The sequence below is a fragment of the Calliphora vicina genome, chromosome 3, assembly GCF_958450345.1.
Source record: "Calliphora vicina chromosome 3, idCalVici1.1, whole genome shotgun sequence".
Classification (NCBI taxonomy): domain Eukaryota; kingdom Metazoa; phylum Arthropoda; class Insecta; order Diptera; family Calliphoridae; genus Calliphora; species Calliphora vicina.
Window position 1 is genome coordinate 75,023,599 of NC_088782.1, and position 120,473 is coordinate 75,144,071.

Here is a 120,473-nt window from a genome sequence, read left to right on the forward strand (position 1 = left end):
ATTTCATCGTCTCTGAACGCCGAACTTACATCAACCAAAAGAAAGCAGACTGGCACGGCTTCAAAGAATTTACCGACCGCATCTTCAATGGTTTACCGATTCCCTCCAACGTTTCGCGAAAACGTCACCGCAGCAGCCGCTCGCTTCATTCCAGCTGGAAGAATATCCGTAGTGCGACCGCACTTCCCAGCAGAAGAAGCGGGACTCGCAGACGCGTAACTGACAATGGTTTTTAACCTGTCAGTGAGGAGCTTAACTATACCCGATGTCTGGAAAATGGGTCGATTGAACCCATTGCTAAAACCTGGGAAAATCGCGAGTGAGGGTTAATCGTAGAGGCCGATTTCCCTCCTGTCACCTGTAGCGAATACACTCGAAGCTCTTCTCCCAGCTGACCCGTCAACTACCAGCTGCTCGTCACCAGCATGGATTCCGTAAAATGCACAGTACCACCACAGCATTATCCGCCATAGTCACTCAGATCTCACAGGGCTTAAACCAGCAGAGACCTTGTGAACGGACTATCCTAGTGGCACTTGACCTGTCGAAAGCCTTCGACACTGTCAGTCACACCACACTCTTCCAGGACATCCTGCAGTCCACAATGCCCAACAACACGAAGAGATGGATAGTGAACTATCTGAGTGGCAGGCAGTCGTTCGTCGAGTTTAGAGATAAATGCTCAAAACCCCGAAGAGTTAAACAAGGAGACTCTCAGGGCGGGGTCCTGTCGCCACTCCTGTTGAGTGATACCCAGTGGAGAAATATTCAAAGCTGTCAAAACGCAGCCTTAAGGACCGTCACAGGCTGCCTTCAAATAACCTCCGAACACCACCTTCACGAGGAAACCAAGGTTCTACCAGTCAAGGAACACAACGTCATGTTGACGCAACAGTTCCTTCTGGGATGTCATCGGAGGAGTCATCCAAACTTCAACATCACACAGTTGGAGTCTCCCCGAGGCATGTCAGACAGGACCTTCGGAAATACGAGGAGAACATACAGAGGTATGTGCAGGATCCATTTGATCGCCGCTATGACAGCTTTGAACGATATTCCCAGAGACGTATGAATGTTGAACTTGGAGGTCGCCCACCACCGATAGCAGACGCCGAGAAAATTCTGCCGCGTGGAACAAGAGTCGTTCTGGCACAACTTAGATGAGGATGGAGCAACAGGCTTAATGCCTTTTGGTCCCGCATAGACCGTGCCGTCCTTAACTTATGCCCAGCATGTTCATGTTTAACTGTTCAGCCAACCCTACTTCACACAGTCCAATGGATTTATGGACTCATCCTGTTGAAGTAGCTCAATTTCTTGGACTTGAACAACATGCAGAACATCCAGATTGATTAATGTAAAATTGTTCATGCTGCTACAACAACAACAATTATCTCGTCCCTATAAAAAGTTACACGCATCCAAAATTGAAGCATCTTTTTATATATTTCAACTGGGTGTTTTTAAAGTTTTTTCCCAAAAAAGTCCCCATATTTTTTCTTTTATAGAAAACAAATATAAGTGTATTTTGTTGTTGTTAACTGTTGCTAAAACAACAGTTATATCTTAAATTATGTTTCAATTGGTATGCAATTTTTTGCGATTTCTGAAATATTCTAATTTTGAGTTGTGTCACTTTTGAACTGGGTGTGCGATATGTATTAAACAAAACGAAAATTGTGTGACCTTATCATTATGACACGCACCTTACTAACAATCTTATAGTCTGCGAAAAAAGGCAATATTCCCACGTTCGAAATAAAGATAGGGAAGCATTGACTAAGAGTAAGGATAATCTTGTAAAAGATTGGAGAGTGTTCCTTTTCCGGACAGTTCCTTTTCACCTTCAGTTTGAATTTTGAGGGAGCTAGGCAGAATCCTTTTAGAAACAAAAAGAGGTACGAAATGGGTTATTTTCAAGAGAGATTTTGAGTCTAGAATGGTACATACCTCAAATTTGTTCAATGTGGAGGAGATAGTAAACAACTTCACCCAGGTTTTAAGAGGCTTTATTTTATCATGTCCGGAAACGATTGCGGGGAAAAGTAAACAGCCAAATTGGTTGACTAGGGAACTTAAATGGGAGTGGTATCTAGTTAGCTACAACAAGTATAAAAGTTAACAAGTTATCAAGATTCCGTCGACTATTATCTAAGGACCCTAGTGTTCTTGGTTATATTCAAAAGGAAAATGTCTCATGTACAGAATCGAGCTTAGTGTATTAGCAAGATTGATACGCACCTCATTAGTAACACTCAACATGCCTACCTCAAGGGTAAATCTGTTAATAGTGCAATATTTGAAGTTGTTGTTGTTTTGTAAAAGTTCGACTGTAACCGATTGGTCTTTCTTGAAATTATAAGAATATACATATATACATTTTTTTTAATTATTTGTGTTGATGTCAGTGGGTGGTAGTGGGAGCTACCACCTACTGACATCAACATTTGAAGTTGTTGGTTACTATGGTCTACGACATATGCAATTTACGTTGTCCGCGTTCTTGGACATTGAGGGATCCTTTCATAATATTAAAATTGAGGCTATTAGGGAATCGTTAGAGGTACTTTCTGGTAAATTGGATAATTCGGATGCTTGATAGTAGGATTATCAATTCGAACCCAGGGCAGCAGAGTATAAGCAGGAAGGTGACCAGGAGAACACCACAGGAGGGGTTCTATCTCATCTACTCTAACTATTAGCTGTCAACGGAAGATTGTGGCATATGCTGATAACGTAGTATTTCTGGTTAAGGTGAAATTTCTTCCTACCATCAGTGAAATTAAGCAGACAGTGCTAGGAGAACTGTCTTCATGGACTGGCAGTAAGGGCATGGGTGTGAACCCTGCGAAAACAGAGCTAGTTCACATCACCCAAAGGTACTGGATTTAAGTATGCCTATGTTAGAGGGTGTTGAACTAAAATTTGCGAATTCTTGCAGGAATGAACTCTGGATTGCGACCGGATATGGTAAACTGGATTTATACATCAGTCGTTAGACGCATAATAGTTGTACTGTCAGTGGACAGTTATAGGAAGATACGTATATAGTGATTTGTTTCTAATTTTGAACTACATAGTACACCAAATAGTTTGAATCAATATCTCCAAAGACAAATTGGTGTTTCATCAAAAATGAAACTAGTTCAGGTTGTGTTTCAGCATAGATTTTACCAAAGATTGGTGTGTTATTTTTTTCTTGGTATAATTTATGTAAACTTTTAAATTTGCTTTTTATTTTAGTTTTATGAGCTTTTGGCCCCTCAGAGGAATATTAAAGAAAAACAAATATGATTTCAATTTAGTAAGTAGTCAATTTATTTTAGGAATGCAATATTAAAAATGCTTCATTTTTATATTGTTTTCAATTTGTAATCGATACAATTTTACAAAGCAGTAATAAGTAAAATAGTCTGTATTATTCTTAGGTTTGTGTATACTATAGATATTTATTGTCATTTATGAAAAATGGATGATCATGAAAAATAAATAAATAATAAAAAAACACATACTACACGAATTTTATTGTTATTTGTTAAGCTGCACAATTTTAATTATCTAATACGTAGTGGCATGTGGTATTTGTATATATGTTTATAGGAATTATTTATTTCATGTTGTGATTATTGTTATTGCAGAAGAAGACGACAATTTTTGTGCGAAATTCTATTTTTGTTTAAATTTTATTAAACATATTGAAATTGTACGTGGTTGTATGTATAAGTTGTAGGCGTTTTAAATAAATTATTTTTAGTTTATAAATCTAAAACAAATTTAATTCTTAATAATTATAATGTACAAATAAAATATTATTGATTTGATTTAAATCGAGAAGTACTTCGTTGCTAATGAACAATTGTTACTGTAAACAAAATAAGTAGATAAAGAAAAATGCTATTAAATAATTAAGTTATTTTATAATAAATACATAAATGGACAGTATAGTTTACTGATTTAATTTAATTAAATGCACATGGCAATGATGCGACGCATGTTAAATGATTTTTACAATAATAAAAATATATAAATATATGTATGTATGCATGTATGTATATTTTGATTTTAATTATTACAATATGTAATCATACGTTTGTTTATGGAAAACTTGTTTGCTTTCTTTTGATTTAAGAAATACTTAAGGCTTCAACATTTTTTTATTACGAGTATATGATTCGAGGTAAATGAACGAGAGGAAGCATTTTAGAATACACAACCGATTTGTGATATTTCTATTGAAATTTTAATGTAAACATGAAGTGTAAATATAAGTTCTGGCTATCAGTCAATAGATATTACGAGTCTCATTTGATTTGTGTAGACAGTAAATTCGTATTAAATACTATTTTAAGGCATATTTTGTAAATAAAAAAAATAAAATAAAGAGATTTTCATGATTGTGTATCTTTCATGGAGAAAAGAAGAAATCAAACGCAACCATACTCATACCAAATACTATTATTTTTGTCTTCTGGCCGTTTATTACGCATTAGTTTATTTTCGTCTTGATGGACTTCCGTATCACGATTACTGCTACCACTTCCAGCAGCAGGGGTGGGTGAAGAAGTTTCACTACCACTTACATTTGCAGAATTTCCACCAATTATATTATTAATTCGATTATACATAAGAAAAGTTGCAGGATTGTCAGATTTTTGTGTTGAAGTCGGGGTTTGCGGTTCAGCTGTGTTATTTTTACCGCTCAAGGTTGCTGTTGAACTGCTATTACTGCCGCTACCACCTCCTCCGCTCCCATCAGCTGTTTCTGGAATTTTTTGATTTTCGTCTATCAGATAAACGGTGCGTCTTGATCCAGCCGCGCCCAATGTTAAACTGCTTCCTGTTACATCAGGCGCTTCCAAACTATATTTTTGTATTTTATGAAGAATAAAAAAAACAAATTAAAAACATATTAATTATTTCATTTTTAATTACAGCCAGACTATAGCAAATAGTTTTAATTATTAAATATAATAAATTTTAAAGCATCTCAAGCATTTTAGTACATTTGCCCCTATTAATTAGTTTTTAAAATTCTTGGCAACAAAATTATTTATATTTTTAAAAATGACGTTACAACAGGCCAAAAACATTTACAAACAACAATCTGAGATATTGATAATGAAAAATATTTATGAAATTTGTAAGAAATATATCGCCACCTAAAATGCACAAGTTTTTAAAGTGATGCGCAAAAAAAACGTTGGAAAATGAAAAGTATCTCTGATATAAACTTAATTTTTCCAAACTAAGATTTAGTTTTTTTTTATTATTTTTTAAGTTATTTATCAGTATCTATAAAACATTAGATTTTGGTATTTTTGTTGTTACTTTGTTTTACATTTTAGGTAACGATATGTACTAAGTATATATCGAGGGCTAATATTCAATAAAAGCTTTCTGCACAACACACACATTTTTAAAAATTTAACCCATTCCAACTTCTACAATCTAATACACAGAAAAAAGTTTCAACATAAATATTATGATTCGAATTCATTGATTTCAATTCATAACATTTATAAATAATTTCTTAAATAGTATGATTTTTTTAATATTTTATGTTTTGAAATAAAATCTAGAAGGCTTGAAAAATATAATTTCAAATTCATTTTTATTTTTATGTTGTTCAAAAATGTTTGAAATTTTTCATGGAAAATTTCTAGTTTTTTTATGATTTTCAGCTACAAAATTATATAAAAAGCGCGAAAATTATTAAATTGATTTAAGAGGATGAAATGCTTTTATATTTATGAATGTTTAATGATAATTTTTAAGTTTCAGATATTCTCCTTTTTATCTTAAAATATTGGATAATATATGGCTATTATGCAAATATTCTTGCACTAATTCATTATATAATACAATTATAGTGCAATTTATTAAAAAAATTAAGTAAAAAAGCCAAAATTTCCGTCATGTAACATTTTATAATATTTATGAACATGTTCTTATTTTGAATGAAATAAGTTTGGAAAAAAAAGTCAAGTTCGATTAATAATATTTATTACAAAATTCATTCGAATTATGAATTTCTTTTTTCTGTGTATATAAATATCTCGTGTCACAATGTTAGTGTTTGAACTCCTCCGAAACGGCTCAACCGATTTTTATGAAATTTTGTATGTATGTTTGGTAGATATGAGAATAGGTCGTAAAGTGTATTTCATACTTCTAGGTCATTAGGGGGTCCTATCCAGAAAAATTGTTTCCATTTTTTTTGCCAAAAACTTTTTTTCGCATTTGTTTTATTTGGTATCAAAAAATACATATAACCCCAAATTTACACATTTTTTAATCGCGATTTAAGTATTTTTATATTAGCAAAATATCAAAATAATTCAAACAGAACGAAACGGCTCTACCGATTATTATGAAATTTTGTATGTATGTTTGGTAGATATGAGAATAGGTCGTAAAGTGTATTTCATACTTCTAGGTCATTAGGGGGTCCCTATCCAGAAAAATTGTTTCCATTTTTTTTGCCAAAAACTTTTTTTCGCATTTGTTTTATTTGGTATCAAAAAATACATATAACCCCAAATTTACACATTTTTTAATCGCGATTTAAGTATTTTTATATTAGCAAAATATCAAAATAATTCAAACAGAACGAAACGGCTCTACCGATTTTTATGAAATTATGTAAGTATAATTGGTAAGTATGAGAATAGGTCTTGGAGTATATTTCATACCGCTGGAAGCAAAATATTCACTAGAAATAATTTGTATGGCAGAACAACGTTTGCCGAGACAGCTAGTTTATTTAGATTATTTTTACAAAATCTCAAGAACAAAAATTAGGTGACATGTCTTCTGAAAATTATTTGTTTTCAATGGCAGCTATGATTAATTATAAAATTTGGTGGCATGATTTTCGTATATATGAAACTTATTTATATTGAATTTTATTACTTAAATTTTCGAGAGTGGTACTTATATGGGAGCTATGAAAAATTATGGACCGATCGGTATTAAATTTGGTAGTGCGAGATATAAAACATATTTGTGCTGAATTTTGTTTTGATATCTATATAATTAAAATATTTAACTATTTTCAGATAGGACAGTTGTATGGGAGCTAGGAGAAATAATGCATACTAATCAAATTCAATAGGATTCGTCCTTGAGAAAATCTTTCAATATTTTTGCATGTTACAAACATCAGCGCTATACCCTCTCCTCTATGTTAAATGTGTGGAAAATATACACCGAGGTGTGAAGTTTCAAGAAATAAACAATAAATAAAATCAATTTAAGAGTTTTCGAATTCTGCGAATTCCTTAAAATATAATCAAAAATCGCTTGAGAGATAACTTAAAAATGGAATATCTCCTGATTTTGACTTAATCGTTTAAAACGGAGTATACCATTGGAATTTACGACCCGAAATTATGTTTGAGTGTCATTTTAAAAGTTTTTACTTACAGTGTATTCAGACAGCTCTGTTTGGTAAAAATGATAGGTTGTATTAGATAAAATAATTTGACATACGATTTGAAGTCTGCGGACTTTGAAACATTTGTAACCGGAAAGACAACTTACGATATGTACAGATTATTAACATTGCATTATATTAAAATTCAAATAAAAATTGTAGATAGCCCTTATTGAATATAAAACATCGAATACAATTTTATTCATAATGTGAACGTTTATGCTAACTATTGATACATACAAAAGAGAAGCAGCATGTTAGTGAGCGCCGCAGATTTTTACATTACCCGTAAAATTTTCCAACAAATTTCTGGTAATTTTCTTCACACTCAATGATTCTGACGCGTAATAAAAATAGAATACTGGATACATAAACTCCCAGATTCATTTTATAAAGTTAGTTTGAATTTCATTTGTATGATGTATATTTTAAGCTTTTGCTATTTTATCATTATAAGAGAAAATTTAAGAGCATAATTCACTAACAAATAGAAAAGACTTCCAATTTTTCTTTATAGAAAATATGAATTAAAGAATGAGAAAAAACATAAAAATAATCAAGCGAAATGTTTAATTAAAAATGTTATTTTAAGCTTTAACAACGTAGTAGCAGTTTTAGTAATTATTTCAATTAAAATTGAGTCAAATTTAAAATTTGCAATTCAAATATTTTGTTTGATTGTGTACACGTTAATATTTACCCAATTACACAGAACATTCCCAGAATTTTATAATAATTTTTCTATATATTTAAATAAAAGAATAATAAAAAATAATAATAAATATTTTTCAAATGTATAATAGACTGGTGCAAACACTTTTAAGATATGTATGTATACCATGATGAACATATACTGAACAATACTGTATTAACTCAAAAACTTTTAAGTGTTCTGGAGTGACAAAAACTGTCTGTGGTTACATTTTAAGAGAATTTGAAAATTCGAATACATCATACATAGTAAGCAAATTCCATTTGAAAATATATTTACATTGTTTTTACATTCTTTAAAATGTCTGCAATTATTGCAAAATAAATCTATTTCTTGAGTTAATACCATTTTTCAAAAACTTCTCTATATTTTTTTTTATTATTTTATCAACAAAACAGTAACAACTGAAAATACAACTAAATTTAAATAAAACAATTTGATTATTTTTAACTTGAATAAAGTATCAAATCAAAATAATACCTTTTTTATGAAAATATACGATGCATTTCTATTTTCAACTTCAAAATAATACATTTTTGTTGATATAAAGGTAGTCTCACTACACTATCACGATTTTCGAGATGAAAGAGTAATCGGAATACGTTGAAATTTTTACAGCAGATAGAAGAAAATTTATAAATTTTGAGTTAATACAATATTGTTGAGCGAGTGCGAAATATATTCTTTAAGCTTTATTGTTTGTTTTTTAATTTGTACCAGTCTAATATACAATCAGATAAAAAAAGTATCTACCAACACCGGAAGATGAAAAGATAAATTATATAATTAAGAAAAAATAATTTGTATGAATATTAATAATAAAACATCAAGAAAACAACATTACCCGTGCACGCTATTTCTACGTGAATTATTTAAATCCGTACGTTTTTGAGTTTGCAAACTACTCCTCATAGTACCACCACGTGAAATTGAATGGTCCAAAACGTCACTAAAGGTATATGAATTAAAATATATGTATATTTGTACATGTAAATGTGAAGTAAAGAAAATGTAGTTATATAAAAATATATTAAAATTAGGTTCGACTATGTATTTACATATGTTAAGTTAACAATTTCTAAATTTATGATGAAATAAAGAGCATCGCTCTAGTGGCGAATGTATGTAAACTCCACTAACTTACAAAAATTTCAACTCCATATAGGAAGCATACAATATTAAACCGTTAAAATTTATGACCGATTATGGCCAACAGGCTTGGTTATTGAAAAAATAAATAAAATAAATTGTATTTTGAAATAGTTTCAGTGAAAAAAAATAACATTATATTCTTCTGTGTCGAATCTTATATAACCTTCACCATACTATATTTAAAAGATAAAAACACGAGTTTTTGGAGATAAATCCAAGGTAAATTTTTGGTAGATATTAAGAATAAAATTTAATTTTTTATTTTCTAAGCACTTCTATGTATGTTTTCTTCTTTTTAGAGCAAATTCTAATGAAGCCAGAATTTTAATTTCAGGCTTTTCTGGCATACACTAATGTATCTATAAAAATAACGTCAAATGTACATTAAAGTATGTCGATACACAAACACTTTTTTATTTAAAATATTTGATTTTTTGCAACAACTATTAGTGAGCTACACCAATTTGAAAAAAAGGTATATATTTAAGGTTTTTCATGAATCTTGACTTCTATTTGAATAAACTATATACAAATGTCATATAAAAAATAAAATATAAATCATGAACACACATATCACAGTTTCCGCGAAATTCAATATTATAAAAAATCGGTTTTTTCAATATTCACGAAGGTTTATTAGTTTCATAGATAAATTTTTAAACAATATCAGATTTAACAAAATTTGGTTTCTATTTTTACATAGAATAAGTGGATAACAAATTGGAAATGTTAATTGGAAATGTAACGATCGCTCAAAATTAATTATAGATTGTAATTTGACTTTTTGATTTAAACAAATCTATACACCTTTCTTGGAACGAAAAAAATATCTTAAAAAAAATAAAAAATTGACCTTTTGGTCCAGCTTACTAACGGTTATCCAATACAAAAGTTTATTTTCAGGAGGTCACTATTATTTTTTCTGAAACAACCCACCTTAATATACATATATATTCAAGTCACCTAATTATCTTTTAAATATTGCATGCATGTATGTAATTGTAATATAAAGAACATACCGTTGAAGACTTTGACGTATTGGTATATTACGCTGTAATAAATGGATATCCGAGTTAATTGAAAGTGGTTCTTCGGTACTATTGTCAGAATCATTGCCACCGGATTCGGAACCAATCATGAACTGTGATTGTGTTAAGCGAGAGTCATCAATCCAAGAACGACGATTCTAATAATATACAACAACAAAAGTCTTTAGAAATCTAAATACAATATTATTGAAAACAAATGTTAGAACATACACGACTGGGAACTTTATTCATCAAGTCTGAACTGGCTTTTTTTACACGTCTAACCAAATTACTAGCAAATGGTTTTCTAAAAAAATAATATAAATCAAATAAAAATTAATTTAAAAACAATTTTGAGCATCATTGTAATTGATATTTTTTTTACATAGGTAATGATGACAAACAAGATATATATATATACATATACGTTAAATTAGAGTTGGGCATAATTGTTCTTTTTACTGATTTGTAATTTTTGTTCAGAACAAATAAATGAATATGTTTGTTCTTCTTGTTCAGTTGTTAATTTTTATTCTGTGGTGTTTGACAGAACTAAGTGTATGAACAATTGCTCTGTAAATGTTTTTGCAGTGAACCAAACCAACAATTAATTGACTTCTGCTTTTGGAAAAAATTTTACCTATTATTAACATGATTTTAATAATGAAGAAAAGAAAAAGGTAATTAAATAAAATTCAAACAACTTAAATGCGTTTTCAAAATATAAGTTTCAAACATCTACAGTAATGTCAAACGAACAAAAGGAATAAAGTAAATAAAAAGAACAAGAAGACTGAACAACTTCACACTGTTCATTTGACTTATATGTTCAATTGAACTTGTTCGTTCATGAACATCCCAACTCTATGTTAAATATAAAAATCATTTGTCACGAACTATCTCATGTTGAAAAAATTCATTACGTGGTGTCAACATTTGTACAATGAGGTATTGATAATAATAAAATACTTTTTTGGTACAACAGCTTCTGATTTTTTAAAGAGTTCCATAATCTTTTCTTCCAACTTTTCTTTTTGACGATTTAAGTTGTGTACACATTCCGTGTAACTCTTCTCCTCTTCGTGGAAGTGTTTTTTATCCTCCAGCGATAGTGTTAATAATTCATGGTATTGTTTAAGTAAATGCGAAACATTCTCCATTAACGTTTTACGTTCCGTATCTAAATCTCCATTTTGTTGCATTAACATCTAAAAATATACAATTGAAATTTCAGAATATATAATGGGTAATTAATAAGTAATACCTCACAACGCTGTGACGCTTTTGCATATTGTATTTCCATAATTTTCAATTGATCATTTCGACTGCCCAGTTCTCCCGTAAGTTCGTTGTTTTGTAGTTTCAATTTACCATTTTCCATACGGATCATTTTGTATTGTTCTTGAATGTTTTTGTATTCGTTCTTAAAGCGTTCGCTAGTTGCGAACAAGTTACGAAAATCATCGGTGAGCTTTGAATGTTCAGTACGAAGAATAGCCAGATCTTCGGAACATGATTTCATCGAAGTATTTTGTCGCTTCAAATCGTCAATTTGTGTTTCTAAGACAACAATGTGTTCCCGAAGTTCTCGTGATTCATTGCGCAAGTCCCGTACCACTACCTTAAGTTGCTCTTTGCCCTTGTTGAGAGATTCGTATTCCGATGACAGCTGCTCGTGCAAACATTGCAAAGTGAGTTGATCCTGTAGAAGGTTTTTATGTTCATGTTTGAGTTGTTCATTTTCCTTCAACAGAACATCTTTATCGGCCGCCAATTGAGAATTGGCCAATTGTAAGGCAACATGTTGAGTATTTAATGAGGTAATCTGAGAACCCAGTGTTGCAACATCTACTTTAAAGCGAGCATTCTCGGATTGTAATTGATCGTACGTAGATTGCAAGGCCACATTGAGTGCACTTAGTTGGGTGTTGGCTTCAGACAGTTTTGTTAACTCTGCTATTTCAAATACTTCAGAAGCCGAAGAGAGCTCTATGTTCTTTTCAACGGTAAACACTTCCTTCCGATGACACAGAACGCATATATCTGACTTTGAATTACCATTCTCTGATTGTTCCTTGGAAACATTGAGCATAATTTCACGCACAGTTTTGAACGTTTCCGGATTACGTACCAATTTCTCAACTACGGTTTCTACATTTAATTCGGATTTATCATCTGTGGGATCTACATTTAAGCCAAGTTTTTCCAAATTATACCTTACTTTATTGGTGGCCAGAGTACCGCTGACCAAATCATTGCGTAAAGTAGTAATTGTTTGCAAATCAATATCTCGTTGGGATACCAGTTCCTGGTTTTGGACTTCCAAATCATTAAGGCGAACCTGTGTATACTCAGCTTCTTCTAGCGATTTCGTTAAGCGTAATATTTCTTTACACTGATTATCGACTACAGCGCACTGGCCATCCAATAACACTGATTTCTCTTCAAGATTCTCTTTTAGTTTACCCACTTCTTTGGCAAGACTGGCATTTTCCCGTTCGAATGTATTGAGTTTAGCTTGCAGCTCATACACTGTTTCTTTAGTATTTTCAAATGTTTTCACTTTCTCCATGTACTGTTCAATTTCTTTTGAACGCGAATCAGCCATACGTTCTAAGTCATCGGCACGGCGTTGCACACTTTCGTTAAGTGTTTGAATACGTTGTTTTTCCTTATTCAGTGTTTCTACATGTTTTTCCAAATCTGCCAATTTTGTTCGTTCTACCTCACGTTCTTGACTTTGTTTTTCGTATGCCTTCTGACGTTGATCTAATGTAATTTGCATTTTCTTATTTTCCTCTAACGCATCTTTGAACACATTTTCTAGTTCAACGTTTTGTTGAGATAGACGCTGTATATTGTCTTGCATTTGTTCAATCTTTAAACTCAATTTTTTTTTATCTTTTTCTAGTTCTAACATTTTATTGGTGGATTCGTGGAAAGAAGACTCTTTGAGTTGGTCTAGTGCAGCAGTTAGTCGACGATTTTCGAGTTCAAGTTTTAATGCACGTGTCTGTAATGGAAAAAAGAGCTATAGTGCTATATTCGGCTATGCCGAATTGCATGTACCCTTCACCAAAGTATAGAGGGTTTCTTTGATATATATGCTTTGATTGGCATTAAATAATTAATAAAAAATATTTACTTGTTTTTAGGTTTTTGTAAAAAAAACATTTGGTAAAAATGGGGTTTTTGGACAACCCGAATTTGTTGATTTATCAATAGGAACAATCAAGAAAGCATTTCTAACAGATTTCAGAAACTTCATATATTTTTTGGTTACTTCGGAAAGTTGTTTTCAAGCAGTAGAGGAACGGAAATTGAAGCGATTCCTATATACATATATACGTGTCTCATTGGAATATAGTTACAAAGGGATTCATAAACTTTAGTTTATAAACTCTTCATCACTCATGTTGAAGGGTATTAAAGAAGAAATTGTTAATAACGACCATTCTCACCTGAGCGTTATTTGTCAATTGTTCAGATAAACTATTATCACCCGAATTGCATTCGTCGTCATTATCAGAAAAAGATTTGTCCATGTCTAAAGTGCTATTAAGATTCTTGGCCACCAATTGAAGTTGAGTGTTCTCTTCAATTAATTCCTCTAATCTAGAACGATCGGAGTCTCTTTCCAGCGCCATATCATTTAGTTTTTGCTTATATTTAATAATTTCCGACTCCAACGTCATAACATGTTCCGATCTTTTACGCCATCGTTGCAATTGTTCTTCCAACATTTCCCTATAAAAGAATACAACTTTAAAAATAGTCGCGAAATGAAAATTAATCTTACTTTGTTTCCAAAAGCATACGATTATCTTCGCGTAGTTCTTCAACACGTGTCTTATAGAACTCTGAATCCGTTAGTTTCTCTTTGAATTTTTGTAATTCTATTTCGAGACGATCCGCTCTTTCCGCACGCTCCCTTAAAACATCCACCTCATCGCGATAAGCTGATGCACGTTTAGCTTCTGAATACCACTCTTGGCTCTATATTAGTACAGATTAGTAAAATGCAAAGGAATTATGTAAGAAAAAGTTATAATTTTTTTAAAACTTACTTCTAAACGAAGTTTCTCATACTGAGAATTTTTGTGTTCTAGTTCTTCGCGCAGTTCTAATTGACCTTCCGACTTCTCTTCACTACAAAGTAATTAATATAGTACTCAATGTTACACGCAGTTACTTATTATAACTTACAGCTCTTGACGCAATTTTCTCAATTTCGATTTTAAATCCGCCAACTCTACTGCCATGTGATTATTTTCTGTATTTGATGAAGACGAAATAGGCGTTGCCGTCAATCCACTTGAAGCCGATAATGACAAGTTTGAAGAATTATCACCACAACCAGATGTATTCAAAATGTCACGCTCCGTACATACTGATGAAATCCACTTTAAGTACATGTTATCACGTTCTTTGGTCAATCTTAAAATGTGATTATACATGGCCTGCGGTGTTAGCAAATCCAAAGATTCTTCCGTCAGTACTAAGCTGTGATTATCTGTCACCTGTGGTGTCATAAAATATATTGGTAATATTAGTTCCATACCCTGTTCTGTAACTTGTGAGAAGTTTTCAAAACGAAAATGTTAAAAATTCTGTTCGTCATTCAGTTTATAATAGGATTAATAAAATAATAATAATTCAACACATTTAAACAAAAGTAAGTAGTAGATGATTATTATTCACTTTATGTTAAATAAGACGACCATAATTTGCATTAAATGTTACCTGTTTTATTAACTCAACAATGGCATGCTGTGTTTCCACGTCCAATTCTTTTATTCTAGCAATAAATAGCTCCTTATTTGGGCACTGCACTGCAGCACCTAAGAGGAGTGTTAGTAATATTTTCATCTGTTCCAAACCCTGTTTAGTTTCAGGATGATAGCCGAGGATATAACAATCTGGTAGCACCAAGATGGTTTGTCCAAATTCATCTTCAAATAACGATTTTAAATTTCGCACTATACATTCGAAATTTTTGGCCCTAGCAATGCACAAGGCCACGTCACCATTATCATTTATTTCGCTGGGATTATTTTGGGGCTCCGGATCGATCTGAAGCCAGACACTGTGAATGATGTGACCGTCAAGAAGAGAAGAATACCCTGTAAGAATTTCAGGACGAGAAAGGCAGGATTCCAGCTAAATCAAAATAAATAAAAATAACATATAATTAATTTGAATATACTCATGATATAATACAAGTATCGTTCTTTCGATTATTCGTTAAATTAATTTTCCTCTATACATATATTCGTTGTGTTCGCGTACTTGATAATTTGTACAAATTATCACTGGATGTTACGGGATTCCGTTCGTTTACTTTTAAAAACTTGTAACGAGAGAGCAAGAGAGTGTTAAAAGTGACAGTTCGTAGATAGAGAACATGATATTTTTTACTGGACATTTTTTGTCCAGTAAAAAATATCAACATAAAAAACGTTTAAAACATATGGTTGCAAATGCAAACAAAACTAAAAAGTTGAAAATTAATACAATTTACAAGTTTTGCAAAGAAAAGAAGTAAAATAGCCCAAAACAAACGTTTTAAATTAATTTATAATAAAATACAACTTATTTTTACAAATTGTTGTTCGTGTACTTTTTTTGATACTTTTCAGATTGAGAGTAATTTATTTTTACTCTCTAAAATAAAGTTACTGGATATTTTTTACTGGAAAGTACGCGAATTTTTTTTAAGTAGTAGTGGGTTGAATTTCACTAAATACTTTTAAAACATTTAGCAGGTTATGGATGCTATGGTTAATTGTCGTAAAATTGGGTGCCATGATTTCTGTCTATAGGAAACGTATTTTTGTTCTGTATCTGGATTCTAAAAGATATTTTCGGAGAAGGCCATATGAGAGAGCTATGAGCAATTATGGATCGATAGTCAAGAAACTAATCCAGATTGATTTTTGCAATGAATTAATAAATATAAATAATTTATGGGCGGGACAGATTCTCGACAGTACAGTTTATATGGGAGATATTGACCGATTCGTACAAAATTTGCCAGAAAAAGTGGATTGGTTGATCCATAACTGTCCCAAACTTATAGAAACACCTGCACAGAGCCCAGACTTGAATGTAATGGAGCATCTTTGGTAGGAATTAGCTAGGAGAGTGAATGAAATTATATTTAACACGTTAGTTCATCTAAAAGAGTCCTTACAAGAAGCATGGAGCTCAACAGAGCCGGAAGTATGCCAAAACTTGATAAAATCGATTACAGGCCATTCTATACAACAAAGGATATGCAACTGATCGTACACTTTTAATACCTATTTTACTTTGTCCGATTATGTGTTGAGAACAAGAAATTGCATTTTTTTTGTTTTTCTGATTATGAAATTTTTTATTTTTGTTATTTTTTATGCCTATAGTACACGGAATTAGAGTTGTGTAGCTCAAGAATGACCTAGTTCAATTGAACTATTCACTCAACTGAGCGAAGTGAATCATTCATCATACTGAGCGTTTTCAGCTCAGCACTGAGCGTATTCAACTGAGCGGTTTTGTTTTATGCTCATGTTTCTTTCAGTACTCATGAAAGAGCTGCACAAGCACATTCATTTGTCATCTTCAATGTTTCACTTTACTCGTCAATTCTGTAACATTCTTTCGCTCACTGACATTGAAAAGTGAGTGAGTATTGTGCCCTACAAAAATAAAACGATCATTCGAATGTAGGTTTGTTATGTATGTATATGATCGTATGCTGCCTCGAATATATTTTTGCTTTGATATGATACGTTTGTATGAACTGTTTCAAGAATAATTAGAGTTATTCAAATTGTTTTTGTTTTCATGAAGGAATTTTTATATGTGTGCTATTGAATGAGTGTGAATTTATTTATGGTATGGTGATGTAGAATGAAATAAAGAAAGAGTATTTCTACAGTTTGTAAGTATATTTCATAAAATAATAATGAAAAAGGGAAATACATAATTGTTATTGTTAAAATAATAATTGTAATTGAAAGTAAGTAATTAGTAAAAAAAATACTATTTCAAAAATACATTAGTGGGATTATATCTACCAAAAAACATAATTAAAAAAATACAAAGTACTGATATTCTTAATTAAATTAGAAATATTATTTCAATCACTTTTTTAGAAAACATATATCTTATGTACTTTTTTACTATACTGCTACATCAACAGATGTCAGCTGCCATGAGCGACATATCGTGGGTTTTCGCTGTTTTTTGGAATGACAGTTTTACGTTATTTTTTATTTCGTAAATATTAATTTTGGTTTAGTTATTGTCACATTTTTATTTTGGATCACAATTATCAGATCATCAAAATATTTTTCCTTTTTCAAATTCCAGTTAATATCTTGAGTTTTTTGTTAATAGTTAGTGAATGTTCTGCTTAACAAATATTGTCTTAACATTTGGTTAGCATCGGAAATTAGAAATAATAAAATTTTTTTTTTTCTTTTTTCCGAAAAAATATTAGTTTAAATAAAATACAATTTGATTTTTTAAAATTTGAATCAATTATTTCACGCATAAATCTCTAATTGTCAAAAGACTGCGTGTTTTTACAACTAACAACAGAAATAATTTATTTAATTCACTACAAGCAATTCTCAAATTGAAATGGTCATTATACAACATACTGAGCTAATGAGCTAAAAGAGCGACCTAGTTCATTTCAGTGAGCTAAACTGAAAAGAGCGGTCACTTCACTGAGCTAATAAACCCAACTCTACACGGAATGTAAAAAAACCACATGCGCATGCGGCTCTGGCGTAATTTTTTGACGTCATCATGAAGCCACATTAGCTACATGCCGTGTACCTTCACTTTTTGGGACACTCACATGCAGTATATATTTGCATGTGTACCACATGTAGCTTACAATTTCCATGCACATATGTACCTTTTTCACATGTTGTGTACTACCCAGTTACATGTGAATTTTCACATTTTAAATATTTTTACATGCGCATGTAATGTAGGTGTCACAAAATATGTAAAGGGAGAATTTTTGATACAACATTTGCGGACCGCATGAAGCTATCGACATTAGATTTTTTTGTTTGTTTTGGTTTGTATTGAATAAATTTGTTTGGCATTCTGTTCAGGAATAGTATGAATGTAAATGTGGCAAAAGTGAAATGATCATCGCTTCGCACAACTTACATGGTCAATTTAGCAAAATTAAGGAAAAAATAGAGACAAGGAGCAAATGTATTGCGTTTTTTTCAACCAATTTTTCGTCCAAACACCACGCATCAGCTTCGTGTTTTCGTATTTGCGATGTTCGCCATCGACTTCTTCATCTAAAGTATGCGTGATGCAATAGCAGCCCACTTTCTTTTCGACATTTTAATCAGTAATTAATAATTATTTTTTAAAATCAAATGTCACAGACAAAAATTTGAGTTGATTGGTAGTGTAAATGTGCCACATGCCGTGTGATAGTAACATACATGTAGCCAATCACATGTTTACTCATGTGCTACAGTGACTCTCATTAATATTCGGTTTTTATATATCAGTTTCTGAAATCCGAAAATTCGCAATGAATATAATGACATCTTGTTAATTTTTTTTTTGTTTTACTTAAAGGTATATATTTAGAACTCACTTTTCACTAATTGGTTTTAATTAATATTGAGTGCATCTATTTTAAAATAATAAGAAACTAAAATACTACAGAAATGCATGCATAAAATTCACCGCTGTAAAACAGCATATTTACATAAATTATTTGTAAAATTGGGATACACTCATTAATTAACATCAAACAAATAATGTTAGCTGAATAAACATATTCATTCTCAAGTTTTTTTTATAAAAGCCGCGATGGGTCGTAAAGGAAAAAATACGTCGTTAGAGCAAAGAAAATTAGTGATTTACATTACGAAAAAGGAAAAAAATATAAAAATATTGCTGAAATATTGAATATGAAACCAAATACTGTCGGTAACATTATCCGAAGATATAAAAACAAGGATCGAATTGATTTTAAAAAACTGGGTAGCCAAAAAAAACTTACGGAGATGGAAGAGCTTCGTTTTGTTAGAAATATCAAGGCTAACCCTCGCTTATGTGACCCCAAAATTGTTACTGAAGTTAAGGCGGAATTTGGAAAGACTGTTTCAGAAGTAACAATAAGTCACGCCAATAAAAAATAAGGGTTCAACGGCCGTATTACCCGAAGGAAACCCATTCGTGAATTTAATGTTTTTTTCGGGCAATACGGCCGTTGAATAATCGGTTAAAATTTACCAAGGAGCATATAAAAAAAGATATAAATTGGTGGGAAGACGTAATTTTCTCGATGAAAGCTTATTTGGAAGTGATAGAAAAACTATGGTGTCGCGGAAACCTAATTAGGAGTTAAAAGGTAAAAAATATTACTCCAATAGTTAAGCATGGAGGAAAAAGTGTAATGGTTTGGGGCTGCATTTCAGCGAAAGAGGTAGGGAAACTGGTATTAATCGAAGGCATTATGATCAAAGATGTTTATTTGAACCTTTTGAGAGATAATTTGAAACAATCGGCAGAAAAAATGGGAATTGCAAGAACTTTTGAATTGTATCAGGAAAACGACCCTAAGCTTAAAACCCACGTTTTGCGTGAGGTGGTTGCTTTATAATTGCCCAAAAGTGATTAATACACCTGCTCAGTCCCCAGACATGAATCCCATAGAAAATTTATGGGATTATTTAGATCGCCGAGTCCGCGGAAATCCCGTTTCATCGAAAAACGAACTCAAAAAAAGGCAGCAAGAAGAATGGGATAAAATCAGTGTTGATTAATTGCAATTTTTTTTTTTAAATATGCCAAATTGTCCTCAGGTTATAAAAAATAAGGGCTATACAACCAGATATTAAATTATTTTTTTAAATTTGTATTTAAACAATAATGTTATATATGCTAAAAAAAAACTAATATTAATGAAGTGTGAATTATTTAAGTTTTTTGTTTTTGTTGTTATTTATGTAGTTTGTTCAATATTCAGAATTCTGAAATAATTTTTTTTGATCTCTTAATATATCTTATGAATAAAAAAAATAATATCACCGGTTTTTTATTATTTTATATTAATTTTGTTGACTTTTAATAACTCACATAGCATATTTTACTGTTTAATAGCATATTTTGACTTTATCAACAACAAATTTTGTCCTACTTATTTTTCGCTGTTGTATTACAGGTTTTTACTTCCTTTGTTTAAATTTCAAAATTGAAAAATTGATTGCTTTTTATACCCTACACCACCATAGTGGGGAGGGTTTGTGCAGATGTTTGCAACGCCCAAAAATATTGGTCTAACAACCACCTTAAAGTAGAATCACTTTCTGAGTCGATTAAACGATGTCCGTCCGTCTGGATGGCTGGTTGGCTGGCTGTCCATGTAAACCTTGTGCGAAGAGTACATGTCGCAATTTTGAAGATATTTCGATCAAATTTGGTACATATTATTTTTGGACCAAAGGACCATGCCTATTGAAACTGGCTGAAATCGGTCCATTATTTCACCTAGCCCCCATACAAATGTCCTCTCGAAATTGGACTTTGTCGGTCATAAATGTTTAATATATATATGTATCTACACAAATTTCACTCCAAATAAGTTTTATATATACAAAATTCATGTCACCAAATTTTGTTACGATCGGTCCATAATTAGTCATAGCTCCCATATAGACCCGCTTCGGAAAATCACTTTAACGTGCATAAATCTCTTAAAAATGTGGTATATACACCAAATTCAACATAAATAACTTTCATACAGACATAAATCACACGACCTAACTTCATGGTGGATGGTCCATAATTGGTCATAGCTCCCATATAAGGCCCATTTCGAAATTCACTCACGAATATAAATTATTGATATTTTAAAAGAAAAATCTTCTTGCTCATTTACTTGGTATAGGGTATTATATGGTCGGGCTTGACCGACCATACTTTCTTACTTGTTTTTAATATAAAATAAGCACTATTTTAATAATAGCGCCATCTAAATATCAAATTTTAGTTCTAATTCAAACTTAACCGTTCTAAGTGTTAGTTAACCCATTTCGCTCCGCTGTTCGATTTTTGGAAATAAAATTTTTCAGAAAAATGTTTATATGTGAAAAAGGTGGAATTTCTGACAAATTTTGGTATGAATGTTAAGTCAAAATAGTAAAAAAAACTTAAATTAAAATAATAAACATGAGAAATTATTGCCAACATATGTAACTGTTTCATAAAACATAAAAACCATGATTTACATGCAAATGCGGGACAACACATATCGCACACCCAGTTCAAAAGTGACGTAACTCAAAAGTTAAATTTTTCAGAAATCGAAAATAAATATATACCAATTGAAACATAATGAAAGACATTAGTGTTTTTTTTTAGCCACAGTTAAAAACAACAGCATACATTGTGCATAGTTTAAGCGTAAAATTAATTTTTCGAGTTTATATAATTTTGAGTTGTGTCACTTTTGAACTGGGTGTGCGATATGTGCAAACTTAACTGTTCGAAATTTTGAACTGGCTTTTCTGGGAAAACAAAAAATCGCTAAATTGTTTTGACCATATATTTGCAATCAGGGGTCATAATTAGCCTTAAATTTTTTTTTTGTTTAAAAAATAAATACAAATTTTATGTCGGAGCGAAATGGGTTAAAGAAATAAAGTTTATGTCGAAAGAACATTTTCTATGTATAAAAATGTTTTCAGATCCAATAGACAACGATTTTTATTTGAAAACTTAAATCAATATTTTGTAATTTATTGCAATAATAACCTTAATTGAAGAAGTGACTTTATATTTATATAAAATATCATCAAAAAATACCTCTCGAGGCCTTTTCATAGCTTATTGTTTTTATGTTGTATTTATTTTTTGTTATACATGTTTTAGTTCATGTTATTTTTGTTTATTTTATGTTACTTTACCTATTTTGTTTTTTTAAGAGCATATTTTTTAAATTTTAAGAGCATATTTTAAAGTTTTTTCTGCAAATTTAAAGCGTTTAAAACGCTATTTTTAGAGCATATTTCCGGTTTCCCTGGTCATAACTATGGATAAATGAAATTTTATTCACCTCATATCTATCAAAAATTAACTTTTGCATAATTGATGACAACTAGATACGTAACTGAGAGCGAACAACCTAAGTCTGTTGTCGAAAACCATTTTTTGATTTTTTTAATTGACATTTTTCTCTCCTTCCGTTCCATGTATTTATTCTATGTTTTCTACATATTTTGCTACCGTTTGACACACTCTCTAACTAGTTGTTTTTAATACCAAAGTTGTCATATTTTCAGTTTTGTTATTGTATAATTTTGTCAACGATATAAAGTTCAGAATATGGGGATAAATATTAATATACTAAGGAGTGAGATCGAAAAATTCTTAACACACGTTTTTCATTACATTTTTTAACCCAAGTATTATTTGAATTTTTTTTTGATCAAGTTACCTTTGAAAAACATGTCAGTTATTATGTGTAATGTCAATTATATTAATTTTTTTGTTAATCTGATTAAAATGAGTGACCAGAAAAAAGTGCGTACTGAAATTATTAAATATTTTCAACAAAACCCAACTTGGTCTTACAAAAAGTTGGCCAAGCATACAAAGGTCTGCCGTCAAACTGTTTCCAATGTTATTAAACAGTACCGGGAGAACTTGTCAGTTGATAGAAAACCTGGTTCAGGTAGAAGGAATGGTCCACATGATGTTTCTAAAGCCAAAAAAATAGAACGCATTTTCAAAAGAGCTCCCAACACATCCGGTAGGAAAGCAGCCCGGTTAGCTCAGTGCTCGGACTATTTGGTACGAAAAGTTAAAGCTAATGCAGGTTTAAAAACATACAAGGCTCAAAAAGTTCCTGACAGGAACGCTACTAAAAATTTAGAGGCCAAAAACAGAGCACGGAAATTGAAGTCAAGTTTTATAAAAAAATATTCTTGCTGCATAATGGATGACGAAACGTATGTTCTGGCAGATTTTTCGCAACTTCCAGGTCAAAAATTTTATGTTGCTGATGCTCGAGGGAATGTTGAAGAAAAGTTTAGGACCCAAAAGCAGACAAAATTTCCCAGAAAGTTCTTGGTATGGCAAGCAATATGCAGTTGCGGCAAAAGAAGCCACTCATTTGTTACAACGGGCTCTATAAATACCGAAATTTACATCAAGGAATGTTTACAAAAAAGGCTGCTTCCATTCATAAGACTTCATAATGTGTCCACTTATTTTTGGCCTGACTTGGCATCCTGTCACTATGGCAAACAAGCCCTTGAGTGGTACAAGAACAATAATGTGGTATTTGTACCAAGAGAGGCAAATCCTCCAAACTGCCCGGAGCTAAGGCCAGTGGAGAGATATTGGGCTCTTGTTAAAAGAGAATTGAAGAGTACAAAAAAGGTGTCCAAAAGTGTGGTAGATTTTAAACGGAGATGGACTACATGTTCGAGCAAAGTGACAGAAAGCACTATAAAAACGTTAATGGAAGGGTTTCCGAAAAAGGTTCAAAATTTCATCACTAGTGATTAAAACTATAAAAATAATTTTTTTTGTAAATTGTAATAATAATTTCAATCAAATAAAAAAAAAATTAAAGCTGTAAGTTTAGTGGTTTCTTTTTTATAAACATATATGTATGTTAAGAATTTTTCGATCTCACTCCTTATATCGATCCGATAAAAAAAGTTAATTCTTTGTACAACATATAATATTTAATCTGTTTATATTTGTCCATATTTATTTGTTCATACTCTTTTACACAAACAGTTAAGATTTCAAAGAAGTTAGACAAAAAATTAAAATAGGGAATTAAAAGTATAATATAAAAATACGAAACAAACAAGTAAGTGGAGAAGTGGTTATCCAACCAGACTTTGTATACTAGCCCAATGTAGGTACTACGTACTCATTTATACCATAAACAAGTACAATTAAAACACTAAAATCAACAGTTAGCTGATTTTCTAGGCATGTAAAATTGAGTATATGTAATTCGAATGTATACAGTTGTTTTAATTATTTTTTTTGTAATACAACGAAGTATGTAAACAAAAACAAAATTAAACTTGAATTGTTCAAAACATTCTGCTTAAATGGATCAAAATTTATACATTTAAACGTTCATATACATAAATTTATGTACATGTAGAATGTTGTGGCTATATGTATATATCATTGACCTTGTAAATTTATACAATTTGTGCAATTATTGCTAGTGTTGGTAAGAGGAGCTAAAATGAAAAAAGTAATAACAATTGTTAACATACAAACATACATACATACATACGTATTAACACTGATATTTTCATTTATATTCTCATATACATATTATTCAATTTTATTTTGTTCGAATAATTCGATTAATAGATTCTAACATGTTCGAATTAAAAATTATTCGAATAAATGAAATTTTTCAAATAAAGCAAAATATTACGATTATCTCTTCCTCAAGACGAACGTAAGATCGTATCGTCGACAACCACCTTTAATAATATCGCTTATATACATATGTATATGTACATATTTTACGATCCTATACGTCATATACTTCAATGTAATCATCATCAATGTAATGCTATATCACATTCATCATAAAAAGCGTGGTTAATACAAAATTGAGATTCTGCCAATATCTCTCCACCATATTTTTGCACTACGACTGCCTGGAGAATGTGGACTCTACAATTTCTGTTTCGGAATCCATTATAAAATCGTTAAGTCCTTTTTTTTCCAAAATAACAAAGATTTGTTTAGCATTATAAATTCTTGCAGTATCATTTCTATATTTGCAGAAGGACTTGTCGGGCCACACGTCTATTGTGATTGAAAAATACTCTTTTACTTTAATTACACTATGATACACCTAAAATAAGCCCAGGTTGGCAATTCTGTTGTATTGGAGTCCATAGAGTTCAGATATACTTATAGTTTTTCTCGATTATTTAGTTTAGTACTTTTTTTTATTAGCAAGTGTAGTGAATAACGATATTCTCAAAGTTACCATAAGTATGTTGTTTTGTAAATGATATTAAAATTGTTTTTATATTTAAAAAATAAAGGCATTATTCATAATCAATTTTTAAATAAAACAGATTTTGTATGGAAATTTTGTTTCAATAAACCTTTTATAAATTTAAAAATTGATTATGAATGTTATGGGTAAATTTTTTACCCATAGGGTAACTTAGAGACGAGACGTAATTGTCAAAAACCTAAATTTTTCTACAAAAAATACATCTTAGTCAATGTATTTTGTTGTTGTATCAGGCATATGATTTGTTGTATTTTTGTTTGATCTTTCGATAGAAGATACCTTTTCTTTTAAGTTTAAAAAGCGCACATTTTTCAAAAACTTTTTATTTTCTCACGCTCTTAATCGAGCATGAGTCAGTAAAATATTGTTCACCTATTTTAGTGAAAAAGCCTTCTAAAGAATGAGTTATTTTTTAATACAAATATTTGTGTGTTCTTGTTATACCCTTCAGCTTCGTGAGAAGGGTATATATAAGTTTGTCATTCCGTTTGTAATTTCTACATTTTTCATTTCCGACCCTATAAAGTATATATATTCTGGATCCTTATAGATAGCGGAGTCGATTAAGCCATGTCCGTCTGTCTGTCTGTTGAAATCAATTTTCTGAAGGCCCCAGATATCTCCGGGATCCAAATCTTCAACAATTCTGTCAGACATACTTTCGAGAATTTTGCTATTTAAAATCAGCAAAATCCGTCCATAAATAACGGAGATATGAGCAAAAATCCGAGACAACATCTGAAAATTTCATCAAAAACACAATGTATTGCATGCTTTGACAAAAAAGCAACAAAACGTATGTTTGGATGTGCAAGCTTTGCATATTTTGTTTTTTTTTTGTGTTTTGTTTCTTTTGGCGTTGTTGTTGTTTTTTATACAACTAAACTTTTGTTTGGTTGTGTGTTGGTTTTTTTGACAAAAAAGCAACAAATCGTATGTTTGGATGTGCATGCTTTTCGTATTTTGTTTTTCTTTTGGGTTTTGTTTCTTTTGGCGTTGTTGTTGTTTTTTATACAATTAAACGTATGTTTGGATGTGTGTTGGTTTCATTGCCTTGCGTATTTTGTTTTTTCTTTTGGTGTTTTGTTTCGTTTGGCGTTGTTGTTGTTTTTTGTGTTCTTGATAAATTTAGGATGCTGTACGCTGAAAGTGGGCAATGTACATACATATATAGGTACTAATTATAAAAAATAATAATGCATCCACAACAAAGGTGAAGGGTATATAAGATTCGGCATAGCCGAATATAGCACTCTTACTTGTTTTTTTTTTTGACAATATTTTGTTTTATTTCCAGAGCATCCTGAATTTAAACTATCGTAACTCAGTCATTTTATAACCAACTTTGACAAACATTTCTCTGTTTAAAACACAAAGGTATCTTTCAAACAAGAGAATATATTTTAAAATTGGTTTCAAAATAAAATATCGCACTGGTTCCTCTAAAGACAGTCAACATTATTCGAATGGATACCCTAATATTTACAGATAAATATACGGATAAGAATATTTATGTGTACATACATACGTATTTACTATATAGGTACTTACACTTGCATGTTCTTTGTGTGTAAGGTAGCATAGTGGGAAAGTAATGTTAGTTATAAAAGTAAATTTACATATGTACCTATACATTTATGTAAATAAGTCTGATATTTATAGAGATGATACATGCAATCATTATTCATTCTATATTGTACATATCGCACCTAGGCAGTCATAAATCAAAATTTGTTGTTTTTAATCTGAATACTTCAAAGATTTTTTCAGATAATTCAATCTAATTACTTATCTAGAATAATCTTTAATATTTTTTAAAGATTTGATATATTTTAATAGCTGAACCATGTCTGCATTACTGGTCTTAATTAATTATTTTTTTTTTTTTTTGTAAAATCTAGTTTTATTCGAATTTACTCTATATATCGAAACACGAATTGTAAATGTACTTTTATTTAGTAACATATCCCCTTATTCAAATAAACCTAACCATTTCAAAATAATAAATTTATAATAATTGCATTGAGCAGTTTTGGAAGATTCTCAAAAGGGAATTCGAAAAAACAGACGTCTGAAAAGTCTAAATGTAAATTGCGCCTTACACTACATCAATTTTTCAATAATCATATCTTTGTCTATTGTTCTTTTTAATGCTCTTTAAAAATGGGTTTTTCCCTCTTGGTGCAAATGAGCGAAATGATTAATAATACATATAAATAAAAATACAAAAATGAGTATCCTTTCATAAAATAAAGAGTCTTGGATGACCACAAGTATGAAAGATACTATAAGATCAGAAATTAGTACTAAAATAATAATAATAGGGTTATTAAAATCGTATCTCATTTTTTTAATTAAACATATACATATGTATGTATTTCGTCAGGATGTTCTCATAGATAATAAGAATACTTGTAATATAATTTGTTATTGGCCAAATAAATGTCTACAATTTATGTATATAGCCCTACATATGTATGTATATTACAATTGAATGAATAAAATAATTCAACATGAAAATATTTTTAATCTTAATATTGATGAATTAGTATGCAACCTATGTAGGTAATCTAAAAGTAAGTAATAATATTTAGAGCTTTAAACTGGTTTTCAAAAGTATGTACACTGTACATATATTCATTTTTACACGTGTAATAATTTCAAACACCTGTTAAAATATTTCGGCTAAAAATTGTTGACATTTTTTTTCATAAAAAACTACCCTTAAAAGTATTTGTTTTTAGTTTTCTTAAGAGGTCATGACTAACATAATACTTAGATACATATATATGTATGTGTATATAATGGAGTTCTCTAACTTACCCACGAAACAAGTGCACCATTGATGAATTCATCAATTTCATTTGCTGAAACAGCAGCACCCGCTACAGCAGCAGCTGCCATTATTTAGGTTTATTTTGTTGTTATTGTCGTTTAATCAACTAGATACACTTTGAAAATATGTATTGCGTATAAATTAATAGAAAATATTCATTTACTTTTATAAGTTTAAAAACATATTGAAATTAACTTAATTTCTTCTTTATCATCATTTTTAAGATGCCTTAATGCTTTTTCTTATAGTTTTATTCATGTCATACTTTTCGTTTTTATGACAACAACCAACAAAGCGGTTTCATTATACTTGGCCAATATTTTATTAGTTCAAGATGGTTATTGTTTTCTCGGTGGAGTCTCAAATGAATTTGGAGCAATCTTAATGTTACAAATAATTTCACAATCGAATTATTCCGCGTCCATTCGTTGACTTATAAATACACTTTTTTAACACAATTAATAAATATTATTTCATTAATCTAGAAAAATAATAGCACTTTTTTAAAACAATCTTAGAGGAAAATAACAAATTTTCCGACTTCAATTTTTTGCAGTAGAGTAAAAAAAATAGATGTACTAACATGGTTGTAACATAAGGTAGGAAATAAGTAGTAGTAAAAAATTAGTACACTACTTAATTTTAGTACAAACAAGGTTGCTGTTTATTACTATTGTGAGTTATTATTTTCCGTTATTATTTATAATATACAGAGAAAAAAATAGTTATTTTCGAATATCTGGAGAACTACAGTATTGGGCATAACTCATAGATTTTTTCAAAACATATTTTTTTTGATAAAAAATGCTTTTTTGAATTCTGATTTGTATATATTTTATTAACTTATATTGTTAAAGTTCATATAACATTCATTTAGTAAAAGATAATTTTATGAACAATTAATTTAAAATGATAAATCATATAAAAACGCAACGGACAAAACAAAAGCACCCTTTAATAAGATGTTTAAAAATTTGACTACGCTACTGTATATTTGCATTGTGAGTTGACGGGACTGACAACGAATGGATTTAAAAATTCCAGAAGATAAAAATAAAGGAAGGTGTAGTGTGTATAATTAAAATTTTATACAGTTTATTGTAATAAAAACAATGGCATGGAAAAAGTACTCCACTGAATTTAAAATTAAAGTTATTGAAGACTGGAAGACGGGTTTATCAAGACATGAATTGAGTAAATAATATTCAATTAACCGATCAGTTTTTTTCAGGCTAATTTCAAAGTTTTGCCGACTGGTCGCATATCAACGGTGCATTCTGGACCACGTCCGCGAAAAAAACACGATTCCTTGATCAAAAGAGCAATTCAAAAATATCCTACAGCATAATCTAGTCAAGTATGAACAAGTGAAGAGCAGTAGAAGTCGGATTATTCATTTGACGACCAGCAAAAAAACCCAATATATCAGCTATGAACAAGAAAGCTAGACTGGAGTTTGCCAAAGCGCACATCGACTAGACATCGAAAACAGTACTGTTCACTGATTAATCCAAATACAACTTAAAAAGTTCCGATGGAATAAGGCGTGTACGCAGACCAAAAGGATAAATACTGAATCCTAAGTATTGCAAAGAAACAACTAAACATGGAGGAGGCAATATAATGGTCTGGGGTTGCTTGTCTGGTCAAGGAATTGGGCCAATTCATAAAATTAATGGGAATATGGATCATTTCATGTACCGTGAAAGATGAAAGATGTAATGTTGCCTTATACCAGTGAAGAGATGCCACTTAAAGTGTGACAAACCTATGACTGGGAGTGGAACTGGCACGCTGGTGGTTGCACGGCGTTAGCTCGTCGGATTGGGGTCGGTTCTTTTCCACTCAGTTTGTCGACATTTAAATTTTTCGTGCCATTTGTAATTTTCCATATTTCCTAACACTTAACAACAGACATATTAAACACAATGTTATGGTATACCTTTAAGCTTGACGGACGGACGTTTTGACAGTTGCGTGTGGGTTTGTTAGGTGGTCAATATATTCAGGAATCACTGAAGGTATTGTTTGAGTTACCTTCACGGGTTGCCCTCCCCTGATATGGCATTGTTTCAGCCATCCATGGCTCCTATGCACCCGTATTTAGAATCGTAGGAACCCCTAAGTAAAACTCACCATTTACCACGACTCACACCATTACCTTTCTCCTCTTAGCCTTGCATTCTCACGAATAATAATAACATGTAACAGATTTCAGATCTTAAACTTAATTATAAACATAATTTTATTGATTAAAATTATCTTTATATGGTAGTTTCATGTATAATTATCGTTACAAAATCAATAACAAATCTTAAATAATTAAATAATCACAAAAATTAACAATTAACATATAATATATAACATACAAATAATTACAAAAATAACAAAATAAAGATATAACAAAAATCTAACAATTTAACAATATTTGAATGTGTTTAAGTATAAGCAAAAGATATAGAAATATAGTTTTAAATAAGTTTGTTTTACAATTTATAAATTTGTATTTTTAATGTTTTTGTTCACTATGGCATTTTATAGTTCCTAACATATTTGATTGATTTCACTATTAATTTATTTGTTTATGTATCTATTTATTAATTTATGTATTTATTTATTGATTTATGTATTTATTTATTGTTTTAGTTATATTGATATTTAGTTATTGAGTTAGTTAGTTATTTAAATATTTTTTTATTTGGTTATTTACCTAATTATTTGGTTATTTTGTTATTTTGTCACTTAGACATTTAGTTATTTATTTAGACTAGTTTTTTTTTAATTATTTAACCAAGATTTTTATCTTAAATAAACGTTTATTTAAATATTATTTTGGTTGATATTTGTTATAATATGTATTATTGTTTATATATTATTATTTATTGGAGATCAAAAAAAAATAAGTTAATTATTATCACAAATAATTAATCTGATTTATTATTGTTGCTGTTTGTAGTATTAAATATGTTTTGTGAACAACTAATTAATTGAATTGTAGAGTATTTTTTTTTTGTATATTCGATTAATTGATTTTCTAGAATCGAACTGATTTAAAATTTTTATGTTTCAAAAAAAAATAAGTTAGTAATTTAATTAGGTGTATAATATATGTCTGTTCAATAACAAAATAAACTATGTTAAGTTGTATCAAAACAATACTAAATATATAGATTTTTGTTATTGAACAGATCTAATATTATAAAATTTAAATATTGTAATTATATAAAAATATATATGTTTCAATAAGTTATATAAACTATGTGTAAGAAAAATAATAATAATATAATTTAATAGTAATTAATTAAGATAATTAATAATCCTGTATAGCAGGAATTAGGATAAGTTTTTTTTTTTTGCTTATGAAAATTAACAATTCTGAATTTGATTATATAATTATTCTAGTTGGAGGTATTTCATTCGCGAAGAAAGACGTTACGAATTAGGAAATATATGATCTACAATGTTTTCTTCGGGATTATAGTTTATATAATATAATATGTATAATTAAATAATTTAAGTTTTAAATATGTACTACCACATATACACAAGTACACATAACATACACCATGATTAGATGATAGAATATTATTCGAATTAGTTTTTTTTTTTCTATTCCGAAGGTGACCTTTTGTGTGTATAATGACCTTCGAAGGTCAGATGGGTCATAAAATGTCACAATCTTGTTTGCCTATTTCTACAATTTCACGGCTTACCCTGGAAATTCCACTTTTTTCTACAGTTGTCCCACAATTTCCATGCCACAGTTTAAATTGGATTCTAGTGGTTTGGGACTACCCTGTTCCTATTTTGGTTTATGTCCGGACTTTTATGATAGTGGTTTTATTACTTTCACACTCCTTTGATGGTTTTTACGATACTCGGTGGCCCTCTATCGTGTATTTCAAAAGAAATTAGTTTTCGGGATTATGGCCTGACTAGATTATTAGAGCCTCACTTTTGCGGCAATAGATGGCGTGTATTTATGTTTCCTTTTATTTATTATTTATTTCCGTATACATATAATTTATTTAATCTCTCTTGATTTATTCTTACTATTTTCCCACTGAATTTCATTTAATATTTTATGTAAGTTAATATTGTCACGATCACGACTGTCACTACTTTATCTTACGGAGTTTTATTGATGTTTGATCGATTATGTACCCATACAACACCGTTCAAACAATCATTCGATCTTCGGCAACATAGCTACCAATATATGATCGTTAAAAATCAATATATTTGTTGTTATTGATTGGTATGTCAAGATCAAAGAAAGGTCATAGTTGTCTGTCGTCATTTGAATCCCTTCACTGTATGGTTATTGTGAATTTTACATTAAAACATCAGGACATAACTGCCCTCTATACGTCATGATCCTAACAACCTGTGAGGTTTACTTTCGTACTAAAATAGTGTCAAGTGTAAATAAACAAAAAAAAAGAAGAACAATAAAAAGGAACCAAAACAAAAACAATTAAATAAACTGCATTTCTTAATAAATAAACTGCGTTTCTTAACGTTTTGTATCAGAAATTGTGAGAAACGTAAAAATAAGTAAAGTAAAATAAATATAACTAATAAATTTGTGATGAAAGTGTCCAAGGCGGTGTACTCTCCATTAATGAATGGATGGAGTAAGGAGAAACCGTCCTTATTTTAGTTTCGTGACAATGAACAGCAAGCGAACTCGGTCGGTGCTGCCAAAAGGTACTGTTCCTACTGTTTCTGAAAACGAGGTGACCGTCACAAAGCCAGTATTTATTGCAGAACCTGTGTAGAAATAAAAACTGGGAACCGCGAAGCCGGGCACCTGGCTAATACCTCGGTAAGTTTGGCATTACTGAATACATTTGTTCCATTCAGGGTATGTTTGCATATATAAATTTTTGTTAATGCTTATATCCCGCTATTAATTGTATTCCATCTATTCATTCAGGTTCTGTTCGTTGATCTGGTCTTGGGAGTTGTCAAATCTACACGTTTCCCTATCAGTATTACGATTGTATCAAATATCTTTCTTCTATTCTTGTTTCGTTTTTCTTTTTTTTTTTTTTTAGTTTTATTACTAAAATAACAAAAATTCTTTTATTTTTCAGGTAAATCTTCAATTGTGGAAGTCTTGTAGACAATTAGAAAGGTTACGCGCTGTCACCTTGGTCTTTTAATGTGTTCCGGATTTATCCAAGGAAGCAGATACAAGATCTAGTGAGTAAAGTTTACCTTTTCCCTTTCCTTTCAGGCATCTACTATTATTCACTTATAGTTTTTTTTCTTTTTTCTTTTTTACTGACTTTGATTAGTTCTTAGAATAGTTCCATTTTAGGTTTATGAAAAAGTCAGGTGGTTTAGATTTTGATCAAATAGTTATTATATGAGTTAATTTAAAAGAGTAAAGACTTTGACTTTCAGAATTCGAGCCTGATTTGCATATTTTATCAAGTCTTATATTATCTCTAAGAATATGTTATCAACCAATTTATCTAAATTTAAAAAGAATAGTTTTATGGATTTTCATGTTACTTATTAGCCATATAAACTTGATATTAACCAATAATTCAGTTTTTTTTTTAGATATCTTAGTCTTATATCCAAACATTTTTTTTTTTATTATTTTTGTTTTCTATTGCTTAAGGTGTTGTGCATGCATTATACCGATTAACTGACCATTCAAATTTTCAACCTCGTATTGATTAGATCCTACTTTCCTTCTGATCCTGCACTTTAACCAGGGCTTACACAGTTTTGCATTTATACCTTTCGCAAAATTGCTTTGTATAAAGTTCTTTCTATAAACTTCTTGTCCCTCTCTATAAGTTATGATCTTGCTCCTCTTGTTGTAATATCTTGCGTTCCTCTCATACGCTTTATGAACATTGTCACTGATTTTGTTGTGTAGACTCTGCATCATGTCAGCTTTAGGAAGTATTGTTATTTCACCATCTTCTAACGCATTCAATTTTCTCAGGATTTCATAAGCATCCGCATGCGTAACCATGTTGTAGCCAGTGAGAGCAAAGTACGGAGTTACTCCAGTTGACGCGTGTATAGTAGATCGTAGTGATTGTTCTACTTTACTGATATTCTCATCCCATTTCGACTGATCATTTTGGAGGAAACTTCTTATACCGCTTATTATCATCTGGTTAACTCTCTCGCTCGCGTTTGCCTGTGGAGCATATATGGGAGTTCTTATATGTTTTATGCCGAAGGTATTTAGCAGGTCTTTGAAAGCTCCAGAAACAAATTGTTTTCCATTATCAGAATGGATTTGTTCAGGCACGCCAAACTTATGAAAAATTTCGTCCACTAAGAATTTGTTGACTGCTTTAGTGGTAGCCTTAGACATTGCCTTAAGAAGTACAAATTTGGTTTTATGATCCAACACTATAAATATAAATGTGTTTCCAGATCTACTTCTTGGGTATGGTCCAAGGAAATCGATATACAATTTCTGAAAAGGTCTGTGTGTTATTACTTCTTTCCCCATTGTAGGTCGCAAAATTTGCTTTGGGTGCTTAATTTCCTTACACAAATCGCAGGATCTTACAAAATTCCGTGTATCTTTAACCATTGTCGGCCAATAGAAAAGTTCGCGTAACTTATATAAAGTTTTAGCTACGCCACCATGTACCGTATTATCTTCATGACATTTAGCTAGGACCTTAGATATCGCAGGATTTGGTAACCATACTTTCCAAGATGTTTCACTTCCGCTTTCCCTATCAAACTTAATTTTCTTATATACCTTGTTTTCCTTAACTTGTATGTCTGGTAACTGTTCGCCATTGTCATTTACTGTCTGAATTAGCGTTAAATAAGTTGAGTCTTTGAAATCTTCTGAATCTAAATCAATCAATCTGTCTTCGTTGCATGTTATTTCTTCAATATCTAATCTAGATAACATATCAGGTACTATATTCTTGCTTCCTTTTCTGTGCTCAATATCAAATCTAAAGCCTTGTAGCTTCAAGCTCCATCGAGCTAATCTTCCATTCAGGTCCTTTTGCTTCATCAACCACTTGAGGCTTGAATGGTCCGTTATCACGGTGAAGTCCATTAGCTCTATATACTGCCTAAACTTTTCTATCGCCAACACAACAGCTAAGCACTCTTTTTCCGTTGTTGAGTAATTTTTCTGGGCAGTATTCAACTTTTTAGAAAAGTATTCGACAGGATGTTCACCTCCATCCTCGTCTTTTTGAAAAAGCACAGCACCTACTCCAACATTCGATGCATCGCATTGCACGTAGAAATGCTTATCAAAATCTGGGCTGGTGAGAATGGGGCTGGAAACTAAACGCTTTTTTAACTCTTCGAAAGATTTCAGGGCATCTGGCGTTAGTATGAATTTAGTCGTTTTCCTCAAAGTATCTGTTAGCGGAGCTGTTAATGTTGAAAACTCGCTTAAGAATCTTCGATACCACCCTACAGTCCCTAAGAATCGACGTACCTCCTTGGCGTTTTTAGGTGGGTTCATGTTAACTATTGCCTCTACTGTACTTTTGTCCGGTTTTAGCTTTCCTCCTCCGACAATGTATCCAAGATATTTAAGTTCTTTATAGCAGAACTTGGATTTTTCCATATTGATGGTTAGTCCTGCCGCCGTTAGTTTCTGGCCTACAATTTTTAACATCTCCACATGTTCTACGAAGTTAGATGAAACTATTAGGAGGTCGTCCAAGTACACGAATATCCTGTCCTTCAGCTCTGATGGGATGACCTTGTCCATCAAGCGACAGAGTCGTTGGGCCGCGTTACAGAGGCCGAAGGGCATTACTTTGAATTGGTAATGAGGCCTCCCCTGGACAGTAAATGCAGTCTTAGCTCGGCTAGATTCCTCTAGCGGGATCTGCCAAAAGGCATCCTTCAGATCGATGGCAGATATAAAGTACGTGTCTCCAAGTCTCGCGAGCAAACCATCGATATTTGGGAGAGGATAAGCGTCCTTCTTTGTGACTTTATTTAGCTCCCGTGCGTCTAGGCATAAGCGATTCTTGTTAGGCTTTATCACCAGCGTTGTCCTGCTATTCCATTCGGCTTCCTTGGCTATTTCGATTACATCCAGTTCCAGCATCCTGTCGAGCTCCGCATAAGTCAGTTTTTGTACCGCTGGACTCACTGGATAGTACCTCATCTTCTTGGGCTGAGCATCTCCGGTGTCTATAATATGTTTTTCCAGATTTGTCCTACCTAATCCATATTTCGTATAGCATCGGAAATACGTTTTTACGTTATCTAATATCCTTAGTTCTTGTTCGGATAATATGTGTATATTGTTATTGTTAGTTGTATCTGTCCCTATTTCTTCGACTACGAGACTTGCAGGGTTTATGTTGATTCCTATACTTTGCCAAAAATCATATCCGAGTATTAGCTCCTGTTTTAAGTTCGGAATCAAGTATAGTACAACATCCTTATTTTTAGATCCAAACTTCAAGTTAACCAGTATCTTGCCTATTATTTGATGACCTGAACCATCTGCTGTTTTTATGTTGGATTTGTAATCAATTATCTGACAATTCATTTTCCTAACATTTTGCATACAATTGTGTCCTAGGCAACTTATTGAAGCTCCACTATCCATCAGTCCTTTAAGGTGTAATCCATTAACCAGTACATCCATGTAAGGTCTGTTGTCGAAATCTGATTCTATCGAGGTTGTTGCTATTTCTTTTCTCTCGGCTTTTCTCTTCTTGTATCTCTCTCGTGTTTTTATGATTCTCTCGTTCGGCTTAAATTCAACGTCATTAAAGATCCTCTCACGTACTTTGTTATAATGTTCGAGTCGTTCTTCATATGTTCGAAAAGGTTTCGTTACGGTCTTCGGTTTTTGGTAGTCTTCGTTCATGTTTGTTGTTATCGTTACGACTGGTCTTGATTCGAACATGTCAACCCAGTCCTTGCCATGCTCGTCTATTTGTTTCCCGAACACTTCGGGCATTTAGGTGTAATCACATTTGCGAACCCACATTTGTAACAAAATAGGTTTCGCTGTTCGGAACTACACTCTACGAAAGTATGGCCTGGAGCTTTGCAGTTCCAACAAACGAGTTGTCTGGCAGGTGGTTTATCTAATTTAAACGCTTCTATATTAAAATCGACATCGCCTTGCGTTTCAGTACTATCGATTTCGTTTACTCTCCGAACGGCATATTGTCTGTGGCTATTTCTTTTTACCAAATTCCGTTCAGCACGTCGGCATTCATCTAAAAGTTGGTCGAAACTTCGGATGTATATTGGATATATTAATTGGTATATTCCATCCTTTAGGTTATCTTTTACGATCCTGACCAATTCTTCCTCTCTCACTTCACGGCTAAGTTGATTCTTTAGAGCTATTACTTCACCAATGAATGTTTCTGATGGCTCTGAGGGATGTTGTCTACGCTCCATTATGCATCGCTGGATCTCGGAATCACTGTCAAATCGACGAAACTTCCTTATCAAATTATATTTTAATTGTGGCCATTCGCAATAAGGGTTTTCGCGGCGAAATGTCCAAAACCACTCATAAGCATTCCCGGACAATAGGTGATGGAAACCTTTCATTAGCGTTGTCATCGGACAGTTGTAATCGACTTGTAGCGATTCAACCCTAAACACGAAATCTTCGACTGTAAATGATTTTCTGCTACCGTCAAATTTGATGCCCCATTTCTCCAGTTCTAACGGCGCGTGTACTCTAGAATTGGGGTTTGGGTTAGGAGTTGGTTGGTGTATTTGCTGTTGTTGTTGGTTTTCTGTTTCCATTGGTCTTTGTTGAGAGAAGTTTACGTAGTTGTGCTGAGGTGCCTGGGTATTATTAAAGATGTCAAATGAATTGTTTCTTTCGGCTCTCATCACTTCTTGGACAATTCTAGGTACTAATTGTTGCAGTGTTTCGGATACCTGTTTTAACACTTCAGCTTGAGATGCTCCTACTGATGCACTTACATAATCTCTAAGAGTTAAGCCATCGTTGTTTACAACAGTGTCGTTTTCCATGTGTTGGTTTAACCTTACATTCTGGTTTGAACGATTTTCAATGTACTCCTGTCGTATTCCCAGGGCTGCTGTACTACTATATTGGGGTGAAACTATGGTGTTGTCGGTTTCGGGAGACGAAGTTGTTTGTTGTGTTGTAACATGTTGTGGATATGGTTGCTGAGTATTAACCGGTAGTTGTGGGAATGTCAGAGATAATAATGATGGTATTACATTTGTTGTAGTTGCCGTAGCAGTAGTGGTTGTTGTTGTCGTTACTGTTCTGTTTGGTGTAGGGTCGCTTTGTTTAGATTTGCCCTTAGATCTTAGTGCTCTTTCCTGTTCCATGATTGTTTATATAAAAACTAGTATAACGAAAACAAGATTTCTATTTTCCTAATAAAACAAAACTATATTGTTGACTATAGTGGTGAGGATCGGTACAAAAAATACTAATTTAACTATCCTATAAGGGAATATAAACCTATTTATAGTTTTTGTTTAATTAATATATGTCAGTTTAACGAAAAAAAAATCTAATCTAAATCTTCTCCTGAGAGAAAACACTAATCAAAACAAAAGATTCAAGACACAAGCGTGAATCAAAAAAAATAAGTTTAAAAAAAATAATTATACAAAAGAAAATTGAAATGATCTAATAGTTAAAGAAGATAGATAATTAAGAAAAAAAAACGTAATTATATGAACAATATATAAAAAAAGGATTTTCTTATTAACCAATGTATGGTTTTGATATTAGTTCAGTCGAGTGTACTAGGATTAGTAGTTAACTTAATACAAAGAAACAATACTTTTACTTTACTCAATCTACAATTCTACAATATAATACATACAAAGTTTTATTTTGTTAATTATTATTTTAAGTTTTGGTTCTGTTATTTTAGTAATTTGATTTTTTTTTTTTTTTTAGTTTTAAGCAAAGTGAATTTGCTGTTAGTTAATTTATATATTAACTTTTTTTTTTTCTTTCAGATATTGGCTGGTGTGAATCATCGAGTTTGGCTGGTAGTTTACTATTGATTGGTGATCCTGATGATGTTTTTATTTCAAATTTTTAACATTTTACATTATTTTTCTACAAATTGTGAAATCAAGAAAATGTTTTGTATTTGTAAAAACATCTATAAATCTTGAAATAATTTTCATTACGAAAATTAAATAAAATTATTACCCACGTTATAGTGAAGAAAATTGTTGTTTTCCTTCGGAAATGGATTCTCTTTCTTATCTACTACTGTCAAAAATGCGGACGAAATGTATTCACTGGACAATACTATTATGGATTATAGAAATCTCATCGCAACGAGTCTGTTAAAGTCGCTAATAAGCTCGAGACTTTATAGTCGTTTGGCTTATGACTTACTTTATTTTCAGAACTGTTTTGATTCGAGTTCCTATAATCGAGTAAACAAAATTTGAACTAATCAGTTTTTTCTCGCCGTGTGTTCGTTAGAGTCGCGAATAAACTTAAGACGTTTTAGTCATAACGGTTTATGACATACTTTAACGACACTCTTTGATTCCAAAATGATTCGTTCTTCAATACTGTTATGATTACAAAACAAACGCCGCAACGCAGGCATGGTATGTTGTTTTTTTAAACTCCTTCCGGGACATGCGTTTGTTGTATAAACATTACCGTATTGAAATTTGTATGGCATTTTGAAAAATGCCCCACGTTGGGCGCCATAAATGTGACAAACCTATGACTGGGAGTGGAACTGGCACGCTGGTGGTTGCACGGCGTTAGCTCGTCGGATTGGGGTCGGTTCTTTTCCACTCAGTTTGTCGACATTTAAATTTTTCGTGCCATTTGTAATTTTCCATATTTCCTAACACTTAACAACAGACATATTAAACACAATGTTATGGTATACCTTTAAGCTTGACGGACGGACGTTTTGACAGTTGCGTGTGGGTTTGTTAGGTGGTCAATATATTCAGGAATCACTGAAGGTATTGTTTGAGTTACCTTCACGGGTTGCCCTCCCCTGATATGGCATTGTTTCAGCCATCCATGGCTCCTATGCACCCGTATTTAGAATCGTAGGAACCCCTAAGTAAAACTCACCATTTACCACGACTCACACCATTACCTTTCTCCTCTTAGCCTTGCATTCTCACGAATAATAATAACATGTAACAGATTTCAGATCTTAAACTTAATTATAAACATAATTTTATTGATTAAAATTATCTTTATATGGTAGTTTCATGTATAATTATCGTTACAAAATCAATAACAAATCTTAAATAATTAAATAATCACAAAAATTAACAATTAACATATAATATATAACATACAAATAATTACAAAAATAACAAAATAAAGATATAACAAAAATCTAACAATTTAACAATATTTGAATGTGTTTAAGTATAAGCAAAAGATATAGAAATATAAAACTATATAAAATAAGTTTGTTTTACAATTTATAAATTTGTATTTTTAATGTTTTTGTTCACTATGGCATTTTATAGTTCCTAACATATTTGATTGATTTCACTATTAATTTATTTGTTTATGTATCTATTTATTAATTTATGTATTTATTTATTGATTTATGTATTTATTTATTGTTTTAGTTATATTGATATTTAGTTATTGAGTTAGTTAGTTATTTAAATATTTTTTTATTTGGTTATTTACCTAATTATTTGGTTATTTTGTTATTTTGTCACTTAGACATTTAGTTATTTATTTAGACTAGTTTTTTTTTAATTATTTAACCAAGATTTTTATCTTAAATAAACGTTTATTTAAATATTATTTTGGTTGATATTTGTTATAATATGTATTATTGTTTATATATTATTATTTATTGGAGATCAAAAAAAAATAAGTTAATTATTATCACAAATAATTAATCTGATTTATTATTGTTGCTGTTTGTAGTATTAAATATGTTTTGTGAACAACTAATTAATTGAATTGTAGAGTATTTTTTTTTTGTATATTCGATTAATTGATTTTCTAGAATCGAACTGATTTAAAATTTTTATGTTTCAAAAAAAAATAAGTTAGTAATTTAATTAGGTGTATAATATATGTCTGTTCAATAACAAAATAAACTATGTTAAGTTGTATCAAAACAATACTAAATATATAGATTTTTGTTATTGAACAGATCTAATATTATAAAATTTAAATATTGTAATTATATAAAAATATATATGTTTCAATAAGTTATATAAACTATGTGTAAGAAAAATAATAATAATATAATTTAATAGTAATTAATTAAGATAATTAATAATCCTGTATAGCAGGAATTAGGATAAGTTTTTTTTTTTTGCTTATGAAAATTAACAATTCTGAATTTGATTATATAATTATTCTAGTTGGAGGTATTTCATTCGCGAAGAAAGACGTTACGAATTAGGAAATATATGATCTACAATGTTTTCTTCGGGATTATAGTTTATATAATATAATATGTATAATTAAATAATTTAAGTTTTAAATATGTACTACCACATATACACAAGTACACATAACATACACCATGATTAGATGATAGAATATTATTCGAATTAGTTTTTTTTTTTCTATTCCGAAGGTGACCTTTTGTGTGTATAATGACCTTCGAAGGTCAGATGGGTCATAAAATGTCACAATCTTGTTTGCCTATTTCTACAATTTCACGGCTTACCCTGGAAATTCCACTTTTTTCTACAGTTGTCCCACAATTTCCATGCCACAGTTTAAATTGGATTCTAGTGGTTTGGGACTACCCTGTTCCTATTTTGGTTTATGTCCGGACTTTTATGATAGTGGTTTTATTACTTTCACACTCCTTTGATGGTTTTTACGATACTCGGTGGCCCTCTATCGTGTATTTCAAAAGAAATTAGTTTTCGGGATTATGGCCTGACTAGATTATTAGAGCCTCACTTTTGCGGCAATAGATGGCGTGTATTTATGTTTCCTTTTATTTATTATTTATTTCCGTATACATATAATTTATTTAATCTCTCTTGATTTATTCTTACTATTTTCCCACTGAATTTCATTTAATATTTTATGTAAGTTAATATTGTCACGATCACGACTGTCACTACTTTATCTTACGGAGTTTTATTGATGTTTGATCGATTATGTACCCATACAACACCGTTCAAACAATCATTCGATCTTCGGCAACATAGCTACCAATATATGATCGTTAAAAATCAATATATTTGTTGTTATTGATTGGTATGTCAAGATCAAAGAAAGGTCATAGTTGTCTGTCGTCATTTGAATCCCTTCACTGTATGGTTATTGTGAATTTTACATTAAAACATCAGGACATAACTGCCCTCTCTACGTCATGATCCTAACAACCTGTGAGGTTTACTTTCGTACTAAAATAGTGTCAAGTGTAAATAAACAAAAAAAAGAAGAACAATAAAAAGGAACCAAAACAAAAACAATTAAATAAACTGCATTTCTTAATAAATAAACTGCGTTTCTTAACGTTTTGTATCAGAAATTGTGAGAAACGTAAAAATAAGTAAAGTAAAATAAATATAACTAATAAATTTGTGATGAAAGTGTCCAAGGCGGTGTACTCTCCATTAATGAATGGATGGAGTAAGGAGAAACCGTCCTTATTTTAGTTTCGTGACAATGAACAGCAAGCGAACTCGGTCGGTGCTGCCAAAAGGTACTGTTCCTACTGTTTCTGAAAACGAGGTGACCGTCACAAAAGGGAGCTTCCAACAGGATAAAGACTAAGCACACCTCCAAAATTTGTAAGACTTGGATACAGAGCAATAAAATTCAAGTTATTCATTGGACTCCTCAATCTCCCAATATCAATCCTATTGAGAACTTGATTGATATTGTTAATATGAAAATAAAACGTGAAAATTGCCGAAATAAGGATCGGAAATTTTCGCGATTTATTCCAAGCCGTTAAAATAGCCTGGGAAGGAATATTGCAAGACAAGATAAAAAACTTAATATCTTCTATGCCTAAGGGACGTGCTTGTGTCATCCAATGCAAAGGATTTGCAACAAAATAGTAATTAAAATTAGTGTTATATTATATCCATCATCCATTTTCAATATTTTAAATTTATAATGAAAATATAGCGAAATGTTATATATTTTTGGGCCGATTTTGATGAAACTTAAGAAAAATATAACACAAAGCCTAGTATTTACAAAAACAGTAGAAAAATAAAAATTAACCCTTAATAGCACTTGGGGTTAAAATGACACCAAACTTCTAAAACCATTAAAAAATAGTCAATTTCAATAGAGCTGAGGGCAAAATATTGTATTTATACCTGATTTTTGCTTTAATAACGTAATTAATATTTTATTGAGGATTTTTGAGTAATAAAATTGATTTAAACCTTAGTTAGCACCATTCATATTGAATGTGTTTTTCGTGATTTTAAAAGTTGTGTGTCTTTTTAACCCCAAGTGCTATTATGGGTTAATTTTAATTTTTCTGCTGTTTATGTAAATACTAGGCTTTGTGTTATATTTTCTTAAGTTTCATCAAAATCGGCCCAAAAATATATAACATTTCGCTATCTTTTCATGAGAAATTTAAAATATTGAAAAATTTGAACTTCACGATTTTAGTAAAACTTTCAAACTATATTTTAAATTACCTGGACTATATTATTCTGAATAGTTTTTACTTAAAAATCATAGCAGTAAGAAAATTCGGCTCATTCGCCAAAATATGGCCAAAATATGGCCAAAATATTAGTTTTTCTCGGAAATCTCAAAATATAAATCGCTGGTACGGAAAAACTATAGGAGGTATTGTCATATTTTTTTCATACTATTATGTTGTCAATAACTTCCCATGTGATGATCAAAAAATTCTGAAATTTGTTGAACAAAATTTGAAAAAATTTTAAAATGAAGTTTTGAAACTGCCATTAAAAAAATATTTTTTTGTTTGTTTATACCTGCGAATAGGTTAACGGTATCCTACGAAAAACTCATATAACACATATACAAGTAAATATGGATATATTCTAAGTAAAAATAAGCTTTTATTTTAATATTTCTCAAAATATGTAAATTTTGTTCCTACATTTCATGTTCTAGTGGCCTGATACACGTTAATGGCCTGGCGATTTTTTAATAACATTAAATTTTTTTAACCAATTTTTGTCTTTTTATCTTATTAGAACGACAATTACGTACACATTTCGATTCTTTTCAATTAAATTGCAAAAGTAATTATTTAATGGCAAAATTTTTACAAAAACTGAAAAAAAATTAATTTTTTCCCCTTGTAAATGCACCTCAAAACTAAATCGCCCTTCTAGGTTGCCCTTCTTAGAACAAGCTAAAAATTGTTTTGGTAGTATTTTATGTCATTATGAAAGTTTTCAGGGGGTATCATCTCAACATTTCAAAAAATTTAATTCTAAGGGACACTCTAATGTAGGTGTTATAATTTCTGGTGAGATAGGAGCAAACTGGGTAGCTTCTCCAATACAATGCTACTATTCTTTATTAGAAATTATGGTCAAAGTTTTTAAACTTCATTGAAATTATTTTGTTGCCAGTATCCCTAAAAATTAGGGCGATAGAAACGGTTGACTTGGCCCTTCGCATATAAAGTAAACAGTTATTATTGAATGTGAAGAGGATAGTTAGAGCCTCAAAATTTGGCATGAAATATTTTTAGAGATGGGAAATGGGTAAATACCCAATTGGTAAATACCCGGTAAAATGGGTAAATATCCGTATATTTACCCAAAAGCTGGGTATAAACTATGTTGTAGAAAATTGGTGAACAAACACGTTGTGCAGCAAAACTTCATGAATTTTATAATAAATAGGAATTTAAATGCTTACAGAGCACTTGAAAAATAACAATTTAAGAAAATAACTCTATTATGTATGTATATTTCTTTTATATTTATTTTTGCAACATTACATTATGCACTGGTAATCACTGAATGATCCGTGGTCAGTTAAACTCCGAAAATAATTCAAAGATGACGAGATTCCAATTATGAGCTATAAAACATTATTTTCCGCTATTATCTGCAGTTAATCTGTTTCGTTTTTTGAGTGCTGAATGAGCGTTCAGTGGCACCTGATGTGCATGGGGGAGTCATTATATGAACTGCGATTCCGCTTAATTCTGTGATATTTCTGAGATATTTCTTCTATGCGTCTCCAAACAAAATTTTTAGACCACAAATCCCCTCTAGCTTTACAGTTCGCTAAGTCCACCATTATATTTATGTATATTCAAATTGTTACACACGTGGGGTTGAAAACAATAAATTAAATAAGTAATTTAAAATAATGTTTTAGCTGATTGACAATCAGAAATTGCTAGATGCAGCATTTCAAATCCTTTTTATAAATACCCAAAAAAGGTATTTACTTGGTATTTACCCGGTATTTACCCAATGTGTGGGTAAATACCGGGTAGAATCCCATCTCTAAATATTTTGATACCACTATTCGTAGATGAAATAAAGATTGGTGGGATTAAGAGTGGTGCCACACCCATAACTTAATTATCAACGTATAGTAATAAGAAATGAAGAGTTTTAAAATTTTATAGGAATCATTTTGTTACTAGAGATAAAATAGGCGAGTTTAGAACAACATATCGTCATATAAAATCAAAAAAGCCGTAAGTTACATTTTAAAAATTTTACAGGAGAACCAAAAAAACTTCTTAAAATGAAAAATAAACAAAATTTTTTAAAAATTTGTTTCAGGTTAAGGTTCTTTTTTATTTATAAAACTGATATTTAAAGAAAAATTGCCAATTTTTCTATTATTTATAGAGATATGAAGATTAGTTTTTACTGAAACAGAAAAAGGCGCAAGTCGCATTAAAAATTGGTTATAGGTAATTTTATAATATGAGGCACTTGCGTTTGTTTGGGGAATCAATTTTGATGCTTGCATATCCAAGCACTATAATTACCACAACCCAAACTTGGCATTTTCGACATCGTTTTCCTTTTCTTCTTTCATGTGCCTAACAAATTTCTACTTATGACTGTAATATTGATCCTGGGTTGTTTTTTGTTTGCTTCGTATGACACACAAGTATCACACATATCATTATGTTTGAAAATAAAGTTTATTGGTGTATTGTCTTCGGTAATGGTATTCAAGTTTTTTCACTTCTCGTATTTTTTATAATTTATCGAAGTTTTTATTTTTGTCAGTATTATATCAGATTGTGTGTTATTCTAAGGCCCTAATTTTGTAAATCACGTCACCAAAGTGATGTTTATGTGCAAAGCAAAAACAACATTTCACACATTTTAAAAATTTGTTTTTGTTTTGTGTACACAATTTTCAAATTATGAAAGGCAAATCAACGCTTGAATTTTTGTGCGTTTGTTTGGTTCACAATTTGTACATAAAACAAAAACAAATTTTTGAAATGTGTGAATTTTTGTTTTTGCTTTGCACATAAATATCACTTGGTGACGTGATTTACAAAATTAGGGCCTAAATTTTTCTTCATCTACCCAATTTCTTACCATTTTTTCAATTATTCCAACAGTTGCCATGAACATTTTCTGGCAAACTTGGATACGTATTAGCTTTGAAATAATAACGTTTAGATATCAACCGCCGTGAAAATATTTTACGATTTCAATATGTTTTTTCAAATACTTCCACTTGACTTGAAAATTTCTTGGCGAATATTTTCAGCAAAGAGGGAGCAATGGCGCAATGATCACATTTCACAATATTTAGACTGACATCTTAACCCCATTTTTCGAGAATTTTTTCAGACACAATTCCTTTTTGGAATTGTGTCATTTAAATGTTTTTTATTATCTTTTTTTTTTATTCACTAACTTTTTTAAATTTGATTCATTTTATAAGATATTTTATTAGAAATACAACAAAAAAATAACTAACCGTTTTTAAAACATAAATAAAAAAAAACCTCATTAATTTTTTCTGGAAAGGCGTAAGTTACTTTTTTGGTTTACGATTTTTTTGTGTGGTCCATCCCCGCAAAACGATGACGCTGGCTGGTACCAAGGCCATGTGAAATTGCTAGCGTGTTCAAATACGGGAGAGGAAAAGCCGAATATACTACGGTTTCGATAGTATAAGGCTGCGCGTCTATCGTCAAGATCGACCCCGAAACTTCTGAGATTAAATCAGAAGCTCCGCAGGAGATGGACGCGAAAACCGAAGTTGATGACGAAATGGAGACACAATCAAACTCCGGTGTGGTTGGGGATCTATTCCGTGGTCTGGGTGAAGTGGAGGATGAGGATGCTCTACCGGACTCTGATCCAGAAGACGTAACCGTCATCTACGATCCCGATCATGGTGAAGGTGATCCAGGTGAACATTCATCACTCTAAAGCAGCATCTGCTGCATTACTCCTCCTCATTATTGATAATGGGTTAGTGCAAGCCATTCCTACATGATCAGTAACTGGAAGGTTTCAGATGATTGTTCCTTATCGGATCATCGTTATTTAGTTTTCTCGATCAAAAGGAAACCGAATAGGGATGTACCGTTTTTGAATAGAAGGAGGACAAGGTGGGATGAGCGTCGTCGTATTCTATCTGAACTCCTACCCCAACCACCCATGATAAATAATATTGAGGACATTGTGAGGGCCGTGGATATACTTACGAATTCCATGAATTAAGCTACTAAGCACACTTGTGCATCCTCTGTACAAAGAGGCAAGCGGCGACCACCATGGTGGTCACCGGAAATAGCGGACTCTAGAACGAGATGTCGCAGACTCTTCAATGATGCAAAAAGATCCGTATACTGGTCGACTTATAAGTTATCATTGAATAAATTAAAAAATCTATCAGAAACGCAAAACCAAGGCAAAAGACTTCAGGTCGATTAATCTATCATCCTTTTTGCTTAAACCCTGGAAAGCATTATTGACACTCATATTAGACAGTTGATCAGGGATTATTATCTACCTCTCAACATGCCTATACTGGCTAGTAGGGTATATCGAAAAATCTATCAAATTCCGCAATTACACACTCGTGGCCTTTCTGGATATAGAAGGAGCCTTCAACAATATGAAATCTGCAACCATAATATCAGCCCTATATTCACTAGGACTTGATCAATCCGTAGTTAGGTTCATTAGGTACCTTCTGAATTACAGAATCATTCGTTCTAATATTGGAACGACTACGATCTCTAGATCTGCCAAAAGAGGAACTCCCAGGGGGGTGTCCTATCTCCACTTCTGTGGAACTTGGCCTTAAATTGTCTGCTCATGAAATTAGATTCCCAAAACTACAAGACTGTTGCCTACACGGATGATGTAGCAGTGGCAGATTCAGGGATTCATCTGGGCACGATATCACAAAAACTGGAGACGGCACTCGAAATCGCATACTCTTCGAAAGGGTATTAAGAAGAATCGCAATCCTGATAATAAGGGCATTGCGAACAACCGCGACAAAGTCGCTTTTCACTTTACTTAACTGGATTCCAGTAGATCTAATGTCAAGGAAACTGGCATTGAACACGGCCTTTAGGCCGTGGAATTTTAGATCCTATGGACATGCTTGTATAATAGGAAGTATACAAAATATTCCTGATCATATTGATTACTGCACCCCCAAACCCTTCTTCCTGAGGAACTTCAGTTTCTCAATCCCATCCAGTATGGAGCCTGCTGATGGTCTCTCCGTTGATGAAATGAGGCTATCAATCTATACGGATGGGTCCAAAAAGGGGGATAGAGTGGGTGGCGGTATATACATTCCTGAATTCGGAATAAGAATATCATTTAGACTCTCAAATGGATGCAGCATCCTTCAGGCCGAGGTATCGGCCATTAGAAGAGCGGCAAACTGGTTCAGATATTACAGTGTATCTGATATCCGTATATATACTGACAGTAAATCCGCAATTAAATCCCTGGTAGGTGTTTATACAACATCGAATATGGTCCAGGAATGCCAGACATCCTTAAATGAGATGGCGAGACATTTGACACTTGTACTCACATGGGTACGTGGACACAGGGAAACTGAAGAGCCTTGATGTTGGACGACGAAATTGATTTCTTCTGTGGAATTACGTTGTCAACCTGCAAGGAAATGATACATGATGCATATTACGAACTTGCCCAAGCAAGGTGGGGTAATGAATCCACCTGTGACACCACGAGTATGATATGGCCTGTGTTGGACTGTAAACGCACGTCGTATCTACTTCGGTTACAAAGAATACGACTCAGCAACATTGTGGCGATGGTCACCGGGCATTGTACTTTCGGTTCTCATGCCGCAAGACTTGGGCTACCTTATAACGACTTCTGTAGAAGTTGTCGGAATGAGGACGAAACCATCCTACACTTCTTCTGTAACTGCCCGGCACTGGGTAATCTACGTGCCAGGCTTTTAGGTGAGCGATCCTTTAGTACCCTCTCCGGGTTATATGTAAAGGAACTAAGGTGCATAGACGCCTTTATCAGGGAAAGCAGATGGTTGATAAGACCGGACATGCATGGTCTGCGTTATTCGAATTCTTAACCTCTCTCCTCCTTCTCCTCTCATTTTATCTACACTCTACTCCTACAAATTTCACTGTAACTCAATCTATAGATTTCCCTTTTCTTTCTCTTTTTAGGTATCACAAAGGGAACGATTATTGGACCCAAGTGAGATGTACGAGACTATGGTTTTGGACGGCAGCCTGAATACCATACTATGAATTAAGCTGTATGAAATCTTTGAAAAATTCAAATATTTGCAACAAAATATGTACATGTGATCTGAATAAGATTAAAACTATGATTTGTGTATGCTGTTCTCATTTTTTCAGGATTTTGTTTTTAGCGAATTATGTAGTACGTTAACACAAAAAATATAATTGTTGGTATTAAATAGCTTAAGCTTTCAGAATAAGATCTGTAGCATGGCGATTTTACTATCGTTTTTATTAGAAATTATGATAGCGAAAACTGTATCATAATTTCCTGGAAAAAATATATTATAAGGAACGGTACAATTTAGTCCGCAAAAACTATCGTTTATAACACGCAAACGATATCATATATGATAGTTTATATCATCTAGATGATATCGTTTCGATATCGTTTGATTTATTGGGAATGTTAGTTTATAATTTGTAATTATAAGTTAATAGATCAATAAATAAATAGTTTCGATTACGATTCAAATGTTTGTGCCCGAAACAAATCACTTTGATATTTCTTGTGAACAAGAAATAGATTTTTCAATAAGATTTGCTGACATGCAGAATATTCAGTTTTCAGAAAAATCTCACTAATTGAAGTAAAACAATAGGCAAATATTTTGCTAAATTTTATTAATATATCTGAAATTTCAAATATTTTCTTCCTTGTTTTATTAAAATATAATTATGTATATGTATGTATTTTCTTAAATTATATGAAATAAACAATATAAATCATTTATAATAAACTATTTATGTAAAATAATAATAATAATAAAAATATTTTCCTATGTTGTACTATACATAATTTAAATACAAAATAAGTCATAGAGAAAAGGAAAAAATTACTAGTAAATAGATTGTGTTTTTAAAATGAACTAAAACTACATCCATTTAAATTATTTCAAAGTTGCACATTTAATATTGTTGATGATATTTTTAATGGAAATAAAAACAAACTGAATCAGAATCAGAAACATAATAAATTCTATTCTATTGAAGATTAAACAGAATGTGATATTTTATTGCATGATTTCTAAGTTATACTTAATGAGAGTCAAAATAAATTGATGTAATTGTTTAGATAAATTACATAGAAATGACACTTAAATTAATTTAAGATTATATTAAAAATAATTATTAGGTATTTTTTTTGTTTGCATTAAGAAGACATACATTTTGTTTAAGGATGGCAGAATAATTGTTTCATACAATGTACAAAAAGTAACTAACCATTTAAATACAAAAATGTAAATAGTATTATGATTATTAATTTTATACATACAACTCTTCTAACTTTCCCAGACTTCATCACGTTGCTTGGCAGCTAAAAGTTTACGTTCTAAAATAATAATGTACAAAATAATTAAGGTATGATCATAAATATTCGTATTCATATTCATATAAATATAATGACGGGTTTAAAGTAGTAATGTTTACCTTTGGCTTCGCGCAAAACACGCTTTTCATTTTCTCGCTCGGCAGCTGCAGTTTTCAGACGCACTCCTAGTGCTCCTGTTACTAAACGGCGCGCTAAGGCAGCACATGTTTCTGGGCGGGGACGATATGGTTGTAAAGAAGCTGCACATTTTTTGGCTTTTAAGCGAGATTCAACAGTTGCCTCGGCCAACGGTTTCAAAACAACAAATGGATGCCCCATAGTAAGTACTTCAGCAGCTGTAATAATTCATTAAAACATTAGTACATTTCAGAAAGATAACAATAAGCAAATATTTAATGTAAATAATATGTAGGCACCTATACGAGAACTGCTGAACACAGCCAGAGCATGAGTATCATCCACCCATTTAATATCGAAGCCAGATTCTTTGTACTGAGAAAAAACCATTAACAAGTCTTGATTTTTAAACTCTACTGGAAAATTCGAAACTTCCAAAACATGCGGGAATTCTTCTTCATTTAATATCGACTGTTTGGTCAAGTAGGCCTACAAATAAAATATCTTATTAAGAGTTGTTGATACAAATATTTGAAGTTGTATTGTATAGTATTTAGTCAATTAAAATGTAATTTACGGTGTAATCCATCTTGGGTAACTCTATTTTGCATTTTCCCACGGATGCTGTTAACTCCTGCATAATTTTCGGATCCAAACAATCTCCACTATCGTTGTACATATTCTCCCAGTCATCTTCCTCTTCATCTTCTTCGGTATTACTATCGAACGATTGTGTTGTTGTGCGAGATGTGTTGGACGCTAATTTGTTGTTGACTTTTGATACTTTTGATTTGTCTTCGTTTTCTTCTTCATTAATGTGATCAGGAATTTGTAAGACATCCGATATAAATGTCTGTTTTATGATGCGACGATTACTGCGATTAATTTCCTAAAACATAAAAATTATATGTATTATTACTGATATGTACTCAGATGTTCTAGCAGTTAAACCTGTAATTAAATTAGTACTGATAATTTCATATCAAAAATATGTTTTTTTTATAATTTAAACCTTGTTATTTTATGACTTATATCTCTTATTTTTAGACTTAATACTACAAATTACTATGTCTAAACACTATTATCGTTAGCTTAGTGGGCAAACGTGTTAAGTCCACTTTTTATGAGAAAATCTAGAGACGCTAGTTAATTGACCATTTTTTGTTTCCCACCTATACGTCAAAATTTTGAGATTTATGGGTTTCTATTTTTCACCTGCCCTGAGTACTACTAATGCATACTGTAGTGTACCGAATTGTAGTAATTAAGTATTTACATCGTTTTTGGGCACTCAACACTCTGGCGAAGCCACTAGATACTTTCAGAGTTGTATTCTTTTGACAAATTCCAAAAAAAATTAACTGGAAAAAATAAATACATTTTTATATGTTTCGTTTTTAATAAATATCTCAAAAGTTCAGGACGTCCAGGATTTTTTTTTAATATTTTTTCCGAAGTTAGAAGACCTAAATACACAAATCCCCATATGTTTCAATTCATGAGCAAAAACCTTGTAAACTAGTGTTATTGATAATAATTTTAGGCTAAATCTTACTAATGATTCATTCAAAACTTACCGATGATTTTACCAAACGTTAAATTTCCATAAATTTGACTTGATTAGTGTGTTTTGTTCTTTAAATTTTATTTCATTAATCCATATATGAAGCATTTCATGTCAAGTGAACCAACTTTTGCAAAATCAAAATAAATGTTTTCTAACTCAAGACATAAATTTTGAGTTAAAACATTTATTTTGATATACAGTTTGTCAAAAAATTCTTTACACATAGAGAAAAAATAACAAAATTTCAAAGAAAACATTGATTACTAATATAAATAATCAACTTCTTTATTATTTTCAACACATTTTTTATAAACATATGTTTATTAATATAATAGATAACAAAAAAAAATCAATTTCAATAAAACCATTCATATTATAATAAAAAAGGACAAAAAAATCAATTTTTATACTGTCAAATAAATGTTTGCACATTCGATAAAATATTAAGTTTGTGATACATTTCCAGGGTTTTAGCTGCTAATATATTGTGTGTCCAACTTGAGCATCAATTACGGGTGCCCATTGAGTTAATTAGCTTAGGGATATCATATTCCAAGGGTATTTTATCCCACTCTTCTTTAATTTATTCGTTTTGATTCTTTGGCGATATTTTTCCCACTTTTTTCTTTAAATGTACCCACAAATTTTCGATATGGTTAATATCAGGACTTCGGGCAGGGGTATCAATAACTTTTGTACAGTTATATAATAACCACGACCAAATAAATAAGAGTTATGTTTGGGATCATTGCCTAGTAATATTTGTATTAAAACTTGTTTGAATTTAACGGGTCAACAAAACCGAATTTCAGAATGATAGCGATTAAATCGGTTTTTAAAACATCAAGATAAACTTATTTCGTCAATATTTTATCCAAAATCCTGATTACCCCTACTCCCTTACTGGATATACAACCCCATACCATAACTGAAAGCTTTTCAAACTTTTGTTTTTAAATTTTTGTTTTCTAGAGCTGTCAGAGGTTTTCGACAAACTTTTTGGATTCCATCATGACTGTACAACATTATTTTTGTCTCATCAGAAAAAATTTAGTCGTCCCAGCACTCTGGAGGGAGTGAAATGTGCTCTATAAAAAAAACTTAATCGTTTCTCAATATTTTTGATTTAGAGCAGGGGTTTTTTCCTAGCCATTCCTGAAGAATATTTGTGTTTTAGTAGCACATTTCGGAGTGTTTCATGTGATACTCTTAGCCCATAATCATTTTCCACTTGCAGATTTTCCTTTATAATAATTAAAATACAAAAAGTATAATCTTTTTCGAAATGCGATTTCCTGCCATTATTTTTATTTAAATATGTATAAAGTCACTTGTAGAACTTAAAAAAAATATTTTTTAACTAAACGCTATGCAACCTCTTTCAAATGCGATAGCATTCATAAAAAGGCCTATTTGCACAAAATTCGAGTATATTTAACCAATTTTTTGTTTTCTTCACTCAGTATGCAAAGATTTTTTGACACCATTCATATTGAAAAAACATATATTTTTGTTGTTGGTGTTGTAACGCGTTTGTCAATTTTAAATATGTTGGTGGATTCAGATAGTCGTAAGAGGCCCAATAACGGAATGTGTGAAAAAAAACAAAAATGTAATGAGTTTATTCTTGGAATTCTTAAATGAAAATAAAATTTTAAAAATTTGTTTACTGTGCAAAGATATTTTTGACAAACTGTATATTCCACTCGAATCCCACTACGAGACCAAAAAGCTCATAAAGGAATAGAGCTAAGCTTTCTTTTGAGCAAAAAAAAAATAAAGAAAGGGCCCATTTAGGAAAAAAAAGTCAAAAAAGTTTTTGATTTTGGCAAAAAAAAATCAAAAATTGTATGTTTTGAGTTATAAAATATTTATTTTGACAGATATCCCACTCGTATCCCACTTCAAGGAAAAGACCTAAGCTTTCTTTTGAGCAAAAAATAAAAAAGGGCCCATTTTGAAAAAAAAAAAATTAAACACAGTAGGTAATAAGTAGGTAAAAAAAATTAAACACAATAGGTAATAAGTTACATGGATGAGAAAAAACATATGATTGGCCAAAATGTCAATTTTTTTTTGTATCTGAATTACTATCCCATATGTCACCTTGGTGCAAATTTCATCCCGATCGGAAGACATCGATTTTGAAAATTGGTTCACTTGACATGAAATCCCCCATATATATGTATATTTGAAATTAAAAAAAAAAAAATAAGTAAGAGTGCTATATTCGGCTGTGCCGAATCTTATATACCCTTCACCAAATTATACTTCAAAATTTTAAATATTATTAGGTAAACTAAATTTATTTTTTTTCCAGTTGTTTTTTTTTTCATTTTTTGTAAAAAAAAATTTTTCGATTGTTATTTTATTTTTTTTTTTGTTTTTTTGTGAAAAAAAATTGGGGTTAAAAAATATTTTTTTTCGAAAATCGAGGTTGTCCTGGTTTTTTCTTCATATCTCAGCCATGTCTGACAGAATTATTGAAGATTTGGATCCCGAAGATATCTGGGGTCTTCAGAAAATTGATTTCAACAGACAGACGAACATGGCTTAATCGACTCCGCTATCTATAAGGATCCAGAATATATATACTTTATAGGGTCGGAAATGAAAAATGTAGAAATTACAAACGGAATGACAAACTTATATATACCCTTCTCACGAAGGTGAAGGGTATACAAATTGTAAGCTAAACCATTTCCAATTGTATTTCATACAGAGGGCACAATCCAAAATTCTTAGTACTATGACGGGAGCTCCATGGTACATTAGAAATGAGAACATCCACAGAGACTTAGATGTACCTTTGTTCAAGGACGAATTTAGAAAAACTCGTGAAGCTTATTTCTCAAAATTACATCATCATCCGAACCCGCTCGCAAGGCTACTTACAGTAACGCAAGACAGATCAAGGCTGCGTAGAGCTGATTTAACACTCATCTAATATACCAAATATGATTATCCACTGCCACTGAAAGAACTGAAATTCAATTAGAAATTTTGTGTAGTAACACAAGTTTATTGTAGTTAGAAAAAAAATTAAAAGTTTTGTTTTGCAATCATATAATGACAACCTGTAAATATTTTGAAAAGTCAAATTTTCATCTTCAACTAAATTTCCTTAATTGTTATTGTCATCTCAACTTTTAATTAATTTGGCCATTCGACCATGGCAGACAGTCTCAGACAACTCACTTTTTTGTATACGTTGGAAACAGTAATATTATTAAAAAAAACTGCAAGTTTTTGAGAAAAAAATTCTAAAAAGTAAAAAGAAAATAATCTAAAAAAAATCTATTTTTGGAGCAAAATTAATTTTAAAGGTGCTAGATCATAAGAGTTCTAAATTGGCAACATTGGTTACAAATAATATTAAAATATAATAAAGGTTCAATTAGACGTACCATTCCCATAACCATAGAATAAACACATAGAACGGAAGGAGAGAGTAATATATATGGAAAAATTACTCTCTTTTCGCACATACGGGTGATACAATAACAAAATACATGCAATACATTCTCATGAATTAGGTTTTTGACAACAGACTTAGGTTTTTGGCTCTCAGTTACCTATCTAGTTGTTGTCTATGCCATAGAGAAAACACATAGAGCGGAAACTCTCCTGTCAAAGACCTAACTCAGTTGTCAAAAACCTAAGTGGTGAGAATGTATTAGTAGAAAAAACTATGTGAAAACAAAAACAACACTCGTATGTGTAACTTTTTTGAGTAATTTTTTTGTTTGAGTTTTTTCGAGTTTCCGCTCTATGTTCTCTATGGTCTATGCTCATAACCATGATAAAAATATAGAAGGTAGTGCCATTCAAAATTTTTTTTTTAAAAATAAGGTTTTTGAAGTTTCCTTTATTTGAGAGCATTATAAAAAGCGTTGCCACATTCCTAAAAATTATTTTTATTTTCGTAAAATTTTTTTTACAAATTTAGAATTTAAATAAAAATGTATTATGTAGTGTTGAAAGTTATTTATTCAATTCCTTACAAATATACAGCTACTTTTGTCGTTTGTTGGGTAATTTACTAACTTTAAACAAATTTATGTCTGAATTGTTGCAAAAATATTTTGTATTTTCGCAGTTGCTTGTTAATTCTTAAAATAATGTTCACAAATTAGCATTGTTTCTAGTTCAATTTGAAAGTAATTTTTTTTTCTATTTTTCAAAGAATATATGGCCTAATTTATAATTAATATGGTATTACTATTTTTATGAAAACTTCATAATCCTTAAGCATGTCAGACATAGAATTTGAAAAAATAAAGAGAGAATGAAACTACCTTCTATTTTCCTACTATGCCCATAACCATATAAAACAGCTGTTCGAACCAAGCTTATGGGCTACACTGTATCTGATTATTGGTGACATGCCATAACGCCATAGTCATAACCGTAACCGTAGATTTCAACTGAATTTCGGTTTTCTGCCATAACCAAAACTTTTATTTTTCATAGTTGCTGAATTGTTTGGTGAGTTTTAATTTATATTTTTCTTTTGTTTCTTTCCATAATTCAAAATAAACAAATGAAAACATCAAAAACGGCTGTTTATGGTTATGGCACCACAAATCGAGGATTGTAAAAAATGCTTAAGTTATGGCTATGTTTACGGATATGGCGATATGGTATGGTACGACTAATTGAACCTTAAATTATATACAGTGCCGAACTTAAGTATTGGCACAGGATGCTCATTGTACTTTAAGGTCTATTTATGTAAAGGCAGTATTGTAGAGATTTTTAATAAAAAAATATATTTACCAGATAGACTGATGAATTTCCTATAAAATATAACCAACTTCATTTCAACAATTTAATACCATTATTTATTAATAACAAAACAACATAAAAAATACTTCATTTCAATGAACAAAATTATTGGCACACTTCATTAAAAGCTAAAAAAACATTTGATTTAGGAAGCAATATTGTAAAATTTAGTATATAGTTGCAAGGGATTTTTGCTTTAGACATGAATCCACCAACTTGTTTGTGATATCTGACCCAATACTTTGCCATTCTTCAACTAATGCCTTTTTCACTCGCCTATCTGGCTCTTCCCACAGATGCTCTATTGGGTTGAGATCCGGAGATTGTGGAGGGTGTGGTAGGGCATGCGAAATATTGTATGAAAGCCACATATGTCCAGTATAAGCCGAATTTTTGGAGTCATTGTCATTTTGCAAAGTGAAAGAAAATGGCAAAATTAACTTTTCTGCACTTTGTCCATTATTTCGTCAATGAACACCAGCTCTCCAACCCCTGCAGCGGACATACAACCCCATACAATTACCTCTCCAGCATCATGTTTTACTGTTGAAGCAATATTTTGTTTTTCCAGCTCTTTATTGGGTTTTCTCCATACCGTTTGACGTCCATCAGAGCGAAAAATATTAATTTTGCTTTCATCAGAGAATAGCACTTGGTGTGGCTTACGTAAATTCCTAAACGGCATATTCTAAACGCTTCTTTTGGTTCACAGATGAAATAAGAAGCACTCTTCTGGCTATTGCTGCGTGAACTTCTTTCCCAAACTCTTCTTTAATCTCTGCAGCAACCTCTGTTGAAGATATTTTTGGACATAACTTGACCTTTTTGATTATATGGCTGCATTTACGCTCACTTAAGGATCTAGGACGACCTGTATGTTTAGCACTTTCAATTGTTGATGCTCCATTAAAACGTTGCACGATACTCCGAATTGTAAAACGGCTCCTTTCCATAATCTCTACTATCTCAGCATACGATTTTCCTTGATTGTGCAAGTGAAGGATGATTTTGCGCTCAGATTCTGTTGTTTCCTTTTTTTGTTAGCTATTTTCAGCAATATTGGTAATTATCGTGCAAATTTTTTACAAATTGACATTATCAGTTTTAGAAACGAAAACTGTTAAATAAAAGAAAATAAAATGGCAATTTCTATGAAAAAAAGTGGATAGATCGATAAAATTTGAAGAATCTGGTAAGTGTGCCAATAGTTTTGTTCGACGGAATTGGGGAATTTTTCGTCTTTTTATTATTAGTAAATAATATTGCAAAATTGTTGAAATGAAGTTGGTGGTATTTTGTAGGAAATTCATCAATCTATCTGATAAATATATTTTTTTGTTAAAAATGTCAACAATATGGCCTTTAAATCGACCTTAAAGTACAATGAGCATCCTGTGCCAATACTTAAGTTCGGCACAGTATATCTGTATGATACTAGACCAAAATATTGTAGTATATCTTTGGTATAAATGTATTAGAAAATATTGTTACGTAATTGTACTTCACTTTAAATATGACTATTTAAAGTTGTATAATGCCTCTCAAACAGCAGTGCCTCTCAAACTGTAAAATATCTGTGCGTATTATTAACATTGCTGTGCAGGGTTTTTATTTTCCCGACCTTTTTTGATTCCCGGGAATCGGGAAAATGTTTCTCTACATTCCCGGGTAACCGGCTATTCCCGAAATATTTAATAATACTGTGAATTATGAATATTATAGCAAAATTTCATATAAAAACTTAGTCATTATATATAAAGCTTGGTATTAATTAATTCAATTTGAACTTAACTCATTTCATAAATCCATTTAGTCAAACTTTGAATGATTACATTTTTGTTGATTCAAATCTACTACAAATTGAGTTAAAATGTTTTTTCTCATTCAGTTTTATTTAGCTTTTAATCATTTACAAAATGAATTGAAACTAATTTTATTTTAGTAAAAGGAATTAATTCAATAAATTTAACTGAATCGTTAAGAGATACAATTTATTTCGATCACGAAAATGGAATTAAGAATTAATTCCTTCGATCCTTTGTTATATGTTATATTTACATATACATAAAGTCTTCATTTGATGCCTTGTTATATACAAAATATAAAAGTTTATACAAATAATTTTCAAAAAATATAATGACGGAAAGCTTAAAGATGAAAATTTCCAAATTATTGGATTCAAAGGTGTTCATTTACAAAATGAAGAATTATGAATTTTTATAATACAGAATGAATTTTTTTTCCAGAAAACACACTCATTATAAAGCTGTCATTGTTACCAAGAACTATTGCTTGTTTCCTTTGAAAGCCAAAATCAATTCTATACTTGAAAATACCAAAGCGTGTGCCGCCATCAAAAGTGGGGGCCTTTATACTACTAGAGTTTTGTAAAATAATTAGCACCGGTCCATCTTGGCATTGAAGATTATTCACTTTTATTTCTAGATCGTGCAGTTTTAAATATATCTTTTTAAATGTCAATTCGTTAAACCCCAACTAAATAATAATATTAAGCGACTTATTATTTCCGAGATATAAACGAAAAACTGTAAAAAAAACTTTTCACTTTAAAAAAAATGGAGTTCTAACTTGTTTTCTTTGTTATTTCATCAGGTTTTATTTTCCGGGAATCCCGACTAAAAATCCCGGGAATCGGAAAGTGAAAAATTGGCAATATTCCCGGGAAATTTGTCCCGGGAATTCCCGGCATAAAAACCATATGTGCAACCCAATGTAAATATGGCAACACTAAATGATTAATGATTAACCCTTAATAGCCTGATTTACAAATTATAAAGGTGTATTTTCTATCAGAGAAATTTTTTTAACAAAAATAAACATATTTTATTCAGGTAATTCAAAAAAGTTTCAAAAAAAAATAAAAAATTAATAAGATATCAGCAATGGCATTTAGTTTTGGTGAAACTCATCAAAACGTCGAAAAACACAAATGTTTACCACATTTTTGGCATCGAACTTTTGTTCAGATTGTACATTTCGGATTTTTGCATCGCGGTTACCCTTCCTTGACATATTCTTGTAAATGGCCAACGTTATCAAGGCGAATGTCACGCGGCGGCATCGGAGCAGACATTGGGCGATGACGTGTCGCAAACAATTTCCACATCGAGACCTTTCGTCGTGACTTTATGCGGATATGACTACGGCCGAGTGACGAATCAAAAAGGTCAACACCTCCCATTTATTTGTTATATTCCTGAACTATGTTTGGACATGGAATGCATTCCATTACCTTTTTCTTTTTATTATATCGCTCAATGGTTGGTACATTCTCGGGCGTTCCCACGTATTCTTCGCAATCAGCTCTATTGGCGAATGGAAGTCGTGGGCGGCGAACTGTTTCAAGCGAATAGATGCCTAGTGTACGCAAATATACCATCAAGGGAATCGATGTGTAGTAATTATAAAAATATATGGAGTGATTTATGAATCGAGGAACACAGCGAGACAAGCGCTCCACAATATTAGCGGATGCGTCGTCGTCGTAGCCGGAGTAAATTTCAAACGAATAGCAATATACGGAATCATCGCACATAAGAAACAATTTGTCAACCCATGGGTTCAGTGTATTGTTTCATATAGTGTTTAATCTTTGTCTCACACACAATCTTGCTCGCTTTGCTACTTTTTGAAAGTAACGGTTCAATGCGGCAATTATCGGACTATTTTGTACAGACGATCGTAGCCTGGATCGTATAGCAGCATCGAAATCTGGGTCATAATCACTGCCGTCAGAAGAAAAATCACCATCATCTTCACGTTCCGACCACGCAACCGAATTAACAAACTCGCAAAGCTCTTCTTCTGTTCTAAAATCACGAATTCTAATCGACATTTCTAATCAACAAACTAAAAAAAACATTACAAAAACTTTGATATATAATTTTATATTTGGTAAATTTCGAACTCCCGGTGCCTGACGGTTCCGTAAGGGACAAACCAAAAATTTTAAAAAATCAACTAAAATAAAAATTATTCACCCCTATCGCGAATCAACATTTCACATGAAATATTTTCCCTTTTCCTTTTTTCGTTCATCAACTTTGTTCACGTGAAAAAAATTCCCCTTGTTGTGAAATTTTTAGATGGAATTTTGTAAACAATAAACAGATGTTACGAACAAAATCAACTATTGTGAATGTAAAGTTCATCATGATATTCCCGATAGCAATTTTCCCTTCGAGGGAAATGAATATTTCATGGGAACAAAATTTCACATGTTATTGCCGATAGGGGTGATTATTTTAAATACTCACAATAGCTTCTAGGCACTATAACGATCTCGGAAATATTTTTTTAAGCTTAAATTTTTACACCAAATTATTTTTCTGAAAGTACGCAATTTCGCAAAAGATGTTTTTTTCGAGGTTTCGACACCTTACTGAACATACGTGAGTCAAATAAAGTCGGTTTCAAGTGGCAATCGGCGCAAACTGTGGTGCTCGTATCAAGAAATATCCTTAGTCTCGGAGGGAAGTTTAAACAAAAATCGTTGAACAAAATTAAATTTTTTTTGGTTGGTTCCTGGCGGTACCAGTGGGATATTAAGGGTTAAGATCGAAAACTCTAGAGTTCGAATATTCTAGTTTGAAGATCATTGTAAAAATAGAGCTTTCTAGATGGCAATGCGAATACTGGCCGTGAGAATACCAAATGATTGAGTCTAATTTGAAACATCGTTACGTAAAGACATCAATTGCATTACCAGTGTATACTTGTGCATTATAAAGTGTGTGTATTTCTGCGAATTTATAAACGTGTATAAAAACACTAAGTGACAAATTCTATTGTTGTTGTACATTTGAAATAAATAAAGAGTTGTTACAATTTTAAACTTCTAAACTGCTTTTATTTGCAATCAAAAGTATACCGTTTATTTAAAGGAAATAAACCACCGCTTTTAACAATATACTATGTAGTTTGCACAAATAACCTTTATCTTATGACATCAATAGAATTCTATTTAAATTTGTTGACATTTTTCACAACAGTATAAACAAATTTTTATAAAATTCATATTTAAAGATTCAAAGGACCCTAATGATAATAAAGATCCTCTTACTGATAAAAACGCTTTAAGGCCTATTTTTGCTTTGTTTAAAATCTATTTAGCTTTTTTTTTAGCCTTTTCTGTATTTGCAAACGAATTTATTTAATATATCGTTGGCTTAATGTATAGTATCTCGGAAAAAATACACAAAAACACTAAACCTACAGTTTTGATTTTTTTATTTGATTGCAATTATTATTAATAATATTATTTTTATAGTTTCCGGAAAGCCTTCCATTAAGGTTTTCATATAACTTTCTGGTCCTTGTACCACTTAAGACCTTGCTTACCATAGTGACAGGATGCTAAATCAGGCCGAAAATAAGTAGACGCATTAAAAAGTCTTATGGAAGCATCCTCTTTTGTAAACATCCCTTGATGTGAATTTCGGTATTTATAGAGCCCTTTGTTTGGCTTCTTTTGCCGCAACTGCATATTGCTTGCCATACCAAGAACATTTTGGATAAATTTTCTTCTTTTGGGTCCTAAGCTTTTCTACAACATTCCCTCGAGCATCAGCAACATACAAATATAGACCCGGAAGCTGCGAAAAATTTTCCAGAACATACGTTTCGTCATCCATTATGCAGCAGGTATATTTTTTTTTATAAAATTTGACTTCAATTTCCGTTCTATGTCTTTGGTATCTAAATTTTTAGCAGAGTTCCTGTCAGGAACTTTTTAAACCTGCATTGGCTTTAACTTTTCGTACCAAATAGTCCGAGTACTGAGCTAACCGGACTGCTTTCATACCGGATGTTTTGGGAGCTCTTTTCAAAATGATTTCTATTTATTGGCTTTAGAAACATCATGTGGACCATTCCTTCTACTTGAACCAGGTTTTCTATCAACGGACAAGTTCTGCCTATACTGTTTAATAATATTGGAATCAGTTTGACGGCAGACTATTGATTGTTTTGCCAACTTTTTGTAGGACCAAGTTGGGTTTTGTTGAAAATATTTAATAATTTTAGTACGCACTTTTTTTCGTCACTCGTTTTAACCAGGTTAACAACAAATAAATATATATTCAAAGAAAGTATGGTCGGTCAAGCCCGACCATATAATACCCTACTCCAAGTAAATGAGTAAAAATATTTTTCTTTTAAAATTTCAATAATTTATATTCGTGAGTGATTTTCGGAAGTGGGCCTTATATGGGAGCTATGACCAATTATGGACCGATCACCATAAAATTAGGTCGTCTGATTTATGTCTATATGAAAGTTATTTATGTTGAATTTTGTGGATATACCAACATTTTAAAGTGATTTAAGCACGTTAAAGTGATTTTCGGAAGCAGGTCTATATGGGAGCTATGACTAATTATGGACCGATCGTAACAAAATTTGGTGACATGAATTTTGTATATATAAAACTTATTTGGAGCGAAATTTGTGTAGATACATATATAAATTAAACATTTATGACCGATAAAGTCCAATTTCGAGAGGACATTTGTATGGGGGCTAGGTGAAATAATGGACCGATTTCAGCCAGTTTCAATAGGCTTCGTCCTTGGGCAGAAAAAATTATATCCTTACACCTTCCATTAAAAATTTAGTGGGCTATGTAGTGTTTATAAAAATCCGACTTTTTAAAAAACCGGTTTGTCGGTTAACAGAAAATTGAAATTTTTTAAAAAACCGGTTCTTCGGTTAACCAATTTCGAAAAAACCGGTTAACCGACATTGAAAGGAATTATTTTGAATGTTTAAACAATACAGAATACATAGCTGAAAAATTTGTTTTTAGTAGTCAGGAATGCACAGTAGGGCAGAATCAAAATTTTTTGGAAATAAATCTGGCATAAGATTTGACATGTTCGTAGCCAAGGAGTATTCGAGTTTAAGTTATTAAAATGGGCCCTACAAATGATCCAGGGGCGGCGCTATGGGGGCTCAAATTAGGGTACCTTCGACATGTAAAATTTTTAAACACGTTACATTTTTTTGTTTTCCATCCGTTTTCAAAGTTTTTTATTAGAAATAAACTTTCTTTAAGAACATATAACAATTTTATATTTTTCTGTAAGGTATCTTTACGAAGAACAGTTTGGTATAAAAACATGTCCTATTGTCATTCTAAGAAAGTTTAGAATGACAATTTAAAAACGCTGAAAATTTCATTGAGTTTTGTTAATAAATAAAGATTTTATTACATATTACATATCGAGCCCTTTTCGCAAAACGGACGTAAGCGACATGATATTAGATTTTCTTTTTTTTATGGAAATCGATAATTTAGGTCTATTAGCATCATTCATTCCTAAAAATTTCGTAACCATAAATGCAATTGTTTAAAAAAGTCAATTTTTCAAACACTTAATTTCAAAAATCAAATGATGCAGTTTTGTAGAGAAATGTTTAAAGATGAAATGTACACTGATAGTTTTAAGAAAAATTTTATATCATAAACCGTTAAGAAGATATGGCCATATTTATAAGCCTCTAAAAATTATTTTATTTTTGATTTTCCATGGAGAAAAAAAATGTTGCCCCACTTTCCCCCAAGCTGTTTTTTTAATAAAATGAAAGTCGGGATTGTCTTGTTTCAATTAAAAGAAAAAATAGTTTTCTTTTAATTGAATGTATGTACCAAATTTCTGGACTTTTGCAATTTTACGACCACTGCTTATAATTTTTGCACAAAAATGTATTGCATTTAGATTGCATGGGCGGTATGCGGTGGGCATGGCCGATTTATATGTACCAAATTTCTAGACTTTTACTTGGATAGAAAAAATTTTATGCGAAAAAATCTATTTGGATTGTATGGGCAGTGTGCGTTGGGCGTCGTCGATTTTGATAAAATTTAATATTTTTCTTAGTTTGGTCCATATAATTATCGGTGCCAAATTTCAGCGCTCTACTACCACTCCTTATAATTTTTGCAAAAAATTGTATGTGTGTCGGTTACGTCTAAATTTTCTTTTAAAATATATGAAATTTAAAAGATAATTTTATTAATATTATAAAATGTGTAACGGGAAAAAAGACGTAAGCGACAAAAAAATCGGATATAGTGTATATATGAAATTGAAACAAACTGCATCCTATATCTGATATAATAATACTTATTAGCGGAGTTTTAAAGAAATAACATGGCATACTCCATAGATATTTAAAAAATGCTCTCCTGTAAAATTTAGTTTTTTTCGGTTACGTCTTTTGTACGAAAACGGCTCGATATTTATTGAGCTTCTAAAACTAAAATTTGTATCAAAATTTTAATAGGATTGCAAATATTTGGAACAATTTGATCCACATTTATTCCGAGTTATATTTTTTTGTTTAGATAGTTAATTTTTGGTTTGTTGAAGACCTAGCCGAGCGCTTTCCAAAAATATAAAACAACTTTGAAATCGAATGGGAAACAAAAAAATTTAAAAATTTTACATGGCGAAGTTACCCTAATTTGAGCCCCCATAGCGCCGCACCTTTATAATTTGTTGGGCCCGCGTTAAATTTTTCTGTGGATTGGTCAAAAGTAATACGTATTTTCATTAACAAATTATAGTCGAAGTGCGTAATATGCACATTTATGCAAGGATCAGTAAAAAATTCACATTTTAAGTTTATAAAAAATACGAAACCTTATTTTTCAATTGTACACAGAAAAAAGTTTCAACATAAATATTAGCATTTGATTTAATAGATTTCAATACATAACATTTATTAATACTTTCTTAAATAGTATGATCTTTTCACATTTTATGTTTTCAAACAAAATTTAGAAGGCTTGGAAAATATACATAATTTCAATTTCATTTACATACATATATTTTTATGTTGTTCAAAAATGTTTGAAAATTTCCTAGGAATTTTTATTATTTTTATTATTTTTTTATGTTTTTCAGCTTCAAAATGAGAAAATATGCGCGAAATTGACAAATTTTTTTTAACAGGATGCTATGCTTTAATGTTTATGAATGTTTTATCATGTTTAATGATATTTTTAAAATTTTAGATATTGTTGATTCATCTTGAAATATTGGTCAATATACATATGGCTATTATGCAAAAACTTTTGAACTAATTCATTACACAATACAATTATAATGCAATTTATTATTAAATTTACATATGTACATATGTAAAAAAGCAAAAATTTGCGTCATGTACAAATTAATAATATTTATGAACATGTTCTTAATCTGAATGAAAAAAGTTTGGGAAAAAAGTCATGTTCGATTAATAATATTTATTACAAAATTCATTCCAATTATGAATTTCTTTTTTCTGTGTATATGTGCATCGTTCTGAAAATTTATTTCGTTGTTTATTTTCTAGAGTGTGAAGAAATTAAAGATTTGTTTGAAAAAAAATTTAGTTTTTTAAACTTAAGCGACCTTAACACAGCCATAACTACAGGATTCAACGTTCTAAAAAAACTTCATCATCGTATGGAATATAGGACAAATTTCTATACTCTTATTTAGTAATTTAAGATTCTTTAAAAATATCCAATTGATTTTTATTTTACATTAATTTCAAGAATAGTTTTCTTAAGTATTATTTCGGTACATCTTTTTATGAGTTCTTTCAAGAAACGAAAGAAAATCGAAAAAGTATTTTCATTACTCCCTCAAAATACTGTCACGAAATTTTACTTTAATTCAAATATAACGGTTTTAACGGCAGGTTTAAAGTTGCATAATGCTTCTCAAACAGCAGTGCTTCTCAACCTTTAACATATCGGTGGGTATTATTAACATTGCTGTGGATTATACAACATTGAATAAAAGCTTTGAGTTGAACATTGTTTGTAAGTATAGCAACACTAAATGATTAATGATTAACGTCGAAAGCTCTAGAATTCGAATATTCTAGTTTTAAGATCATTGTAGAAATAGAGCTTTCTAGATGGTAATGCAGTGTATATAAATTGGCAGTGAGAACACAAAACAGTCAGTCTAATTTAAAGCATCGTTAAGTAGACACATCTGCATTACCAGTGTATACATTATAAAATGTTTAATTTATTCGTGGGTACTTAAACTTAAAAAGTGACTATTTAAACTGTTGTTGTATAAATATTAATAAACAAGGACTTGTTACAATTTACAATACAATAAAATTACCATTGAATAGTTTTAGAAATAGAAAATTTTTTCGAGAAAAAAAAACTGCGCTACGCTGTTAAATTTTTCTACGCGCATAGAGAACAAAGTTACAAACAAAACAAGCCCTAAATTATTAAAATCTGTCCACAACTTTTTATTCACAAAAGATAAAACAAATATCCCCTAATATTTTATCAAAATACATAACTCGCAGTAATTAGGTACATCTTGCAGTGTTCTCCGATGTTTAGTACTGGAATAGTCGGCAATGCAATGCACAAAAAATATATTACAAAACGGCAAGATTCTGTAAATTTTCAGTTTGTTGTTGATTTGAATCCATAAATATGACTAGTGGAAATAAAAGATCTATATATATTATATATCAACATACAGTATTGTTCGAAACCTAAACAACTTTTCCGTATAAAACAATCTAAGTCGTATTTATTATTTTTAAATTGAAAACAATTAAAAAATTCAAATTTATTTGTTGTTTCCAATATAAAATAATAAAGAAAATGTTCGTTAGCATTTAGTGAGCCAGGCCCTAATTTATATTTTTATTGATTTAAAAGATGTAAAGGGTTCCCCAAAAAAATACCAAAACATAGTTTTTACCCAATTTCTCCCATAAAGGGTTCGAATTTCAAAAGTAAACTGTCCGCTAATTTTTAAGTAGATGATGTATTTTAAATGTGTTTGGTATCTGTATTAGTTTAGACGAAGGTTCGAAGCTTTACTCCCTAAACCTACGAATTCAAATTTACTATTTTATATGTATATGCAGATTACTGTTTGAATTCAAAATCCAGCATTTTGAAAAAAAAAAAAATAATTCGAAAATTGCTTGACAATTCGATGGTCCTTTAAAAATATTGGACGTCTATTTTAACAATAACTTTGTTTAGAATAAATTATTGGTTGAACACTCGCTGTAAGTGTTATTATTAAAATAATTGTATTAATTTTTAAATAAAAAAATGGGCTTAAAAAATTATATAAATTTTGGTTTTTAGAGCCTATTTCCGTTTTCCCTGATTATGTGTATATACAGTAGAAGACAAAACTGTTCACGATTAGATGAAATTTTAGTTTACAGATTATTTCTTGTACATAACAACTGCTCCGATAACATTTTCATTTTGTAAAATATTCAGCACTCTATTTACTATTATCTAGTATCTCACTCTGAAACTAACGGAACTTTTATACGTTTTTTGAATCACAGCTGAATGAAGTTATATGTGAACAGTATTGTCCCACAATAGATTTTGTGAAAAATTATATTAAATTCTGATATTACAAGGAAGAAATTTAGTAACTATAATTTCTTTAATTTCTTTATTACAAAAAAAAAAAACAGAAAATAAAGCACTTCAATAACTTGTCAGTTACTTTATAATGTGTAAAGCTATAAATTATGTTTTGAAGAAAAACACCCTAGAAGATATACAAAATTGCGTTTCATCCGATTAATTGCGAAAAATACAAAGTTTCTATCGGACTTATCAATAAGATAACAAAAACAAAATAATTAATGAGTCCTACGAAGATGATAAATTCGGTGGACGACCACCAGTCCACCGAATTTATCATCTGCTGATGCTCGAATAGCAAGGGCCTTAATCGTTTCAGGAGCCACAAACTAATGGAAACGAATTAAGTGCTTAGAGAGGCCCATGGATTCAACTTCAGTGACAAAACAATTCGAAGATATCTTAAAAATAACCGACTTAAAGCAAGAACGATTATAAAAAAACATTTTTAAGTCAAAGTCAACGTAAGGCTCGATTTAAGTTCGCTAAATCGTTACTTGTTACTTGGTCTGATGAAACTAAAATTAATCGGGTGGTGTCAGATGGACACACATGGACATGGGTTGTTAAACGCGTTGAGGTACAAGATCGCAACATATGTGAAACTATGAAATTTGGGGGGTGGATCAATCATGGTTTGGGAATGTTTTCGTGGCAATGAGCTCGGTGTACTTTGGCGTATCAATGGTATTATGAGTGCCACAGACTATATTACCATATTGGAGCACTCTTATCTCCCGAGTCTGGATATATTCAGTGTTGAACGTAGTCAACAATAAATATTTATGCAGGACAATGATCCCAAGAATACCATCAAACTGTTCGAATGGACTTTCCAGTCCACAAATTTAAACCCTATCGATTTTTAGACAATGACAATATAAAATACATGGGAATTTTGTCTTATTTAAGACGTTTTCAACACATATTCTGGTACGAATATTTGTAAATAAATAATAAAATTCTTCTGTAATACAGAATTTTCTGGATTTTTAGACAATGACAATATAAAATACATGGGAATTTTGTCTTATTTAAGACGTTTTCAACACTTATTCTGGTACGAATATTTGTAAATCTCCAGAAAAAAATTTGCATACCAATCATTGCTGAAACATAACTCGAAGTAGTTTAATTTTGGGTGAAACAGCAAAAATTATTTTTTTTGGTACTTAAGTATTTTTGTCTAGGTATGTTAGGTGAAGGTTGGACAGTTACCCCTTGATGTCACGGATTATGTATGTATTATAAGTCATAACTGGTGCGATTGTTGTTAACATATCTAAATTTAATGGTATTGCTAATTCTATTGTGCGTTTTGTGTATGGAGTTGAAAGACGCGATTTCTGAATATGTTACTAGATTTTTGGGATGTACTTTCCTAATTTTATTAAGTTTCGTTGCATGATTTTCGGTATGCCTTGAGATGAGATTAGTTAAAGATGGGGTCACTTAAATCAGTACGCACTGTAATAGTCATAACAACGCCCCCTGTTATCAAAATGGAAAAGATTTACATACAGTCAGCATATTAAAAAACATTTTTTTTTCAAGTTCTAGTATATTTAACAAAATATTAAATTGTTCTCTTATCTATATATATAAAAATGAAATGGTCCATGTATATAATGGCATCACGTGAGAACGGCTGGAGCGATTTGGCTGATTTTTTTTATTCGATTCGAAATTTTCAGAAGATTGTTTGAGTCCAGTCAACTGTAATAAAAAACACCTCCCTAAAGTATGCAACAAATTTAGATACTTTATTCTCAAATAAATAAGAACAGGCAGGTGTATGTGGGTTGGAGAAACTTGAAGAACTAACATTAGTAAATGCTACCGGGCGAAGCCGGGGGCGGTCAACTAGTAATATATAAACAAAAACTTAAATTAGTTCAACAGCAACAAACACAAAAATACTTAATTTTTAACGAGTCAAAAGAAAGTGTACAGTTTAGGGAAATTAGAATAAAAAAACATGTTTAGTATTTTATTTGACATCCTTTGGCTTTTAAAACAGTTTCAAGCCTCCTTGGCATTATTTCTACCATACTTTACGGTGGATAGTACATTTTTGGTCGAGCTCCTTATTTTTGCTTTTCCAAATTTTACTTCTTTTTTTTACTTCCGATACTCTCAAACCTGCTTTCCTCCGTAAACAGATCATTATTCCAAAACGATTTTACTTGGTTTCTATACTAGTTTGTGAATTCTCGACATCACTCTTTATTTCGTTTGGAAATGTGGGGATTTTCTCTCGGAACTCCACCATTTAGACCATTTGCGTGTAGCGCTCGATGAAACAGCAAGAACCACAAGAAATGATATAATATAGGCAAAAATAAAGAATAACAATATATATTTTTTATGTAAGTAGAAAAATCCTATTGTAATTCTATGGGCCGTTTTCTCAATGTATCGACTAACTGCCTGTTACTAAATGTCACCATAAATTTATTAGGCCGATAAACTGTCCGTTAACAATTTTGGTTTTCTCAATATACCGACAAAAAACATAATTTTCAGTTGTCAATACCTCTCAAAATAGATGTGAAAGTTGGGAACCCTGCCTTCAAGTGACAACATGTTTACATAAATCCGCTGTTTAATGTGGCCATCGACAGCCGGAATCTTTTGAAAAATTCATTATCCTGCATGTCTGACAGGTAGTTAGGCCTGGCATAATAAACTCTTTCAGCATAAAAACTATGAACAGCAGTCAACTGATTGAATTTATCTGTACGATAAATAAATAATTGGCAGATGAGGTCGGGTTAGCTTTGCGACAGAATAGAAGCAAATGAGACATTGAGAAAACCAAATTTCTTTAATCTGCAGTTTTTCGTTGGGAAAAAAGATAATCACCTAATGAGAAAACGGCCCTAAATGTGTACACTTTTTTCTGACGCGTTAAAAATGGAGTATTTTTGTTTTTGTTGGTACTGTTTTTGTTGTTGTTGAACTAATTCAGTTTTTTGTTTATATATATGAAATATACTAGAACTGGAGAAAAAACTGTTTTTTAATATGTAAATAAAACAATTTGTACACTTTCTTTTGACGCTGAGTGTATGTTTTTGACAACAAATCTAACGTTATTCTACAATGAATTGCAAGTCACTAAGTTTAGTTTTAAAAACTGTAGACACAATGGAAAAAGAAGCTGGAGATAAAATTGTGCACAAATTTCTAGAAAATCCGACTTTTTCGGGTTCAAAGATAGCCAAAATGTTATTTTCGGCAGATACCAGGTCAAAAATTTTACGTCTGGGCAGCTCGTGGTTGTGTGGGCTTTAAATATAAATAAGTAAAATTGAACAAAAATATTAATTTGGCAGGCAATCCGCAGCTACGGTTTGAAGAGTCAAGCTTTTCAGACATGTATAGCAATTACATCAGAATTATATATAAAAACAGAGTTTGGAAAAGCGATTGCTGGCATTTATAAGACATCACACATCTGATACAAAGTTTTAACCAGATCTGACAAGTTGTCATTACTCAAATACCATTGATGTTATACCAAAACACAACAATCCAACAAATTGCCCAAATCTTCGTCCAATCGAGATATATTGGGCAATTGTTAAACGTAAATTGAAAAAGAGTGGAGGTACAGTAAATAACCAGATGTTGATGGGAACAAAGTGGAATAAATATGTTGGAATAACGGTAGAAGTTGAAAGAAAAGTTGTGCAGCTTTTAATGGGAGGCATAAAAAGAAAATCCAGAAAATTTATTCGAAATAGACACATACAGTATATATTTTTTTAAAGCATAAAAATTACCTTTAACTTCATTTATAAAATGTTAACATACGTTGTTTCATTTAAAAGTTATGCTCACTTTAATCCGTACCGATTTTAAGTGGTCACTTCTTTATGCCGTTGCAAATATATATATATGTCATTTGTTTTTCCTCAGTCATCTAGAAATCGTCAGATTCGAATCCCTATATTCAATATTTGAAAGACCGGTTTTGAATAATTTAGCTTTGTAACTACTTAAAAATTTAATTACGAATTTTCTCATATTTAGTGAATTTATTTAGTGGACTCAGGTAACTGAATGATTTGTACAGTCACAGACAACATTTAGTATACATCACGCATTTTCATCTATGAAGCTAAATATTTTAATTAGAGAAAGAAATATATAAGTTTGAATAAACTTAAAATTAAATTTAGAGTTTAATATTTTATTATTTTGAAGAACTTTGAAAATTAAAATTGATTTCATGGAAAATTTATAGGAAGAAGGACAGTCATAAATTAGTATACAGTTGATGGATAATGCTCTATTTTATATTACCAAAATCCGAAAATAATAAGTTAATATTTTGTTTGAAATTAAAGAACATCAGTTATATATTTAGTAATTCCCCTCCCCCTCTTACTAGTTCGTCCTTAGATGAAATGGATCGTTTACTAATATTCCGGTCTAAAATTTCCCACAGGTGCTCTATTGGGTTTAGGTCTGGAGACTGGTTAATCTATATGAAGAGAAGCCACACGAAATTGCATTAGGTGTTGCGGGTTCGATCCCCGCCAGACTCAGGGTGTATCTGCAGAAAAGCAAAAACGTTGTCGATATTCAGTAGTAGATATTCATTTCTATATATAGACTTAAGTATTCCAAGGTTCTGGAGTATCCAGAGTCTTAATCAGACCCTGTGAGTCTGACCGCAGAGTCAAGAGTGGAATGGACCTTACAACTTCTGTTATCATTATTTCATGAAATAAATTAGATTTCACTGCCGAATTGATGATACAATTTATTGCCATTATGAATGAATATAGATAGAGTCACTAGGGATGCCAATCTCGAAATCTCGATTCTGAAAATCCCGGGATTTTCGGGATTTCCCGAATCCCGGGATTTGTGAAAAAAATCCTGGGATTTTTCGCAACTCATTAGGAATTGGAAGGTTTCTGATGATTGCTCTCTCTCGGATCATTGGTATCTGACATTCTCAATAGAATTAGTAGTTGAAAAGGAAAAGCCTTTTCTAAACAGGAGGAAAACCAAATGGGATGATAATAGGCGGATCATTTATGGTTTACTTCCCTCACCCCCTCTGATAAGTAACACTAGGGATATTGAAAGCTCTGGGGGAAAGCTCACACTTTCTTACCGTGAGGCCACATTGATTCCAAATGACCTAAAAAATTATTTTCATTATTTATACAACATTGGCAATCACGTGGTGGTATGCCAAAAATTTCGCCAAAATTAGTTATATACTACTGTGACATTCATTCCGAAAGGAGGTAAAGCGTCACTCACCAAAGCAAAAGATTTCAGACCAATAAGTCTATCATCATTCTTGCTGAAACCCCTTGAAAGAATCATCCACATACGAGTGTCTTAGAAACAAGGATCATAAACTCCCTCTCAACACGCCTACATGAAGGGCAAATCTGTTGAGACAGCACTTCACTCCTTAGTGGAATATATTGAGAAATCCCTCGAATTCGGTAACTTCTCATTAGTGGCCCTTCTGGATATAGAAGGAGCCTTCAATAATGTAGAATCTGCAACTATAGTTTCAGCTCTACATGATCTTGTATGGACCAATCAACTGTAAGGTTCATCACGAACCTTCTACGATACAGGATCATTCGTTCCGAAAAGGGAACAGCAGTGATCACGAGAATGGCTACCAGGGGTACGCCTCAAGGAGTCGTCTTATCACCACTTCTGTGGAACCTGGCCATAAATTGTCTGCTCAGGAAATTGTATCTCATGGGTTATAAAACTGTCGCCTACGCGGATGACGTCGCAGTGGCAGTCTCTCAGATCTACTTGGGTACGATATCACAACGCCTGGAACATGCACTCAGTGTACTAATTCGGTGGAGTACAGACAGTGGATTGAGTGTTAACCCAAGCAAAATCGAACTTGTACTGTTCAAAATGAAGTACAAGATTCCTCATTTCTCGCTACCCCGATTAAATGGTGTTGAACTAACACTATCGGACAATGCGAAATACTTAGGAGTTATTCTGGATAGCAAACTATCCTGGAAACCATTACCCTTTCGAGGACGTCAATAGTCTTGACGGCTATGTACGTCTGTAAGAAGACAATAGGTACACAGTGGGTATTAGACACCAGTTCGTCAACTGGCTATGTAATACGGTCATTAAGCTGACAATATTCTATGGAGTTTCTGTCTGGTGGAAGGCACTAGACAAAGGCTCAATTCGCATGCTATTCGAGAAAATTTTAAGAAGAATGGCAATCCTGATAACAGGAGCTAAGGACGACCGCAACAAAGTCGCTCTGTCAACAAGATATCAGCCATGGATATTCGTATATATTCCGACAGTCAGGCCGCAAAACAGTCTCTAACAGGTGTATATACGACATCTAATTTGGTCCAGGAATGCCGGGCATCCTTAAAAAGGATGGGTACGGGAACACGGAGATACTACGGGCAACTGCGTTGCTGAAGATTTGGCGAAAAAAGGCGCCATGCTACCTAACGGAGACATAGATTTCCTATGTGGGATTCCGTTATCCAAATGTAAGCTACAAATTAGTAACTTCTACTATGAGCTCGCTCAGACATGATGGGGTTGTGAACCCACATGCACTATTGCCAGAATGGTATGGCCCCAACTGAATCGTGGACGAACAACATATCTTCTTGGCTTGACACGCACACAATTGAGTGGTGTAGTGGTGGTCATAACCGGACACTGCACTTTTGGCAACCATACGACGGGACTTGGCTTGCCCTACAACGATTTCTGCAGAAGTTGTCAAAACGAGGAGGAGGGGATGAGACCATATTTCATCTTCTTTGTCACTGTCCGGCATTAGGAGATCTACGCTTAAGGTTTCCGGGACATCGTTCCTTAAATAGTCTTTCAGAGCTATCGAATATGAGGCTAGATGACATTAATGCCTTTATAAGGAGCAGTAATTGGTTAAAACGACCAGACATGGGGATCTCTTTAGAGTTACCTAATAAACGCCAACTCATCGGTACGCAATTTTTAAAAAAATCTCCCTCTTTCTTCGGACATCTTCCTTTTAATCTTCCCCTTTTTTCTTTTTAATTTCTATCTGTCCCTCTTTTTCTGACTTTCTACTTTCAGATAACACAAAGAGACCTATAGCTTTGGACCCACGTGAGCTGCTCTTCTTTTCTTCACTTCGCGGTTGCCTGGAAACCTTACCTTATAAAAAATGCTTGAAAATATTACTTATTTGATTAATCTACATTTTCTTCTTCAAAAATGTTTAACTGAAGTGTTCCATTCTTTTTAAGCTCTGATATACTACATATTTATAAAAATGTGTAATGTTAATCCAACTGTTCTTACATATATCGTCCCCTCAATAAAACCATAGTTCCTCGCTAGTATTGTCCAGAATACGAAGATTTTCGTCAATTTACACGTACACAACCCGAATGTAAACAATAGAGAGTAAAAATACAAATATTTCAATCAGTTGCTTGATGTTGTTGCGGATATTTTATTGTTTACGCATACATGCACACAAATTTAATGCCTCTATTTGCAGGACTATGATAAAACAATAGTGTGTAAGCATATGGGGCATTTCATGTCAAGTGAACCAACTTTTGAAATCGATGTCTTCCGATCGGGATGAAATTTGCACCAAGGTTAGCTCTATTGGATAGTAACTCAGACACAATTTTTCAACAACATCGGTCGAGAACTCTCTGAGTTATAGGGGGTAAAATTTTGACAATTTGGTCAAACAGGGGTTTTTTCTTATCCATGTAACTTATTACCTATTGTTCTTAGCAAAATGTGTCCCAAATAGTATAGATAGCTATTTCTTCGATCTTTCGAAAAAAAATATTTAAAAAAAAAAATAAAAAATTTTTAATATTTTTTTTCCGAAATCAAAAACTTTTTTGACTTTTTTTTAAAATATGCCCTTTTTTTTTTTTCTTAAAATAAAGTTTAGATATTTTCCTTGAACACCTACTTGGTCGCTTAGTGGGATGCGAGTGGGATATCTATCAAAATAAATATTTTGTAACTCAAAACAAGCTATTTTTGACTTTTTTTGCAAAATCAAAAACTTTGTTGACTTTTTTTTTTCAAAATGGACCCTTTTTTAATCTTTTTTTTTAGGTCAAACAAAAGCTTAGATATTATCCTTGAAGACCCTTTTGGTCGCTTAGTGGGATGCGAGTGGGATATCTATCAAAATAAATATTTTTTAACTCAAGACTTACAATTTTTGACTTTTTTTTTGCAAATACGATTTTTTTTCCAAATGGGCCCTTTTTTTAAAATTTTTTTTGTAGTCAAAAGAAAGCTTAGGTCCATTAAGATATTTTTAGTCCCTTAGTGGGATGCGAGTGGGATATCTATCAAAATAAATATTTTGTAACGCAAGACATACAATTTTTTAATTATTTTTTGCAAAATCAAAATTTTTTTCCAATATGGGCCCTTTTTTAATTTTTTTTTTTTTGCTCAAAAGAAAGCCTAGGTCCATTCCTTTAAGATATTTTTAGTCCCTTAGTGGGATGCGAGTGGGATATCTATCAAAATAAATATTTTGTAACAATTTTTTAATTTTTTTTTGCAAAATCGAAATTTTTTTCCAATATGGGACTTTTTTTTAAAAATTTTTTTTTGCTCAAAAGAAAGCTTAGGTCTTTTCCTTTAAGACCTATTTTGTCACTTAGGAAGATGTGAGTAGGATATCTATTAAAATAAAAATGTTGTAACTCAAGACATTCAATTATTGACTTTTTTTTGCAAATTCGAATTTTTTTTCAAAATGGGCCCTTTTTTAAAAATTTTTTTTTAGTCAAAAGAAAGCTTAGGTCCATTCCTTTAAGATATTTTAGGTCCCTTAGTGGGATACGAGTGGGATATCTATCAAAATAAATATTTTGTAACTCAAGATATACAATTTTTGATTTTTTGGCAAAATCAAAAACTTTTTTGACTTTTTTTTAAAATGGGCCCTTTTTGTAATTTTTTTTTTTGCTATAAAGAAAGCTTAGGCCTATTCCTTTAAGATGGTTTTGATCGCTTAGTGGGATGCGAGTGGGATATATATCAAAATAAATGTTTTGTAACTCAAGACATACAATTTTTGTGTTAAAACATTTATTTTGATAGATATCCCACTCGCATCCCACTAAGGGACTAAAAATATCTTAAAGGAATGGACCTAGGCTTTCTTTTGAGCAAAAAAAAAATTTAAAAAAGGGCCCATATTGGAAAAAAAATTTGATTTTGCAAAAAAAAATTAAAAAATTGTATGTCTTGCGTTACAAAATATTTATTTTGATAGATATCCCACTCGCATCCCACTAAGGGACTAAAAATATCTTAAAGGAATGGACCTAAGCTTTCTTTTGACTACAAAAAATCGTATTTGCAAAAAAAAAGTCAAAAATTGTAAGTCTTGAGTTAAAAAATATTTATTTTGATAGATATCCCACTCGCATCCCACTAAGCGACCAAAAGGGTCTTCAAGGATAATATCTAAGCTTTTGTTTGACCTAAAAAAAAAGATTAAAAAAGGGTCCATTTTGAAAAAAAAAAAGTCAACAAAGTTTTTGATTTTGCAAAAAAAGTCAAAAATAGCTTGTTTTGAGTTACAAAATATTTATTTTGATAGATATCCCACTCGCATCCCACTAAGCGACCAAGTAGGTGTTCAAGGAAAATATCTAAACTTTATTTTAAGAAAAAAAAAAAAAAAAAAAAAAAGGCATATTTTAAAAAAAAGTCAAAAAAGTTTTTGATTTCGGAAAAAAAATATTTAAAATTTTTTATTTTTTTTTTTAAATATTTTTTTTCGAAAGATCGAAGAAATAGCTATCTATACTATTTGGGACACATTTTGCTAAGAACAATAGGTAATAAGTTACATGGATAAGAAAAAACCCCTGTTTGACCAAATTGTCAAAATTTTACCCCCTATAACTCAGAGAGTTCTCGACCGATGTTGTTGAAAAATTGTGTCTGAGTTACTATCCAATAGAGCTAACCTTGGTGCAAATTTCATCCCGATCGGAAGACATCGATTTCAAAAGTTGGTTCACTTGACATGAAATGCCCCATATACATAACTGATTCTATATGTGGTCACAATTTTGTGAAATTCTACTTCCACAAAGTGGGTCAAAAAATCAATTGAAATATTACTTTTGTTCCAGATATCTACTAACACAAAAATTGTATACTCATAAACTGTACGAATCGACTCCCAAACTTCTTTATTCAGGTTATGCAATTATTTCCAGAACTGTTCATGGTATTGTTTTTAGAGTTTTTAATTATAATTTTAATTACTTTATAAAAAATTTCACTGCGACAGCAAAAGGTAGTGGTTTATACAGGTCTAAAGTAAATTAGTAATTTTTTCCATTGACATTTCTCTCTCCTTTCGTTCAATGTGTTTATTCTATGTTTGCGATGTTTTGAGAACAATATTTTATATTAAATTGAGACAATAACAATTTTCAAAATTTGATACAATTTGTTTCGTGTCATTTTGAAATAAAAACCTCACCCACAAAAACGATTTTTTAAAGTAAAAATTTTCTGAAATTTGTATAACTTTTTTATGTTTTTATAGTAAAATCGCAAATTTTAAATATATGTAGATTCGAGCCAGGTTGATGTATTGATAAAAAAAAACTATTTGCGTTTTTTGAATAAAAAAATGTTCTCCAAATTTTACCGCGTTTTGTGGGTGAACTTATTTGACAACCGCGATAAAGTAATACAGTTTTTTTTAAATAACTTTAAATGGCCTATTCAACTATGCTAGGGCCACTTTGATATTTGCAAAAAATGTAAAAAAGTTATTGCCCTAATGTACATATTTTTTTCAGAATGATCTCAAAATATACAATTAATTTTTTATTTCAGATGAACATAAAATGTGAAACTGAAACCTTTGTTTATGTTTGAGAATTTCGCCTGAAATTAAATGTAATTTTTCAAAACATTTGGTTTGCTGGAAACATTTCAGATTTGATTTTCAAATTGTAAGTAAGTAAAAAAAAATTACAGTGTTTTCGCTGGTATCTGCTTTTATATTCAAGTCTAGCTCACAACTGATTTATGGTTTAGTTTTTTTTTTTTGAAACATATGCAAAAATATTCTACGTATATAAATAACTTTCATTAAAATTGAGCAGTTTGTTTTTCTCATTTCATACAAAATGTTACGACATTTTAATAACCATTCGTATGGAACGAGTTTACTAACTATTGAGGAAATATGCAACTTACCTTAGAGGCTCGCTGCAATTCCTGTTCTTCTATATCACATTTTGTTGGTGACTGTTGTGATGCAATGTCTTCAATACGTAAATTAGGCAAGTTGGTATTATTAAACACTTCACTGTTTAGTTTGTTAGATTTAGTTTTGCTTGATGGTCTGGGCATTGTGTTGTTATTGTTATTACTATTTTGTATAATAATATTTGTAGTAGTAATGTTGTTTCCTGTAGAATTGCTATTTGTTGTAGTTTCGCAGTTTATATCAACACTTTGGTTTAGAACAGGTTTATACAGAAACTGACTTTCAGACTCGTTTAATATAGAATTATCAACAATTGCAAAATTGTTAATTTGATGATCTTTAAAAGATTCTAATTCACTGTAAGTTACAGATTTCACAGACGATTGTTGTTGTTGTTGTACAAGTGAATTGTTTAAATCTCGATTTAATTTGAATTCTTCACCACTATCACAGCTGAAGCTTTTGGATAAATTAATAATAATATTATTATCATTAAATTCACTTAAATTGTTTACATCATTTATTTCCGACGATGAGTGTATTTGCTGAGCATTGACAATAACTGCTTGATTTGTTGATTCGTCACCGTCGTTGTTTGAGATTGTTGTTGTATTTATAGAATTTTCGTTTAAATTTTCATTATTTTTAGAAATATGACTTTGAGAGCGTTGTTGTGTCGTCGACGTTGATAATAATTTTCTTAATAAACGCTGTTCTCGTCGTTGTTCTCGCGACTCTTTGTTTTCTTTGCTTAATTTTTCTTTTTTCTTTGTTATTGTTGTTGAAATATTACTACAAGTACTAACGACGCCACCACTAATATCAATTTTGCCAACTTCGTCTGCTTTAGACGATGGTTTTTGGTTAACTGAAGCAGTTGTTGTGTCGTCCAAAGTAATTGCCAATTGTTGGCTTAGACTTTTGCTCGTATCGCTTGTTGTTATTGGAGCTAGTACTAGTAGTTGTGTTGATAATGCTGTCTGTTGTATTTGTGGTGGTGATGGTGGTGGTTGTTGTTGTATTTGCGTTGTTGTTGTGTTTGGTGGAGTTGTTTGACTGCGTCGTGCCCTTGGAATATAAACAGCTCTATCTGGACGCCGTTCACGTCTAGTTTGTTGTTGTAGTTGTTGCCTATAAAGATTGACATGTGTGTAGGGTAGTCGTGTTAATATATGCATAACGAAACGAAAGAATATTAGAATGAAAAAAAGGCAAACAAAATACAAAATTTGAGAAATATAAGAGCAAAACAAATAATACTAAATAAAAGCAAAATAAACCCTGTATTTACCGTTAATATTCTGTTCACTGACTACATTTCTGTTTAAGTTCCAAAAGAACCCGAGTTAATATTATACATATGTATGTACGTACATAAATATAAATTTTGTAAAAATATTATTGAAATGTTTAATACAAAAAGGAAAATTAGCTGACAAACGTATTGTTATTTCCACCCTGTAGTGCGGTTTCATTTTAAATAAAATATTATTTATTCAATATTTTAAGAAAAATAAAATGAAATATTTTGTACTAGTAATAAATATGTTTGTGGTTCGATGCACGTATTATCATCTGGCATGTATGAAAAAAGCAAGGTTGCCTACGTTACCGGTAAGCTATCGTTACCCCTAAAATACCCATTCAGACGAATTACCGTTACAGCTACGCTATTGTTAGTGAAATTACAGCAATTATCGTTAGCGCTACGTACATATGTTTTTACAGTGAGCAAGTTTCGATCCAGCATATTTTTAGTCAAACTAATTAAAATGATAAGAAAGTAATTTATAAAAAAATTAGAAGACTCTGGCGGTACCGTGAAATAACTCCCCACGAAAAAATTAAATAACACCCAACAAATTTTTCATACAACATAGGACTTATTTCATTATGAAACAACTCCTAACGCATAGGGAGTTATTTCATGATTTTTTGCTGGGAGTTATTTCATAATGCAATAACTCCCAATGAAACAACTCCCAATGAAATTTTTGTTGGGTTTTATTTCATTTTATTTTGGGAATTAGGAGTTATTTCTGTATTGGGAGTTATTTCATTTTTGTTGGGTTCTACTTTGCAAAAGCAGAACCCATAAATATCAAAAACTGGCTTCACTCAGAAAAGTTTTTTGTATTGACGGCCTTCGGCCGGGCGCTAAGGTTTTCTCTCTGGGGTGTCTCAAAAACTGGCTTCGCTCAGAAAATTTTTTTGCATTGCCGGCCTTCGGCCGCAATTTATTTATGTAATCTAAAAAAAGGAACTAAAAAAGTGAAATTATTCTTCTGGCTTCACTCAGAAAATTTTTTCTGCATTGCCGGCCTTCGGCCGGGCGCTAAGGTTTTCTCCTCTGGGGTGTATCAAAAACTGGCTTCGCCCAGAAAAGTTTTTTGCATTGCCGGCCTTTGGCCGGGCGCAAAGGTTTTCTCCTCTATGGTGTATCAAAAACCGGCTTCGCTCAGAAAAGATTTCTTTCATTGCAGAAAGGTTTTATAATATTTCAGAAAGCCGATTTTCATTTCGCACCAGATTAAGAAATCGTTGCAACCTGACAAAGGCCGACAATGTAAAAAGAATCTATTCTGAGCGCAGGCGGTTTTTGATATACCCCAGAGGAGAAAACCTGTGCGCATGGCCGAAGGCCGGCAATGCAAAAAACTTTTTTGAGTGAAGGCAGTTTTTAATATTTGCAAAAGCAAATAAAATAAAATGAAATAATACCCAACAAAAATTTCATTGGGAGTTGTTTCATTGGGAGTTATTGCATTATGAAATTACTCCCAACAAAAAATTATGAAATAACTCCCTATGCGTTAGGAGTTATTTCATAATGAAATAAGTTCCAAGTTGTATGAAAAATGTGTTGGGTGTTATTTCATTTTTTCGTTGGGAGTAATTTCATTTGGGAGTTATTTCACGGTACCCACAATTATGGTTCTTCAGATAACCGATAATAATTATTTATTTTCTATGGAGGTGTCATGAGGTTCATTCCCGTTGTTTAGCCTCCTAAATGGCACAAATAAACAGACATACATTCATTTTTATATATGTATATATTAGGGTATTCAATTAATCGGGTTTCTGGTTTAATCGGTTAACCGAGCAAATAATTAATCGGGGTTAAGATTTATTCGGTTAATAATCGGTTAATTTAAAATTATTCGAATAACCGAATAATATCTATTTTAATTTTAAATTGAAAATACAACCACGAATTTTGTATACAAAAACATAAAAAAACAAACAAAACATAACAATTCAACCAAAAAATAATAGCAAATATGGTATTTGAGATCCTTTTTGTATACACATTTGAGTTTTTTAGGATTTTGGTGAGATCTTCCGAAATAATCTTTTATAAAAATAATATAATTAATTTTTTTTCCTTTTAAACGATTTTTTTCTTTAGATTTAATATAACTTGACTTGGAAAAAACTCTTTCGCTGATTGTAGATTTTGGAGAAATCGAAAGCATGATGAAGAATATTCAATATCTCAGTTTTTTTTAGTTTTTCTAAGCATATCATGGGTGTCCTTTTTGGATTGTTTTAGATATTGAATACTTTTGATAGTTTCGTTTAGTTTCGTTAAGTTCTGTACATGCAAACAAATTTTTAAATACATGTAAATTAAATATGTCAGTTGTTAATCTCACTAAACATTTTTCTTGGATGTTCGAAAAAATATAGCATTTTAATTTGTAATTGAATTGAATTGGAAAAATAAATTCAAAAAAATATGTTAAAGTGCAAAAAAAAGGAATTTCGGTTAATCGAAACAATTAATCGGTTTATTTGTTATTTGAAAATCGTCAATTTTAAATTATTCGAACAGTTAACCGTCCCTAGTATATATACATAGATATAAGTCAGATTACCATCAATAAAATACCGTTACCGAAATAATAAAAAAATACAGTTACTGAAATAATCCAAATTAGCGTTACCGTTTCGAATCGGTATACAACCTTGGAAAAACGTCATAACTATTACAGACCCTACTTTAAAAGTCTAATAAAAGTTCTGACAATAATTTTAGTAGCATTACAGTTAGTATGTAAAAAAAAATCCAAATACATATGTATTTTAGGTATACAAATTTGTTTAAATTTTTAGAAGTGCCTTTTTTTAATAATTTTGCTTTGTTCCAGCATATTTTGAATGTCTTTAGAGGGTTAAATTTACAAATACATATTTCGTAAGCATTTGATACAAATTAAAAATAAAATAATTTTTGTCTTCGGGGTCGTTGACAGTGTGGAAATGTTGATAACAAAACAAACAAAATAAATAAAAAACAATAAAGATATTCTCAAAATACACATGTGCCCAACAACCATTTCAATATTTAAGGTACACACTTACCTTTGTGGTTGTTTTTGTTGTTCCTCTACCTGCTCATGTTGTTGTTGTTGTTTATATATTGAAGTTTCTGTTGTCGAGGTCGTTATATTATTTATGTTAACATTCTCATTTCTATGTATGGGAGAATTATTACAAGATATTGAGGTAGTCGTTGTTGTTATTGACGAAGCTGCAGTCGAAGATGATAAAGAAGAGGTTTCGTTTGTTGAAATGTTAGAAGTATCATTTGAATTTAATTCGCACGACTCTGCTACATTCCTTTTAATCGTTTCATTAGCATGATTTCGAAGAGCTGGCGGTCGATATAAATCTCCTGGATTCGATTTATTTACTGCAAGAGACGTATAATTCTTTATTTACATACAAATATTTTATTTATTTTTATTAGTATCACTTAATTATTGTTAAATTCCAAATTTTTGCATATTTAACCGAGTGTGTATTGGTTTGTTTTTATTTAGACATACACGCATTATAATTTAGCTGTAGAAATATACATACATATATTTACTTAAAGATTATTAAAATTCAAAAAAAGTATGGCTTTTGTTGCTGCTTGACCCCATTTTTTTATATTTGTATATACACAAGTACATACATACTTATATATATATACATATATACAAATATATATATATTTTTAGACTATTCTCTCTTTTTATTTTGTTTACTCTTTATCGAAACAAAACTAATGAAAAAAACTCATCAAGTAGACTTTTAAATTCTCTACATACACTGTAAAACTTAAGTTTTAATACTTTACACGTACTATAAATCGGGGTCTTAGTGTATTTCTTTTAGATTTTTTATTTTAAGGTATATTTGATGCGAAGTTGATTTTCCTCATACATAACTTTTAATTCTATGGAATATGGAAATTCGGCTTCGCATCAAATATTTTTCTTTGCATGCATTAATTTTAGTTGCTTTTTAAAATAAATATTCTATATCTGAACTTTGAAAGACCTTTGAATAACTCAGGAATAAAAAAAAGTATAAGTGGCTGTAGGATACGATACGAAAACCTGATGTTTTGTGATATTATTATAAAAAACCCATACCTCAATCTTAATTTGGAGTAAATAGCCATTTTTCCAACAATGATCGGGATAAAAAATTCAAGGACATAGATATATCTCAAATAAAAGGTATTTTAAAAATTACGTAATATTGTAAAATCAGATAAAAAACAACAGAACCAATATTCGAACTTTGGAGGGAAACGCTCTTTCAAAAATTTGGTAACCACTAGAGGTTAGCCCATAAAATACAGTTTTTTGCTTTCCTGAAATGTTATTAAAAACATATGTATCGTATAGGAAACTATATTTATGACTATTCTCATTCTAAATTAAGTGCGATCTGAGTGAATATGGCCTATTGTAGGGTATTGATATTTAAAAGCAATGCCGAACAATTCAACATTCTCTGCATGAGCAATATCATGTCTACACTCGGATATTCTCTTTAATACACAAAATGAGTATTCCTCACTAATGATATACATGCATACAGCCAAATAAAAAAAAATCAAAATCAGGTAAGTTTACTATGGCATCATATAAAATGAGGGCGACCTTGAATTTTGACGGTAAGTAAGGTGAGTGTACGTAAAAATTATACTACATTTACATACCAACCAACGTATTTATTCCGTAGTAAATAAAATTGTAAAATTTTTTTATTGGGCTTTGTGACCCGGTGTTTTGTTGTCTTTTTAGTCTTACCAATTGTTTTTGGAGACATTTTGTTTATTCAATATACAGTGGCTCCAACGCATAATCGGACAAGATTTTTTCTAATGTAAATGTGCTCTAAACATTAAAATAATGCACAAAAATAATAGTTTTTTCGCTTATAATTACACCCCACATTCCAATGTATCTAAAAGATAACAAAAATTAAAATTTGCATAACTAAAACTGTAAATTTTTGCAGAAAAACCAAAATAACTCAATTTCTTGAGTTCAACACATAATCGGACAAAGTAAAATAAGTACACACTTCCGTCTCTTTTGAGTTCCATGCTTCTAGTAAGGACATTTCTAGCTGAACTAACGTGTCACTTTTTATTTGATGCACTCTCCTAGCTAATTCCTCCCAAAGATGCTCAATTACATTAAAGTCTGGAATCTGTGCAGGCATTTCTATATGTTTGGGACAGTTATGGATCAATCAAAGCATTGCAACATCTAATGTGGGCTCGGGATCGTTGTCTTGAAAAAAGGCAAAGTTGTTTGCGATATCAACTTTTTCGCACATTGCTTTACATTTTGTTTCAAAATGGTTCCAAATTGTGAGGAAAACAAACCTGTCCATTTTGCCTTCAATAAAATGCAAATTACGTACTCCGGCACTCTACATCCAAACAACTTTGCCTTTTTTCAAGACAGCGATCCCGAGCCCACATCAGTTGTTGCAAAGCTTTGGTTGATCCATAATTGTCCCAAACATTTAGAAATGTCTGCACAGATTCCAGACTTTAATGTAATTGAGCATCTTTGGGAGGAATTAGCTAGGAGAGTGCTTACTAGAAGCATGGAACTCAAAAGAGACGGAAGTGTGCCAAAACTTGGTAAAATCGATTATAAAGCGATTACAGGCCATTCTAGACAACAAAGGATATGCAACTAAATATTGGCACATTTTAGAATACTTTGTCCGATTATGTGCTGAACTCAAGAAATTGAGTTATTTTCGTTTTTCCGCAAAAATTTACAGTTTTAGTTACGCAAATTTTAATTTTTATTTTATTTTTAGATATATTGGAATGTGACAAATCTTGTCCGATTATGCGTTGGAGCCACTGTACATAAATATATATCTATGTAAATTGATAATTTTAGTTGTTAATTGATATGCGAAATAACGAATTGCAAAAACAAATACATACATATAAATTTGTTACAAAGAAATAAAGAAAAAAATAAATAACTACAATTAATTTAATGTTTATTTTTGAATTAATGTTCAAAATGATGTTAATTAATCAAAACCATAAGAAAATATTTGTAATAGTAAAAATATTAAAAAAATATATACATATGGGCAATTCCACGAGAATCGCTACCACGACTGAAAAAACAAAAACAATTGAAACGTTGTTTCAAGATGATTTGAATAGAAGAAAATAATAAAATGTTACTATGTGGAAGTATTTAGATCATATTACAACATTTTAAAGACAAAAATAATAGTTTAAACTGATTATATTTAATTTTTTAATGTTTTAGGCTAAAATTGCGGCAAAAACTAGGCTCCCAATTAGCTTGTAGTATGAAATGAATTTGACTCTGATTGTTTTTTGCTATTGTCAAATTGTTTATTGAAACCGAATGTATATTTTCTATTAATTTTTTTAGTTTTATTATAAGATAAAAATCTGTCACGTACGATGTTAAATTTTATTTATTATAAATTCATCCAAAGATTGTTTTTATTTAAATATGAAGGATTGTTAAGGAAAAATATTTCGTTTAGTGTAAGAAATTAAAAGAAAACATAACGCCTCTCACGATTCGAAAATGTTCGCATATTTCTACATGTACCTCAAAATGACTTCCGTTTTATGCCACGTACGATATACCCATATTTCGCTCGATATTTTGGACAACAATGTTTCGTAAGAACTTTTTATTATTTTAAAATATAGTACCCTCTGAATGGAACATAAAGACCAAATTATTTTTCAGATACTCTTATTTTTGCAAAATCTATTACACTCTATAGGTAACGTACGATATGGAATTGCCCATATGTAGTAATTGTACCCCTGTAAGTTTTTTAATGACTAAAAAAATGTTTCGGCTTTAGTGAGTTGTACCATTTTTAAAACACCTCTAGATTATGATTTTTTGTCAAAATACTTTGTATGTGATCAAATATAGGTTAACTTGTAATAGTAAATTGCTAGAACATTGACTCCGGATAAAATTAAACCCAAAATAAACATACACACGATTTATAAGAATATTTCACTTAACCATAGGTGTGAAATGAAAATGGTCATTGCAACATGCAACATTTTATCTTTGTCATATAAAATGGTCTTATTTATCATCTACACACAAGAGATAGATGCAACATTTTATCTTTGTCATATAAGGGTTGTTTTTATATTTTACCCATTATACGCATGTGCAACATAAATCATATTATTAGGAATATATAAAATATAAAATAGTTTAATAAATGCCATGTTCCAGTAATATTTATTAATATTTACAGCCATATTTATATGAACAATTTTGAGGAATGTACATTAGTGTGTCCCAAAAAAAGTTTTTTTTTCTTATTTTCATGGCTGCTCAAGCATAATTTGAAAGCTTATATGGTAGAGTATTTTTGAGATTTTTTTTTCAGATTTTTCGGAAGTGGTTTTTTCGGCTTAAGTCTAGTTTTTGCCAAAAATCGGGTTTGTTGGCCTTTTTTGAGTTTTTTTCATAACTTTGTCAAGACCCACGATTTTCACTACTTTTGTGGACACAGTTTAAAAGAAAAATGTCCATGCTTTATTTTTGTGTGCAAACATTTTTAGATTTTGTAATGAAATGGCTCATTAAGGTGCCCTACATTAAAAAATTTGTCCATAAATTTTGTAAATAACTTTTAAAATTTTTATGAAAATGAAAAAAACTAACAATGCAGTTTGAAAGATCCATTAATTCTTAAATTGCATGTGTTATTCAATAGCAAAATATTCACATTTGACTTTAAAGTTAAATAAATGAAGTTTAAAACATGTGATTTTAGAAAACAAATAATTTTTGAATATTTCCATGACCTGCAAAAATTAAGTACACTCACCCAATATTAATTTTCTGAGAACATAAAACTCTTAAGCTAGATACCTAGTTTTAGAGAAAAGCAGCTATACCACATTACCCGCCTATACCATATTACCCGAAATTACTCTATTTGTTAACACATAACCAGACTTGGTGTTAATGGGGGTAATAGAAATTGCAAACTAACATTTTTATAGTAATATATGTATAGTAATAGCAATTTATATTAGCAGTAACTATATTTTTTAGTATACAGATAGCAATTGTAAACCCTGATAAAAATGTGAAAAAAATTATGTCAATACCTCCTACAGTTTTTCCGTACCTGCGATTTAAATTTTGCGATTTTCGGGAAAAACAAATTTTTTGGCCATATTTTGGCAAATGATACCAATTTCCTTACCGTTATGAACTTTAAGTAAAACCTATACCTTTTATGGAGAGGCGTAATTAAATAATTCATAACGCTAGTGTTAGAAATATTTGTAATTAAGAGATACAATTTAGAACAGAAAATATACAATTATTCTGTTTGGAATTTACGGGACGATTGGGCATTGGAATGATAACTTAAAAAGACATACGGAATCGCTTTATAAACTACGCTATATATAAGATGTCAGAGTATATACATATTTTTGAAGTCGAAAATGAAAATTGTGGAAATACACAGTCATGGCCGTACGTGAAATGCATTTTTTCATAAACTGTATGGATCTAATGCACGTTTTTCCCAAACTTCGGAATATGAAAAATTTCATAAACATTTTTAGATACCAGAATGATACAACCGCTTCTATTTTTATGCAATTATTTTATATCTTTTACGAAATATTATCAATTGCTAAAATTTTTAAAAATGGTTCAAAAATATGTTGAAATGAGCTTTAGAAAATATATTTCATTAAAACCGGTTAACCGTCTTACAAGAACCGGTTTGTCAAAAAACCGAAAAGATAAAGAAAACCAAAACCGATCGAGTTTACAAATATGATCATTCCCACGACAGCCGGTTCTACGTACTGGCCGAAGATTTTCGGACAAGGGCTGTCAACCCAGAAACAACAACTATACAATTTTTGATCTCGGAGCTGCACCTTCCGGCATTGCTGCTCCGCATCCTACTGGTCCGTGCCGGAGTTGAAGTAAATCCCGGACCATGGTTCTGCACGGTTTGCCAGAACCGACTGCACCACATGTCAATACAATTAAGGTGCAACTCTTGTTTAGGCTGGTGTCACTTTAGGAATTGTTCCGGATTTAATCATGAAAGGGAGTGCTCGGAGAATTACGTTGCCCCATGCATATTGCAGTTCAATTGCAATGGCCTCCAAGGGAACATTTCTGAGATAACCCGATTTATGCGCCAACACAACATCGTGGTCGCTGCGGTCCAGGAGACAAAACTTACGAGTAATTTCAGTCTGCAAAGTTGCAACGGATACAACCTTCTCCGAAAAGACCGCACCAGAGGGAACGGTGGAGGCATCGCATTTATTATACACAACACCGTGCAGTATATAGCTCTTTCTCTCGATCTGAATTCTAGAAACCAATATCTTGAAGTTCAGGGTATTGCGGTCAGATCGGGAGATACGGAGTTGGAACTCTATAATGTCTACATTCCGCCAGTAGCCAGTTGTCCAACAGGCTACCATCCCGACATTAGGACCTTACTAGATGGTGATACTCGTCTGGTCCTAGGGGATTTTAACGCTCACCGTCAGCTCTGGCACTCAAGTCTTGGGGAAGACCAGAGAGGAGCGTCGCTGGCGGAACAGATTGACGAATCCACCTTCTGCACACTAAATGATGTCCCCACACGGGTTATGGGTAATTGAGCAAGTTTGCCAGACATCACCATAGCGAGTCCTGGTCTGATTAACTGCACAACCTGGCGTGCAGTTATTTCTCTAAGATCAGACCATTTACCCATAATCGTTTGTCTGGATAGACCCAACGATTTCATCGTCTCTGAACACCAACTTACATCAACCAAAAGAAAGCAGACTGGCACGGCTTCAGAGAATTTACCGACAGCATCTTCAATGGTTTACCGATTCCCTCCAACGTACACAAAGCAGAGAGGAAGTTTCGCGAAACCGTCACCGAGCAGCCGCTCGCTACATTCCAGCTGGAAGAATATCCGTAGTGCGACCGCACTTCCCAGCAGAAGCAGCGGGACTCGCAGATGAGCGTGATGACATCCGAAGTACCAACCGTGACGACCCTAGGATCGCCCAGCTGAACCGCGATATCAGCAGGTTGGTAAATGAGGACAAACGAAACAAATGGTTGGATCATTTGAAGAACTGCAACTTAAGTTCTGGAGTTGGCAAGTTGTGGTCCACAGTTCGGTCTCCCTCCAATCCGACTAAGAAGGATGATAGGGTCGCGATTAAGTTTGCAGATACCACCATATCCGACCCTAAACGGTGCGCGCGCGCTTTTTGCCGACAATTCTTTGAGCACTCCGAGAGAGACAAGGCGAAAAGAAGTATTGTCCGCAAACTACACGATCTTCCAGTCTCGGACACACCACAGCTTTACACGGCAACTGAAGTTGCAGAAGCCATCAACACAGCTAAGCCTTCAAAGACAATAGGACCTGATGGGATATCCATGCTGATGCTAAAACACCTAGGCGAGCGGCGAGTCGAGTACCTGACAATGGTTTTTAACCTGTCAGTGAGGAGCTTAACTATACCCGATGTCTGGAAAATGGGTCGAGTGATCCCATTGCTAAAACCTGGGAAATCGCGAGTGAGGGTCAATCGTACAGGCCGATTTCCCTCCTGTCACCTGTAGCGAAGACACTCGAAGCTCTTCTCCTCCCCCAGCTGACCTGTCAACTACCAGCAGCTCGTCACCAGCATGGATTCCGTAAAATGCACAGTACCACCACAGCATTATCCGCCATAGTCACTCATATCTCACAAGGCTTAAACCAGCAGAGGCCTTGTGAACGGACTATCCTAATGGCACTTGACCTGTCGAAAGCCTTCGACACTGTCAGTCACGTCACACTCTTCCAGGACATCCTGCAGTCCACAATGCCCAACAACACGAAGAGATGGATAGTGAACTATCTGAGTGGCAGGCAGTCGTTCGTGGAGTTTAGAGACAAATGCTCAAAACCCCGTAGAGTTAAACAAGGAGTTCCTCAGGGCGGGGTCCTATCGCCACTCCTGTTTAACTTCTACCTCTCTAAACTTCCAGTGCCCCCACAGGCCGCACAGAGGGATTTTGGTGTCAAAAAGTAAATTTTTCAAACACTTAATTTCAAAAATCAAATGATGCAGTTTTGTAGATAAATGTTTAAAGATGAAATGTACACTGAATTTTTTATTTTTTTTAAATTGAAGTAAAGTCCATGCAAGGGTGTTAAGCAAAAATTTACTTATATTTTCAAGCAATTCAGTGGTTCATTTATGTATAATTTTCCTAATAATACCATTTAACTTTAACATATTCGAAAAATATAGCATTTCTCCATAAATACAAAAAAAAATTATGGGGATATCATAAACCGTTATGAAGATATGGCCATATTTATAAGCCTCTAAAAATTATTTTATTTTTGATTTTCCATGGAGAAAAAAAATGTTGCCCCACTTTCCCCCAAGCTGTTTTTATAATAAAATGAAAGGTGGGATTGTCTTGCTTCGATTATAAGAAAAAATAGTTTTCGGAACAGGATGAAAACTTCACATTTTTTGTCGAATAATAAACGAAATATCAAAAAAATTCTTATCTATGTATGGGTTTCGTGGGCGGTGGTCGTGACCGATTTAATTGAAACTCGGCATGCGTTCCTTTTTTGTATCAATAAACGTATGTACCAAATTTCTAGACTTTTGCTTGGATATAAACAATTTTATGCGAAAAAATCAATTTGGGCAGTGGGCGTTGGGCGTGGTCGATTTTGATAAAATTTAATTTTTTTCTTAATTTAGTCCATATAATTCTCGGTGCCAAATTTCAATGCTCTACGACCACTGCTTATAAATTTTGCACAAAAATGTATTGCATTTAGATTGCATGGGCGGTATGCGGTGGGCATGGCCGATTTTAATAAAACTTAGCATACGTTCTTCTTTTGTTTCAGAAAATATATGTACCAAATTTCTACACTTTTACTTGGATAGAAAAAATTGTATGCGAAAAAATCTATTTGGATTGTATGGGCAGTGGGCGTTGGGCGTGGTCGATTTTGATAAAATTTAATTTTTTTCTTAGTTTGGTCTATATAATTATCGGTACCAAATTTCAGCGCTCCACTCCTTATAATTTTTGTATGAAGCCATCCCTCTGTGGGGCGTAGAGATAATCTCGTATGCGGACGACTGCACTATATTGGCAACAGGTCACAACGTTGATGAGCTTTGCGGTATGGTAAATGGTTATCTCAATGAAATCCACAATTTCATCACTGCACGTAACCTGCAGTTATCACCAACGAAGTCATCGACAACGCCCTTCACCACCTGGACGAAAGAGGTAAAATTGAACTTAGGCATCATGGGCGACGGCGTACAAATTCCGACAGTGAACCACCCGAAAATCTTGGGTGTCACTTTTGATAGCCTTTGTACCTCCTCAGCACACGTCACTGCAATCACGCATCACTCGACGGCAGTACTTGGGGTATGGACAAAGAAACCTTGCTTGCTACCTACAAGACGATTGGTCGGTCAGTGGTTAACTATGCTGCTCCAGTGTGGTCGCCTTCGTTGAGTGATACCCAGTGGAGAAATATTCAAAGCTGTCAAAACGCAGCCTTAAGGACCGTCACAGGCTGCCTTCAAATAACCTCCGAACACCACCTTCAGGTATGTGCAGGATCCATTTGATCGCCGCTCGTATATGACAGCTTTGAACGACATTCACAGAGACGTCATCAATTCCGCGGTAGCAGGATACCGTATGAATGTCGTACTTGGAGGTCACCCACCACCGATAGCAGACGCCGAGAAAATTCTGCCGCGTGGAACAAGAGTCGTTCTGGCACAACTTAGATCAGGATGGAGCAACAGGCTTAATGCCTTTTGGTCCCGCATAGACCGTGCCGTCCTTAACTTATGCCCAGCATGTGGTCAAGCCAACCCTACTTCACTCAGTCCAATGGATTTATGGACTCATCCTGTTGAAGTAGCTCAATTTCTTGAACTTGAACAACATGCAGAACCACCAGAACATCCAGATTGATTAATGTAAAACTGTTCATGCTGCTAAAACAACAACAAAGATGAAAAACCCGGTTGACCGGTTTTCGGGTTTTGATAATCTAATTCTTGTGATTTATATCTATATGAATGTCATTTCTGTTGAATGTGTGGATACCAGCATTTTTAAGATATTCATGATCGTTAAAGTGATTATCGGAAACGTGCTTTATATGGGAGCTATGACTAATTATAGACCGAATTAGGTATATACATATAAAAATTCCCTTAAATCTATGGGCTCCACAAAATCTACTATTGAAAGCAATTAAAATCAGTTTTTATACAATACCGAAATGCATTGCATGCCACAACATGAATACTGTTTTAGGTCGACTACTCCACTCACAGTGAAACCAGATAGCGCTACCAGCTAAATTAATGAAAAGCAATACATCGATTTCAACCCAAATTTCCGAACATTTGATCTGAACCGACAACACAAGAATGGAGAAATGGCTACCGGGTGTTGATAGAACCCACTTGGGCGAACTGCATTATGAAATAGAATATAGGAAAAAAAACCCTTTAGAAGACATGTTTATCAAATTCTAGTCGCATGGTCTAACATAATGCAAAAAGAAGGGTGATGGACCATCAAGCTCTCAATCAACAAATGATGACCATAATGACCATTTCATGAACTTCGAATTCACTACAAGTATCCCAATATAGCAAATTTGGTGGATGCTGAAATGGAGCCACAAGAATCCGAACACGTGGTACTCCCGGCAGCAGGTTTTTCAACCCCCATCCGTAATGAAGCAAACACTACAACTACTGACCCAGCAGCAGCTCCACGACGCTCGTCCAGACTAAGGAGACACAGAATGTTTTTTTCACTTAGGCAAGGAAAGAAAAGCTATGTATAAACTATTACTTTAGTCAACTAATACGAGTTGTTGTTGATATTGTTGTGTGTTTGTTTACACACTGTTTTGTTTAAAACCCCATTTTTAACCCCCATATCTGGTTATTTTTTATCGTGACGATATACTGACAGTTCTCATACCAAAATTATATTAATTGGAAGTACAGTGCACTCGCGATAATATGAACACCCCAAAATATAAACACTTTTTACTTATATAGGGTACTATAAAATATGAACTTAGTGAACTAAGCTGTTCATATTTTAAAAAAGCTTTTGTTTTTTAACGTATTTTATCTATCTACACAGAGTTGAAATCTAAATCAACAGGATAGTGGCTAAACTCTAATTCAACTGCTTAATAATTTTTGAACTTCCCTAGCTGTTGATGGAAATTAGATGACATTCGCAAATATGAACAATCTTGCAAAAGTGAACTGTCCTGGTTTTAATTAGTTCATATTATCACGAGTGCACTGTATATCGTTACGAAAAACGATAACCGGAGATTGAGAAAATGGGGGTAAGAAGTTTATTAATCTTTGCTAAAAATCCGAAAGTACAAACAGCTGATTAAAAAATATTTGTATAGGAAAACATAAAAAAAATATTATACTTGAAAATATATTAGTTGAATAGATTTTTTGTTTTATGTAATTTGATTTTTCGGAATTTTTCCAATTTATTTTCGGCTACAGTTTTCTTTGTCTTATTCATAAATTATTCACTGTTTTGATAACAAAATGTGACATTTATTGACGTTGTATATGACAATAATACGTTTATACTAGAACACAAATAATCAAAGTGTATTAAGGTTACATTTATTTTAAGATTAACTAATCTGATTGTTAATTGGCATTTGATCTTCATGTCAAAACCCCGCACTAAGATCCAAATAAAACAGAATTAAAAAATAACTCAAACTATTTTCTTAATTTAAAATTATTTAATGAAATTGTATATTTTTGTTATACTGACCTAATTTGCATTACATATTTTATTAATATATGTATATGTAGTCGTAAAAAAATGTGGGTGTAGTTAAGTAGGTTTTTATCATCATATTCACCTTTTGTATTATTTATCATTTTACTTTTCTTCTTCAAAACCACATTTCGTTGTATGTAGTAGATTTTTAACAAACTCTAGGCTCTAATTACCACAACTGCTCTCATGCAATCCGATATTCAGTTACATATTGTTTTAAAATAAAATATAATAAAGATGTTGGAATATTGAAGTGAAGTTATATTTTATGCACATACTTTTTACCCATAATAAAAATATGGTTCACATATTGCACGATATTTATATACATTCATACATACTAAATGTACATATATATTTATTAGCAACAAATTTTTGTATGATTTCAAAGCGATAGACACGCATACGAACATAAATAAATAAATAAAAACGACAACAAATAAACCCCATATACATTATATGCATGCAATTCTACAAGTATGTATAGGTGGTATCATCCCAGTCAGCACAGATATTTGATACTAAAGAGGGAATAATTTGATACATGTAACTTTTTAAATATTCAGAATGACTCGAAAATAAACCACACATTATGTCATAACAGCAGTGAAAAAGTAGTTATTAGTGCCAGTAAACTGCTTAAAGTATATAATTTCATCAAATTGAACCAGTTAAGCCCAGTTTGTACTCGTATTACAGCATTTTGACACTGTTATCAAAGCCTGGATGCACTGCTTTAATTTATAAGTGTTTGCAGTAGTATGCTGTTTATAAGAGAAGTAGCATAGAAGTTATTATTTTTATATTCACTTTTATCGTCTCTGCATCCGCAACACAATTGCCAACAACATCATCTCACCAAAATTATTAAAATTATTTATAATAAATTTTTAAATTTATAAAAAGTTTATAAAACTAAATTTTTATACAATATTTGTTTTACAAAACTTTTTAGTTCTTGTATTACTATGTTAATGCATTTAACAAATATTTTCTCTAGATCTTCTGCCAAAATTGTAGAGTGTTTTTTTGTCTTATATCTTGGTGACACAATGAAAATACTCCTCTGTTCGTTATTTTGGCAGTTCTTCCATAAACTTTGTGAAATAATTTGATCGAACGCCTTTGAAATAACACCCAGAAGTGATTTTGTCTTCAACTACATTTTGAAGGTAGAGTGTTAAAACAGGGCTATCGATATTGAGATGTCTTTTTCTGTCTATTATCAACGAATTAAAAGAGTTATCAGATCTTATTGAGCACCAGTCCTTGGCACAAGCTTCTCCCATTTGTTGAGGATGTCATAAGATTTAATTTTCTTGATAAATCCATGGAAAGCCATAGCATATTGGAATCGGTTAATGGATTTATGGAATTACAAGAAGTTTTCCCAGGTTTTGCCTTTAGTTTCTATTTTTTTCTAATTTATTTTTTCTTTTATAAGGAAAGTTGTATGTATGTTTTGGGCCTTGACTTGGATTTGGTTGCAGATGTTATAATTATTTTTTCTATTGTAGCTGCTTCTTTGTTTATATTGTCAGAACTTGGACTGTTATTTAAAAGCTCATTATTATCGCTCAATGTCCAAAAATTACACAACAGAGCTCCCAAGAATAAGTCTTTCGCAGATTAGACTCTTTAAATTATATTGTACTATTAACAGTTAAGTTTTAAAATTAGAATTGCTCTTCTGAGAAAACGATGGATGCATAAGTTATTATATTTTGAGATTCTAAGTAAAGTTACAAGTCTTTAAGTCTTAAGTCTTTATCAGGGACCGCAAGTAACGGATATTCAGAAATATAATGTTATATACCAATAGATTCGTATTGACGTGCTCTTTCAGAATATGTGGTGATATTACAAAAATGATCTCAATGATTCTGACGGGAAAAATAAAACTCTTCAAATGACTTTTATTTTATGACGGAATAAATAAAAGTTTTCAAATGAGTTTTTTTTATGACGGAAAAAAATAACTGTTTTAGATGGATTTTTATTTTTAAAGTCACAAAATAACTGTTATAAAATAACTTTTTTGATATCACTTATAACCGTTACGGTCCCTGGTCTTTATATATATTTGTAATGTGCAGATTTTCTGTTCAATGACACGTAAGAGTTTGTTGAAGAAGATCGCCGGTGGATGTTAAGTGATGAGTAAGTAACTCGCCTAATGTTTTTCCTCTTTGGGTTTTTATGTCACAATAATGAGATAGATCTGCTCCTGGATACAGAGGGTCAATTGTTTGTGATGTTGTTTTCGGTGTCGCATGATTTCTGTTTCGGTATAAATTTCAATAGTGGTGTTATTTATATTTTCTAGTGGATATTGTATGTTCTTTGTGAGTTTTGTTGTTGATTTTATTTTTTTTTCTGAGTTGCTTGTTGTTTTTGTATTTTGTTTTACTCTTTCATTATTTAAAATTATGTTTTTGTAGCTTTTATTATTTTTTGATTGTTTCTTTTGTGGTTTGGATATTTCTTTTTCATTTGTTAAATTGTGTTCGCGTACTTGAAATTTTTTAATAATTTGTAATATTTATTATTACTGGATGTTACGGGATTCCGTTCGTTTACTTTTAAACACTTGTAACGAGAGAGCATTGATAGAGAACTTGATATTTTGTATTGAACAATTTTTGTCCAGTAAAGTTTACATCAGTATTAATATTGAAGAACTATAATAATAAGATAATATGTCTCAGGAGATTTTAAATCGAAAAATATTAGTTACAGTTAAAAGGTAGAGGTAACGGTAATTTCACCCTAAATTATATTAATCAATTTTACAAAAAAAATATAAATAAGTTGACAGCTGGATTTTTTATATTTCAATTTTGCAAATTTCATAAAATCAATTATTGAAATCAAAAATTTAATTTTTATAATTTAAATTATTTATTGAATATCGGTAAAGGCATAGGGTAACATAGAGACAAGACGTAATTGTCAAAAACCTAACTCTTGCAACAACAAAATACATGTTAGTCAATACATTTTGTTGTTGTATCGGACATATCGACACCTTTGCGCGAAATTATTGTATGTTACATTTTTACATAGTAAAATATTATACCTATATCGCTATATTTATGGAAATTTTACTACTTAAGTTAATTTTATCGTATGTGAAATTTAATTTACTAAATCAGTTATTTGCCCAATTCACAATTGATGTGGTGGTGTTGTCGCGTTGTATGCCATAAATATTTTTCAAACAAATTTTTCGAAACAAAAACAAAACATTAATAAAAAAAATTACGACATACAACGATACAACGCTACGACACCAATTGTGAATTGGGCAATTGTATCACATTTAAAATTTGGTATTGATGATACCAGCCAAAGCAAAGAAATTTAATAATAACGCTCTCTTGTAAAATATGGATTTTGTAACAAACGATAATTTCGCGCAAATCTGAGTGTCGTCTCTATGTATAATTCTCTATAAGTAATGGTATTTAAGATATATAAAGATATTTACGAGTATATCGGTAAGGTAATTGCAGTTATTTCGGTAACGATAATAAAATATAGATTTCGAACAATCGACGCACAGTGGGTTGAATGGTACCCAAAGTGGCGATTAATTCATAGAAGCCGTAGTTTTAAAATATTATATTTTTTATTGATGAGTTATTATAAGCACATAAAAACACAGCATTTTAGAAAAAAAAGGTTAAAAAAAAAATTTTAACCCTTTAAGCGCATTATTGTTTTTTGGAAAAAAAGACCTTTTTCACAATTTATGCTGTAACTTTGGAATGGAAAGCGATAAATTATTGAATAAAATTGGAAATTAAAGCATACTTAATGTGCTATTAAAAAATTCAAAATATAAATTTATTGTATGTATTTATATTAGTATAAATTTAATATAAAATCCAATTTTTGTTTTATACAAAATTGTATAAATTTACAAATTTTTTCAAAAAAGTCATAAAAGTGAATATTATAATTTTTTAGTACTGAATAATCATAAATCCATAAAAACACAGCACTTTAGAAAAAAAAAAAATTTAAAAAAAAATTTTTTTAACCCGTTAAATGCATTATTGTTTTTTGGAAAAAAAGACCATAGCTCACAATTTATGCTATAACTTTGGAATGGAAAGCGATAAATTAATGAATAAAATTGAAAATAAAAGCATACTTAATATGCTATTAAAAAATTCAAAACATAGATTTATTATATGTATTTACATTAGCATAAATTTAATTTAAAATCTAATTTTTGTTTTTCACAAAATTTTATAAATGTACAAATTTTTTTAAAAAAAAGCCACAAAAGACAATATTATAACACAGAAAAAAGAAATTCATAATTGGAATGAATTTTGTAATAAATATTATTAATCGAACTTGACTTTTTTTTCCCAAACTTTTTTCATTCAGTTTAAGAACATGTTCATAAATATTATAAAATTGTTCATGACGGAAATTTTTGCATTTTTTTCATAAATTTAATAATATTTGATAATAAATAGCATTATAGATGGATTATCTAATGAATTAATGTAAAAATATTTGCTTAGTAGCCATATATTAGCCAATATTTTAAGATGAATCAACAATATCTGAAACTTAAAAAATATCATTGAACATAATAAAATATCCATAAACATTAAGCATATCATCCCCTTAAAAAATATTAATCAATTTCGCGCATATTTGCTCATTTTGTGGCTGAAAATCATAAAAATAAATAAAATATTTTCCAAGGAAAATTTTAAACATTTTTCAAAAACAAAAAAATATATGTTAATGAAAATGAAATTATATTTTTCATGTCTTCACAGAAAAAAGAAATTCATAATTGGAATGAATTTTGTAATAAATATTATTAATCGAACTTGACTTTTTTTTCACAAACTTTTTTCATTCAAAATAAGAACATGTTCATAAATATTATAAAATTTTACATGACGGAAATTTTTGCTTTTTTTACTTAATTTTTTTAATAAATTGCATTATAATTGTATTATATAATGAATTAGTGCAAGAGTATATGCATAATAACCATATATTGGCCAATATTTTAAACATAATAAAACATTCATAAATATAAAAGAATTTCATCCTCTTAAATCAATTTAATCATTTTCGCGCTTTTTATATCATTTTGTAGCTGAAAATCATAAAAAAACTAAAAATTTTCCATGAAAAATTTCAAACATTTTTGAACAACATAAAAATAAAAATGAAATTGAAATTATATTTTTCAAGCCTTCTAGATTTTATTTCAAAACATAAAATATTAAAAAAATCATACTATTTAAGAAATTATTTATAAATGTTATGAATTGAAATCAATGAATTCGAATCATAATATTTATGTTGAAACTTTTTTCTGTGTTCTAGATTTAATTTGAAAACATAAAATATGAAAAAATCTTAATATTTAAGAAATTATTTTTATGAATTGAAATCAATGAAATCAAATCATACTATTTATGTTGAAACTTTTTTCTGTGAAATTTGTGTAATGAACAATCATAAATACATAAAAACACAATTTAAAAAAAATGTAAGAAAAAAATGTTTTAACCTATTTTGTATCAGAATATGTTTTTTAGCAAGAGGAGTTCTTTCACTATAACTTAAATAAGTAAAAAACCTCAATAAACCCGCACGATTTTTTTTCTGTATATAGGTAGAAGCTGAAAGTTCATATTTTAAGAGCATTTAATGGAATTTACCCGATCTCGCCCTGATTTTTTTTTAAACTCAATATATATATCGAAAAAACCCCAATAATGGAGAACTTTAAAAAATATTTTCAAAACATTTATCTAAACAAAAATTATTTATTTGTGTTCTCAAATACCTGAAGTTGATGGTTCCATTTTAATATTTCTACTTTTAACAGATTTAACAAAAAATATAAGCTCTCGAAATATCACAATTTTCAATTTTAACCACAGCACGCAAAATTTGTAAAAATTATTTGACTTTGACCGCTCACTGCCAATAAAGTAAGTTACTCACAACTGTAATTTTAGCAGTTTGTGATGTATTATTTAATGCACTTTAACCCAATACCAAACATGACTGAAACAGATAAAGTTCAGCTTTTGAATTAATCGCCACTTTTGGTACATTTCAACCCTCTGTGCGACGCACAGTGACGCCCGTAGAACAAGTGAGGTTGCAAAAATCCAAAATTTCACGTGTCCCTAAAAAATATTTAATAAACCTATTTAACAGGAAATTGTCGATTTCAGATATGCTAACGATTTCAGATATGCTACTATTATTACAATCGGATTTTTGGTTCAGAAGATATAGCCCTTCAAAGTTGACTTAATTTCAGAGGTAACATTTTGAAAAAAAAACATAGTTCCAAAAATGTATTCTATGCTTTTTGGGCAAATTATTACATATAACCGTTAAATCCATTAGATATACCTTTTATACCGATTGTGAGCAATATTTTACAAAAAAATATAAAAATAAAATAAAAAAATTTTAAATCTTTTCTGGTATATTTTACAAAAAATTTTAAAAAAATGAGATAGGAACATCTTTTAAAGATTTAGAAAGATCTTGAGCATTCTGCCCTGTGTAATTCTTATGGGAAGATAATAAAATCTTTGCTAATTTATGGTAGGGTGTTAAACTTCACAAATCGTTCAAAAATACAAATTTTAAACATGTTTTTCCTTAATGGGTAATTATAAATTCTTCAAACTCTTGAATTAGTATTTGCTGGGAATGCTCATATACACACATATACTCGTAAAATGTGTTTTTGTTATTACAAATTTAAAAATTATAGAATTGGATGATTAAACAAGTAAGTAAAAAGTTTTATTGAGTCTTTTTTTATTTCTTTTACAACGAATGTTTTACTGAACTTAATGAAAATAAAGCAACTTTGCTAAATCATTAAATAAATCATTTAATTTTCATGAATCTGGCAATTCTGACAACTCAGCTACATATGTATGTTTCAACCTAATGTTAGTAATAATATATGTATGTAATACATATTAAATATTTATATTTTACTTACTTTTATTGGTATCAATGATATTCCTTTCAACGCCCATTTTTCTATCGCGTTTATTTATCGTTGTTCCAGTAAAATTATTCGAATAATTTAATGGTTCAATTCGACGATTGTCGCTGCGCCAACTTTTCACCGGCGTTGGCGTCGTATGTTTATGACGTCTGTAAAGATTTTTTAAACAAAACAAATTATAAAAATTACGTGATTATTTATGTGCTGCATGCACATTAGATTAAAATTCTTGCGAACATACGTTTCAAAATTGGCCGCAGCAGCAGTATCGGTGTATTTGTGTGGATCCAAAAGTTGATTTTTAAAACAAATTACTGTGCGTCTAAATGGTCCCTGCCCCACTGAGAATGTAAAGAGATCGTATTTATTTCGAAAATTCTCACATGTTTGATGAATAAGAAATCGTCGAAAATTATTAACAGGAGGAAAAACTAAAACACTGCAATAGAAAAATGTAAATCATTTGTTTAATATGAACAAAAAAAAAATTGCAAATATACAAATATACATAAACAAATTAAAATAAGTGTCTAAATAAATAAATGTCTAACCATATTGCAAAAAGAAATATATATGTATACAAGCATACATAAATATGTAGTATAATTAGATACATTTTTTTTTAATTTATTTGTACACATAAATTTGCATTTGTTTATATGAGAACAAACAAATCTTATCATTTGAGTTTGAAACAAAGAAGCAAATAGCAGCCAAAACCTGGAATTGAGGTAATAATGAAATATTGCACAATATTTTAAAAACGAAGCAAAATTACGAATTAAACTTAAGAGAAACAAACAAAACAAAAACATAATACTTAAACTGGAAGCAACAACAAATAACTTAATATTAGCACAGTATGACACGAAACTGATGGTATTTACACCATAGCCTCGATTAAACATTGTCTAGAAGACAAACCTTAACCGCAAACTATTTAAATTTATACCCGTTAGAATAGAGAATATGCAGAAATTATGACTCTTCCCAAATATTGTTTACCGCTATAACGAAATAAAACAAAATTACGACTCTTCCAGAAATTATACCTAAATATATTAACAATCGTATTCTGAAATTCATTATTACAATGACAAAATTATTACTAAAATTAAAATTTTTTTACTTGAAAATTATTACTGAAAATGTTTTCACACCTAAATCAGTATAACTTTAGTTAATAAACAAGTTAAAGTGTTATATTCGACTGTGCCGAATATTATTCTGTTATAGGGGTTAAATTGGGGGGTAGGGTCAATTATGGACCGATCCTCATAAAAGTTGTTAGAAAAATTTATATTCAAACCTTTTCAAAAGAGAGTATTTTTGGAAACGAAAGCCAACTAACTGGTTTCGGGGAAATTTTTTTTAGTTCAAATATGGACTAAAAAATATTTTCCCCGATATTGTCCCATTGCCTGTCTGAATTTCTATAGCATTATATTAATGACTTAGTAATCCAGGTATAAGTCAAAAATCGAGGTAGTCGGATATGTCTAAATCGTGGTAAGATTGTTGTAGGCCTTTACCATTTCAAAATTGTGACTATATCGTAACAGTACGTTGGGTCGATGTTGGTCAACTACATTGTGCTGATTGTCTTTTTCTAGCCGCGCATTAAAACATTGTAAATTGTTAGAAAAATGTTCTGTTGAGTTTTTCTGCTGAAATTGATTAACTTTAAATTCGTTAATAAATAATTTTCCCCGTTGCAGACGTAAAACGTGTGTAGGGAGTACGAAGTATATCGTGTTAATTTGAATTGCTTTTAAATGTGTGCTTAAAAATTGAATGAAGTAAATAACGTAAAAAAAAAAGAAAACTTTATATTGCGAACTGTGGCATATGAAAAGACCAACAAATACAACCGACCAAAAAAAAAACATAATCGAAGCAAATAGTAAATGAGGTTTTGTCGCTGTAACCGTGTTAGCAAGGCAAGTGTGCAGTCTTTTTGGAGAACCAACAAGCAAACAAACTGGTTTCAATGCATTATTTGGGACTTGGTACAAGGTAGTTTTTACGTGCAACATGCCTTGCAACAACAACAGTAGTAAACGAATGTAAACAAAAAAATACCACTTTAAATAACGCGGAAAACCAAATCTAATGTTGAACGTAATGTAATATTTTTCATTTTATTTTTATTCAATACAGACACGTAAGTTGCAAAAACATACATACATACAAACATTCAGGTGGTAAGTTGAATCGTAACTTATACAGCAACCAAACAAGTATGTTATAAGGAGAAAAATTAAAAAAAAAACATGCGGACTCAAAAATGCAATTGGGCTACATTACTTTCCAGTTGAATCATTCACAGTTAAATGCAATAAACAATAAAATGCATTTTAACCACTATTAGTACATATTAAAATCAAGTTATTTTTTTTTTTTTTTTATTTCTAATTCAGTCGAAAGATTTTAAAATTTCTATTTTAATACATTCATGTAATATTCGCCAAATAATGAATTTTAAAAACTATCTATAAAGAATTCATTTGCGCTTTAATGTTAATATTTTTGGTAAAGTTTAATGTATGTAGTTAGTTAGTTAATTTGGCACAGAATATTTTTAAATTTATGTATTTCAAATGTACATATGTATTTCACTTTTTGTTAAATACCAGTTTTTATAATTTAGTATAAATCATTCTATTTATACGAAAGGCTCTTTCACACTTATTCAAAATGACACAATTTTAGCTAACAAACGATTTATTTTAGTTTTCCCTTTTTAATATTTATGCACAAAAGTTTGCAGTCCATTAGTTAACACAGATTATCATTATTCATATGACCGATCACGAACATAGTAGTAATAAATCTATGTCTTCTGAACTACTGATCCGAGGATATCAGCTTACAGAAAATGTAATTTGTGACCACCTTTTTGGAATATACAGTGTATCACAAAATTTTTCTATAATGCCATCAATAAATACAATATTGCCAACTCCATCGGTACCGTGAAATAGCTCCCAAATGAAATAATTCCCATCAAAAATTAAATAATTCCCAAACTTGAAAAATGAAATAACTACCAAAGGGTAAAATGAAATTACTCGCAATAATCGGCGGTTTCATAATTTTAAAAATATTAGTCCCAAAAATGCGAAATAACTCCCAATAGAAATGAAATAATTCCCAATGCGAAGCAATTTATTTATGTAATCAAAAAAAGGAACTACTCCTCTGGGATGTGTCAAAAACTGGCTTCACTCAGAAAATTTGCTTTGCATTGCAATGCAAAAAACTTTTCTGAGCGAAGCCAGTTTTTGATACACCCCAGAGAAGGAAACCTTAGCGCCCAGCAAAAGGCAGGCAATGAAAAAAACTTTTCTGAGTGAAGCCAGTTTTTGATATTTATGGGTTCTGCTTTTGCAAAGTATAACCCAACAAAAATGAAATAACTCCCAATACAGTGAAATAACTCCTAATTCCCAAAATAAAATGAAATAAAACACAACAAAAATTTCATTGGGAGTTGTTTCATTGGGAGTTATTGCATTATGAAATAACTCCCAACTAAAAATTATGAAATAACTCCCTATGTGTTAGGAGTTGTTTCATAATGAAATAAGTCCTAAGTTGTGTGAAAAATTTGTTGGATGTTATTTCATTTTTTCGTGGGAAGTTATTTCATTTGGGAGTTATTTTACGGTACCTTAGACCACTCAGATGTAAATTGTCATTGCTTTCGCGTACTATTGACCAATTTATTAAATTTTTTGTTGTTTGACTATATTTAACATATCAAAAATGTATTAAAAATAATAAAATGCAACACCCAAACATAAATTCATATATTCCCATTTAAAACAATGCCTATTATCAATTTCAAAAAAATAAATTATTTTTATCTGTTTCTTTTTCAATTTTATGTATGAATTAATAAATAATTTCTCCTAAAAATGCGTAAGCAAAATAGTTTTGTGATACACTCTACATACTATGAGCCTCCAATGTGAGTTGGTATAATATAATGAAAATGATAAAATCTGCCCATCGATTAAAATTTAAAAGTTTCGGTTTTTTCCGGCACGGTTCTGAAAAAAAGTTTAGATCCGACTCCGAATGTTTTTCATTAATTTAAAAATAATATAATTCACTGGTGTTTATTCACTTTTGAAATCATGGAATCTTGATCCAAAATCCATTGATAAATAAAAATGATGAAGAACATATTTTTAACTTCATGATTAAAATTAAATTTGGCACATGAATTTATTTTGAACAAAGGAACTCTTATAAATGTTGGTATCGTGACGAAATGAAATTGAAGGCGACATGGTTTTTTCTTGTCGCCCATTAGGAAAATGAAATAAGTTCCAATAAAATTGGAAAAATTTAAAATTGGGCTTTATTTCAATTTTTTGGATATAATGAAGTAAATTCAAAAAGAAAAAAAATTGGAGTTTACTTCATATAAAACATTTTTGGGTATCATTTTATTTCATAAAAATGATTTGTTGACAAATTTTTAAGAGTTTTAAAACTTGTGTTACAACTAGAAACCGTTAGGATCGACTTAAAATATTCTTGATGCAGCTTAATAGCATTAAAATTGGACTACTAGACGATTCCCGCCAGAGACTCTGGGTGTATCTGCAGAGAAGTAAAACGATTCGCAGTTTGTGTTTGTTTTTTTTTTTAAAAAAACCCTTGAACTCGTGACATCAAACTAATTTTTATTAATGGAATACGAAATTATGAGTAGTCGCCGTTGAAATAGAAAATTGTTGTATTTTATTACTGAACAACAATTATACTTAAAAAATCATTATACACAAATACAGTGCTCTACATGTACTACGAATAGAAGCTTTACTTCTTTATAGAGACAAGTTTTGTAATGGGAAAAAGAATAGCGCCGCAGACTGGAAACTATTTCTCTCTCGCCTGCGGCGCTATTCTTTTTTCTATTACAAAACTTGTCTCTGTTACATTAATTAAGCTTAGGATTGTTCATTCCTCAAATCTTAATGTAAATTTGTTCTTGTATTTCCATTAACATTTGATCCTTCAAAGGCTACAACCACCTATTTAAATATTTAAATTCAAAGATGTTAAATTTCAATGCAGTCATATACAAAACTGACTATGAGCAAGGTCTCCGTAAGGCAATAAGAACCGTATTTTCAGGTTCCAGAATATTTGGAAGCTGGTTCCATTACTACCAAGCATTACGTCGACAAATAACAAACACAAAAATTTAGATAAATTCATATATGAAACACTAATAAACACATTTCATTAAAATTTAAAATATTAGGGTCTTATTTCATTTTTTTGGGACTTATTTCATTGGGCTTTATTTCCAAATTTTTTGGAAATTATTTCATTATGAAATAAAACCCAAATATTGGGAATTACGTTGTAATTTTAATTGGGAGTGAGTTCATTGAAATTGGGTGTTTATTCATTAATTTTTTTTAATTTGGGAGTTATTTAATTTTTTTTTTTTTGGTTTTAATTTATTGGGACTTATTTCATTTTTAATTGGGCGTTATTTCATTGGGTGTTATTTCATGTCGCCGTAATTGAAATATGATTTATGTACAGAGAAACCACACCATCATTATTCCCATTTTATGGATATCATTCCATAGTTGAACAATGCTGTCGAATTAACGAAAATCAGTCTCATAAATAAAGATCGACATCAAAGATTATTGAAATTAAATAAAATCAAAAGATCAATAATAAAATAATCAATTCAGGACATCTCGATGTTAAAACTGATGTGATTGATAAAGAGGTATTGGAAAAAGTGTACATATTTTGAAAAAATATATAAAAATGCAAAATTTATTTAAAAAAAAAAAAAAAAACAACCAAAATAATTGCGGAAATTTTTTACTATATACACACAAAAAAAATAATCGAGGCTGTATTAACTAAGCTTGCATAGGTAATTTCTTTTTGTATGAAAAAAATACACTTTTCCTAAAACCTATGTTAATATTACAATTGGAATTAGTTTTTTTGGAATTTATCATTCTCTCATGAACTTATTCGAACTTGTTTTGATTATTGTTTGAATCACTTATGATATTAGGATTTGAGTATTGTAATTGATTATTAGATATACACCCTTTTGATGACATTGTTTGTCATATAGGTTGGTCCCTCTACTGTTTATATCTCTGAAGGTGGTATAACCAATAGACATTCAGTGACTAATATTTATATATATAGTTTCTAGGTTGTACTGAGTACCATGCTTTCTCTTTTATATGGTTGATTATTTCTGTTACACATATACTTATCAAATTTCTTTTTTCCTAGTGGAAACTAGTTTTTCTTATCAAGTTGCTAATTTACTGACATCAATTAAAGAATCATTATCTAATAATGATGTTTTATAATGTAATATGTTTGAGTTTAAGTTTTGACTTTGTTCAATTTTATTTATAATATTTATTTAATTTATATCATAATTATTTAATTTATTTTATATTTAAATTTTTTAATGTAAACTATTTTTTTAAGTAGAAATTTATAACCGATTATGGCCAATAGGCTAGGTTGTTGAAAATAAATAATAATAATAAAGTTTTTTTTTGAAAAAAAAACATCTTCGAATTTATTTTGTTTATTTAATTGTCAATTGAAAATATTTTTGGTGATAAAGGGTATGTATGTAGATATTAAATTAAATTTAAAAAATGAAAAATTTCAATAAATTCTATTTTTAGCAATATAATCAAACAGAATGGCAGTGAGTGGTACTTCAAGAAAACAGACGTTACAAGAATTGTATAATTGAGAATTTATTTTCTACTGGGTGTACCTTATGTTGTTGTATCATGGGTAAGATTGTTAAAGTTAATCAGTCTTATGCAAAAAAGCTTACAACATGCTTACTAACCGTTGTTAAGCTAAATCCGATAAAAGTATATCCAAAAACGAAAATTAGCTTAAAACACCTGTAGTAAACCATTGATAAATATATGAAATTTAATAATGGTTCAACCCTACTTTAAACCTATTTTACGGAATTCTTTTTACTTTTTATCTTAAACAAGTAAGAGAGCTATATTCGGCTGTGCCGAATCTTATATACCCTTCACCAAATTATACTTTAAAATAAATGTTTTTAAATATTTTTAGGTAAACAAAATTTAATTTTTTTTTTAATTGTTTTTCAAAATTGATTTTTATTTTTTTTTAAAAAAAGATCTTAACGACCTGTCTTTCATTTGTCGTAGCTCCTATATACTACTTATAGTTCCGAAAATCCCTTACGAAGAACAGTTATTGAAATTTAGAAATAATTGGTTTTGCTCTTATACATGTAGGCTCGACCGACTTTACTTGCTTTTATTTGAATTAGATTGCAAATATTACTTAATAATAAAAACTCATTAAATGCATATTACTTAAATGAAAAACTGAAATACGGTAAAAACTGACCGTAAAATCTGTATACAGGGTATACAAATATTTAAATATATGTACATAAATAAAGGCACTATTCAAACCTTTTCAGATAAGCTGGATATAATTAACATTTCAAATAATTACAAAATATTTACTTATAGGTATATTTTATTTGAAAATTACAATCCATATTTGGACAATAAATGTTATAATCAAATTTTGGCATCAATCATAAAACTGGTCCGTTTAAGGTTTAAATTGAATTTATAGCTCAGGTAAAAGTGATGTCAAAATTTTCGCATTTTTAATACATATGTATGTATTTATTATTAATTTTAACTAATAATAATGTTTGAATACATACAGTGCCGGACTTAAATATTCACACAGCATACGGATTTATCTTTAATCTTCCATATTTTTTAAACGAAGGCCACAACTTTCGTACGGGTTTCAAAAAATATTTATTTACATATAACTTATTGAAATATATGGAAAAACTTAACTTTACTACATTGTTATTTTCCAATTCAGTGTTTGGCCTTGTCCAAACTCTTACTCTGTCGTCCGATTGAAAAATACTTACAAACAATCTTACAAAAATAAATCTGAATATTTCTGGAACGTAATACTATTCTTAGATAATATTTTTCAATAATATTTTTTAATCGGACAACAGTTTGGAGAAGGCCAAACACTGAATTGGAAAATAACAATGTAGTAAACACTGTCAAACATGGTGGATAAGGGGTCATGTTGTGGGGTTGTATGGCTGCATCTGGTGTAGGAAACTTAGTTTTCATCGACGGTTCAATGGACTAAACAGTGTACCTTAATATTTTAAAAGAAAACCTACTACAATGCGCTCTAAAGTTAAAGCTTGGGAACGTTTCTATTTTCAACAGTACAATGACCAAAAACACTCTGCCCATGACGTCCGAATATGAATAGTGCATCATGTTCCCCACATTCTCCCGACTTCTCCGCAATCACCTGACATGAATTCCATAGAACATTTGTGGGATAAATTGGCATAACGTGTAGGAAAGCACCATATTATTAGTAAAACTCAACTTAAAGAAGTCCTGTTACAAGAATGGCAAAATATTGGAGCTGACGTCACCAAAAATTGGTCGATTCAATGCCAAGACGATTAAAATAAGTCATTAAAAAGATAGGCTACTCCACAAAATATTAAACTATTAAAAAAAACTATTTTCCTATTAAAAATTAGAAACTGTGTGAATATTTTTGTCCCCCTTAAAATCGAACTTCGAAACATTAGATAATTATTTTTCTGAAATGTTCCACCTTATGTTTACTTTTTCCATATATTTCCATAAGTTATATGTAAATAAATATTTTTGTTAAAATCCGTACGAATGTTGGGGCCTTCGTTTAAAAAATATGGACGATTAATGATAAATCTGTATGCTGTGTGAATATTTAAGTCCGGCACTGTATGTATGTATGATTATACATTTCCAATTGGCATTCTACTTATGTATGCATATACCGCTATTCTAAAGTTCAATGAACGGATTATAAATTATAACTGTTTTATGATTAATTATATGTATTTATGATGGAATTGTATTTACTAAACTATGTATTTACCTCTAAGAAATATTCTATTGAGATATTTAGTAAAAATTACAATTAATTTCGCAAAACAATTCTATCTGTTTAGAATACAATTAGACAAAACAAACTTAAAATCTATTAGAACTGCAAAAAAGCATAAGAAACGATAAGATTCCAAACTTATACATTATACATATATATATATGTATATACTCGTACATATGTATGTATGTTTTTATATACACACATGGATACTACACATGTTAATTAATACGCTTCTGGTATGGTATTTAATTCATGTGTAGATATTTTATGTCTATATATGCATGTAAAATTATTCTTACCCGTTATTGTGGCGCTGCTTTAGAAAATGTTCAATATCACAGTTAACATTGTAGATGAATTCCTCGTCGGCAATAGAAAGATTTGTGATATTTGTTAATTTTCGAAAAGAGGGGTGATGTTGCTGATCCACCTCCAGTTTTGCAATGTATTTGCGGCTCCTTCACAGCCGCTATCACCGTATCACCAACGTCAACGTAGACGCTGTCACAAGACCAGAGAATAAAATTAAAACACCTAAGAATTCTATAACAGAATCAAATTGAAATTCCAATCAGACTAGTATATGTTTCTTATTGAACAGACTATAAATTCATAACTTGTAAAATTCGATATTTTTTGATATAAATTTGCTTAAAAATTATATATCTTTTTCTTTATTTTGTAAATTTTTGCACCACACAAATTAGAATAGAACAACTAGAAATAATAACAAGAACAAATTATGACTTTTAGCAAAATGTCATTTACACAGTTGTACAAAGTAGTATTAGTGTAAAGAAAACAAAATAATTACTATTGTGAATTAGTTGTTTGGAGAGTTTTTACTTATGTTGTATAAATAATATTTTGTACACATTTTAGCAAAGCGAATCTATAGAAGGTGATTATAGAAGAACAGCTGATTATTTTTTTTATTCAGTTGTGTAGACAAATGAACTGTCAATTCACTTGTGTTTGTTGTGGCGAAAAATACAACAAATCCAAAAGCAAAAACAACACAGGCATCTTTGACAGTTCACTTATCTTTTTACAAAAACAAAGTACCTGTTGTTTTTGTATATGTTGTAGTTCAGTCGTCACCTTCTATAAATTCGCCTTGCATTTTAGTTTTGGTAAAAGATAGTTAAAACCAAGGCATATTTATTTTTTAACATAAAAACCAAGGTGCATTTAATAAGGTGCCATCGGCAGCACAGCTGATTATAGAAATAGCACGCACAAATGTCAAACTACATATATAAAAAATATTCGCCCGTACGTCCCTATGTCAAACTCTATATATAAAAAATAATTGAATTCGCCTGTATTTATTTCAATTCGCCACTGCTGTCACCTTGTTAAATACGCCTTGATAAAAACTCTTCAAACCAAGGCGAATCTATAGAAGGTGACGACAGAAGAACAGCTGATTATTTTTTTTATTCAGTTGTTTAGACAAGTGAACTGTCAATTCACTTGTGTTTGTTGTGGCGAAAAATACATTAAACCCAAAAGCAAAAACAACCACAGGCAACTTTGACAGTTCACTTATCTTTTTACAAAAACAAAGTACCTGTTGTTTTTGTACATGTTGTATTTGTTGTAGTTCTGTCGTCACCTTCTATAGATTCGCCTTGCTTCAAACTCTGTAACATGACTTATACTCGTATTTGTACACAAATTTCTTTAAAAGTAACAGTCGATAATTGTTAAGAGACATATTGATTTTATGCGAAAAACAATAGCATAAATTAACACAAAATGAAAGTCCATTTATTTAAAATATTTATAATACATCTTGGTTAAAACTGAATAACATCTTTAAATATGTAAACAATATGAGTCAATTTAAAACTGTTTTTAATTCAATACATCATTTAGTGTGTAGTCTTCGATAATTAAGAACTACACCATTTCCAATTGTATTTCAGAAGTTTCTAATTGTATTTCAGAAATTTCCAGTTGAATTTCAGAAATTTCTAATTATATTTCAGAAAATTCCAATTCAATTTCAGAAATTTCCATTTATATTTCAGAAATTTCCATTTATATTTCAGAAATTTCCAATTGTATTTCAGAAATTTCTAATTATATTTCAGAATTTTCTAATTATATTTCAGAATATTCCAATTATATTTCAGAACTTTCTAATTGTATTTCAGAATTTTCTAATTGTATTTCAGAATTTTCCAATTGTATTTCAGAAATTTCCATTTGTATTTCAGAATTTTTAATTTATATTTAAAATGTTTCTAATTGTATTTCAGAATTTTCCAATTGTATTTCAGAATTTTCTATTTGTATTTCAGAAATATCCATTGGTATTGCTATTAGAATTTTCTGAAATACAAATGGATATTTCTGAAATACAATTGGAAAATTCTGAAATACAATTGGAAACTTTTTAAGCATAAAATAAAAATTCTGAAATACAAATGGAAATTTCTGAAATACAATTGGAAAATTCTGAAATACAATTGGAAATTTCTGAAATACAATTAGAAATTTCTGAAATATAAATGGAAAATTCTGAAATATAATTAGAAAATTCTGAAATATAATTAGAAATTTCTGAAATATAATTGGAAATTTCTGAAATATAAATGGAAATTTCTGAAATATAAATGGAAATTTCTGAAATTGAATTGGAATTTTCTGAAATATAATTAGAAATTTCTGAAATTCAATTGGAAATTTCTGAAATACAATTAGAAACTTCTGAAATACAATTGGAAATGGTGTAGACTTATGTATATGCAGTGAAAAACTAATAGTTGTTGGCTTTATTAGTTTTTTGATAGAAAAACTACAACTATTTTATAAATTTAAACCTAATTAATACATTATCGCCTTGATACATTTCCTTTTTATTGCTAAACATTACAAAACGCGCATCATGATATAGTAAAATATTGAAAAGTCGACTTTTTATAATTTACCAAAAGCCGGAAGTTCGAAAAGTCGTCTTTTTAAAATCTAAAAATGTCGACTTTTTGGTTTAACTCTAGAACCCTAGTGAATGGCATTAAAAAGTTGCCAGAACGACATTTTAGGGCAATTTTACTTTCATGGAATTACTTGAACCATCCTGTACAAACTTGGCGCCTTGATTTCTGTTTTCTTTTTAAAAAATGCCACAAGAAATTCGAGTTCTACATTGTTTTAATTGCAAGATATTCCAAGTAATGAATAGTAAAACATAATTAGTATTTAATGAAATTACTAATGCTTTCTTTCCAGGTGGATATTGTTAAAAAGTTGTCGAAATGGCAATGTCGAGTTTGCAATACAAAGCAAACAGTACGGAAAGAATATTTTCGAGGCACAGGAACAGAATGTCGTATTAAAGTTCAAGAATTAAATATGACAAAAGGTCAAAAACACAACGAAACTGTTGGCAGTTATTTGAATGTACTGAATACAGTAAATGAAATCAATTGTTCATTAGAAAACAACATAGATCATAACGATGTCACATCCAATAATATAGTCAAAGATGAATTATCTATCGAAAGAGATTGTGAACCGTCTTCGTCTATTAGTGAGTTCAATATGATGTTCGATTTTTCGCAAACTAAAAAGTGGTCATCTAAACGTGACCAGTCTTCATCTAATGATTATCAATTGACTAGTTCTACAAAGAAATCTAAATGGGATAATTATGTATAAAATCGTTAATTGGAAATAAATGGTTTTGTAAATGTATGTACTATCAATAAAAACGTTTATAATTTGGTAACCCGTTAACATCCCCAAACAGCTCAAATCGCAAATACTTTCTAAAATAATTATTATTCGAACGAAAATGTTTTAACATCATTTAAACCATTTTTTTTAAAGATTTTTTGGCATAAATCAAGATTATCGAAACAGCTTGCGGAACAAATCAAGATCCGCGTAACAGTTTATATTTTCATAATTTTTTTTCTGTTAATATTCACATTTTCTGTATTGCCGGCCTTCGGCCTGGTGAAGGGACTTTTAACTCTGGGGTGTATCGAACACCGGCTTCGCTAAAATCACTTTTTCTGTATATCAAAATTTTCTGAAGTACTGTCATATAAAATCAAAAAGGAATTTTTGGTTCACAATATTAATAAACTGTACCATATTATATATCATATTAAAGGTATTGTGAAGCACTATTCAATGATACCCATAACGATCAGGGCTGTCAGATGTGGCGATTTCTCGCCAAACGTGGCGATTTTTCATTGCTTTTGGCGACCAAAATTTCCAATTGGCGACATGGCGATTTTTTGGCGATTTACAGACAAATTATTAGTTTTTCTTGAAATAATTTAATTTCTTTGATATTTATTAACCCAATAATTAATAATTAAAATTAATCACGTATTATCTGATCATATGGATGCAGGTAGCATACACGATCAAATAGTTTGAACAATATAAATTTTTTTCTTCTAAAATATTTAAGCCGTCTTAATAACTTAATATGCTCATTAAAATTGGCTATTGGTTCGCCGGATTCTTTTCTGCCATTGGAATCTATCGATTTTGGCACAGAATTTGGAACGGAATTACAAAATATAAAAATGGAGGAATATGATGTAGAAATTTTAAAAGAAAATGGTTTTTTGTACTTAAAAATCTTTTAAAAGAAATGCTTAAACAGTTACCAGAAAATATAACTCTTTTTAAAGTATATAATGAATTTTGAATATTAAAATGTGGAAATTTTCGGTAGTTCAAAATTCATTCATTAACTTTATTTAAATCCAAAAGTATCTGCAGGGGAATATGAATTGTAATGTTCAAAATTAGCATATATCAATTAAACTTAGATGCGATGCAGCTGGAATTGTTAAAGGCTTAGCATTGGCCGTTCTAAACATGTTAATTTTACCAACCAAATATGTATGTAGAATTCCAAAAAAAATATTTTGGCGACTTTTGGCGATTTTTCGTTTAGCTTTTGGCGATGGAGGTAAAAAAAATCTGACAACCCTGATAACGATCAGTTTGTTTTCCAAATATATGAGAAATGTACTATTATATGTATTGACTTTAAATTCATATAACTCTTAAACTAAGAGAGAGCATGGAAAAATATTAACGTTTTTGTGCTTCTAATTATGAGAGCTATCAACACCAAAGAAATTATAAAAATGCAAGCAGTTTCGCTGATCTTGATTTATACCTAAAATGCAAACTGCTTCTTTAATCTAGTACGAAACTGTCGTAGGCATATGACGTTTACGCCAACCACGATAAGGGTGAATTTTGTTGGTGATGATAGCTCTCACAATTACAAGCGTCTAAAAACGATTATTTCGTGATCGATTATATACTCCGATTTTTATGCTGAAATCGATTTTTGATAAGGATTAATCGAAATAGAAATAAAATTCCGGAACTTAGTATTCACCCCTATTATGTATGTCGTTGTCGACATTAAGTCACGTCGACGGCACTAAAATGGTATTTGCGAAGTCAATATCGATAACAATTGTTAACTATTGACAGCAATTTGCAATTTTCTAAGGCGCGTTAAAGTCGACATTGACTGAAAACGAGTATTTTCTGTCGACACGAAATTTGACAACGACTGATACAAAAATTAAAAATAGTTGCGATTAGAGAAATTAAAAAATATAAAATCAACAATGGGAAGCAATTTGAAACCGTAATGGCAGAACTTAGAGCTGGTAGGGTAGGGATGAACTCCGGCTTAAGTCAATTCTATTGACACTTTTCAAATCACTTAAAAATGTTGCTATTAGCGGAGTTATCTATTGTAAACAAAATAAGTTTGTCCTGCCACGTACTACCATAGTGTAAAAAATTATTTCGCCCGGCCGAGTGCCGGCTGCATATGAAATATTTACTAGCGAAGCCGGTGTTCGAAATATTCAAATCATAGCTTCTTTTCATTACATTGAAGCTTAAGGATTTGTTTGTTTCACTGGAATCCAATAGAAAAAGGCATTTTTTATAAGAATAATAAATAAAATTCAACAGCTGTCACGAAATGCATAGGGATGATACTTATTTCTTTTAGATTATCGATAACGAGTCGACATCAACACAACATTGTTAGTAATAGGGTTCTATCAGGCCTGTCACAGAATTCCATTCCGATCGAAAGTGGAATTAATTCCGTATTTTGCTTCTTCAGAAAAATTAAAACGAAAATTTTTCGGAATGAAACCACTTTCAGTTTTCAAAGTGGAATTGATATTTCTTTGTAATTATTGGTTTTTCTAAAAGTTTTAATCAATTTCTGTACCAAAAGCTGTTACGAGTCCCGAAAAGGCACCATAACGAATTAGTTGCCGACCAGCTCACATGCATGTATCTTACTCACGGTGCGAGAACCTCCCTTCGTTATGGCCCAAAGAACTGTCACAATAAATTATCAATCATTCTGTCTAAATATTAACATCAAATGGAACACCTATGAAGTGGAGTTAGATGTTTACTCCATTTTGCCCTTTCCCTTCCATAATCTCCCATACCTCTATATTTACGGGGATCCCTTTTTTTCCTCAAACCACACCACTTACCTTTAATAAACCACTCTGCTAAATAAGATTATTCCTGCATTCTAAGTGAATAACTTAATCATAACATGTTTCTTTTATTATATCGATTTGCTTAACGAATAAAAGGTGAACTAATATTATTAACTCTATTTAAAAAAATAACTATAAATCGAACTTTAATATATATTTATATAACAAAACTAAGGCTTAACAATAATTCTTAAACTAATTAATTCCTGCCTCAACAAATACCGACTAGAACAATTAAATTTTCAAAAATCACAACAAAACAAATCCCTTTATATATTAGTTTCCTCATCAACTTATGCCCCAGCAATTTGTTAGGGGATTCACTTTTAAACCTAACCTAATATCAGCCTAAGAGAGCTCACTTAAACGATTTTCTTTCTGGCTTATTTATGCCTGATTTAAAATTTTTCTACCGGATTTGATGAGAACACTAAAACTGGTATAATAACTAAATTTTATGGAATAAAAAAAAGTCAGGTATTCATCGAAGAGCTAGGGTGCCTAATGACTAATTATAACAACAAACAAAAAAACTAAAACTACCAAACTTAAACTAAAGACGTTAATCGGGATTTATATATAAAGATAATTAAAAAAATGTATTTAAAAATGATTTGAGATAGATTAATATTGTTTTCTTAACTCTAATCACTTCCCTGTTTATAATGGGTTTTCCTTTGGTGATGTAATACCTCATATAATTAGAATTTGTTGTGCTGTTGTTGCGTTTTGTAAATTCTCCCAAAAAAAATGTTGTAGTCCCCTTTTTTATTCTGGCCCTGCTCCAGTTATGGGGGACTAAGAGTTTTAATTGTCTCGTTGAATAGTGCAGGGATTTCTTCAATTTCCTGTTGCAGAATCTAACCTGCTATAAGTAATAAAATTAATCAGCACTCATCTATCAAATAGGCTAAGACAATTTATCTTACCTTTACTTATTTGGCAAGTTTATTTTCAATTCACAGCTTATTTGAAATTCACTATTTAGATGTTTTCCTTTTTTCTTATTGTTTAATTTAAATTTCTATTCTTTTTTTTTTCAAATATTTAATTTATTAAAAAAAATTGTAGGTATACACAGGGACTGTTGGTTATCTTCTATCTCTTTAAGATGGCCGAGCAAAAACTTATATTTATACCCTATATGTTCCAAGAATTTATATTCCAATTGGGCCTATTATATTTATGCTCCTTTAAATCATATATTCATCGCATTCTCACATCGCATACCCAACCATCCTTTTCTAATTT

The 120,473-nt window shown here is 30.9% G+C and overlaps 3 protein-coding genes and 1 long non-coding RNA gene across 6 annotated transcripts; 2 read left to right on the top strand and 2 right to left on the bottom strand.

Moving 5' to 3' along the window:
* Nucleotides 1-3,294: 3,294 nt before the first annotated feature.
* Girdin (protein girdin) lies at nt 3,295-28,734 on the bottom strand. 3 transcript variants are annotated; one of them, XM_065503282.1, is made up of 12 exons: nt 28,203-28,729; nt 15,071-15,487; nt 14,534-14,847; nt 14,395-14,476; nt 14,127-14,323; nt 13,789-14,074; nt 11,592-13,340; nt 11,297-11,535; nt 10,559-10,634; nt 10,319-10,485; nt 8,992-9,096; nt 3,295-4,860 (listed from the first exon to the last, which is right to left on the bottom strand). In XM_065503282.1, the coding sequence occupies exons 1-12, from the start codon at nt 28,281-28,283 to the stop codon at nt 4,425-4,427; spliced, it is 4,149 nt and encodes a 1,382-aa protein (XP_065359354.1). In that variant the 5' UTR covers nt 28,284-28,729; the 3' UTR covers nt 3,295-4,424. The 3 variants fall into 3 exon arrangements, with proteins under 3 accessions (XP_065359354.1, XP_065359355.1, XP_065359356.1); XM_065503284.1 differs by having other exon boundaries at nt 4,699-4,860; nt 9,032-9,096; nt 28,203-28,734; XM_065503283.1 differs by lacking the exon at nt 8,992-9,096 and having other exon boundaries at nt 28,203-28,731.
* A 4,017-nt stretch (nt 28,735-32,751) lies between these two features.
* LOC135953293 (uncharacterized) lies at nt 32,752-39,329 on the top strand. The gene is made up of 3 exons (XR_010576205.1): nt 32,752-33,043; nt 33,155-33,423; nt 39,175-39,329. It is a non-coding gene; the product is annotated as an uncharacterized LOC135953293 (long non-coding RNA).
* Nucleotides 39,330-50,472: 11,143 nt separating this feature from the next.
* Nucleotides 50,473-104,042, bottom strand: LOC135953242 (bromodomain-containing protein DDB_G0280777). The gene is made up of 8 exons (XM_065503032.1): nt 103,907-104,042; nt 103,657-103,814; nt 84,763-85,093; nt 80,382-81,525; nt 51,893-52,204; nt 51,615-51,804; nt 51,297-51,533; nt 50,473-51,198 (listed from the first exon to the last, which is right to left on the bottom strand). Exons 2-8 carry the CDS (start codon nt 103,691-103,693, stop codon nt 51,149-51,151), a joined length of 2,301 nt encoding a protein of 766 aa, XP_065359104.1. The 5' UTR covers nt 103,694-103,814; nt 103,907-104,042; the 3' UTR covers nt 50,473-51,148.
* Nucleotides 104,043-115,817: 11,775 nt separating this feature from the next.
* Nucleotides 115,818-116,355, top strand: LOC135955533 (MRN complex-interacting protein). The gene is made up of 2 exons (XM_065505881.1): nt 115,818-115,868; nt 115,927-116,355. The coding sequence occupies exons 1-2, from the start codon at nt 115,818-115,820 to the stop codon at nt 116,353-116,355; spliced, it is 480 nt and encodes a 159-aa protein (XP_065361953.1).
* The last annotated feature ends 4,118 nt before the right edge of the window (nt 116,356-120,473 follow it).

Excerpts from the sequence above, each read along its gene's own strand:
- Girdin (XM_065503282.1), bottom strand. The coding sequence starts at position 28,283 with ATGGCAGCTGCTGCTGTAGCGGGTGCTGCTGTTTCAGCAAATGAAATT. Across the intron at positions 14,477-14,533 it reads AGAAAATTGCGTCAAGAGCT|TGAAGAGAAGTCGGAAGGTC; the intron begins GTAAGTTATAAT and ends ATTACTTTGTAG. Across the intron at positions 13,341-13,788 it reads AATTGACAAATAACGCTCAG|ACACGTGCATTAAAACTTGA; the intron begins GTGAGAATGGTC and ends TTTCCATTACAG.
- LOC135953242 (XM_065503032.1), bottom strand. The coding sequence starts at position 103,693 with ATGGGCGTTGAAAGGAATATCATTGATACCAATAAAA. Across the intron at positions 85,094-103,656 it reads TATCATTGATACCAATAAAA|TAAATAAATCGAATCCAGGA; the intron begins GTAAGTAAAATA and ends CGTCTCTTGCAG. Across the intron at positions 51,805-51,892 it reads TACCCAAGATGGATTACACC|GCCTACTTGACCAAACAGTC; the intron begins GTAAATTACATT and ends TTTTATTTGTAG.
- LOC135955533 (XM_065505881.1), top strand. The coding sequence starts at position 115,818 with ATGCCACAAGAAATTCGAGTTCTACATTGTTTTAATTGCAAGATATTC. Across the intron at positions 115,869-115,926 it reads TTAATTGCAAGATATTCCAA|GTGGATATTGTTAAAAAGTT; the intron begins GTAATGAATAGT and ends CTTTCTTTCCAG.